Source organism: Hylobates moloch, unplaced genomic scaffold (genome assembly GCF_009828535.3).
Source record: "Hylobates moloch isolate HMO894 unplaced genomic scaffold, HMol_V3 SCAFFOLD_4, whole genome shotgun sequence".
NCBI lineage: Eukaryota > Metazoa > Chordata > Mammalia > Primates > Hylobatidae > Hylobates > Hylobates moloch.
Genome location: NW_026652279.1, coordinates 59,869,263 through 59,991,158, shown reverse-complemented (window position 1 = coordinate 59,991,158; position 121,896 = coordinate 59,869,263). Strand labels below are relative to the sequence as shown.

The 121,896-nt window shown below is 40.2% G+C and overlaps 2 protein-coding genes across 10 annotated transcripts; both read left to right on the top strand.

Moving 5' to 3' along the window:
- Window positions 1–1,243: 1,243 nt before the first annotated feature.
- Window positions 1,244–48,438, top strand: NXPE3 (neurexophilin and PC-esterase domain family member 3). 7 transcript variants are annotated; one of them, XM_032150274.2, is made up of 9 exons: window positions 1,302–1,631; window positions 2,861–3,027; window positions 4,150–4,330; window positions 4,696–4,813; window positions 7,438–7,725; window positions 22,336–23,090; window positions 28,158–28,231; window positions 37,851–38,057; window positions 42,419–48,438. In XM_032150274.2, exons 5-9 carry the CDS (start codon window positions 7,633–7,635, stop codon window positions 42,967–42,969), a joined length of 1,680 nt encoding a protein of 559 aa, XP_032006165.1. In that variant the 5' UTR covers window positions 1,302–1,631; window positions 2,861–3,027; window positions 4,150–4,330; window positions 4,696–4,813; window positions 7,438–7,632; the 3' UTR covers window positions 42,970–48,438. The 7 variants fall into 7 exon arrangements, with proteins under 7 accessions (XP_032006166.1, XP_058293548.1, XP_032006165.1 ...); XM_032150275.2 differs by lacking the exon at window positions 2,861–3,027 and having other exon boundaries at window positions 1,244–1,357; XM_058437565.1 differs by lacking the exon at window positions 2,861–3,027 and having other exon boundaries at window positions 1,244–1,357; window positions 4,692–4,813.
- A 673-nt stretch (window positions 48,439–49,111) lies between these two features.
- On the top strand, window positions 49,112–82,819 carry NFKBIZ (NFKB inhibitor zeta). Of its 3 annotated transcripts, XM_032150270.2 has the most exons (13): window positions 49,112–49,169; window positions 50,594–50,669; window positions 73,805–73,944; window positions 74,496–74,526; window positions 74,645–74,748; window positions 74,851–75,623; window positions 76,343–76,448; window positions 76,827–76,973; window positions 77,160–77,223; window positions 77,513–77,682; window positions 78,846–78,956; window positions 79,088–79,255; window positions 80,146–82,819. In XM_032150270.2, the coding sequence occupies exons 3-13, from the start codon at window positions 73,816–73,818 to the stop codon at window positions 80,227–80,229; spliced, it is 1,887 nt and encodes a 628-aa protein (XP_032006161.1). In that variant the 5' UTR covers window positions 49,112–49,169; window positions 50,594–50,669; window positions 73,805–73,815; the 3' UTR covers window positions 80,230–82,819. The 3 variants fall into 3 exon arrangements, with proteins under 3 accessions (XP_032006161.1, XP_032006159.1, XP_032006160.1); XM_032150268.2 differs by lacking the exons at window positions 49,112–49,169; window positions 50,594–50,669 and adding an exon at window positions 71,217–71,629; XM_032150269.2 differs by lacking the exons at window positions 49,112–49,169; window positions 50,594–50,669 and adding an exon at window positions 71,218–71,629 and having other exon boundaries at window positions 81,114–82,819.
- Window positions 82,820–121,896: the final 39,077 nt, after the last annotated feature.

Genomic DNA, 121,896 nt, shown 5'->3' with positions numbered 1-121,896 from the left:
TTCTCTGATGGCCACCGCTCCTATTCAACATAGTGCTGGAAGTTCTGGCCAGAGCAATCAGGCAGGAGAAGGAAATAAAGGGTATTCAATTAGGAAAAGAGGAAGTCAAATTGTCCCTGTTTGCAGATGACATGATTGTATATCTAGAAAACCCCATTGTCTCAGCCCAAAATCTCCTTAAGCTGATTAGCAACTTCAGCAAAGTCTCAGGATACAAAATCAATGTACAAAAATCAAAAGCATTCTTGTACACTAATCACAGACAAAGAGAGCCAAATCATGAGTGAACTCCCATTCACAATTGCTTCAAAGAGAATAAAATACCTAGGAATCCAGAACTTCCTTTTATCCCATTCACGGATCTGGTTGCCCATGATGCAGGCCTGCCATGAAAACATCTGAATGAGCATGCAGAGTCCATTATGGTCAAGAAATGGAAAAATACTTAGTTGTCATGTATATTAATTATTTTTTTTAAACCTTGGGATAATAGTCCGGGGGCAGGCCTGCTTTTGGGGCCTGTGTTAACCCCACTGTGCTCCAAGCACAGAGAAACACGGTGCAGCCCACAATCCCTTCTGGTTTCTTGAACAAGTGTCTTCTCAGGACTCCTCTCATTTCCTGAATTTCACATAACTGCTACCGACGTTTTACCAGTTAGAAAAATGTCCAAAATAGGATAACCCAGAATTGGGGATGGTAGAGGGTGAGGAAAGTATGCTTTGCCAAGAGACCGACATCATGTACAGTGAGAGTAAAAGGGGAACGGGCTGTTTTACTGGCGAATAGAAGTTGTTGACTAATTTCAAAGCAAGGAAAAGATTCAAGGATCCGCTATATCCGTGCTCATACTTGGCAAATCGCATTTCTCCGGTTTAGGGCACAATAAATTCCATCACTGCACAGGAAAGACTGCCCTACTAGAGTCAACTGCGGTTGTGGGCACTTTCGCTGACAAGCGAAAAGCCTTAAGGTAGGTGGATGTTCCCAGGAAACTCTGATATCCGAAGGTCACGAGGAGTTGGGTCGCGAGAGGGGCGAGACCTCGGGCCGCGGGGCGACAGCTGCAGTGTCGCGTCGCGAGCAGGAGCTAGGCGGCGTGGAGCGCCAGGGTGCCAACTTCGCTTCCAGGCCCGTGGGTTCCGCACGGCGCGTGCTGCTGTCAGTCAACGCCCTCGCCCCGCCCCCGCCGAAGCTCCACCAATCGTAGCCGGGGGTCGGAGGTGAGGAGACGTCGCCGGGTGAGGAGACGTCGCCGGGTGAGGAAGAGGGGGGCTAGCGGCCTGGCGCAGCGGCGACCGACCGGGGCGTCAGGATCCCTGGCTCCCGGAGAGCGAAGGGCGGGCGGGTCCGGGAGGTGAGTGCGGCATGTGGTCTGTGTGCTGACGTGGGGAGGAGCCGCTGCGGGCGGAGCGACCCATTGCTCGGCTCGTCTAGCGCGCTCCTTGACTGCGAAGCCCCTCCCTCCGCGCGCATCTGCTCTCTAGTCCCTAGCCCCGTGCTGAGGGGTGCAGCCTCCGGGGTCGTGGCTAGGGGCACAGGGGCCAGGGATGGGAGGCCTGGGTCGAAGGCATAGGCAGAATTGGAGCCCTGGGTTGCCACAGCGTCGCAGCTGAGAAGCCGGAGCCGAGGTTAGTACCGGCGGGGCGGGGCGGGGCCGGGAGCGCACATCTCCATCCTCAGTTTCCTCGACTTGCGGCAACGCCACAGCTCGGTGCGGTTCGGACCTACACGCCACAGCGAAAGACTTCTGTGCCCCAGGCACCTTCACTAACGCGGTGCGGAGCACTTGGCGACGTCTCCCTGCCCATCTCATGTCTCTCGGCTCATCGCTGCTTCTGGGCACCAGCTGCCTCTTGGCTGGCGCTGCTGTCACACGGTGGACTGTTCTGGCCTTACTGAGCTGCCGTTTAGGGACATCAGATTCAGGTCGTATGGGGAGAAACGAGTGTAACTTTACAAGGTGTGATATGGAGACCCTGGCCTGTTGCCCATTTCTGCCTGATCAAAGGCCACTAGGGCGGTAATAAGAGGGGTTCCGAGGCAAGATTTATGCAACATTTGTGCAAAATTGTAAATTTTCTTTGCTTTTCATTATTTACATTAAAGGGGGATTGTTGCCACATTTCCTAAAGATAAAGAATCACACTGCTCTGGTGGCCCCCCCCCCCCTCACTGTGGTTAATTATCATTTGGAACATCAGGATGTATTTGAAACTGGCAGGACTCCCAGACCCTGATAATTGTTTGGAGGCAGCAGCATACTGTTTCTCCGTAGTGTTTGGGTTCTGCTTTTCTTTGACTTTGTTTAGTATTTTTTTTTTTCATGTCTGTTATCCTCACAATCTCTTTGGGACCGATAGAGTGCTGTTATTTGTTACCGAAAAAGGAAACGAAGGGATAAATCACTGAAGTGGGGTTAGCCGTCCCCATTGCCTGGAATTGGGTTGTCCCTGTATGAGATACAGCTACGACAATTGAAGTTACAATCCAAACATCATTTTGAAAAGGCCATCCTTTTACCAACTGAAACGAATAACAGTCCCTGGTCACTCTATACTAGTGGTTCTCCCACTTGGCTGTATGTTGTAATCATCTAGGGATCTTTTTAAAAAAAGCTGCTTCTTGGGCCTATTCCTACAGATTCTGATTTAATTGGTTGAGTGGGGCCCAGTTGTTTGTATTTTAAAAAGCTTCCACGATGGTTATTAATGTTCATGCAGGGTTGAGGACCACAACCTATCAATGTGTTCAGTATTTAAAAAATAGCACTTAGTACAGTGTGACTTATATAACTGATTTTATTACTTCTCCACTTGCTATGTAACCTCCATGAATACATGGGGCCCTGCTTTGGAAGAAGGGCAAGGGAAGGTCCAGATGAATCAGCACTTTGGGCATGTGAGGCTGCGGGACATGAAGGAGAAATGGAATCTGTGGAAACAAGTCCTGCAGACTACTGCCCCTGCTTCATCTTTTTTCAAGGATTGACCCTATTTGGTTAATCCATCATTGTTGGGGTCCTGGGTGAGTCTCCAGTTCTTCATTCTGTAGATCCTGCCCTGTTTCAAGGTCTTACTCAGCATCCTATGAGATACAGCTACTCTTTGCAAAGTTTGAAATGTATGCATTTAAGTGTAGATATTTTCCATGTAAATCTGTGCTTTTGTCTCTTACTATTGTTCTGAACTATATATTCTGAACTAAAGTTCCAGACACTTGCTGTGACTAGTACAGTTAACATTTATGTGGCTAACAGGTCAGAGTATTTAGGATAGGGACTGCCTCAGAAACTGGACAGTTTCTGTGCAGTTGTCCTATAATATATTATCTTTGTGGAATGGTTGCCTGAGAACATTAGCTCCCCAGAGGATAGGGTTGCTGTCTGATTTTCTTTGTTTAATATTGAACTCAGGAATTTCATTTGTGTTACTGACAATTTTAATTCCAAATGATGTAAGCGACTACTTTGTAATTCTCTTGTGAGATGGGGGTAGGAACCCTAATGGCGGTCTGGGGTTGTTGTCACAGGCCATAAAGAAGTTAGACTGGCCAATATGAGTCTTGGATATGGAAGTAGGCTTAATAAAAATTTGGCAGAACACTTCCAACAAATACTGGGTTCCACATGTAAGGCAGAGCATGCATTTAACTTTTTGCTTGTTCTTTGCACATATTATAAAAATAAAGCATAAGTAAGTGGTGGTCTGACATTTGAAAACAGGATCACTCAAGTTTAGATTCCTTGAATAATAACTTTTAGATCTGTACAGATACCCCTTTTTTCTGTAGGGGAAACAAGATCATTGGATCATTGAAGTACATAATTATAATAGTTTTTAAGAAAAATAACATTTGGAGCTTTTATCTTTGGTTTGTATTTTTTCCACTTATATTGCTGTTTATAAAGTTTTGACCTTCAGCCAAGGTCTGAGAGTTATTTGCCAGGTTGAAGTTCATGTATTTAATAGACTATTTAAATTGCTGTTTTTTATTAGTAAGGAAAAGGACACGTTCCTGTGCCCACTCCTCCCACTATATCATGTATAACTCTCTTCCTGTAAAATTGTACTCTTCATTTCTAATGTTTTTCTTTACTTCATTTTCAGTATCTTTAACCTTTATGTCATATGCATATTTTTGTTTCAGCAAGAAGAATTGTATAAAAATGTAAAAAGCATTTATGTGTGCTTCAAATGTGGCATGAAAAAAATGAGGACCTCTGGTCAAAATTGCCTGAGTTCAGAATTTCGTGCTGGAAGGAAAGTTAGACGTAACTTCTAATTTCTAGTTCCAGTAAGCATCTCTTCTTGGAAAACTTCCAAAAAAGGTAAATTACATTGAATTATATATTTTTATTTTTTTGGTTAATCTGAGGAACTTTTTTCTAGACTCATTCCGTGCCAACACTGTTGTTCTTACTTGATTTTAAGGCTCCTTGCAAATAGCTTTCCTGTTAATGCATAGGTTTTATGTTTATAGGAAAATACCAGAAACCTGTTACAGTTTTTTTTTACACTACAGTTACCTCATGCCGTGAAATAGTTTTCTTCTTTTACTTAAAAATCTTTCAGTTTAAGTTGAATTGATTTCACAGATATGATTTAATGCTTTGTTTCTGCTGTGTCTCATCTTTAATTTTTACTTTTAGAAATTGGTTTTATTCTTTATTTTATTTTATTTTTTTTGAGACAGAGTCCTGCTCTGTTGCCCAGGCCAGAGTACATTGGTGTGATCATGGTTCACTGCAGCCTCGACCTCCCAGGCTCAAGCAATTCTCCTACCCCAGCCTTCTGAGTAACTGGGACTATAGGTATGTACTACCTTGCCCAGCTAATTAAAAAAAAATTTTTTTTTTTTTTTTTGTGGAGTTGAGGGTCTCATTATCTTGCTTCAGCTAGTCTCAAACTCCTGGTCTCAAGCAAACCGCCTGCCTTGGCCTCCCAAAGTGTTGGGATTATTGGCGTGAGCCACCATGCCTGGCCCAGCTTTATTCTTTGTATTTGTGATTTTTATTTCCTGGTGAAAAATTAGGACATACAGATAAAGGAGAAAACAAAAACTGCCCAGAGGTGACAACTATTAAAATTTTAGTATATATCTTTTCTTTTTTTTTGAGATGGAGTCTCACTCTGTCACCCAGGCTGGAGTGCGGTGGTGTGATCTCGGCTCACTGCAAGCTCCGCCTCCCAGGTTCACGCTGTTCTCCTGCCTCAGCCTCCTGAGTAGCTGGGACTACAGGCACCCGCCACCATGCCCGGCTAATTTTTTGTATTTTTAGTAGAGACGGGGTTTCACCATGTTAGCCAGGATGGTCCCGATCTGACCTTGTGATCTGCCTGCCTTGGCCTCCCAAAGTGCTGGGATTACAGGCATGAGCCACCGCACCCGGCCTGGTATATATATCTTTTCAAAGAGAGGTCTGTCTAGTGTGCCTCACGCAATGTCTATTTAGGTGTACAAATGGGTCTCTCAAATGTCAGTGCTCTACTTATAGCACAAAGTCAGGTCTTTCCTGGCATGATCCTCCTAAATTATTGTCAGTAGAAGCCTCTAGCTGGGAGGGGCTTCTTGCATTGCTGCCTCTAGTCCTGTAGTTCTTTTGCTTTAGAGTCTCCTGCTCTTGCCTTCTTTCTGCATCACGGACAGCTGTGTGCTGCTGCTGCCTGGCTGAACCACACTGATGTCCTTTAAATGGCTAGTGTCCACACAACGCATGACCACACCTGCCTATGGTGCAACTAAATTCCTGTGGACTACCATCTTTGGTCTTTTCCCTCTCTGGCCATCATGGAAACCTTATTTATTTTTTTTTTTTACGGACAACTTTTTGAGAAGGATTTCAATGGCAGAACAGTTGGGACCCTGATGACAGAGTTATCCTCTATTTTATAGCCAGTTTCTTCCAAGAAGTTATAGACAGTTTAAGGTGGATGAGTGCCTGGATATTGGAGGGAGGAGGTGTCAGGAAATGGAGACGCACAGTCATTCACAGTTCCTGGCATCCCTGTGGAGGTGGCCAGGACTGGTGGATTTATTTCTCCTTAAGAAGGGACTGACATCTTGTCTAATATGAGTGTAAGCTTTTCAAGGGGAATTTCTGGCACTTAGTACAGTATGTGGTACAGCATAGGCCTCCATAATTATTTGTTGCATAGATTGTTGAATCATTGTGTACCATGTAAAGAACTAAGTACCTTGAGCAAATCAGAAAAGTATGATGCAGTATCATTAAGTTGCTTTTCTCTGATATATGGTTTTTTAAAAAAATATAGTCATAATTGGTATAATCTAGTTTGAGAGATAAGACATACAAATAGAGGGAGCGTGAGGGAAAAAAACACAAATAGAGATCAGCGGAGAAGTGAAAATAATAAGTGCTATGGGAACTCTGAGGATGGAGAGCTTGCTGGAATGGCTCACCCTTGTCTCCTTTGTGAAGCTGATTGGCATTGTCATTATGGTTGGGACTGGTTCAGACAGGTGAGGCAGAGGAGTGAGAGAATGGGGGCTTGCCAGGTCCAACACAAAGTGGAGGGGAGAGTTGATGCAGCTGAGCTATTCTGAGATACTCTGCACCATGATTTTGTACCCTTTCTACCTTTATTTCTGTGTCCTGCCCTTCATGGAAAGTCTCCCTGGGGATAGAATACTAGGACATTTTCTGTTTACCTGTATCAAAATGGCAAGTGGAAAGAGCATTTGAATTTATTACGTGGGAGAACAGTTAGGCATGGCTGACTCTGAAGTCCTCTGGCTCTAGCAGGTGTGATGAAGGATTTTGGGATCCTGTTACCCATTTTTCAAGCTTGACTTTCCTCTCCCACATCTTCCAGGCAGGTATGTGTCTCCCTGTGCCTTACTACTTAGCTGAGGGAGCATCAGGACCACAAATGTGGGGAGAGCTGGAAACCTAAAGAGTATGTGGTGCCTCCTGCCATACCTCTGTATGAGAGGGGTAGCACTTCTTGTTTGCCAGAGAATGTCAGGATGCTTTGCACAGTATCCCAGAGCTCTTCATGAAAACAGTTTCCTCTTCATGTTCTTTAAGTGTAATTAATGTAGCAGTGTTACATAACTTAAAGGGAAGGGAAAGGGAAGTGATTTTATTGACTGAGGTCTCTGTAGAAATTTAACAGGTACTTTTATTTCACAATTTCTGAGTTTGAAGACATACTTCCTTGCTTTCTTAAAAGTTAAAACCTAAATAGGCAATAGGGGAAATATTGTATTTACACAGAAGCCTGACACCGGGAAAGGAAACTTTGAGGAGATTGTCTGGAAATGAAAAGACATTACTGTGCTCTGGCTCTTTGCTTTCTCCTTGTGACTTTGGGCCTTAGATAAGGTTAAGGAAGAGGAAATGTGATGTTTTTCCTCTCATCCCACCCTAGGCCATTGCAATTGGTGATGTTCTCTCATCTCTCCTCTTTGAAGGAGTTCTTTGAAGAAAAATGTGCTTCTTGAATCAACTGCAGTCTCTCCTCTACATAAGAGCTCTTAAGGGTACTAGCAGGATAGAAGCAAATGAAACTGAAAGCTCATCTGCAGCTCAGAAAAACAAAGACATGGAATTTTAAAGAGTGAAGGTAGCATGGTGTCGGCCATGGGTGAGCAAGACACAGCCAGACAATGTGGACCAATTTCTTCAAACTACGGCTTTTCTGCTGTCTGCTTGCAGTGTTGATGGTGGTGGTGCTGGTCATCAATGTTACTCAGGTAGAGGTGAGTACCCAGTATAATCCCTCATAACTAAGGGAGCCAAGTCTGGGGATTTGGGGCTAACTAGCCTGGGAAAACGTTGGTTATTGGAAGCTTATCATAGTCACAGTTCTTGTTTTCATTTATTCGGTAAGTATTTGCGTGCTCACAATGGTTATATACTGTGCTAGTCACTGAGGATACAGTGAAGACATTTCTTCACTTAGGGGCCTTTCTTTCTAGCACTCACATTATGAGTGTGCATGGAAGAAAAGTAGTAGTAATCATAATCACATAATAATAGTAATGATAATTGGAGATTGTGAAAAGTGCAATAAGGAAAGGGAGCTATTCTAGGATAGCTTTAGAGTGATGAAGGAAAAACCTCTTCAAGGAGGGGACCTTTCAGTCAACCCATGGAAAAAAGCTGAAGGAGTATTTCAAGGGAGGGAGTAGATGAGTCTGTGTTGCAGATTACTAGATGGTACTCAGGGACCATGTCTTATCGAACCCCTCACAAGGGCCTGTCACTAAGAAGGTACTTAGTAGTGTTCCTTCTTCCCTGTTCCCAGCCCCAACATGAACTCATATAATCAAAATTTATGGTGGAGTTTCTGTATAAAGGATGCTGTCCTTTTGTTTTGTTGGCTTGTGGTACTTCTCAGATTACATATCCAACTTAATTATGGCATTTCTTTTCTTATTGGGTTTTATTGGCATAAGATGCTCTAAAAGCTAAGCCATAGGCTTTTAAAAAAAATTTCTCCTGCTGGAATCAACTTTGTGGTTTTTAGCTGAACACCTAATCTCTCTGTGAAATGGGCACACTAAGGTCCTACAGATCTTTTTCTGTGCGCTATAAGTAAAATTTGTTTGGTACTTTGGAGAATGTGAAGTAATTCTGTTAAAGATTCTGTTAAAGATTTCCTATTAGAAATAGGCTTAAGGCATAAAAGCTAGGTATTTCTTCTTTTTCTTTGCTTAAACTGTTCTTGCATGTTTTACTATGTAAGATACTACCAATCCTACACTGATAGTTCCTTTTACCTGGAAACTGTTGATGATGTGTCTAGATATTTTAGAAACTCCTCTTTTTTTTAAAGTATTTTTTGTGGTAAATAGCATAACATAGAATTTGTCATTTTAACCATTTTTAAGCGTACAATTGAGTAGCATTAAGTACATTCACATTGTTGTGCAATCACCACCACCATCTATGTCTAGAACATTTTCATCTTCCCAAACTGCAGCTCTTTACCCATTAAACAGTGATTACCTAGGTCAGACGCAGTGGCTCACGCCTGTAATCCCAGCACTTTGGGAGGCTGAGATGGGAGGATCCTTTGAGGTCAGGAGTTCAAGACCAGCCTGGTCAATGTGGTGAAACCCCGTCTCTACTAAAAATACAAAAATTAGCTGAGCGTGGCAGTGCACGCCTGTAATCCCAGCTATTTGGGAGGCTGAAGCATGAGACTCACTTGGACCTGGGAGGCAGAGGTTGCTGTGAGCCGAGATCATGCCACTACACTCCAGCTTGGGCTACAGAGGGAGACTGTCTCAAAAAAAAAAAAACCAAAAACAAAAACCCAAAAAACAATGATTACCCATTCCTACCTATCCCCTGCCCCTGGCATTCACTCTTCTACTTTGTGTCTCTATGAACTTGACAACTCTAAGTACCTTATACCAGTGGAATCATATGATATTTGTCCTTTTTTTGTTTGCTTGTTTGTTTGAGACAGAGTCTCGCTCTGTTGCCCAGGCTGGAGTGCGATGGCATGATCTTGGCTCACTGCAACCTCTGCCTCCTGGGTTCAAGCGATTCTCATGCCTCAGCCTTCCGAGTAGCTGGGATTACAGGCGTGTGCCACCACGCTTAGCTAATTTTTGTATTTTTAGTAGAGATGGGGTTATGCCATTTGACCAGGCTGGTCTTGAACTCCTGACCTCAAGCGATCCTCCCACCTTGGCCTTCCAAAGTGCTGGGATCACAGGTGTGAGCCATGAAGCCTGGCCTGGTATTTGTCTTTGTGTGATTGGCTTATTTCTGTTAGCATAATGTCCCTAAGGTTCACTCGTGTAGCATGTATCAGAATTTCTTTTCTTTTTAAGGCTGAGTAATACTTCTCTGTCTACACATAGACGGAGGAATATTATTCAACCTTAAAAAGGAAGGAAATTCTGATACATGCTACAGCATGTACATACATACCACATTTTGTTTATCCATTCATCTGACATTTGGGTTGTTTCTACCTTTTGGCTGTAATGGGTAACAAGTATTTCTTCAAGACTCTGCTTTTAATTCTTTGGAATAGGTACCCGCAATTGGAATTGCTGGATTATATGGTAATTTTAATTTTTTGAGGAACCACCATATTGTTTTCCATAATAGCTGCATCATTTTTTATCCTCCTCAACAGTACACAAGGGTTCCAATTTCTTTGCATCCTTGCTAGTACTTGTTATTTTGTTTTTTTTTTTTGATAGTAGCCTTCTTTGTGGATGTGAGGTAATGTGTAACAGTAGTTTTAATTTGCATTGCCATAATTATTAATGATGTTGAGCATCTTTCTATCATGTGCTTTTGGATAAATATCCAATTCTCGTACTCATTGTTTAATGGAGTTGTTTGTTTGTTTTTTGTTGTTGAGTTGTAGGAGTTCTTTATATGTTCTGGATATTCACTCCTTATCAGGCATATGATTTGCAAATATTTTCTCCCATTCCACAGGTTGCTTTTTCACTCTGATTTTGTCCTCTGATACATAAAAATTTTTACTTTGGATGTAGTCCAGTTTATCTGTTTTGACTTTTGTTGCCTGTGTATTTGGTGTCATATCCAAGAAATCATCACCAAATTCAATGTTGTGAGACCTTTCCTCTGTGTTTTCTTCTAAGAGTTTTATAGTTTTAGCTCTTCTGTTTAGGTCTTTGATCTACTTTGTTATCCTTTAAAAAAATTGTGATAAAAACACATAAAATTTGGTATCTTAGTTATTTTTAGGTGTACAGGTCAGTAGCATTAAGTCTTTTTTTTTGAGACGGAGTCTTGCTCTGTTGCCCAGGTTGGGGTGCAGTGGCGTGATCTCAGCTCACTGCAACCTCCTCCTGCCAGGTTCAAGTGATTCTCTTGCTTCAGCCTCCCGAGTAGCTGGGATTACAGGCGTCTGCCACCATGCCCAGCTAATTTTTGTATTTTTAGTAGAGATGGGGTTTTGCCATGTTGGCCAGGCTGGTCTTGAACTCCTGACCTCAGGCGATCCACCCACCTCATCCTCCCAAAGTGCTAGGATTACAAGCATGAGCCACCATGCCTGGCCTCAGTAGCATTAAGTCTTATTTACATTGTCTTGAAATAGATTTCCAAAACCCCTTTTATCTTTTTAATATCTGTAGAATTGTGTTTATCTTATTACTCCTGATCACTCTGACCAAAGATTTGTGTTCTACTGATCTTTTTGAAGAACCAGCTTTTGATTTCATTTTCTGTATTTTTTCTGTTTTTTTGTTTGATCAATTTCCATTCTGATCTTTTATTATTTCCCTTCTTCTGTTTACTTTGGATTTAATTGTCGCTTCCTAGTTTCTTAAAGTGGTAGCTAAGTCATTGTTTTGAGATCTTTCTTTTCTAATTAAATGTTTAATGCTATAAATTTTCTTCTACAAGGCTGGGTGTGGTGGCTTAGGCCTGTAATTCCAGCACTTTGGGAGGCTGAGATGGGAGGATCACCTGAGGCCAGAAGTTTGAGACCAGCCTGGGCAACATAGTGAGACCCCATCTCTACAAAAAATTTTGAAAAATTAGCTGAGCGTAGTGGTGTGCACCTGTTGTCCTAGCTACTTGGGAAGCTGCAACGGGAGAATCCCTTGAGCCCAAGAGTTTGACTTTATGGTGAGCTGTGATCATGTCCACTGCACTTCAGCTTGGGCAACTGGGTGAGACCCTGTCTCTAAAAAAATAAAAATAAAAATAATGAAAAATTTATTTCTATATACCGCTCTAATGTATACCACACATTTAGATATTGTTCTCATTTTCATTTTCATTCAGCTGAACTACATTCTAATTTCCTTTTTTCTTTTCTTTAACCCATGTGTTATTTAGGTTTTTTTTGTGACAAGTTTTCACTCTGTCACCTAGGCTGGAGTGCAGCGGCATGCTAATGGCTCACTGCAGCCACAACCTTTGGGCTCAAGTGATCCTCCCACCTCCCCTTCCCAAGTAACTGGGACTACAGGTGTCTGCAATCATGCCCAGCTAACTTTTTAAGTTTTTGCGGAGATGGGGTCTCACTATGTTGTCCAGGCTATTTTCAAACTTCTGGACTCAAGCGATCCTCCTGCCTAAGCCTCCCAAAGTGCTGTGATTACAGGTGTGAGCCACTGCATCCAGCCCCATATATTATTTAGAAGTGTTATTGAACTTTCAAATATTTGGATATTTTGCAAATACCTTTCTGTTATTGATTCCTCATTTAATTCCCCTGAGAGCATACTTTGTATGACTTGAATTCTTTTAAAACATTATTGAGATTTGTTTATGGCACAAAATATGGTTTATTTTGGTATGTATTCTATGTGTACTGGAAAGGAATGCATTCTGCTTTTATTGCGTGGAGTATTCTATAAATGTCAGTTAGATCAACATGGTTCATGGTGTTGGTCGTCTTCTGTATGTCCTTACTATTTTCTGTCTACATGCTCTATCAGTTATTGAAAGGAGAATATTGAAATCTCTCACTATAATTGTGAGTTTGTCTATTTCACCTTGCATTTCTGTCAGTTTTCACTTCATGTGTTGTGAAATTCTGTTCTTAGGTACATTAATGTTTAGAATTGTGTCCTCTTGAATTTAGTTGCTTTATCATCATGAGTTGGCCTTCTTCATGCTTGGTAAAATTCTTTGCTCCAAAATGTACTCTATATGATATTATATAACCACTCTAGCTTTCCTTTGCTGTTAGCAAGTATATCTTTTTCCATAATTTTATTATTTTTTATTTTTTTGAGACAGGGTCATGCTCTGTTGCCCAGGCTGGAGTGCAGTGGCACAACCGTGGCTCACCACAACCTCTGTCTCCCGGGCTCAAGTGATCCTTTCCTCTCAGCCTTCTGAGTAGCTGGCACAACGGCTGTGCACCACCACGTCTGGCTAATTTTTTGTATTTTCTTTTTAGATACGGGGTTTTGCCACATTGCTCAGGCTGGTCTTGCACTCCTGGGCTCAAGTGATCCGGCTGCCTTGGCCTTCCAAAGTGCTGGGACTGCAGGTGTGAGTCACCACACCCAGCCAGTTATTATTTTTTAAACCTATTTGTGTTTTTATATTTATTTATTGAATTGTATTTTTTTTAAACTTTTATTTTAGGTTTGGGGGTACATGTGAAGGTTTATTACATAGGAAAGCATATGTCATGGGGGTTTGTGTACATATTATTTCATCACCCAATTATTAAGCCCAGTACCCTCTCTGCTCCTCTCTCTCCTCCCACTCTCCCCGCTCAAGTAAATCCCAGTGTCTATTGTTTCCTTCTTTGTGTTCATAAGTTCTTATCATTTAGTTCCCGCTTACAAGTGAGTACATGCCGTATTTGGTTTTCTGTTCCTGTGTTAGTTTGCTAAGGATAACAGCCTACAGCTCCATCCATGTTCCCACAAAAGATACGATCTCGTTTGTTCTTATGGCTGCATAGTATTCTATGCTGTATCTGTAATATAAGATTTTCTTGTATTTTCTTATATTTTTTATGGAACATAAGATTTTCTTTATCCAATCTGTTATTTATTTATTTATTTTTGGGTCAGAGTCTTGCACTGTCACCTGGGCTGGAGTGCAATGGCGCGATCTCTGCTCACTGCAACCTCCGCCTCCCGGGTTCAAGTTATTCTCCTGCCTCAGCCTCCCGAGTAACTGGGATTACAGGTGCCCGCCACCACACCTGGCTAGTTTTTGTATTTTTAGTAGAGACATGGTTTCACTATGTCGGCCAGGCTGATCTCGAACTCGTGATCTCGTGATCTGCCTCCCTCAGCCTCCCAAAGTGCTGAGATTACAGGTGTGAGCCACTGCACCCGGCCTTATCCAGTCTGTTATTGATGGGCGTTTAGGTTGATTCCATGTCTCTGCTATTGTGAATAGTGCTGCAGTGAACATTTGCATGCATGTGTCTTTATGGTAGAATGATTTCTATTCCTCTAGGTATATACTCTGTAATAAGATTGCCGGGTGGAATGGTAGTTCTGCTTTTAGGTCTTTGAGGAATTGCCATAATGCTTTCCACAATTGTTGAACTAATTTACACTCACACCAACACTGTATAAGTGTTCCCTTTCCTCTTCAATGTTGCCAGCATCTGTTATTTTTTGACTAATAATAGCTATTCTGACTGGTGTGAGATCTCGCTGTGGTTTTGATTTGCATTTCTCTAATGATCAGTGATATCGAGCTCTTTGGCCGCATGTGTGTCTTCTTTTGAGAAGTTTCTGTTCATGTCCTTTGCCCGTCTTTTAGTGGGGTTGTTTCTCTCTTGTAAATTTGTTTAAGTTCCTTATAGATACTGGATATTAGACCTTTTTCAGATGCATAGTTTGCAAATATTTTCTACCATTCTGCAGGTTGTGTGTTTACTCTGTTGATAGTATCTTTTGCTGTGGCCAAAGCTCTTAAAGTTTAATTAGATCCCAGTTGTCAATTTCTGCTTTTGTTGCAATTGCTTTTGGTGTTTTTGTCATGAAATCTTTGCCCATTCCTATGTCTGGCATGGTATTGCCTAGGTTGTCTTCCAGGGTTTTTACAGTTTTGGATTTTACATTTAAATCTTTAATCCACCTTGAGTTGATTTTTGTATGTAGTGTAAGGAAGGGGTCCAGTTTCAATTTTTTGCATATTGCTAGCCAGTTATTCCAGCACCGTTTATTGAATAAGGAGTCTTTTCCTCATTGCTTGTTTTTGTCAGCTTTGTTGAAGATCAGATTGGTCATAAATGTGTGGCCTTGTTTCTGGATTCTCTATTCTGTTTTGCTGGTCTCTGTGCCTGCTTTTGTACCAATACTATTCTGTTTTGATTACTGTAGCCTTGTAGTATAGTTTGAAGTCAGATAACATGATGACTCCAGCTTTGTTCTTTTTGCTTAGGATTGCCTTGGCTATTTGGGCTCTTTTTGGTTCCATACGAATTTTAAAATAGTTTTTTCTGGTTTTGTGAAGAATGTTATTGGTAGTTTCATAGGAATAGCATTGAATCTGTAAATTGCTTTGGGCAGTATAGCCATTTTAATTATATTGATTCTTCTTATTAATGAGCATGGAATGTTCTTCCGTTTGTGTCTTCTCTGATTTATTTGAGTTGTGTTTTGTAATTCTCATTTTAGAGCTCTTTCACCTCCCTTGTTAGCTGTATTCATGAGTATTTTGTTCTTTTTGTGGCAACTGTGAATGGGATTGCCTTTCTGATTTGGCTGTCAGTTTGGCTGTTATTGATGTATAGGAATGCTGGTGATTTTTGTACATTGTTTTTGTATTCTGAAACTTTCTGAAGTTGTTTATTAACTGGAGGAGCTTTTGGGCTGAGGTTATGGGTTTTTCTAGTTATAGAATCATGTCGTCTGCAAACAGAGATAGTTTGATTTCCTCTCTTCCTATTTGGATGCCCTTTATTTCTTTCTTTTGCCTGATCCTCTGGCTAGGATTTCCAATGTTGAATATAAGTGGTGAGAGGTGACATCCTCTTCTTGTGCTGGTTTTCGTGGGGAATGCTTCCAGCTTTTGCTCATTTATATGATGTTGTATGTGGTGTTTTTATATTTAAAACAGGTTTCTTCTAGCTAGTATGTAATTGGATCTTGTTTTTTATTTAATCTGACAATCTCTGCCTTTCAGTTGGGGTGCTTAGCTTGTTTACATTTAACATATTTTTTGAAAGCATTATGGTTACATCTACCATTTTGCTGTTTGTTTTATATTTGTCCCACCTCTTCTTTATTCACTTCTTCCTTTTTTTCTGCCTTTTTTTTTGTATTAATTGACAAGGTTTTTTTGTTGTTGTTGTTGTTTTTTTTTTGTTTTTTTTGTTTTTTTTGTTTTTTATCTGTGCTTTTCCATTCTGGCTTGTAGGAAGTACTATTCCTGTATAAACTCAGGTTATTGTTTTTATTTTTATTTTTATTTTTGCTTTCAGGTAGTTCTTTCCCCAGCCTCCAATAGTTTCCTTATACACATATGCTTACCATCGCTTTGTTGAATACTTGAGTGGGACTGTCTGTAGATCTCCTGAGTTACTTTTCTTCACAGTTGTTCTGCTTTCCTGTGAATTATAATCACCATGGTCTTTAAGACTCTCAGCCTCATCTCCTTGCCTTGGGTGCTTTGCCATGCTCCACTGGGGCTCCTCTTCCTGTGCTGCAGCCTGGAAACTCTCTCAAGACACTAAGCCAAGGACAGTCCTTGGGCTCACTTCGTTAACTGTCTCTCAGGCATCACTGTGTTTTATTTTTTGATGCCTAGTGTCTGGAAAACCATTGTTTCATGTATTTTGCCTTTTTTTTTTTCAGTTGTTTCATGTGGGAGGCTAAATTGCATTACTGTTTCTCTATCTTCGCTGGAAGTGGAAGTTTGAGGGACTTGAATTTGTGGGGAAAGAGATTATAGAGAAGCTGAAGAGGGGGAGGAGAGGATGTGATCTAGAGCACAGATGGAGCATATAACCTTTTATAGGATAAGGAGCATGAGTATATTGTGAGTATTCTTTGTTATTTTATTAACTATATAGGAGGAGCTGTGTTCCTTCCTCTGACCTAAGAGGGAAAGATATCCTGATGGTTGGCAATGCAGATACATTTGCTCAGAGAGTAGGACATTCAGGGAGTTTGTGGCTGTGAAGAAGATGGAAGGTAGAAGGAGGGTAGAGCCCAGGAGGTTTGTGTACAGGGGTTTGAAATAATGGTTTTCTAGATGGAGTTCGAAATAATGGATTTCTAGATGGAGTAGGATGACAGAGGGACAATAAATTTCAAGACCTTAAGTGTGCATGGCACTTACCTGCATTGGTTTTGTGAATGTGTGTGTTAATTTTATCATATTCAACACACGAAGTATTATAATAGACAAAAAAAGATAGTTGCATAGGTCTTGGGTAGAGAAGGAGGAAGGTAAAGGGAGAGACAGAGAGACTTGAGAGGGTATGCCACAGTCCCACATCAGTAATATTATAACAGGAAGGAATGTTAGAAAATTATTCTTTTGTTCTACTTTAGTTCTTGGAAACTTCCATACTTAATGCCAGCTAAAGGCTCTAATTATTTGAACGAACTAACTCTTCTCTACTGAATGGAGAAAGCAGGTATTAATATTGAATAAACAGTTGTGATATTGAAAATCAGATGCGTCTTTTAGTGGAGTGAGCTATAAGCATTTTCACCTGTCTGAAGAGGTCATCTTGTCCAGCATGATACTGTTGTCATGAGTTTTAAGCTGCTTATTACTGTGATGATAATTGATAAGGAAGCTTGGAGTAAATGGGGAAAAGGCTCTGGCTCTGAAATTTGGCAGTCTCTCACTCCCTAATCCCTGTCCATACTATGCTTCTGACACTCACTGTGCTCTTATGATTGGAGTATCTTATCAGTTTCTAAAAAGCAGACTCAGTTTTAATTAAAAATATTACATAAGCTGGGCACAATGGCTCATGCCTGGATTCCTAGCACATTGGGAGGCCCAGGTGGGCGGATCATCTGAGGTCAGGAGTTTGAGACCAGCCTGGCCAACATGGCGAAACCCCCATCACTACTAAAAATACAAAAAAGCTGGGCGTAGTAGCGGGTGCCTATAATCCTAGCTACTCGGGAGGCTGAGACATGAGAATCACTTGAATGTGGGTGTCAGAGGTTGCACTGAGCTGAGATTGCACCACTGCACTTCAGCCTGGGCAACAAAGTGACACTTATCTTAAAAAAAAAAAAAAAAAAAAGCAGCCCATAATATGAGAAGGGGGTATTTGTAGCAATATCTAGCAAAAGATTGGAGGGAGAATTGCAGTCTTTTATTTCTCCGATAAGCTGTCATTGACCAAGTTCTGTATTTTTTTTCTTTTGCCTTATTCATTGATATTTTAGATATGTATTATAACACCTGTGTATTAGGGCTTTGGGCTTCAAGTACAGATGCCTGATTCAAGCTAATGGTAATATATATTACTCATTTGAATAGAAGTCAGTAGGTAGGTTGGGCATAGTTCTTTTGGGAATCAGCCTCTGTTTATCTGTAAGCCTCTTAACTGTGCCTTCTTTTGTGTGTTACCTTTTATCTATGGCATCCTCCTTCATGGTTGATTGTAGGATGGCTACCAGAGCAATGGCGTTTTTGCTTTCTTGTACATACCCACCTGAAGAAACAGTTGTTCTCTTGAAATGATCTCAAGATACTGTGGTTTTTCATTTGCAAGTAAAATTCAAATAGCTGTTACCAAGGGGAATTAGTGGTGCCTGGATTTGGCTGCATGCAAGCATAAGCCTCCAGCAACCTCTTCTGGTTCTCATAGTCCAGAATTGGGTCACATGCCTATTCCTGAACCAGCCATTTACCTGGGACTATCCCTCCATCAGTTAGGCCCACCCCTGGGCTGACAGGTCAGCAAACAGCATTGCTGTGGGTCAGTAGGCCAGGAGTGAAATGGATGTGGGACAGGCAATCACCATGTTCACTCCAGCCCATAGGTTATGATGGCTTGAGGAGTGAGCCATCTGTTTGGTACTTCCTCTTAGCTCTAAACCTAAAAAGATGGCGGGCGTGAAGTTGCCCTTGTCTTTAGGAAAATTAAGCAAATTGACATTTTTGCATTTTTGTCATTTGCAAGTAAAATTCAGGGGAATTACCACCAAATGTGCGGTGATTTCTGGATTGGGTTGCATGTATCAGTCGGGTGAGGAAGAGAGGAAAAGGTTAGGAAGAGGAGCTATGCTGTAAGCACATGGTGCATGATTTGGTCCTTAATAGTGTGTCACAGACTTACAACAACTAAAAAGGAGAGGGCGGCTGGAACATTTCCTGAAAGGTAATCAGTAAGGTAATAAAGGGAATTTTTTCAAAGTCAGTTTTGTTTTCCCCATGCCATTTTTTAAATGAACAAATACTGCCATATACCCCTTCAAAATGAAGCCTCCTAAATGAGATTCTTTAAAATGAAAATGTGTGTATGTTAGTATAAAATCAGAGGGGAAAAATACAGAATCTAAGAAGAGCATTAAACATTCTTGTATCTTGAGATTATTTTTACCTTATGTAGGATTTTGAAGTGGTTTGTTACAGGTGGGGATCCTGAGGCCTTGTTTAAGTGTTTTACTAGAAACAAGGAAATGCTATGGCTATTGAGGAGATTTTTGGTTTTGCTTTGTTGTTGTTTATTCCCCTGCAGTTTAACTAATTGCATAATGTAAGATGTAGTTTTCTACATCATAGTAGAGTAGTTATATGCCTCAGGTTAGGTATATAACTTTTTTCCTGCTCATTTGTTCCTGTATCCTGTTTACTAATAAAGTAATTGATGGAATGGATGGAAATTTCAAAGAATGGAGAATGGTATTAAGTACACAGCTGGATCCCCTCCCCATTCGTTACTCTGAGTGAATGTAGTTGCTTATTTTTAATTATTTGGGTAGTTAGCACTAATTATACATTACATACTTGTAACTTTACGAGGTATCTCCTGACTTTACGAGGTATCTCCTGACTTGTTCATATGAGGCAGTGTATCATGGGTGGTTAAGAACACAGGTCTCAATTCAGACAGCTTGGCTTCTAATCCTCTGCTACTTCTAACCTACATGGCCTTGAGCAAATTATTATGCTATTCTTTGCCTCAGTTTCCTTGTCTATAAAATGGACATAATAACAGGACTTACCACATGTGATAATTTGAACATTGAATTTAAAGATTCATGTAAACTGTTTACAAGAGTATCCAGCACATAAGTGCTCACAATAAATGTTGGCTGTTTCTGCTACTTCTGTTTTTTTCTTTTTCATTTTTTTAAGCACAGGGTCTCACTCTGTTGCCCAGTCTAGAGTGCAGTGGCACAGTCATTGTTCTCTGTAACCTCTAACTCCTGGGCTCAAGCAATTCTTGTGCTTCAGCCTCCTGAGTAGCTGAGATTACAGGTGTGCACCACCATACCCAGCTAAATTTCTGTATTTTTAGTAGAGACAGGGTTTCACCATGTTGCCCAGACTAGTCTTGAACTCTTGAGCTCAAGTGATCCCAATCTGCCCACTTCTGCCTCCCAAAATGCTGGGATTACAGGCGTGAGCCACTGTGCCCAGCCTAGTTTTAATTTATGTTTATTTATTTGTTAGAGACAAGGTCTTGCTCTGTTGCTCAGGCTGGAATTCCATGGTATGATATGGTGTGATCATAGCTCACTACAACCTGGAGCTCCTGGGTTCAGTGATCCTCCCAGCTCAGCCTTTTGTGTAGCTAGGACTACAGGCATGTGCCACCACGCTTGGCTAACTTTAAAAAAAAAATTCTTGTAGAGATGGGGTCTTGCTATGTTGCCCAGGCTGGTCTTGAACCCCTGGCCTCAAGCAGTTCTTCTGCCTCAGCCTCCCAAAGTGTTGGAATTACAGGCATGAGCCACTGCACCCGATCTACTACTGTTAACATAATGAAAGATAAGGCCTCTGCTTACTTCATTCTCCTTCCACAATTTGTAAAATTAATTTTATTTCTCTATATAACATTAAATAATGTATCTAGACCTTTTATTTCCCCAACAGCATACGATATCTTAACTTCCTGCTCTAAGTGATGAAGAAAGCACTACTCATTCTTACTTTTTATTTATTATTATTTTTTGAGACAGAGTCTCATTCTGTCGCCCAGCCTGGAGTGCAGTGGCATAATCTTGGCTCACTGCAACCTCTGCCTCCCGGGTTCAAGCAGTTCTCTGCCTCAGCCTTCTGAGTAGCTGGGATTACAGGCGCCTGCCACCATGCTCTGCTAATCTTTGTATTTTTAGTAGAGATGGGGTTTCAGCATGTTGGCCAGGCTGGTCTTGAACTCCTGACCTCGTGATCCATCTGCCTCGGCCTCCCAAAGTGCTGGGATTACAGGTGTGAGCCACCGCATCTGGCCTACTTCGTTCTTTTATATTTGATTTCCACTAGTTATAATGTACTTTTGCATCATTAGGTGCATTTTTTATGGATTGTGTCCTTCAAGGAATTGGTCCATTTCATCTGGGTTATCAAATTTATGGGCATAGAATTGTTCATAATGTTCCTTTATTCTTTTAATGTCCATGGGATCTGTAGTGTGGTCTCTCTTTCATTTCTGATATTAATAATTTGTGTCCTCCTTCTTTTTTTCTTAGCCTGGCTAGAGGCTTATCAATTTTATCAATCTTTTAAAAAACCAGCTTTGGGTTTCATTGATTTTTCTTTATTGATTTCCTGTTTTCAAGTTCATTGATTTCTGCTATCGTATTTATTATTTTTCTTCTGCTTATTTTCGATATTGTTTGCTCTTCTTTTTCTAGTTTGCTAAGATGTAAGGTTAGATTATTGATTTTAGGTCATTTTTCTTTCCTGAACTATGTATAGTACTGTGAATTTCCCTCTAAGCACTTCTCTTGCTTCATCCTATAGTGTTTAATAAATTATATTTTCACCTTCACCTAGTTAACATATTTTTAAATTTCTCATGAGATTTTGTATGTTACCCATTTGTATACCATTTTGGGATTTTTCCAGCTCTCTATTATTGATTTCTAGTTTAATTTCATTATGGCTTAAGAGAAGACACTGTATGATTTTTATTTAAAAAAATTTTTAAGGTGCATTTTATGGCCCAGAATGTGGTCCGTTTTGGTGAATGTTCCATGTGAGCTTGATATGAAGTAGTTTACAGATGTCAACTATATCCAGTTTATTGATAGTGCTGTTGAATTCAACTATGTCCTTAACCGATTTTCTGCCTACTAGATCTGTGTATTTCTGATAGAGGAGTGTTGAAGTCTCAGACTATAATGTAGATTCATCTATTTCTCCATTAGTTTTTGCCTCACATGTTTTGATACCCATTGGTTAGGTACATACATGTTAAGGGTTGTTTTTTTTTTGGAGAATTGACTCCTTTATTAATTATGTAATGACCCTCTTTATCTTTGCTAACTTTCCTTGCTTTGAAATCTGCTGTCTGAAATTAATATAGCTACTACTGGTTTCTTTGGATTAGTGTTAGCATGGTATATCTTTCTCCATTCCTTTACTTTTTTTTTGGTGTTTCTCCATCTTAGGTTGGACTGGGTGGCTCGAGTGGGCTGGAGTTGGATATTTGCCTTCTCTCAGGTTGGTTAGGCTCTGATAAAACTCCAATAGGCTAGGTTCTGATAAAGTCATTTCTCTTGAGCGACAGCTTTGTTAAGAACGACACAGTGCTCTGCATACTTCAAAATGGGTCCTTTTCCCTTTCCCTTCCCGGAAGCCAAAGGAGATTTTTCTTTGATATTCACTGTGAGAATCTGATTGAGCTCCTGGAGCTAAAACTCACAGAAGTGTGGGGAGCCCTCTGAATTTATGCCGAAAATACAGAAACCTGTTATAGTGGTAATTTCTGTTGTTTGTGTCTTCTTCTTCAGTACTTGGACCATGAGACTGTTTCAGCCACATTCATCGACAGCAGTGGACAGTTTGTTTCCTCCCAGGTGACAGGAATTAGCCGAAATCCCTACTGTGGCTATGATCAGCAGACCCTGTCCAGCCAGGAGCGCATGGAGGAGAACTCCTTGCTGGCTGCCTTGCACTGGCAGGTTCCTGATGTGGGCCCAGTCCCTTTTGTGAAGAGCACTGACCCTTCTTCCAGCTACTTTGTCATCTTGAACTCTGCTGCCTTCTTTAAGGTGGGAAGCCAGCTGGAGGTGCTGGTTCATGTACAGGATTTTCAAAGAAAGCCCAAGAAGTATGGTGGAGACTACCTGCAGGCCAGAATTCACTCCCCCAAGCTGCAGGCCGGGGCTGTGGGCAGGGTGGTGGATTACCAGAATGGGTTTTACAAGGTTTTCTTTACTTTGCTATGGCCAGGCAAAGTTAAAGTGTCCGTATCTCTGGTCCACCCCAGTGAAGGGATCAGAGTTCTTCAGCGCTTACAGGAAGATAAACCAGACAGGGTCTATTTCAAGAGTCTCTTCCGTTCAGGAAGATTTTCTGAAACTACTGAGTGCAACGTGTGTCTTCCTGGGAATCTGCCCCTGTGTAACTTTACAGACCTCTACAATGGGGAGCCCTGGTTCTGCTTCAAACCAAAGAAGCTCCCTTGCAGCAGCAGAATTACCCATTTCAAAGGTGGATACCTGAAGGGTCTCCTAACTGCTGCAGAGAGTGCTTTCTTCCAGAGGTATGTACTGCTTTTTCTTGGGGATAATTTGAAGAGTTCTTTTCTGCTGTCCTTGTCCTATTTAGGAGACTTTCTGGTATTGGTATGTGTTTCTTACCTCTCTCTCAATTTGGCCCAATTCAGAAGAGGTAGTGAATAAGAAAAAAACCCATAGATTTGTATTTTTCATTAGTGTTTTTAAAGTGAAGCTTTGTGTTTATCTAAGTCCAAATTAAAGACCTTTTACCCTTGAATTTTTGTTCTTTACCCTCATATCGGTGTTTTCCTTTAGAACCACATAGCATGTTTACACAGTAGCTGTGTAAGTAAAATCCCTTATTCACAGAACAGATAGAAGTTATCCAAGGGCCTGGTGTGGTGGTGACTCATGCTTATAATCCCAGCACTTTGGGAGGCTGAAATGGGAGGATCGCTTGAGCCCAGGAGTTTGAGACCAGCCTGGGCAACATAGCAAGACTCCATCTATTTTATGTAAAGAAAAAAAATAACCCAAGAACAGGGCTGGTAGGGCTAGTAGTCAGGCTGGTATTTTATCTTTGTATCAAATGAACTGAAACTTAAAAAAAAAACATAACAGTTTTTAAAATCATTTGAACCTACTGATTAAAAACTATGAATATGGCAACATTGCTGGGTTGACTTAATAAGCATAGGAAGTCAGGAATACCACAGAAAACTATATTTTTTAAGCTAAATAGTTGTTGAAATGATTGCAGTATTGTGTTCAAATTTCTATTTCAAATGTAAGCATAAAATATTTTCAACATGCTGATGAATACATGGAATAATGTGCAGAAAGGAATATGGAACCAGTATGAATTAAAATTTATGTTTTCTTCAACATTCCATAACATCACTAAGAAATAAAAAATTATAAAAGCTACATGGTTAAAAAGTACCATTCTGGCCAAGCGTGGTGGCTCATGACTGTAATCCCAGCAGCACTTTGGGAGGCTGAGGTGGGTGGGAGGCTGAGGTTGGAGGAAGGCTGGAGCCCAGGAGTTTGAGGTTGCAGTGAGCTGTGATCACAATTGCACTACAGCCTGGACAACAGAGTGAGACCCTGTCTCAACAAAAAAGTGCAATTGTTTGAAAGAATATATACATGTTTTTTACTTTTTAGTGAAATATATTGTTTTTAAACATTCCTTGATAGAATTTTTTTGTTGCATAAAAGGGAGGTATTTTTGTTAAGGATATCTGGGCACCCTAAAAAATTTCATACTTTATGTCCACTCATTACTGTATGGGAGAAAAGTTGCTACCATAAAGTATGCGGTTTGTAGGAGCTCCTAAAATAAAACCCTTCGGTTTCCCACCCTGAAGTCAGCTTTTGGTCATTCTTATGTACATGATGTAGTGGATTCATGCCATACTTTTAGAAGGCCAGCAGAGGGAGCACTACTCAATGTAGAGTGTTTACTGTACTGCTGAGAAGACTAGTATTTTCTATGGCTCAGTACAAAATGAAAACAAAATTAAATTTCACAACTCCAAAACAAAACCAAAACAAAATTTTTCATTTTATTCCTGGGTTCAGGTTTCAGACAAGCTATTTATTAGTGACTGAGCAGATTATTTTATTTCTGTGTACTTTCTTGCCTATATATGAAGACTACTCAGTTACCCTATTTTAGAGGGTTGGTTGGTTTGTTTTGCAACAGGGTCTCACTTTGTCATCCAGGCTGGAGTGCAGTGGCTTGATTGCAGCTCGCTGCAGCCTCAACGTCCTGGGTTCGAGGGATTCTCCCACCTCAGCTTCCTGAGTAGTTCAGATTACAGGTGTGCACCACTACACCCAGCTAATTTTTGTATGTTTTGTAGAAATGTGGTTTCACTATGTTGCCCAGGCTGGTCTTGAACCCCTGGGCTCAAGTAGTCCTCCTGCTTTGTCCTCCCAAAGGGCTGGAATTACAGATATGAGCCACTATACCCCGTTAGAGTTGTGTTTTTAGATTTTTAAGTGATTATGAATACATCCTAGTTGCACATATTTTTGAGGTAGATGTGATATTTTGATACAAGCATATAATATGTAATGACCAAATCAGGGTAATTGGAGTATCCCTTGCCTGAAGCATTTATCATTTCTTTGTGTTGGGAACATTCCAGTTCCACTGTCATAATTGTTTTTGAAATATATAGTAAATGATTGTTAACTATAATTGCCCTATAGAGTTATGTTGTCAGTCTACTTAGTGGCCTAGCAAAGAGGAAGAAGCATAGTAATTTACTCAAATTCCATGTGGAAAATAGAGAAAGTTTAGAGAACTAAATTAGTGTAAAACTTAAAAGTATTTCTGACTGTAAATTCTACCATTAAAAACAAAAAAACACCCGTGAACCGACAAGGATAAAATAATGTGTTTGTCCCTGCCCTTGCTTGCATGTCCTGGGTGAGGCTGGTTGATGGTACATTGTTGTAGAATAATTGCAGAATTTTATTTACCTGGAAGTTTGCTGAGAAAACAATGTTTGAGGTGGTGTAAGTTTTTGGAAAGCAAACATTTGACACAGTCCTCATAATTGATTTTCATTTTCCATCGTTTATTCTGTTAAAGTTCTGAAATATTGCATAAGGCCATCTGAAAAGGAAAAGAAAAAGATTGAAATTGATTTTTGGGGGGATCTTTGGGTGTACTGTTTTGAGCTCATGGCCCAAGTATGTTGAGCTGATAACCTTTTTTACTTCTCTTCCTTGGTAACTCATAACCTTACTTAAACCAGAAAAAATTAAGAAGCTTAGCCTTGGTATTTGGTTCCCTAAATGACAATTGAACAATTAAAATATGTCATCTTTGTTCTTTATCTATAAGGGAATAAAAGTGTTACTTTTGGAAAGGACAACAGGGGTTTCCTTAAAGATCCTATTAATAGAAGGGAAGGCCTTTTGAAAGAATGGGCTTATCACCTACAACATTTCCGTTTTATTTTAGCATGATTGCTACTTTTTTCTTTCTAACTTTGTATTTAAAAAATTGAATCTTTAGAAACATTGCAGGAATAATAACAATGAACTCATATACCTTTAACTTAGATTCACTATTATTGTTTTGCCACATTTTGCTTTATCTTTCTCTGTGTTTATATGTATCTGTATAATTTTTTCCCCTGAACCATCTGGGAGTATGTTGCAGACATCATGGCACTGCACTCCATAAATATGCCTCTCCTAAGAAAATGGACTTTCTATAACATATAACCATAATGATCACATTTGGGACATTTATCATTGTTACAGTACTATTATTTAATATGCAGTTCATATTAGATATTCAAGTTTCTTCAGTTGTCCCAATAATGACTTCTATAGCTATCTTTTTAATTTTAACTAATCTAATCTATGCTTACACAGTGTGTTTGGTTGTTTCTTTAATCCAAAAGAATTCTTTAGCCTATTTTGTTTTGTACGACATTGGCAATTTTGATGTTGCTGTTTTGTAGAATGTCCTTTACTTTTTTTTTTTTTTTTTTGAGATAGAGTGTTGCTCTGTCACCCAGGCTGGGGTGCAGTGCAGTGATCTCGGCTCACTGTAACCTTCAGCTCACTTGACTTCCTGGGGTCAAGTGATTCTTGTGCCTCACCCTCCCGAGTAGCTGGGACTGCTAGGCATGCACCACCATAGCTGGCTAATTTTTGTATTTTTAGTAGAGATGGAGTTTTGCCATGTTGGCCAGGCTGGTCTCAAACTCCTGGCCTCAAGGATATCTGCCCGTCTTGGCCTCCCAAAGTGCTGGGATTACAGGCGTGAGCCACCATGCCCAGTCTACTTTGGATTTGCTTTATTGTTTTCACTTTCCATGTGATTAGATTGAGGCTAAATATTTTGGCAGGAAAATTATAGAAGAAATTTTCCTGCAAGTATTTTTACAGGAAATTGTTTTTGCAAGAAAATTATTATTGTACAATAATAATTATATTATTATAACTATAGACAAGTAAATTGTATATTTTTTTCTTACCATAAAACTCTAAACTCATGAAAGTAGTTTATATGTGCTCTCTTAAAAATCACTTTATTTAAGCTATGAAATTCGATTATGCTGTAATGTGGCCAGGCCTGTACACTTCCTTCATTACTTGTTTTTTGTCTGTCTCCATGTAGCTCCATGAAGAGGGAGATGCTGTGTGTTTTGCTTACTGTAGTAGCCCTGGATTCTAGGACAGTACCTGGCTTAAGAAGCTTAAGAATTATTTGTTGAATAAACAATTTTTTCTGAAATTGATGAAATAATAAAAAATGACCGCACATTCCCCTATCAAGAGTTTGGGAAGTTAACATTTTATTTTTTTGTTTTTGGTCTAAGTACGAGAGGCCTAGTTTTATTGTGACTCAGTTTCTGGAATAGTTGCCCCGGATTTCCAGTGCTTTTCTCCTTACCTCTACCCTCCCCCACGTTTTAATGCAGCCCTCCAAAAATATTTACTGAGCGTGGACTTTAGACCAGGGCCTGTGTTAGGATACAGGGATGAATGAGGCACCACCCTTGTCTTCGAGTAGTATATGTTTTATTTTATTTTTTTCCCCTGCTGCCTCCCTTGAGTAGTACATGTTTTAGTAAGGGGAACAGACACTAAAGAGTCCTGGTAATGATGAGCAAAATACTGCATGAGTAAGTATCTGGAGGGCAAGTGTCCCCGCTAGGACTCCTCTCAGATCTGGAAAAGGCCTGAGGAATCTGATACATGACTTAATGCAGCGTATACTTGTAGCCTGAAAACTAGGTAATGAAAAAATAGACATTCTTGTCAGTGTGAGCCATTCTCTGAGTCCAAGGGGGGTACATAATTCAAACCAGAATTGGTCATTTTGGAGTTTGCACTCTTAGCAGTATACAGTGGAGTGAAATTTAAAAATCAATTTAATTTCTTTTCAGTTTTTATGTACATAAAACCTGCTTACTACAAGAGACCCAGTTTATTGTTTGTGTTGGTTAACATTCATAAGTATATTTCATCATAAGAAGGCTCCGTGAAATTAGTCATTTTGCATTTGCCAATAAAGACATATATCTGAAAATAAATGTTCCTGAACCTGAGCTTGTGCTTTTTTATTCCTCTTAAAGTGGTGTCAATATCAAAATGCCAATCAACTCCAGTGGACCTGATTGGGTAACTGTGATTCCCAGGAGAATAAAAGGTAAAAAAAAAAAAAGAATAAGCTTGATGATTTGTTGTTTTTCTTACTAAGTGGGTTGAGGCTCTGTCGTTTCATTTGTGTTGCGAAAACTTATATGCCATAGTTACTTCTGGGCACAATTGAAAATATTAAAAGTACTGTTTGATTAAAAAAATCAGATCTTATGTGTGTAATTCTGAGTTTTGCTATTTATTGTTATTTTATTTTATTTTTTTGAGACAGGGTATTGCTCTGTTACCTAGGCTGGAGTGCAGTGGCACAATCTTGACTCACTGCAACCTTGATCTCCTGGGCTCAATTGATCCTCCCGTTTCGGCCTCCCAAGTAGCTGGGACTACAGGCACATACCGCCACACCTGGCTGATTTTTGCATTTTTTTTTGCAGAGACAAATTTTTGCCATGTTGCCCAGGATGGTCTTGAATTCTTGAGCTCAAGCAGTCCTCCCACCTTGGCCTCCCAAAGTGCTGGGATTACAGACATGTGCACGGCCGAGTTTTGCTATTTAAGCTCATGTAAAAGTTTTCTTCTCTTGCCAGCCCTCTTCTGTTTGGCTCCTCAAGAGTCTTTTGAACAACCTTGTCCAATATGATAGCAACTAGTCACTTGTAGTGATTCAAATTTAAATCAATTAAGGTTAAATAAAATTCAAAATCTAGTTATTTAATCACACATGCCCAATAACTATATGTAGACAGCATTTTATGTAGAATTTATCCATCATCACAAAAAGTCGTGTTGGACATTGCTGCTGTAGAGATATGGGTAAAATTATCATGGAAATGTTCAAATCATCACAAAAAGTTGTGTTGGACATTGCTGCTCTAGAGATATGGGTAAAATTATCATGGAAATGTTTAAAATAAAGAACATTGGGTTGGAGAACAGCAGCTGTTCTCAAAGTGTGATCTGTGGATCAGTGGCATCAGCATTACCAGGCAACCTGATAGAATTGCAAATTCTCAGGTCTTATCTCAGACTGAAACAGAAACCCTGGCTGGTGGGGCCCAGTAAAAAAGTTTTAACAAACTTTTCGGGGGACTCTGATTTATTGGTGTAGAATATTAATAGTAAAAGAACAAAATTCAGAGCAGTAAATGTAAATTTTGCAGAATAGATATAATTAGCTATTGTGATTTTTAGAAAGAAGGGATGAATGTTACTAGTGAGGCTTATGCAGACGGCAGGCAAGGTCCTTCTAGCTTTTAAAAGTATATTAACTAATAGTACTCCACTCTGCAGATGTTGCAAAACCCTTTTGCTGCAGGGGCTCGATATTTAATACATGTGGATCAAGCAGAGTGGATATTAGCCACGAGCCTTGTATGAGTGGTGGGGAAGGAACTGAAGAGCAAGGACCATCTCAAGGGGCAGCCTCTTTTCAGTTTCTGCTGGTTTGTTACCATGTAGAAACAAACCCTGTATAGCCAGCTCCGTAGATTTGTTTTTTTCCAAGAGAAACCAGAAACTTTGATTTTTTAACTGTGTTATCTCCATATTTTAGAACATCGACATCCAATTCAAGACTTTGAAAATATTGTATGGGCTAAAGAAAATCTGTTTGGCCCATATGCAGCCAGGGCACTGCCAGTTTATATCTCTTGTCTCTAGTATCGTATGCCACAAGAATTCCCAGTCTTTTCCTGATGAAGAGCTGTTTTTGATTTACTTGAACCAAATGAATTACTAATTTTAGAGGATATATATATGAGACATCAATAATGGAAATATTTATCTTTTATCTGTTTGGGCCTCAACCCTGAGGTCAAGATGTCAGTAGACAAGGTGTCCTTCAGTAGTACTGCGCTCTAAACACTCCCATGTCCGACATCCTTAGGAGGCCCTGCCTCCCACTACTGGATCTGTCCTTCTTTATCACAGACTCGACTGGCTTGCCCTTATTGTGATGTCCCTAGGTGTCCCAGGGATAGTCAGTGGGAGGAACTTTGGAAAGTTTACCTGTACCTAACAAGTCTTGAGGATCAGCCAGGAAGTGGCTGTGGGTTTATGATGTGCTCTTCTGGTTAGAGGGAAGATAGATTTGGTAATTAGTGAGCCTTTTGATATATTTTTAGAGGAAGAAAGTAACTATGAATTAGTAGGAGCAGAATATCCTGGTTTTGAATAGGAATACCATCTTGTAACAGGTATATAACTGGAAAGAAAAGAGAAGGGCAGTTGCTTTATGGACTATGCAAGGAACCCAGCTTGGCAGAACTTCATTGAATTTCACTCTATGGACCAGCAGGGGGCATTCAAAGATCCTAAATCAAGGGCTCATAATTTTCTTTCCTTCTTTTGCTTCATTCTATGCAAACATTCTGTTTCTGCTTAAACTTTCACCAACTAATTTTAGCATTCATCAAGGTTCATCAGATCTTGCCTGTGGCATTCTAATTGTGACTTTTAATGTCTCTCATTTTTTCAACATTTATTAGTTGGAATTCTTTTGCAAAGAAGAGTTGTCCCTTCTTCATTTTAAGTATTTATATCAATGTAGACTCATGATAATTTCATTCCTTGGGTTATAATCCAATCCAATTCAATCATTATTTTATTTTCTTTTATTTTTGCTCAAATTGTTCCAGTTTTGGCAGTTGGGGAACACTTTCAGTTTGGCTTCTTTGTGCCCTTTTGTCATCCTGTGTGCTGTCATCCTTTTGTTTGTTTTGAGCACTTCCTTAGTTTCTGACACCACAAGATATTTGAGGCTTGTCTTGTATTTTCTTTGCCTTAGCCTTAGAAGGGGTTTATAGTATTTCTACTTTTATTTCACTTATGAATCCTATATTTTGAAGTTTTTTCCCTATGAAATTGTATTTATATATTAGCTAATTAATATTTTTACAAGGTAAAATTATTGTTAAGATTCGTATTTAGATTGCCTGAGATTGCCAGTGCTACTGCTACTTGTGGGCATAATTCCAGTCAAAAGCAAGGAAAAACAGTTTTTACTTGTAGTTGACTACCTTATTAAGAGCAAGCATCTGGTTTATGTCAGGTTTTCCCAGTGCCAGAATTACTGCTGAGTTTTCATTAGTACCTGTAATGTAGTCCCCAGATTATCACAGCTAAGTGGCTCAGGGACCTTGACAGATTCTGACCTCATCAACAACTTGAGGTTATATTTTTTGGGGGAACTTACTGAGAGTTTAGGATAAGACTCGATCTAATAGCAACAGTATAGATAAGAACAATGAAGTTTTACATTTGTGTGTATCTTTGTAGCTATGGTAGGTTGAATACTAAGATGACTTCCAGTGATCTATGCTCTTACATAATCTCCTTCCCCTTAAGTGTGGCAGGGACATGTAAATATGATGGTATATCATTCCTATGATTTGATTATGTTATATGACAAAGTCGACTTTAAGAGAGTGGCATTATCCTAGGTAGACCTGACCTTAGATCAGGTAAGCCCTTAACAGGGGCCATGTTCTTCCTGAAGAAAGAGATTCAAAGTGTAAGAAGGATTCCATGTGAGGGAGATTCTTTGTTGCTGGATTTAAAGATGAAGGGGGCCACATGGCTAGGAATATAGGCAACTTCTAGTAGCTGGAGAGCATCTCCTGGCTGATAACCATCAAGGAAATGGGAAACTCAGCCTTATAACCACAAGTAACTGAATTCTGGCAGCAACTTGAATGAACTTTTGTTTGTTTGTTTGTTTGTTTGAGACAGAGTCTTGCTTTGTCGCCCAGGCTGGAGCGCAGTGGTGCGATCCTGGCTCACTGCAAACCTCTGCCTCCTGTGTTCAAGCGATTCTCGTGCCTCAGCCTCCCAAGTACCTGGGATTACAGGCGTGCACCACCACACCCAGCTAATTTTTCTATTTTTAGTAGAGACGGGGTTTCACCATGTTGGCCAGTCTGGTCTCGAACTCCTGAGCTCAAGCGATCTACCCGCCTTGCCCTCCCAAAGTGCTGGGATTACATGCGTGATCCATGTGCCCGGCCTTGAATGACCTTTTTGAAGGCTTTTCTCCAGAGAACACAGCCCTGATAACATCCTGATTCAACTTGTGAGACTCTGAGGAGAGAACACAGTTATGCTATGTCCCAAACTCCTGACCTGCAGATCTGTGGGTTAATAAATATCCCTTGTTTTTAAGCCACTAAGTTTGTGGTGATGTGTTACACAGCAATAGAAAACTAATAAAATAACTACCATCTAGATCAAGTTATTGAGCATTTAGAACATATAGGATGTTTCCAGGACCCTAGCATGTGCTTTACCATTCACACTACTACAGTATTGAATTTTCACAATAACCCTTCAAAATAACTAGTAGTTGACCCAGTTTATGGATGATGTGACCAAAGTCCAGAGATTTCACTTACTGTGTCATCATTTTGAGTCCTTCTCTGTTAGGCTAGATTCTGAGGGTATAGTTAGGGAATAAGATGAAAATTTAAATGATTTCTGAAGTCTCAAGAGTTGGAAATGTGGAGTCAGACTTAGAGTAAGTCCCGTGACTCTTCATCTAGCATTTTCCCTACTGCCCCTTAACCATGTTTAGGAGGTATGGCCAATGATGTCTTGATGCTTTGGTTTGCCTGCAGTAGTTAATTTTTTTTTTTTTTTTTTTTGAGAAGGTGTCTCGCTCTGTCACCCAGGCTGGAGTGCAGTAGTGTGATCTCAGCTCATTAAAACCTCTGCCTCCTGGGTTCAAGCAATTCTCCTGCCTCAGCTTCCCAAGTAGCTACGATTACAGGCACAATGCCACCATGCCTGGCTAATTTTTGTATTTGTAGTAAAGATGTGGTTTTGCATGTTGGCCAGGCTGGTCTCAAACTCCTGACCTCAAGTGATCAGCCTGCCTTGGTCTCCTAAAGTGTTGGGATTACAGGTGTGAGCCACCACTGTACCTGGCCTGCAGTAGTGAAATTTATCAACCTTCTAGTATACAAATGATGAAATGAATGATAGTGTTTCATGTTATGCAGTAAAAACGAAACTAGTCATTTTGTGGATGAGACCTCATCTGATGTTGATTTCTAGAAAATGGCAGATAAATGTTATAACAAATTGGACAAAGCTATTTTATTTTTTAAAAATTTAACTATCTGGATGCAGATGTCAAAGGGACAAAGCTATTTTAAAGACAACTACTTTCCAACTACTGGAAAAAATAATTTGATATAGAATATCTTTAATTTAGTTAACTGGGAAAATCAAAGGGCTCATGTTCTGTATATAAAACTACTAACTGACAGCATTTGAGGGAAGGAAGCCTCCTCAATACATCAGCAAAATGTATTTCTTTGTAAATGGTACCACCTCTACCACTACCTGCCTCTACACTTATTGAGAAACTTTGTCAAGTCACTCTGTGACTTGCTTTCTTCATCTTTAAAAGATATTTGGACGGCCGGGCACGGTGGCTCATGCCTGTAATCCCAGGACTTTGGGAGGCCGAGGCTGGTGGGTCACGAGGTCAGGAGATGAGACCATTCTGGCTAACACGGTGAAACCCCATCTCTACTAAAAATACAAAAAATTAGCCGGGCGTGGTGGCAGGCGCCTGTAGTCCCAGCTACTTGGGAGGCTGAGGCAGGAGAATGGCGTGAACCCGGGAGGTGGAGGTTGCAGTGAGCCGAGATTGCGCCACTGCACTCCAGTCTGGGCGACAGAGTGAGACTCTGTCTCAAAAATAAATAAATAAATAAATAAAGATATTTGGACTAGCTACTCTCTAAGGTCCCATTCAACAGTCTATGAATTTATAGAATTTCTATCTATATAGCATTCTTAGCTTACCTCTGTAAAATGCAGAGGTTTTAGGGGACTAAAATATATAGGAAAGAAAATTAAATTTCCAAGGTTTCATAGGGGGAATTCAAGGAGTAAACTCAAACTCAAGCCATTACAATTACTGTGTAGCTGGGCCCTTCTCATATTCCCAGCACTTGACAGAGTGTTCCTAACCAGCTCAATATACACTATCCCCGTTCCTCATCCTGCTGAGGGCTATCCCTCCCTACTGACCTTATCCCAAGTTTCCTATGCTCATGGCAGTCTCTGGTGCAGGGAATTGGTTGGTCCCATTTCTTCTGTCTTGTTTTCCCCCTTATAAACTGTGTACTGCCCTTTGTCCTGCCTTTTACTGTTCTTAATTCTGCAGACAATTCCATACCATAAAATTAAGGGACAGGTTTGCCGCACATCTCACCCCGCGGCCCTCCCCGCCCCGCCCCACCTCAATTCACGTTGTGTCCTTTTCGTCCAGCTCTTTCTGAATGATTTAGGGAAATTTATCTCTCTGCCTTTTTCTCTTTCGTTTTGTTCCATCTTTGGCCCAGACAGCTCTCATTATGGCTAACGGATTACATGGCATGACACCCTTTGGAGGAAAATGCAAACCATGGGCTTTAAAGAGAAGCCAAGAAATTTTAGAGATACAGGGACATTACTTTCAAATAATAAAAAATATCCCTTCTGGTTTTGCCCAAATCTTTATACCTGCTTTTACAACCACCTCTGTTTAAACTTTTTCCTTCACCAGCAATTTTCAAGATAACCATAAAGTTGAGTAGTAACTCATTTTTATTTTTTTGTTTTAATTATTTTTATTCCATGTGAATAGTACATTAGGGGTTATATCATCTATTTAGGAGACTTTCATATCTCAGTTATCTTATATGAAATACATTCTGAGTTCCAAAAAACACCATTTAAACAGCCACAGACTGCTTAAAAATCATATTAAAATTGTCAGGAAATGTTTTTGTCCCAGTTGACCATAAGGGGGCAACATAGGTATGTGCATTTCATTTAAAAAATATGATTTTTTTTCTCGTGTAGCATGCAGCTTGTTTAAAGAATGTCAGAGTTAGTAATTGATTTGCTTTCCTTGACTTAGCTCTGGTAGTAAACATAATTAACATTTGAATGGAAATGGTAATTGTTTCCTGTGTGACATATACTTTTCTTTATAACACATATTTGACACAGAATAACCGAGTCTACCGAATTAACAGTGGTAAAAAATTGTAACATCAAAATTACTTTTAATTCTCATTCTAGTAAATGTTTTCTGTGGGCCCTAGGTGTCGTCTCTGGAGCTCCCTAGCTATGCAGCCTCGATGTACTGATATAATGAGGGAGCTTTGCACAAGGTGCAGTATCATGTTAAAGCTACACTTGATAACATGTTGAGAAATTATTTTTGAACAAGCCAAGGAAATATTTACCCTACACCCCCCCCGCCACAATTTTTCTTTGATAATCGCATTTGCCAAATAAAGCTTTTAAAATCAGCGTTCAGTTTCCTTTTCTACTTGGGCTCTGAACCTGCAAAGAATTAGCAGATGCCGAAGAAAAAAAGATTAGATATGCACTCTCTGTCAAATAGAGCGTCTTCTTTGGAGGGATAAAAACCAAAATAAGTTTAAACAGAGGTGGTTGTAAAAGCAGGTATGAAGATTTGGGCAAAACCAGAAGGGATATTTTTTATTATTTGAAAGTAATGTCCCTGTATCTTTAAAATTTCTTGGCTTCTCTTTAAAGCCCATGGTTTGCATTTTCCTCCAAAGGGTGTCATGCCATGTAATCCGTTAGCCATAATGAGGGCTGTCTGGGCCAAAGATGGAACAAAACGAAAGAGAAAAAGGCAGAGAGATAAATTTCCCTAAATCATTCAGAAAGAGCTGGACGAAAAGGACACAACGTGATCATGGGCTTCGGGCTCACTTGCTTGGGCCAGGTGCTGGCTTTGCTCCTTACTAGTTCAGCTCTGGGACCTTGGTCAAGTTGTTTAGGTGTTCTGAAAGGCAGGGATAGTGATAGGACCTACTTCAAAGAGTTACTGTGAGCACATGAGATAATACGTTTGCTCAGAATAGTGTCTGATGCAGAGTAAACTTGCAAGAAATATTAGCCATCACAGTCTGTTGTAAAGCATGTAATGTGTGTTGTTTCCACAGTGGCATTTTCTGCAGGAGGTGTTAGGGCAGAAGGATGTTGACTCTCCCTCTGAAAGGTGTCGTTTTGCTTGTGTTACCATGTGTAGCTAGGTTACAACCAGGAGGTACACATTGGTGATGTGTTTTTAGCATTGTTCATTATATATAAAGACTTTCTGAACCTTTTGTATTATGGAGAATAATCCGTTAGATTGTCTGCCGTTAGTTTGTTCTCCATATTAAGGGGTGTTTTTTAAAAATTAAAATTTGAAGGTAGGATTCATGGATTCTAACTTTGTTTTAATGGGCTGAAAACAGTTAACTCATACTACTCTGTATGTGTAAAGTATTAGCCTAAGTTGTTAACTTGCCTCACAGGCATGTGGGTGAGAAACTGTTCTGTTCTGGGAGAATGCTGGATAAACGCTAATGTCCACACATTTCCTTTGGTTTTGTCTTCTTTTATATTTGGCTTTGATAAAAACATACGTAATCAGGCTGGGCATGGTGGCTCATGCCTGTAATTCTAGCACTTTGGCAGGTCGAGGCGGGCAGATCACTTGAGATCAGGAGTTCGAGATCGGCCTGGCCAACATGGTGAAACCCCATCTCTGCTAAAAGTGCAAAAATTGGCCAGGCGTGGTGGCTCACGCCTGTAATCCCAGCACTTTTGGAGGCCGAGGCGGGTGATCACAAGGTCAAGAGATTGAAACCATCTTGGCCAACATGATGAAACCCTATCTCTACTAAAAATACAAAAATTAGCTGGGTGTGGTGGTGCCTGCCTGTAGTCCCAGCTACTCGGGAGGCTGAGGCAGGAGAATCGCTTGAACCCAGGAGGCAGAGGTTGCAGTGAGCTGAGATCACGCCACTGCACTCCAGCCTGGCAACAGAGCGAGACTCTGTCTCAAAAAAAAAAAAAAAAAAAAAAGCAAAACTTAGCCAGGCATGGTAGTACATGCCTGTAATCCCAGCTACTTGGGAGGCTGGGGCAGGAGAATCGCTTGAACCAAGGAGGCGGAGGTTGCAGTGAGTGGAGATTGTGCCACTGCACTCCAGCCTGGGCAAAAAGAGTGAGACTCCGTCTCAGAAAAAATGTAAGCAGAGGGAATGCTGAAAGTCCCTCCTTTCCTTTCTGTCCACCAATACCCTCATGCCCGTTTCAGATCTTCCCATTTTTGTACAAAGGAAAACCTGTTTTTTTAAATTTTACTTTTAAGTTCTGGGATACATGTGCAGAATGTGCAGGTTTGTTACATAGGTATACATGTAGTTTGCTGCACCTGTCAACCGGTCATCTAGGTTTTAAGCCTTGTATTTGTCCTAATGCTCTCCCTCCCCTTCCCCGCAACCCCCCGACAGGCCCCGGTGTGTGACATTCCTCTCCCTGTGTCCATGTATTCTCATTGTTCAACTCCTACTTATGAGCGAGAACATGTGGTGTTTGGTTTTCTGTTCCTGTGTTAGTTTGCTAAGAATGATGGTTTCCAGCTTCATCCGTGTCCCTGCAAAGGACATTAACTCATTCTTTTTTATGGCTGTAGAAAACCTTTTTTTAATCAGGAGAAAAGTCTGGGATTTGAGATCTGACAGTAGGAAATGTTTCCCACATGCCATCAGGCTAACAAATACATGGGCATAATTGTTTCTTGGGACATTTTTCATCTATTGTTGGAGGAGAATATTAAAATATTTGTTTTTCTTTTTTATTTGCAGAAACTAGCAATCTAGAACTATCTCAAGGCTCAGGAACTTTTCCTTCTGGGTATTATTATAAAGACCAGTGGAGGCCCAGAAAGTTTAAGATGCGTCAGTTTAATGACCCTGACAACATTACAGAGTGCTTACAAAGAAAAGTGGTGCATTTATTTGGTGACTCAACAATCAGGCAATGGTTCGAATACCTTACTACATTTGTTCCAGGTTGGTACTTTGCCTTTTGTTTCATAACTCTTTCCTACATCAGCTTTGAAATAAGCAGACTCACTCAGGTGCCTGAAGAAAGGTTATCAGGTGAGGAAACATGTATTTCTCTGTAGGACTAAAGAGATACCCAAACCCTGGAGAGATGTGTGACAGTTTCTGATCAATAGCTGTGTTGTGTTATACTCATGGAAGTACTGGGTTCTCATTGAGGTTTATGTCACTGATGAGCTGTATGACTTTGGACAAGTCATTTACTTTTTAGGGTTTCATTTCTCCATGTGTGAGATGAGACAGCTGGACCATGTCACCTCACAGGTGTCTTTCACTTCTAATATTCTGGGTTGTAAAATAGAGGTGGGCACTTCCAGTTGTTTCTCCCCTAGTTCTGTCTCATCCAACTCCAAGTTTATAGTAGCTTTGAGTAGAAAGAAGCAGCCAGACCTATGGTGGTCCATACTGCATCCTTGCAGCAAAGCCATCCCTGTGTCATCCATTGGGCCTACCATTGGTGTGACTCTGACGTGGAGTTGGCTCCTCCTGAGGGAGTCTGGGTAAGTTCCAGCATTCTTAGCTTCTTGGTTTCTCTGCTTGGCTCTGGGGCTGTTCTCCAGACTCAGAACAAAACCCCAATGGCTGGAGGCCCACCCCTTAAGGGCATTCTTTTCTTTCTGGAAGGGGTATGGATGAGGTAAGGAAGGAGGGATCCTGAAGGAGCAGAAATAAAGACCCTGCTTACAATTTAGAGAGCTGATAAATAGTTTTGTGGGAACTGTTTTTAGTGGCTATGTGTGGGCAAGGCTTTTAATAAAGTAAAGCCTGATGGTTTGTTGTGAGTTGTTTGTGATTGTTTTTATCACCGCTTTTATTTATTATGTCAACTTAGTTTTATTGATTGATTGGTTGAGACGAGGTCTCACTCTCTCACCCAGGCTGGAGTGCAGTGGTGTGATCATGGCTCACTGCAGCCTCAACCTCCTGGGCTCAAGCTATCCTCCCACCTCAGCCTCCCAAGCATTTGGGACCACAGGCGTGAGCCACTGCACTCGGCTAATTTTTTTGTATTTTTTGTAGAGACATGGTCTCACTGTGTTGCTCAGGCTAGTCTCGAATTCTCATGCTCAAGCAGTCCGCCCACCTCAACCTCCCAAAGTGCTGGTGGCTCACACCTGGCCTCAACTTAGTTTTAAATTTAATTTTTGGAAGGAAAGGGGAAGTAGATATTGTCCCCAAAAGTGTAAAGTTAATTCCACTTTTTGTTTTGCTTGTTTTTTAAATTGAAACAGATACAACTAAGCTTTGTTTGATAAAGTATAAGCTATACATTAGGAGAAGGGAAATACTTTGTATGGCATGATGCTAGACAAGTTTTGATGTGATGCTGACCAGTGAGGGCCTTCCTAGGTGTCTGTAGTTGCTTGCTTCTTAAATTCTAATGATGTAGCTTGGTGTTTCCTTTGATAGCAAGGATCACACTGACTGTTTTCATCACTTCCCACCATATACTTTACAGACATATCTTCACCTGATAAAAATAAAGCCTGTGTCAGTGCTTGATCTAATCAAAAGAAAGTGGTAGCTTGAGCTTTTTATTCAGTTAAAATGGGGCTGAATGCTAAGTAGTAGTTAGGTAGGAAAATCTAGAAGAGAAGCCTGGAAATGCAGGGAGAAAAAAGTGAAACCTACTTTAATCCTTAAGAAGAATATATGACAATTATATATATATATATATATATATTCTCACTCTGTCACCCAGGCTGGAGTGCAGTGGTGTGATCTCGACTCACTAAAACCTCTGCCTCACAGGTTCATGTGATTCTCCTGCCTCAGCCTCCCAAGTAGCTGAGATTACAGGCACCTGCCACCACGCCTGGCTAATTTTTGTATTTTTAGTAGAGACGGGGTTTCACCATGTTGGCCAGGCTGGTCTCAAACTTCTGACCTCAAGTGATCTGCCTGCCTTGACCTCCAAAAGTGCTGGGATTATGGGCATGAGTCACCTTGCCCATCCTATAGGACAATTTTATTCTGACGTTACTTCTTCAAAATTGACCGTGAACTCCCTGAGGGCAAGGACTATAGCTTATCCATCTGAGCATTGCTGGCTTGTAGCACCTATAGTAGTGGGCACTAAGTAGGTGCTTAGGAAATATTAGTTGAATCGGATTGTCAACATTTACTTAAGGCACTTAAGGGAATATTTAGGGATATGAGACACATCTTCTTTCCTCATGGGTGCACGTACTAAGTAATGAATTATACAGAGTTTTTTAGGAATAACAAGGACTCCCACTGATTCCTAGGACCTTCAGAATGTCTCCAGGCAACTGGACCTTGAAATACAACTTAGAGGGAGAAAAGGGAATTTTTAACTTGCGATGCTATCTGTGTTATTCTCATGATAGAGATGGAAGTTTTTCTTTAGGACATTAACATGATTTTTCATCTACAGGCTAAAATTGAAAGTCAAAAGAAACAGGGTTGCTTATTTCTTTTGCTTATTGCAAAAAGAGGTGTTTGTTTTCATTTTTCAAAATTACATTTGAACTTGCTTTAATTTTGTTTTTAAAAACATTCATTTTTAATCAACAGATAAGTATATTTATGGGGTACAATGTGATATTTTATACATATACATTGTGGAATTAGTATATCAAGTAAATTAACATATCCATCACCTCACATACTTACTTTTTTATAGTGAGAACATTTAAAATCTCTTCTTTTAGCAGTTTTGAAATACATGATACATTATTATTTACTGTGATTACCATGTTGTGCAATAGATCTCTAAAACATTTTCCTTCTGAGACCTTGATTAACATTTCCCCATTGCACCTACCCCTCTAGCAGCCCTCTGGTAACCACTATTCTACTCTCTACTTCAACTTTTTTAAGTTCCACATGTAAGTCAGCATAAGGCAAATATTGCATGAGGTTACACATCAAAGACATCTGTGTGTGACTTATTTCACTTAGCATAATGTCCTCTAGTTTCATCCATGTTGTCACAAATGACGGAATTTCCCAAAAGAAGTATTTGGTTACTAATACGTGCTCGTAAAACAGAAGTTAAAGCCCATGTCTTGAGAGAAATAATATTTATCTGTCAGGAGAATAAAATGTAAATGCCAATTTGATTTTTATAAATTAAATGATCATGAACAGACACTTCTCAAAAGAAGACATACATATAGCCAACAAACATATGAAGAAAAAGCTCAATATCACTGATCATTAGAGTAATGCAAATCAAAACCACAATGAAATTGTGGTTCTCACACCAATCCGAATGGCTATTATTAAAAAGCCAAAAAACAACAGATGCTGGCGAGGTTGCAGAGAAGAGGTAACAATTTTACACTGTTGGTGGAAGTGTAAATTAGTTCGATCATTGTGGAAAGCAGTATGGCGATTCCTCAAAGAGCTAAAAGCAGAACTACCATTCGACCCAGCAATCCCATTACTAGGTATATACCCAGAGGAATGTAAATCATTCTGCCATAAATACACATGCAAGCAAATGTTCATTGCAGCACTGTTCACAATAGCAAAGGCATGGAATCAACCTAAATGCCAATCAGTGACAGACTGGATAAAGAAAATGTGGTACATATATGTACCATGGAATACTATGCAGCCATAAAAACGAGATAATGTCTTTGTGGGAGCATGGATGGAGCTGGAGGCTATTGTCTTCAGCAAACTAACACAGGAACAGAAAACCAAATATTGCATGTTGTCACTTATAAGCAGGAGCTAAATGATAAGAACTTATGAACACACAGAGGGAAACAATAGACACTGGGGTCTACTTGAGTGGGGGAGTTGGGAGGAAGGAGAGGAGCAGAAAAGATAACTATTGGGTACTGGGCTTAAAACCTGGGTGATGAAATAATATGTGACACATTTTCCTATGTAACAAACCTTTACATGCACTCTTAAACCTAAAATAAGAGTAAAAAAACCCAAACTTTTTAGACATGGATAAAAAAGATTGCAGTGATCAGTGCAAATAGCAACATTTCTTGGCCTAATAATTAGAGAAAAATGGGTTATTTTGTTTTTCAAGCATAGACAGGTGTAGTGTAGAGTCTGTCACTGATGGTGTTATTTATAATGCGTGTTATGTTTATGTAATAATTTAAATAATAAACATGTTAGAATAAAGGCCCATTGATACAAAGGGGGCAGAGTTCAGTGAAACAGGTATTCCCTTTCATTTACATTGTTGTTACATTACATTTTTGTTGTACTTAAAAAAAAAAAAACTTGTAATTTGAAGCCACTTAATAAGGTATAATCAAAATATATGTGCTTGGTTTGAAGGTTTTTATGAACTTCAGTTTTCCTTGTTTCAGATTTAGTGGAGTTTAACTTGGGTAGTCCCAAGAATGTGGGTCCCTTCCTTGCAGTGGACCAGAAGCACAACATCCTGCTCAAATACCGCTGCCATGGTCCACCCATCCGCTTCACGACCGTCTTTAGCAATGAGCTCCATTATGTGGCGAATGAGCTGAATGGCATTGTGGGAGGGAAGAACACAGTGGTTGCCATAGCTATATGGTCTCACTTCAGCACCTTCCCTTTGGAAGTGTACATCCGGCGGCTCAGGAACATCCGTCGAGCAGTGGTTCGGCTCCTCGATCGAAGCCCAAAGACCGTGGTGGTCATCCGGACGGCCAACGCCCAAGAGCTGGGACCTGAAGTGAGCCTTTTCAACAGCGACTGGTACAACTTTCAGCTGGACACCATCCTTCGGAGGATGTTCTCAGGGGTTGGAGTATATCTCGTCGATGCCTGGGAAATGACCCTGGCCCATTATCTACCGCACAAGCTGCATCCAGATGAGGTTATTGTGAAGAACCAGCTGGACATGTTCTTGTCCTTTGTGTGCCCCTTGGAGACCTAGTCTGTCTTGGAAGGGACTAGAGGAATCATATTCAATGACCTTCTCAATTGACCTGAGTTAACAGAAAGTGGCCCCAGGGAGAGATGACTGCCATTAATAAGTATAAAATTTCAAAAAGATCTGGACTTAATATGATGACTTATAAGGAGCTTAGAAAATGCAGGTTACATTTATATCTACCTATAGGATTTTATCCAATCTTGACTTAGCCATGGTAGAACTCTTAACAGCATCTACACACCATATTGCTCTTGTAACCAAAGATGCTAATGAGTGTATTTGAATTAGCTTCTCCTGGGAGGGGTGACTACTTTGCTAAAGAGTATGAAAAATATTCTGATGGAAGGGACAAGTTTGGTTGGTAGTAGAGTGTTTGTAGCTTATCTGGTAAAGGAAATTGAGTGCATCTGCATGCATAGCACAAGTAGTTCATCTTCTGGTGGTTAACTAGAGAAAGCTTATAGTCAGAGGCTCTTGTGAATGCACTGAAGACTGCTGTGTCTCAGGAGTTTCTCTTGATGATCTACCTTTTCTGAATTACTTGAAAAGGCCAATGTGCTTGGTTCGAGTTTTTTAGTGAGAATATTTACAATTTCCTGCTTTTATCTAGAAAAGAAGCAAAAGGGAAATATGAAAGCAGTATATATAAAATCTGTGCTTTGGAATTGATATTTGCATTTGGTGATTGTTTTTTATTTTATTCAGCTAAATTTTATGTGTTGAATACTTACTCTAGAATAACTACTTTTGGAACTGGAAGGGGGAAATCTGTAAATGGAAATTTATTTTTATGTTCTGAAATTTGAGGGTTTAAGAATTGACTTTTGTGTAAAGAATGCTGTTGTATTATAAAGCTATGGAAGTTTTTCCCACTAGTTTCAGGTGTTTTTTTTTTTTTTTGTTGTTGTTGTTATTTTGAACTACTTACCAAAATTAGAAGTTAAAATCTAATTAGAAATTAATAAGATATTAAAATTCGTGACAGGTTTTTTTTGTTTGTTTGTTTGTTTGATATTTCTTTATTTGGGCACAAAAGGCACACCCATTCTCTCATGCTTGGAAGAAGCTGCTATTCCTACTGGCTATCTAAGAAGAATGGAATTATTAATTTTATTTGACGTATTAATTTTAAATGAGTTTAATTTGGGATCATTTAGTAAGTACTCTTTTCTTTTTGAGCTGTGATAGATTATAGTCTAGTTTAAGTTGCTCCTAAGAAGACAGGTTAAGAAACGAGGGAGGCTTTAGAGAGGAAGACAGATGCTTGAAGTATGAACGATATATAACCTTAGAAGGATGGGTCAAATAATTTGGATTTTTAATTTAAAATAGGAGGGCCCCAGATCTTACTTTCCTATCCTTGAGGAACACCTTCAAGTTTTTAAAGTATTTTATGGGGAAAGAAGATTTTTAATTGTTTCTGAGTTTAATGAGGTAATAAAATATATTAAAATAGTTTAATTTTAATGGTTCTTACGCTTTACAGTACCTAAGGATCACTTGCAGTATCTGACAAAAATGCAGAATTAAGAGTCATGGCAGGGTGTGGTAGCTCAAGCCTGTAATCCCAGCACTTTGGGAGGCCAGGCAGGAGGATTGCTTGAGGCCAGGAGTTTGAGACCAGCCTGGGCAATATAGTAAGACCTCGTCTCTACAAAAAATACAAAATTATCCAGGCGTGGGCCGACAGTCCCAGCTACTAGGGAGGCTAAGGCAGGGTGATTGATTGAGCCCAGTAGTTTGAGGCTGCAGTGAGTTATGATTGCACCACTACACTCCCGCCTGGGCAACAGACAAGAGATCTTATCTCTAAAAAATTTTTGTTAAATAATAAAAGAATTAAGGCCAGGCGTGGTGGCTCACACCTGTAATCCCAGCAGGGATTACAGTCTTGGGAGGCTGAGGTGGGCGGATTGCTTGAGCCCGGAAGGTCGACTAGCCTGGGTGCCATGGTGAAACCCCATCTCTACAAAAAAATACAAAAACTAGCCGAGTGTGGTGGCACCCACCTGTAGTCCCAGCTCCTTAGGAGGCTGAGGTGGGAGGATTGCTTGAGCCCAGGAGGCAGAAGGTTGCAGATGTTGCAGCCCTTGATTGTGCCACTGTACTCCAGTCTGGGCAACAGGGCAAGACCCTGTCTCTAAAAAAAAAAAAAAAGAAAAAAGAAAAAAAAGAGGGACCATGATGCCTCTGGGATTTATGGAACCAACCTTTGTGGTGAGTGCTCAGTGATTCTGATGCAATGGTGGTATTCCACACTTTGAGAAACACTAAGAGAAGAGGTAAGATAGAATGAGGGAATAAACATGGCTTGTTTATTATTTCGGGGGATTTGCCAATAACTGGTTTAATTCTGTTCATGATCCAGTAGTATTGGTGATATTAGCTCCATTTTATAGAAGGGGAACTCAAGTTTAGATTTGAAATAAGGTATGTGAGAGTCCATATCCCTTTTCAGCTAAACTTGTGAGACTTTCATAAAGAAGGGTTTGTATTTATTTATTTGTTTTTGAGACAGGGTCTTGCTCTTTTGCCCAGGCTGGAGTGCAGTGGCATGATATGGCTCACTGCAGCCTTGACTTCCTGGGCTCAAGCGATCCTTCTACCTCAGCCTCCTGAGTAGCTGGGACTACAGGTATGTACCACCATGCCCAGCTAATTTTTGTATCTTTTTGTAGAGACTAGGTTTTGCCATGTTGTCCAGGCTGGTCTTAAACTCCTGAGCTCAAGCCATCTGCCCATCTTGGCTTCCCAAAGTGCTGGGATTACAGGTTGACCACTGTGCCCAGCTGAGAGTTTTTCTTTTCATGAAAGAACTTGACATTTCCTCAAGGATTTATAAAGGAGGCTGAGGAGTAATTTTCCCAGGAGAATTTTAAAAAGAAAGAGGGCATTTCTCCTCCAGTGGTTTGGAATGATGCCACTTGATTGTGCAAATGATTTCTTACGATCTTGTCTAGTTTTCTGTTATTTTTTGATTTGGTGACATAGCTCTTAAAGATTTGGTGACACAGCTTCTTGAGTCACTTTCATCTCTCTTTAGAAAATTTTTTTTTAACAGCTTTTAAGTTCAGGGGTACATGTGCCAGTTTGTTTCATAGGTAAACTTATGTCATGGGGGTTTGTTGTGCAGATAATTTCATCACCCAGGTGTTAAGCCTAGTACCCATTAGTAATTTTTCCTGATCCTCTCCCTCCTCCTACTCTCCACCCTCCAGCAGACCCCAGTGTGTGTTGTTCCCCTTTATGTGTCCATGTGTTCTCATCATTTAGCTCTCACTTATCAGTGAGAACAACTTTCATCTCACATCTAATTTGTCTTTCTTCACTCTGGTGTGGAAATTTTCATAGCGATTCCAATATCACTTAAATGTTTCCCAGAATATTTAGATAGAATAGTTTCTTCTGAAAAGTTTATTTTAGGCTAGTGCCACATGGTTGTGAATATTAGCATGGTAGCCAAATAATAGTTTGTTTTAAATATATATTTCCCAATATAAATATAAGGGGCATCATAATTTTTAAAAACTATAAAATCTAGAAGAAAAATCTATGGATAAAATCCATAATTCTATCATCTGAATGCAATGAACGTTAGCATTTAGGTATATTTTCTTGCAGGTTTTTAAACCATATACTTATAGAGAATATGTAATTTGGATCTGTGTTTTTTACATATAAATATTTTTCTATGTTAAATAGTCTTCATAAGTTAATTATAAAGATCTGCTTAATAGTTCTGCTACTGCAGTTTTCATTATTAGATAAGTTGGTCGTTATGGTTGGACATTTAGGTTTACAATATTAAAGCAGTGGTTTATATCAATTTCAGTGGTTTAAAATATGAATTTCTATTTTGGAATGACAGTATTAATTTCATGTAGTGAATCTCATATTCCAGAACTGAGATGATGGATTTGATGCTATTTGTGACAGAACCCATAATAAAGCCTTTCTATGCAAATTACATTTTATAGAATTATCCTACTAAAAGTAACCTTTCTTCAGTGAATGCAAAACAGACCTTTGGTGTTCCAGTATGATTCATTTTGCCATTCTGAACAACTATCATTTTAATTAAGACCACTTAACTGACACTTCCTGGATTCAATTATTAAGTTTCAGATTGAAACTTAATCCAGTTTAATAACTGAATCCAGTTTCACATTTATCAATCTGAAAACTTAGTTGGCAGACTGGTAAATCAGGGTACTTGACAAGAATAAATATGGTAAGCCTAATTTATATATTCATGTGTTACATGCCAGAAATGAGTCTGTTTCTGGACCCTGTTCAAGGAAACAGTGATGACTGAGAGAGGTACAGGGAAATAAACACCCAAGGGAAACAACAGAAATAAGCCTCCCCAACTTTCTAAAAAACGGCTCAGCATTATCTCTGTGGGTTCTGGGTAAATTCAGCTTTTTAACATCAGCTAGTCACTAATGCCAGAAATTCCACTTAAAGTGTATTTATTTTCTTGTGTTAAGCATTATTCTACCTGGTTTATGTCTACAATGTAGTATTAGTGTACTTGGGATTCTTGACACCTCAGTGTGCAATAAATAAAATTTTGAAGTTGTTGTTTTTCATTTGAAGGTGAGACCACAGCCCCTGAGTACTAAGGGGACCTGGGAATCCTAGGGGAATGGAGGTGGTGGAAGATAAGAGGATGGTTGAGGGCAGGAGTTTAAAGGACACAGAAGCTAGGAGAGCACAAAATGTATTCCACCAACTTCAGTCTTGTCTCTTAAAAGTGCTTTTACATTTTAACTTTTTAAAAAAATGTGGGCCGGGCATGGTGGCTTATGCCTGTAATCCCAGCACTTTGGGTGGCCGAAGTGGGCGGATCACCTGAGGTCAAGAGTTCAAGACCAGCCTGACCAATATGGTGAAACCCTGTCTCTACTAAAAATACAAAAATAGCCGGGCGTGGTGGCACATGCCTGTCATCCCAGCTACTCGGGAGGCCGAGGTGAGAGAATCGCTTGAACCCGGGAGGTGGAGGTTGTAGTGAGCTGAGATCATGCCATTGCACTCTAGCCTGGGCAACAAGAGTGAAACTCTATCTCAATAAATAAATAAAAAATAAAAAACTGAACTTAAATATATTTATATGTGTGTACATATATTTTCTAATATTCTGGTTAAATGAGAGGCCGTCGGGCCTCTTTTAGTTTTAAGAATCTAATGATGTGTACATCTAATGCCCATTCCAACTGGATTGTAACACTGCTTGGGGAAGATAACTTAAAAAAAAGTAGTACTGAGATTATAGCAGCTAGTGTCCTAAATGGAAAAGAAGTGAAACTAAATGTCATAGGAGAAATCCTTTCAGTTCTGTGCAGTGGTTCATTTGCTGTTAAATCTACCCCATTACCCCTTGAAAATAAAGTGATCTTCATGTTACAGGACCATTGCTTTATTTATGTCATAGATTCCTTGTCCTTTAATTAGTCAGTGAAGGCACATGATTGCGGTACTACTTTTTGATTGCCGTATTGTAAAAGCTGTATTGTGAAAGGTAACTCCCTCCACCTGCCCACTGCACCCCCACGTTTAGGGGCCACACAGAAAAAGCGAAATAAGATGAGGTGAATCTAATGAGAAGGCAACTCTAATGCCCATCAGGAGATTCACTAGGACATTTTAAAAGGATGTCTTTAAGGAAAAAGTTTTGTTCGTAGATGTTGCTTCTGATTCCTCCCTGCGGCTCCAGTCCAGGTCTTGGAGCCGGCCCTCGAGGGGAATGTCCGGGACTCGGGTCGGTACCTTTTTGGTCTGGGAATTTCCAGTGTGCAGAAAAAAATCCACAAATCTAGGCCTCGCTGCCCCCTCCCTGCCTCCTCTGGCCCTCCTCAGTGCCCACGCCACCCGGTTCGAACGAGAGGATGACCGTATTCTGTATTTTAGAAAACAGGCTCTTAGCTTCCCCCGCCCCCGTCCTCACTTGAGTGGAGAACTGAAAGCGAACGCTATAAAGGGCGCCAGTGAGAGGGGCTGGCCTCCTCTTGCCACGAGGTCAGACGGCGAGTTCTTAGAGAAAAAGGCTGCTTAGCTGCTGCTGATCATGTAACCTCAAAAGGAAACTGACCGTCTTTCTCATGCTGTCACGTACTTGGGTTATTATCGCTGATTACAGCTGGAAACCATTGATTTGCTCTTACGTATTTGTGTGACTTGACTCTTCAATCACAAAGGTATATTTTTATTATTTGATATTTTATTAAAATATCTTAAATGGTAAGATTTTTTTTTCTTTTTCTTTCCTATTCGTATAGTCAGATTCTTAACTTTGGAGTCACTCTCTTGTGTTTGAGTAGCCATACTTGCTTTGGGGCAAAATATTGGGGGATAGTTTTTGGAGAAAGAAAATCTGGGATGTTTTTGTAGTTTAGTAATAGCAAGAATCATGTCTGTTTGCTTTAAAGGCCCAGGAAGGACTGAGATACTAATGGAGGAGATCGATAGAATGGGTGATGAAGTATCATAAATCTAATGTAACACTTTATCTTCTGTCAGTGACCTAGAACTATGATATCCCGAGGCAGAAGTCTCCCAGGAGATTTGATGTGTGGGTTTAGAGGTGTACTTTCCCACCAAGCGTAGGCATGAAACTATATCTTTATGGGAAAATATATCAGAGTAAATTGAAATACTTTATAGCATGCCCTCATTCATTCTTACATCTGTAAAATTAAAATGTGTGAATGGCCATTTTATGAATGAGGAAAACCTGAAATTTGATGATTTGGCTGGATCCCCAGATTCATGATAATCTGTATATGTTGAGGGGTTTTGTTTGAATAAAAGCACATTTCTAAATAGAATGGATTAGAGATTCTCTTCACTGGGATTAGTGAATTTGCTGTAGTGGCTGAAGGTGCTGTCCCAAAGAGGATGTAAATTTTAAGCATTTGGTAATATATATTTCCTCTATTTAAATCTGACATCTAAAGAAATATCTGGCTGGGTGGAATATTTTTTTGCTTCTGTTAGACAGTAGGTTGTTTAGACAATAAAAGGAGAGAAAAGTTTCCAAGTCTCATTCACCACCCCGCATAATCCCTGATGGAGCAGGGCATCAGCCACACAGATCATCTAAACAGGCAGATAACCCTGCAGTCTTTTTATTTGGCCTCAGAATACAATGTATGGTCCACTACCCCTCTCCACCATCTTTCTAACATCATCCTGCTGAGGCCAAAGACACAGTTGGGCGGGGTACAGGCGTGGAGCACTGCGGTGGCAGAGGAGTCAGTCTGAGAGGAGTTAGCACATGACATCAGTGCACAGCGCAGATGACGGAAACGTTTGGCAGCATCCTCTCCAGTGTGGAGGTGATGACCGAGGTCAGCATAATCCAGCTGTTCAGATACAGACTTTTCCTCACTGAGGAAGAGGAGGCAACCCTTCTCTTTCTTGTCTTGTAACAGACAAGACAAGAAAGCTCTCAGAGAGCAAAAGAAACCCTTTCAGAAGCTACAGAGCCATGGAAAGCATTACTGAGGGGAAAGAATTTCTAATTGTTCTGAGACCAACAATGAATTGCTCCTGAAAACACCATTTTCTTTTAGCTCATAGCTGACACTGATCTGGAGGCCTCTTGATTTTTTTCTTCCAGGTTAACAGGAAGATCTCGAGGGCCCTGGCTGTACTTCACCTTTTGGCTTTCTTGGCCTGATGCTGAACTCTCGAGGGTGAGAAGGGCTGATATTTCTAAACAAGTAGCATCCAGGTGTTACCTAGCCCCTGGCTGATGTCAAAAAGGGCGGTGGAATTTTTCTAAGATTTTTCTCTTAAATTAGCCATTTTTTTAAAGTTGCTGCAAAATTACTATGAATTTTACTTATAGGCATTTTACTGTGATTTCATGAGAACTAAGATTTGTGTGTGTGTGTGTGTGTGTGTGTGTGTGTGGCTTAGCAGTATTTTTTTTAAACCAATTTGTTGAATTTCCTTTATTTTCCCCAGCAGGAGGACATATGAATACATCTAAGAGAGGAATTCAGCTCTCTGCTTACTGACAGTTTCAGGGTTATGTAATCTTTAACAGGCTTGGAGAGCATCATGCCCCCTCACAGTTTTGGTGCAGAGGCTCCTTAAAACTAGCATATGTGGTTTCTGATTAAAGCACTTTCTGTTCCTTTAATTTGGGATTGTCTGTGAAGTAAAATACCTTCCTTTCAAACGTAGTGAATGAAAATATTTACTGTTTCTGATGGAGTTAGTGGATTGGGAATTAACACTTATTAAACACTTGTTTTGGGAGCTTACCAGCAAGATCTCATTTAGCCCTACAGCATTTTTTAGGTAGCTGTAATTAGCTTTATTTTATTTATTTATTTTTGTAACTTCAACTTTTATTTTAGATTCAGGGCGTGCATGTATAGGTTTGTTACCTGGGTATATTGCGTGATGTTGAGGTTTGGGGTACAACTGATCCCATCACCCAGGTACTGATCATAGTTATTTTTCAACCCTTGCTTGCCTCCCTTTCTCCCCCCTCTAGCAGTCCTCAGTGTCTTTGTTGCCATCTTTATGTCCTTGAGTATCCAATGTTTAGCTCCCACTTATAAATGAGAACATGTGGTGTTTGGTTTTCTATTCCTGTGTTAATTCACTTGTGATAATGGCCTCCAGCTGCATCCATGTTGCTGCAAAGGGCATGATTCTATTCTTTTTTATGGCTGTGTAGATTTCCACAGTGTATACGTACCACATTTCCTTTATCTAGTCCACTGTTGATGGGCTTCTAGGTTGATTCCATGTGTTTGCTATTGTGAGTAAGTGCTGCAGTGAACATACAGGTGCATGTGTCTTTTTGATAGAATGGGAAATATAACCACGACAAATGGTGAATTCTGTCATGGTTATATTAAACAATAATCACAATGCTACATTCTCTATACATGATACCAAATATCTGAATTAAACTTATCAAAATACTGTTAATTACCTATATGTTATATCTATAAAATGGCAACCTCCAGATATTTGGAGACATTAAAAATGATTTTTTCACTGTTCAGATATTTAGCAACATGCAGGCACTTTTAATATTGGTAGAAGACTTTTGGATACATTTTAGCATTGAGTAGTTTATGTGCATCCCCAGTCCTCTGATTGTTTCAGTCAAGTTTGCCAGACAGCCTAGTACTGTGAATCTGTAGAGGGTCTAATACTGTAAATCATGCATTCTTAGAGAGGGTGATATTATCTCCAAGAGGGCAAAAATTGGTTCTTCAGGGAAAAATCTTAGCTATTACAATAGTTTGTGGCCCCCAAAGGGGGCATAGTACATAATAGATATACAGTATATCTGTAGTATTAAACTTTCATCAGGGGATGATTAGGGGAAAGATGTCTAAAAAGACCCCGTAGTGGGTCTAATACCGAAAGGAAGGTTGAGACATGCAGTTGTAAATGCTCTACCTGTACTTACTCAACTGAGGTCAAAAGATTTTTCTGTGGTTTGTTGTCTTTTTGTGTCTTGCTTTGTGTCTACATCCTCATTTTTCATGGATTTTAAAAGTACTGGTTTCCAGAGGGGGAACAACGTTTTTAGTTTCTTTTCTTTTCTCTTTTCTCCTCCTCGTCCTTTTTCTCCTTCTTCTCCTCCTCCTTCTCCTCTTCTTCTTTTTCCTCTCTCTCTCCTTTCTTTTTTTTTTTTTTTTTTGATACAGAGTCTCCCTCTGTTGCCCATGGTTGGAGTGCAGTAGCCCCTTCTTGGCTCACTGCAAACTCCGCCTTCCGAGTTCAAGTGATTCTTGTGCCTCAACCTCCTGAGTAGCTGGGACTACAGGCACATGCCACTACGCCCAACTAATTTTTGTATTTTTAGTAGAGATGGAGTTTCACCATGTTTGCCAGGCTAGTCTTGAACTCCTGACCTCAAGTGATCCATCTGCCTCAGCCTCCCAAAGTTTTGCTTTTTTTTTGAGACAGAGTTTTGCTCTGCCACCCAAGCTGGAGTGTAGTGGCATGATCATAGCTCACGGTATCCTCTACCTTCTGGACTCAAGTGATCCTCCTGCCTCAGCCTCATCAGTAGCTGGGACTACTATAGGTGCATGCCAACACGCCAAGCTTGCTTTCTTTCTTTCTTTCTTTCTTTCTTTCTTTCTTTCTTTCTTTCTTTCTTTCTTTCTTTCTTTCTCTTTCTTTCTTTCTTTCTTTCTTTCTTTCTTTCTTTCTTTCTTTCTTTCTTTCTTTCTTTCTTTCTTTCTTTCCTTTCTTTCTTTTGAACTCCTGACCTCAAGTGATCCATCTGCCTCAGCCTCCCAAAGTTTTGCTTTTTTTTTGAGACAGAGTTTTGCTCTGCCACCCAAGCTGGAGTGTAGTGGCATGATCATAGCTCACGGTATCCTCTACCTTCTGGACTCAAGTGATCCTCCTGCCTCAGCCTCATCAGTAGCTGGGACTACTACAGGTGCATGCCAACACGCCAAGCTTTCTTTCTTTCTTTCTTTCTTTCTTTCTTTCTTTCTTTCTTTCTTTCTTTCTTTCTTTCTTTCTTTCTTTCTTTCTTTCCTTTCTTTCTTTCTTGAGATGGGGCCTTGCTATGTTACCCAGACTGGTCTCAAACTCCTGGCCTCAAGGGATCTTCCCACCTTGGACCCCAAAGTGCTGGGATACAGGTGTGAGCCACCATGCCTGGCTTTATATTTCTTTATTTCAGGAAAGTTTTATTCATTATATCCTTAAATGCTTTAAATATATATTTTTAAATTGTGATAAAATATACGTAAAAGTTGCCATCTTATCCATTTTTAAGTGTACAGTTCAGTGCCACTAAGTACTTTTCATATGACAACTTTTACCACCAGCCATTTCTAGAACTTTTTCATCTTCCCAAACTAAAACTTCATATCCATTAAACAATAATTCTACATTTCTCCCTCCCCCAAGTCCCTGGCAACCACCCTTCTACTTTTTGTCTCTCTGAATTTGATGACTCTACATACCTTATGTAAGTGGAATCATATCATACCTATCTTTTTATGACTGGTTTATTTCATGTAGCGTAATATTTTCAAGGTTCATTCATGTTGTATAAATGTCAACATTTCCTTCCTTGTTAAGGCCGAATAATATTCCAGCGTGTGTGTAGGTGTGCATACCACACTTTGTTTATCCGTTCATCTGTCCATGGACACTTGGATTGTTTCTATCTTTTGGCTATCGTGAATAATGCTGCTGTGAACATAGGTGTACAAGTATCTGTTTGAATCCTTGCTTTCTTTACTTTTGGGGATATATCAAGTCATTCTATGTTTAATTGTTTTAGGAACTGCCATACTATTCTACACAGTGGATGCACCATGATGGATTTCTTTTTAATTCATTTTGTGCAGTATTTGGCACAGTGCAGTGAATAAGTGCGTACACCATGAATATGGGACAGAAAGTGACACAAAGTTCTGAGTAAATCTGCTCAGTGATTCGGCACCACTCTTAAAACAATGTCTCCTATTTATTCACCCTTGCATGTCCACATACTACAGTGCACACACTTACGAAGATGTGCATGGTTGGGAATAATTCCTATGAGAATCATTGAGGTAATGCACTTAGATTCCATGTGGGTCAGATCTTTTTGGAAATTTGGACCACTGGCAGTGGAGGTCCACATCTTAAACCTAGGGAGGCTTGCTGGAGGTTTAAAAGGGCCAGAGCTACAAAGGTGATCCATAGATGTGGGGATTAGGTCTTGTGAATGAAGATGAACTGAGGACACTTTGAAGATAGGAATTGTGTGAGTTCTGATTTTTACCCTTCTCCTCCCCTTCCACACCCATTCCCTCACCTCTATAGCATAGCACAGGGTGACTTCATAAATTTTGGTTGAACAAATAACCCAGGGTGGAAAAAAAAATGAAAGGATGATTTATTTTTTAATCATAACAGCTGTGAAAAGTTGTTTGAAGGCCGTAAGAACTTTCTATGTTGTATTTTTGCTATGGGGAAAGGAGGTGCATTTAATTTGAGGTGGAAGATAAGAGTTTGGAAACTGAAAGTGATCACTGGGCAAGGCTGCCAAATTTACCCTTGGCATTTCTAGTATCTTGAGAGATGAGCTGTATGAAAGATGGCAGAGGCTGATATATCATGGACCTTCCCACCCTGCTCTTCTGTGGTAAGGTTTCGTATCTTGTAAACAGCCAGTGAAAACAGTTCCGTGTGTTTACCTCTAGTATTGAACAGTATCCAGCATTTAGATAAGAAAGGGATTGTTAAACCCAACACTAATGTCAAAATCTGGGACAGAGTGACAGATTGCAACCAAATTGTAGCAGGCAGGAGGTGGACTGGGTGGTGATAATAATGTTAAAGGACATGCTTTCTCCACCCCATACCTCACTTAGGTTTGTCGGCTCTCCAAACTTCATGGTTGTTCATTTTTGGGGGCCTCTCTTAAAATGCAAATAACCTTTAAGAAGGGTTACTGTTGATGCCTTGGTGTGAATTAATTTTTAGATTCTTTCTTGAAATTTTATTGGATGAGTAGGGCACAGAGACTGCCCCAATCAGAGTGCAGATAAGGGGTGAGGTAGAGTGGCAGGAGCAGTGCAGGGAACTGAATGTGAAGGTTAAAATCAGACTTGGTGCCTCCCCTTCTCTCCTTCAGTTGGCTGTCCTGTTTCTGTTCTTTTTTTTTTTTTGAGACGGAGTTTCACTGTCTTCCAGGCCGGTCTCCTGTTTCTGTTCTTGGTGCCACCACTATCATCCTCAAGGCCTTGGAGTTACCTCTGACCCTCATCTCTCTTTTCCCTGCCCTTCCCTTCCCTTCCCTTCCCTCCTTCTCTCTCTCTCTCTCCTTCTCTTTCCATCCTTTCCATTTCCCTTTCCCTTTCCCTTTCCCTTTCCCTTTCCTGTCTCGCTCTGTTACCCAGGCTGGAGTGCAGTGGCTCTATCTTGGCTCACTACAATCTCTGCCTCTGGGGTTCAAGTAATTCTCCTGCCTCAGCCTCTAGAGTAGCTGGGACTACAGGCACCCGCCATCACGCCTGGCTAATTTTTGTATTTTTAGAAGAGGTGGGGTTTCACCATGTTGGCCAGGCTGGCCTCGAACTCCTGACCTCAGGTGATCCACCCGCCTCAGCCTCCCAAAGTGCTGGGATCACAGGCGTGAGCCACCACACCCGGCCCCTCCCCTGTCTTTCTGTGTTCAGTCTCTTGCCTATAGATTAAATGTGTGAAATCTCTAAACAGTTCCCCTCTTTCCATACCCAGGAGCACCACTTCAGTTCAGACCTTCATGACCTGTCGCATTGACTGTTGCAGAGTCTTTCCTGATCACTTACACACAGCTGCCACTCTGATCGTGTTTTTATCTTGTTCGAAACCCCTGAATGGCTCCCCATCACATCTGCTGCCCACTGTTTGCAGGCAGCGTCAGGGCCCTGAAGGGTTCCAGACTTGACTCTGTGGTCCTCCTCTTCTCCTATGTTCTCTTCAAGTTGGGCCGATGGTCCAAAGAGGCCAAAATGCTTAACAATGAAGTATTAATTAGAACTTTGAAAAATGAATAATAATTATAACTACCATCATTGAGTGTATATTATGTGCCAGGAGTTGTGCTAGGCATCTCATGACACTACCACCTTTAACCTACATACTGGCTGAATGCAGTTAATATACCCATTTTATGGATGAGAAAACAGTCCTAGAGAAGTTAATTAAAGCTGGATGGTTATTAAGTCAATGGAGCTTGGATTTGAACTCAGGTTTGTTTGACTTCAGAACCCCATGCTTTTAATCAAGGGAAGAAGAATATTACAGGCAAGAATTCTAGCTTGGGTAAAAATTTGGGGGCAAGAATTAGTATGCTATTTTAGAAGATATTCATAAGGACTGCATGTTGAAGAATAGAGATAGAAGTATGATGGGATAATGTTTTAGTTTGCTAGGGCTGCCGTAACACAATACCACAGGCTGGGTGGCTTAAACAACAGAAATCTGTTTCTCACTGTTCTGGGAGATTAGAAGTTCAAGATAAGGTGTTGGCAGGTTTGGTTTCTCCCGAGGCCTCTCTCCTGACTTGTACGTGGTTGCCTTCTTACTACGTCCTCACATGTGGCGTTTTCTCTGTGCATGGGCATCCCTGGTGTCTCTACCCTCTTATAAGGATACCAGTCAGATTAGATGAGGACTCACCCCGACAGCCCATTTTAACTTACACTCTTTAAAGGCCCCGTCTCCAAACGTAGCCACATTCTGCGGTACGGGGGGTTAGGACTTCAACATGTGAATTTTGGGGGGACACCATTCAGCCCATAATAGATAGGTTTGATGTAGCTTGATTTTAGAGGGTGTGAAAACCAGGCACAGACATTTAGTTTTGATGTGGAAGGTCATAAGGTCCAATTGTGGTTCAGCAGGGGAAAACATGAATATCATTGCTTCCTCAAGCAAACTTCTAGCTACTCTTAAACATAAAGGTAGTTAGAATGAGTAGAGTACTAAGGGGTGAATGGGGACCATTTCAGAGAGGGAACTATTAACACTTTTCTATAGTGGAATGAAAGAGTAGAAACAGTCAAATCTTTAATTCCTCTAGAGGTTTCTGGAAAAATGAAGATAATCTTTTGGTGAGGGTAGAAGGACAGAGTGGGGTCTCAGTGGCAAGTTTCATTTCAGACTTGATTATACTCTTGGCAACATGGAATTAGAACTCAGAGAAAAGGTCAGAGCTAGTAATAGGCATCAACTCTGGACAGGTCAGAACTGAACGTGTGGAAGTGGATAAGATTGCTCAGACTTCAAAAAGGACAAGAGACAAGAATTCTCAGATCTGAAACTGCTTTGTTGTCACACTGGTTTGGAGGATAGTAGGGAGGCTCTCCGGGAACTCTCTCGGTAAAATAGCATCTCTGGCTTTCTTCCTTGACCTTGCTTTGCTTTTCTTCTTAGCACATCATGGCCACCTGGCATTATCTTATATAGCTTTTTGATTATTGTCTGTCTTTCCCAGTAGAATGTAAGCTCTGTAAGGGCATTGATGGCCTTTCTGTTCACTACTGTATTCATAGTATCTGGAAGCGTGTCCGGAACATTGTAGGTGCTCAATAAATATTTACTGAGTGAATCCCTGAATACGTGAATTTCTATAATCAATATAATTTAATTTGATAATTAGATTGCTGGATATTTCCCTTTTATCTTTCCTTAAAGTAAAAATTTGTTCTTTAACAAATGTATTTTAATAAATGAATGTACAAACACATGTGTTTGAGAATCTCTAAATATCCAACCTAAAAACTTGGGTTTGTTTCTGCGTTTTCCCTTAACTTGTACTTTCCCCAAACCAAGATCACCTGGTCTCTTCTCTGCTACATCATTTCTTTATGAGAAAGTAGTTATGACTCTCTTTAAAAAGCCAGGCATTTCAGCACTCTGGTTACTTTGATCAGATTATCTATTCGTATGTACTTTTATATTTTTTGTAACTTTCATAGGTTATTTGTGGAGTCCTTGGTTTCTGTGAGGTCTCTTTTCCCTTTGCTCGCCATACCTGTATTTAAAGATTCCCATCTCATTGTATCTATGTGGGTGCCAGATCATATGAACATAAGAAATCTGTTTACACCATTCTCCATTATTTCTCTGGGAGTACTGCCGATTATGGGATGGCGTAATGAAGTCATAAAATACAACCTTAGGTAGGATAGGTGTTTAAACCAAGTCCACTATCTTTCCTTTTTCTAAGGGATCATAATCAAAGGTAAATGTGAATCTACTTGTATTTCATACAGGTGAAGACTCAGTAAATCTAGCTCTTCTTTTTCGCTAGTCTGAGTGGTATACTTGGCACTAGAATTATTGTGTTAAGTCATTTAAAGCAGTGACTCTTTAGCAGATGGGGAATTCCTCCTTAAAGGACTATTAAAAAATCACTGAGGAAATGTTTTCAAGGGCCACACATCCCCTTTTTGAAAATCATAGTAGGTGATTGAGCCACAGCACTTAGCTTGAGCAACAGAGTGAGACCCTGTCTCAAAAAAAAAAAAAAAAGAAAGAAAGAAAAAAAAAAAGAAAAACATACAGGCCACAGAGCACCTTTCTGATGGGGCATGCCATACCTGTCAGGTGGAAAACACAGGGTTGAGAATCACAGATCAAAGAATCTGAGAGTTAAACTGAACAGAGAACATGTAAAACTAAAGGGTGACTTTGTTGGTTTCCATCCTCTCCTCTTTACTGCCAAATTAACTTTTGGTCCCCCAGACCCTTGTTTGCTAGAATTTTATGGAACTTTAACACTGTATGGAATGACGTAGGCTGATGGGAAGAGGACACTCTGCAGGGCAACAGGACAAGTCTATAAAATCCAGAATCAGATTAGGAGATGAAATTCTGAGCATGCTTGTTGGAAACAGAAAAAGAGAAGGACGTCGACAAGAGAACCTGTTTACTGAACCTATGGCCAGTTTAGTACATCTTTAGGAACTGTTCACTGTAATAGTTGTCTGACTTACAAATTCTACAATTATGATATTTTTATAGTTATGCTCTTTTGTAATCAGTTTGATTGCATACGTGTGAAAGTGCTCTGGGGGAAAAATTCAATGTAGATGCAAGGTATGACTAACAGGTTTTGTCCAACCTGTAATCTATCATTTTCCACTCCCTGTGGCCATATGCACACAAATAAGAGGGAGATTTACTCAATGGTCATAATAATTTATGGGAACAGGAATGGAACTAACGCTTATTAAGTGTCTAAGATGTGTCGAGTACTTGACATACATTGCACATTATCTCATGCCATATTAGAAATTTGATGTAGATACTAGTATCTCAATTTATAGGCAACTAAACTGAGGCTCAGAGATTAAGAGATTTGCCCAAGGTCACGTAGCTGGTAAATGCTACAGATAGGTATGCAGGCTTCAAAGCCATGACACTGCAGTGCCTCTAAACACTTTTGTTTAAAGCAGGGGTTGGCAGACTTTTTCTGTAATGGGCCAAATAGTAAATATTTTAGGTTTTGTGGGCCAAGAGACAAGATGGAGGATATTATGCAGGCACTTATATAAACGTTTAAAATGTAATCATTTTAAAATGTAAAAACCATTTTTAGGCGACAGCTGTGCAATAGGTTGGATTTGGCCTGCAGGCTGTAGTTGCCAACTCCTGGCCTAAAGTATCCAGAAAATGTAAGCAAAAGCAGTTTTGGGGAGGTAAGGTGATTGTTTGAATAAATAATTGTCATCAACTTTGTATTAAATTTGCATAGTCTTTTAGTAACTGAGAATTCAGATTTCCTCACTAATTCCAGTATTAAATTATCTCTTCATAAAATTCTTCCTGTTGATAGCTATGCATGTTTGATGTATTTTGTCTGTTAGTATGCATTGTGTTTGGCAAGATTTCATAACTGCGTATTTTACCTCGATCTTTGACCATTCTCTCAGCTGTTACATACATTAGAGATAGTGTATGTATATAAAGTACATAGTATCCCGCATATGGCAGATATTAAATAGTGGTAGTTATTATAAACATTATCAGTGTTCCAAAGTATTATTATATTATGGATCTATAACTTATTATTTTGTTGGTATTAATATATGTTACACATGATGTAAGCTGATTTATTCTTCTCAGATCTTAAACATTTTTATAACTAGTCTTTCTGTCTGGCACATACTATTGTCCTTGTTTACAGAAATTCAATATAAATCCCTAGAGACTTATAAAAACAAACAAAAATTTCCTAAAATCCCCCAAAACAAAAAACCTCAAGTTTTAAATTCTGAATTAAAAGTTCCAGAATTAAAATTCTTCTTGAAAAAATGTGGCATATAAGGCGTTCATGCCTTTAAATAAGACATAAAATTATATTCTTATCCCTCATTCAGTTTGACAAATATGTGTTATCTGTGTTAAAAAGGGAAGGGGGAAGAAGATTTTGGATATGAAAGTTTTGCAAAACATAAATTCTAATCAACATGTTTATGAAGCAACTATGTATTGAACATTTACAAGTACTGTGCTCCATTTCTATATTAGTGAGCTCAATTTAAGCTCAATTTAACTCACCTTCCAAATTTAGCCTTTTCTTTGGGGGAAAAGAGAAGGTTTAAGTCAAAATATAAAGGAAAAGTATAATGGTTAGAAGTTTCTTAGCTTTAGGCCTTTGCAGATCCATGTAGGCCAAAGCCTCATACAAAGGAATGGTGAAGGGTCTTTTGGTCAAAAATTTTCTTTACTTAATTTCTGTGGATCCTAAAATTCAACTATAAAATATTCAGTTCTTTGGGGTTAATTGCCTTCAGATTTTTTTTCTCCTTAAAAAGTAAATATTACCAGGAAAAGTAACAAAGTTATCATTTATTTATAGTACAATGTAAATTAGCTCATTAGTTTTCTTCCTGAAAACTGAGATCCTTTCCCAGAGCATATACATTTTTTACAGTAGAAGGGTATGGGGATGGGTAATTTTGAACTATGTATTACTGTCTAGAATCTGCTGATTTGTGTAGGAAAGCGTGTCACAAAGAAGAATGGAGAGGAAAAAAGGAGAGAGAAAGGGGAGTTGGGATTAGAAGATACTTTTTGGTCCTTCACCATTCTGTTTTAAAGCAGTTCAGATTTTAGTGTCCTTTAAAGCAGGCAAGAGTTGACAGTATTCCCATATTCAGTGTTTAAGAGGATGCTTTCATTCATATGTGTGGAAATGAAACTTTTGGAGTTGTCAACAGGTCAGAGAAAGCAGAAGAAACCATGGAACTTGTAATGCTCTCTGCCTTTTTGGACAAAGCTCACCTACCTCATTTTTATCTCTTGGTGTCTATAGTGGATAAAGTTCATCATTATAAATAGAAACCAGAAAACACCCTCATGAGCTAAGAACCATTTACAGGGTAAAAGTTAGGAAAGTGCACTTGTTTCATTTGGATGTTTTGTGTGAGTTTTGATTATTACTATTAGAGAGTGTGGTACACAGGTAGCCCTTCAGACTAACACCAAACATCACTCCATCATATATATGATTTTGTATGAACCATATGCATTTTATAGTATGTGGATATTTTCTGAAACCAAATGGAAAAACTTCTCATTTCTTTAGAAATGAAATGTTAAAGGGGAAGAAAAATTTGTTTTGTTTTCAGTTTAAACACTTGGATTTCTGCTGGGCTAGAAGGATGGGATGCTGAAAAGGTATTTCAGGGAACTGCAGCATTGCTGTGATTCAGGGTCTGTTTATAAGGCATCTGTTTATTGGGATGTTCAACTGTGTGACCTGACTTTGTGCAAGGTGCCTCTCTGGCTGCCCATCAGATGACAGACCTTGTGTACCTGCTGGGAAGCAGTAGAGTTACTTTACATAGTGGATGACTCACTCACACATAGTGGGTGCTCAGAAAATATTTGTGAAGAGGACAAAGTGGTATATGGCATCTCCTTTGATGCTTTCATATAAAAGGAAGTTGCAGAGAGCTGTCTCCAGGGACACTATTAATTTTATCTTCACACAATCAGTCCGTAATATGCAAAGTTGTACAGACTATACATACGGTACTTAACGGGGCATCAAGTTTATTCTCTTAGCACTGAGCAGGATGTTCTGAGATGTGCAAACCTTTTGCTAATTCATCTGTATGATGATTAGGTTACTGGTTGGAGAAATTTCCTCAATATGGTATACTGTGCTTTGATATCAGATGCTAATAATTTGCTGCAAACAGGACCTAGAGAATTATTTTTAAAGACAACCTTTTGATCTTTTATCCCTTCATAAAATTCTTCCTGTTGATAGCTATGCATGTTTGATGTATTTTGTCTGTTAGTATGCATTGTGTTTGGCAAGATTTCATAACTGCGTATTTTACCTCGATCTTTGACCATTCTCCCAGCCGTTACATACATTAGAGATAGTATATGTATATAAAGTACATAGTATCCCGCATATGGCAGATATTAAATAGTGGTAGTTATTATAAACATTATCAGTGTTCCAAAGTATTATTATATTATGGATCTATAACTTATTATTTTGTTGGTATTAATATATGTTACACATGATGTAAGCTGATTTCTTCTTGTATGTATCTTAAAACATACAAAAGAATAGGTTACACCATTGTAAGGAAACAGCTTGTAGAACTTGCTAACTACAGCTGTCTGTGCCATAGCCTGGTTGGTCAGGTGGCCTATTGGGAAGTATATGAGTGCCAGTAGAACTGAGTTCATATATCTCAGAAATAGTAATTGTTTCTATTATATGGATACCATATGGACCAGAATGTTCATACAGCCAGGTATAAGCTCCACAAAGACAGAGATTAGTGTTTGTCTGATGTACAGCTGTGCCCCAGTACTTAGAAAAGTACCTGACATTTATAAAGCACTACCATATTGAAGAATAACTAGAATTTGAAAATATGTGGTCTGATTTACTCATCTGCATTAGAAAAATCTGTTAGAATACCCTGAAGTTTAAATGTTTCTTGAGATGTTGAAGTATGTTTTACATTGCTATGGGGATAATAACAAATTATTATTTTTAAGGAAAAGCATTCAACAAATCAACACATAAGATGATATCAGTTTTGAAAGCTCCTGAAAGATTTTATGTTCTTTACAAAGAATTCCGGGCAAAAGGCAGCTGGGTTTTTATATTTACAAGATAGATGAAAATAGTTTTATAATAATCCAAGTGCAGAGGATGAGGAGATTCTAATTCAAGGGGCCAAAGTATTTGTTTTGATGTCTGTACGGTATTGACATAAAATAATTTTGGAAGCATTTCCACTTGTTTCTACCATCCAGTTAAATATGTACCAAGTAACTACCTACTAAGTAACAGGTACTTGGCTATTGACAAGGGATACATGTCTTGGGAGCTTATAGTGGAATAGAGGAGACAGACTCATAAATGGTTAATTTTAGCACATCCTAAGAGCTATGATAGAAGTCTGTGTGGGGACTGAGAAGAAGGGCCCTTAGTCCAGAAGTGGGGTTGAGAGTTGGGGTCAGGGGAGGAAGGGAGGGTCAGGAAAGGCCCCAGAAGTGTTGGATATTAAGTGATTCTTGAGTGAGTGTTGGGTATTAAGTGAGCATGAGATTTTGGTTGAGGAAGAGGAGAGAAGAACAGCAAGAGCAAAGTCTCAGAGCTGTGGGAAACTATACTCAGTTTCATGTTACTAAAGGTAATGAGGAAGATGAAGCTTGTGAGGAAGGCAGGACTTGGACATCTGTCATTCTAAGAAGACTGGACTCCATGCTAAAAGCAATAGAGAGTCACTGAAGGATTTTTAAATAGCGTAGAGAAAGCTTGTCCAACCTGTGGCCCATTTGCTGCATGTGGCCCAGGACAGCTTTGAATGTGGCCCAACACAAATTGAAAAACTCTCTTAAAACATTATGAGATTCTTTTGTGATTTTTTTCTTTTTCTTTTCTTTTCTTTTTTTTTTTTTAGCTCATCAGCTGCCATTAGTGTTAGTGTATTTTATGTGTGGCCCAAGACAATTCTTCTTCCACTGTGGCCCAGGGAAGCCAAAAGATTGAACATCCCTGGTGTGGAGGAATTCTTAGAAGAATTCCTGGCATTCCAGCATTCCATTGGCATGCTGATGGCAGTCTGGAGGATGGGTTTTAAGTGGGCAAGGCTGGATGGGTGATCATTTGCATCAGGTAAGAGATAAAGGCCTGTCTTGGATAGTGGAAATTAGAGATGGAGAAGAGAGGAGGGTTTCAGAAACAGGTGTTCAACAATTACGAGTCCAATCTGGAACTATTGAGTTGACTGATAGGACACTGCCTACATTCGATCCCTAAAAATTATTTAAATCTTTACTTACGAATTTATTTTTAAAAAACTATATTTTCTTAAAAAAAAAAAAACTTCATGCAAACAGTATTGTTTCACATCTTTGCAAATTTCTTAACGTCCGGTTTTACAGAAGACAGATTTTCATATTTGCTTCTGCATTTAATTTGTTGCAGTTGACCAGGTGCGGGGGTTTATGCTTGTAATCCTAGTGACTTGGAAGGCTGAGGTGGGAGGATCACTTGAAGCTAGGAGTTCCAGACAAGCCTAGGCAACACAGCCAGACCCCATCTCTACAAAACATGAAAAATAAAAACAATTAGCCAGGCCTGATGGGGCATGCCTAGAGTCCTAGCTACTGGGGAGACTGAGGTGGGAGGAGAGCTTGAGCCCAGGAGTTAGAGGTTACAGTGAGCCATAATCATGCCATTGCACTCCAGCCTGAGTGACAGAGTGAAACCCTGTCTCTTAAAAAAGAAACGTGTCACAATATGTTATGTTGGTGAAAATATAAAGAAAATCTGATCTCATACACATATGTAGTTGGAAGAGGAAGAAATAGCTTAATAGTCTTTTCAGGTAATTTGGATATTCTAATTTAACGTTATACCAAAACAAGTGGTAGTTCCTTAAAGGAGAGATGCAAGATGGAACTTGAAACCATATCAATGAACTTTTTATATTCGGATACATTAAAATCCATTGGCCACTCTCGCACTTTGAATGGCTCTTTCACCTATGTGTGGTTTTATAATGTCTTGCATTGTTCATTTGGAAATTATTAGTTAATTGAGTTATGCAAATTTTCTAAATGTTGCCACATTTCATTATATAATATAAAAAAATCACATTTGTTAATAGCACATGACCACTGGGCTCATCAAAAAAGTCTTCTAGAACTAGGAAGCTATCAAGCTCAAGGTGTCCAACAGAAGTTTCCCAAAATTGTAATTTTTATTTAAAAACTTGAATTTTATTATTGGCAACAAATACTGTTATTTTCCTTGACATGACAGGCTCACTTTGTTCATTAAAAAACCAAACCAAGCCAAACCAAAAACTGACAAATACCTGAGTCTGAAACATAGTTTCTCAGTCAAGTATAATTGGTGTTCCATGGAAAACAGAGGGCAGCTCAACTCACAACTCAAACCGTATTTGATTAGAACAAATGGCAATGACATATTGTTCAAGCTAATAGACAAGTGCATTTCCTTGAGACAATTGTCATATTTCAGGATGCAGCACAAATTTCTATGCATATTTCCCATTTTGCCACATAAAATATTAAAATGATGTATACAAGAGTCAATACTGTTACTGCTTCATCCAGGACTTTTCAGGTGAAACTCGCTTTTTTTTTCTTTTTCTTTCTGCAAGTAGACAGTGGTGAAGAATACAACAATTACTAGTTCATTTTGTTGCCACTGCCTTGATTTGTTTTAAGGCACCAATAGTTATACCCATTGCTTTTGTACCATCATTTCAAATGTAAACACAATTGTTTCAGGATAAATGATGAGATTCGAAAAGTTATTGTACATTTTGAATGTTTCAGCATTCCTTGTGTTTGTTGTCATGCATTCAAATAAAAGACCTTTGATGACTGCCAGTGCTGGAAATGAATATAACCGAAATAGCAAGTCCAGACAGTCCGTAGATCTATCCATTTCTAAGGCAAAAGTGTAATTCTGCAGACAAAACCAGTCTGCAGTTAAGTCTTTAATTCAGTGAGCTACTGTATTGTTGCAAAGTGGCAGTGCTGTGATTTCTTTTGCTAACTTTTCATCTAGAAAGCATTCAGCAAAATAAACTCTACCAGGCTTTATTGGTCTTTCACCTATGATGTTCATTTCTTCAGCCAAAGCAATACAATAACTTATCCTGTAAGATACTGGCTTTTTCATCTCAAGTTTGAAAAGCTGTTCCAAATTGTCTTTGGCTTTTCAAAAGTTCATTACATCTACACTTAAAAATCCAATTCTGGCTGGGTGAGCTGGCTCACACCTGTAATCTCAGCACTTTGGGAGGCCGGGGAGCGGGGGATCATGAGGTCAGGAGATTGAGACCATCCTGGCTAACACGGTGAAACCCCATCTCTATTTAAAATACAAAAAATTAGCCGGACGTGGTGGTGGGCACCTGTAGTCCCAGCTACTTGGGAGGCTGAGGCAGGAGAATGGTGTGAACCCAGGAGGCGGAGCTTGCAGTGATTTGAGATCGTGCCACTGCATTCCAGCCTGGGTGACAGAGCAAGACTCCATCTCAAAAAATAAAAATAAAAAAATCCAATTCCTTTTTTTTTTGAGACAAGGTCTTGCTTTGTCACCCAGGCTGGAGTGCAGTTGTATGATCATAGCCTACTGCAGCCTTGACTTCTTGGGCTCAAGTGGTCCTCCCACTTCAGCCCTCCAAGTAGCTGGGACCACAAGCATGTGTCACCATGCCCAGCTAATTTTTTAATTTTTTATTTTATGTAGAGATGGGGTCTCATTATATTGCCCAGGCTGGTCTTGAACTTCTGGGCTCAAGCAATACCTCCTGCCGTGGCCTCCTGAATTGCTGGGATTACAGGCATGAGCCACTGCACCCAGCCCAGCCCTCAATTCCTTTTTTGAAACTCTGGATTATTGGTCTCAAGATAGTGTTACAGTGTTAATTGACACCATAAAACTAAAAAATGTTCTATTGCATAAGATACAATAAGGTCAATTATTAACATTTATAAAGCCTGGGGAAAGATAGCGTTCTCATATTTTTATTTCTTCTTTACAGTTTCTTCCAGTAGCTTTGGATTAGATTTCTCCCCTCTATGAGTTGTCACAGAACTCTCTGATATATCATTTCATGTTTTTCAGTATCTTTAGATGTAGACAGTACATCTGAGCCTGGAGGAAATGAATCCTCTAATCTCATTTTTTGAAGCGAAAGATGAGGCTCCAGAGTCAGTTAGATGAAGATTTTAATATCTTCTTTGCTTTTGATGGAGCAGTGTAACTGGACAAATTCTCAAGGCCCCATATTTCGTATACAGTTTTTGTGCGTCAGAAATCTCTGAGTGTTTTTGAGGGTTCTGGCTCAAAGTCTCTCATAAGACTACAGTCAAGATGTTGGCCAGAGCTGCAGTCATCTGAAGCCCCGATGTGCGGCTGGAGAATCTACTTTCAAAGTAGCTCACTCACATGGCCGGCATATTGGTGCTGGCTGTTGGCCTCAGTTGACTTTTCCAGACAGTGTCCTCGTAACATGGTGGCTGTCTCCCACAGCATGAGTGTTCAACCATATTTGATTAGAACAATGGCAGCATCCTATCATTCAACTTAATAGATCAAACTGAATTTGTATTTCAACATTTACATAAAGCAAAGTGCATTTCAATTTTTTTTTTGCAGCGATATTAACCATTTTTGATGTGTGTGGGAGAGCTTCTGGGCATTGGGGGTTGTGGTCTTGTCAAACAGTACTATTGCTTTGGCATTGCACAGAAAACTTCGTTTTGAAACATTAGTCTTTTGTTGACCACCTTGGTCTAGATTAAGTTCTCCAGAGGCCATGAATTTGTGGCTTGAACTTCCATATCTCATGTAAAATGGGAAGATAACTAATTAAATCAGGAGGATAATTAATTTTGTAAAAAATTACTTTCTATGGATTTATTTGAATGGGCATTTAAATCTTTTATTATACATAAAATATTAGTGGGTAGAAAACAAAATTCAAATAGATTTTATTGAGAAACTCTAATGTATTAGGGTTCTCCAGAGAAACAGAACCAATAGGGTACATATAAATATGTAGAGATTTATTATGAAGGATTGGCTTACACAATTATGGAGGCCAAGAAGTCCCACCATCTGCCATCCATAAGCTGAAGAACCAGAAGAGCTGGTGATGCAGTTCTAGGTCAAGCCTGAAGGCCTGAGAACCAGGCAAGCTGGTGGTGTAAGTCCTAGTCAGAGTCTGAAGGCCCAAGAACCAGGAGTGCTGATGTCAAGGGTAGGAAAGGATGGATGTCCTAGCTCAAGAAGATAGCTTCAGCCTTTTTGTTCTATTCTGGCCCTCAGTGGATTGCAGGATGCCTCCCCACATTGGCGAGGGGGGATCTTCTTTACTCTTGTCTACTGATTCAAATGCAAATATCTGCCAGAAATACTCTCACGGACATACCCCAAAATGATGTTTTACCAGCTGCCTGGGCATGCCTTAATCCAGTCGAATTGACACATCAAATTAACCATCACACTCAACATCTTATTTGGAGCATCTTTTAAATGATTTTGGTTTCCAAGGAATTGCAATTACTGAAGTCTTGTATTTTCCACAAATACACCAAGGGATTTGTTTTCTTTTTTATTTATTTATTTTTTAAAGTTATCAAAAAGTTAGAGGGAGAGGCAGCAAGAAGTTTTAGGGAAATACACTTGTGAGAAACAAGGAAATACAGTCATGCATTGCTTAACGATGGAACTACATTCTGAGAAATGTGTCGTTAAGTGGTTTTGTCGTTGTTCGAACATTATGGAATGTACTTGCACAAACCTAGATAGTCTAGCCTACTAGTCACCTAGGCTCTATTGCTCCTGGTCCATAAACCTGCACAGCATGTTACTGTACTGAACACTGTAGGCAACTGTGACACAGAGGTATTTGTCTATCTAAACATATGGAAACATAGAAAACAAACAGTAAAAATATGGTATTACAGTCTTACAGGACCGCCATTGTACATGGAGTTCATTGTTGACTTAAACATCATTTTGTGGGGCATAGCTGTTATTTACTTTGGACCTACCCTCACCAGGGTCTTATGCCACTTACTAACACCGAGTAACAATCCAAACTCATCTTGTCTCCCCCTTCGTCCGAAAACCCGAACATTCTGCTTTGTGATCCCTTGTGATCTGGAGCTGGCGGCCGTGTTCACCTGGTCATGGCTCCAAGCCATGGCCTGACTGGGGACTCTTTTATTGCTCCCCACCTCCAGAAGAGCCAGACCTGTAGGTTCTGCCCTAGCAATGCTGCCCAGCTCTGCTTTCTGCCCATTTACTTTCTCCTTTCGCACTGTATCTGCCCCAGTGCCCAGTCATTTCTCTCCTGGGCTACTGCAGTGGATCCTAATGGCCTCTGGGCTCCTCCTCTTCTCTCAGCTGCTTGCAGATTAATTTTGCCTACGTAAAATTCATGTTTTCTCAATGTTTATTAAATAAAATTCCAGTGTCTCAGCTGCTGGAGGTGCTCCACCCATAGACACCAAGTTATCTTTTATATTTAATGTCATCATCTTCTCTTGACAATCGTAAAAGGGGACTGTACACTCTAATATGAACCCTCTCCTTAATTCTTTGCTCTTATTCTTTCTGTAAATGCTGTGGGCCCCAATCCCACCCATCCTTTAGGACCTATCTTAAATGCCACCACCCCTGCAAAGATTTTCCTCCTGACCTCCTTTTTCCTCTACCAGACCTGTTGTTTCTCTTTTTAGGTGGCTCACTGAACTTTGTATCCCTCGTGTTATTTAATCATAATCGGTTTATTTAAACATAGCATGTGTGTACTTAACCTTATCATTCCCGCATTTTTTGCTAGTTGGACTTGAACAAATAGTTGTATAAATCCATTGGAAAAAAGTATTCAAGATAGGAAAGGTCAAAATTAGTTTATCAGATACAATGTAAAGCTATGCAGAATTTTAAAAATTACATCTACATATAATACAGCACCTACATGTTTGTGTATTTATTATTTTGCTAAGATGGCTTTGTTCTAGTATTGAAGGATACAGAAGTGTGGCATTACTTTTTATTCATGGCTGCACCTAAAACATTATTTCCGTCCCAGCAGATAATTTGAGAACATAAAAATGCTCCAACATCTCTTTCAGTTCGGGATGTTGCCTAAAAACGTCGACAAACGCTATGTTTGCGAAGGGAGGCTACGCTGGGGCGCCGGAGGAGACAGGCCCTTAAGAACCTTCCAGAGATGCCTTAACTGGGCTAACAGCTCGCCGCGCTGGGGCAGGCAGAGGGGTGCGGGGCGCGCTCCTTCCAGGACTTGCCAGTCCCCAAGAACCAGGCCGACTGGTTCCCTCCACTGACTCCCGCCTCCCTCTGCAGGCCCAGCCCTGCGCCGCACGCCCTCTCCCCCGGCGCCCAGGCCCAGCGGGGGCCTAGAGGGCAGGGCTGGCCCGGGTGAGGGTCGGGGTCCCGGAGGCGGGAGGCGGAAGTCCGCGCGCTGTCGGGGCTTCCAGGTGAAGGGCAGGCAAACAACCGGTCGGTCTGGGCGGAGCCGGACGGGCGGGGCGAGGGCGGAGGGCGGAGGGCGTATTGCCTCATCCTGTGCATTTTACTGGAAATCGGACGCATCCGGAGGAGGGGCTGGGAGGCGGCCCGGGCGCCGCCAATGGCCGGGCCGGGCGCCGGGGAGGTCGGCGAACGCGGCGGCCGGTTAAATACCCTGGCGCCCCGCGCCGCGCCCGTACCGGCCCGCGCAGTCCGCCCGCCGACAGCTCCCTGAGCCCGTCCGGGAGGCAGCCGCGCGCAGCGAGCCGGTGGCGCAGGTGTCGGGGTCCCCGAGCGCCCAGCCTGGGAGCATGATTGTGGACAAGCTGCTGGACGACAGCCGCGGCGGAGAGGGGCTGCGGGACGCGGCGGGCGGCTGCGGCCTCATGACCAGCCCGCTCAACTTGAGCTACTTCTACGGCGCGTCGCCGCCCGCCGCCGCCCCGGGCGCCTGCGACGCCAGCTGCTCGGTCCCGGGCCCCTCGGCGCCCGGATCGCCCGGCTCCGACTCCTCCGACTTCTCCTCTGCGTCGTCGGTGTCCTCCTGCGGCGCCGTGGAGTCCCGGCCGAGAGGCGGCGCCCGCGCCGAGCGCCTGCCAGGTACCCGCCGGCCCCGCACCTCTGCGTCCTCGGGGCGCGCACGCCTAGGAGGTTGGGAGCGGGACTCCCCAGATGGAGGGTGGCCCCTGCGCCCTCCTTAGAGCTAGGACGTACGCACCTTAGCCATCAGTTACCACTCCCTGCCTTGCCCGGGCCGGGCGCTTGCCAGACCTACAGGCCCTTCGCCGGCCCGGGGAACCGGCGCCCTCCCGCGGGCCTCGGGGCTTCAGAAACCGCTCAGCCGAGCTCTGACTGCCGGGCGAGTGACCAGGAGATCGCTCGCTAAGAAGCAGATTTGTTGAGTCATAATTAATATACTATGATGAGATTTGGGGTCTGATGTAGGTGTAATTTTCTTCGTGACTATTTTAGTGAAAAGCTGTAGCAGAGGATAAGGGTTTGGAAATTGCGTTAAAGGTCATGACTTATTTCTCAGTTTTTACGGAATTTTTCAGTAAAAAGACTTGACCGTCAAAGAAAAGGAAACTGTTGTTATCAAGGTGAAGCCGGGCTGAAAACCAACTCAAGTTATGCCTTCAGTTTGGCGAGTTTCGGAAGTCTGCCCGGAATTTTTGCGGTCTTGTTTTTGTTGTGTGTGCCTTAAAAAAATGGATAAGCCATATCTAGCAGAGAAAGACGTAATGTTATCTTTCATCGGCTGCGAATTGGTTTCCTTTCTTAGTGAACCGAATTGCATAATTTGGGGGAAAACAGGATGCCCCTGTGGGTAGGCTAGAAGAACGCCTCGATAGTTGAACGTTGAGAGTAATTAGCATGATTTTAAAGAACGTCTCTTTCCGGTATTTCCCACTCTTAGCCACTCCTGTTTTGGTTGTTATTTATTTTAAAAAGTGATTTCTCATTTTCATTTTAAGTCATTTAAAATCATCCGAAAAGCGATTTAAACCACTGTGTAGCAGATCCAGAAAGAATGTGTGTTTAGAACCTTTTCTTCCCCATTTGGCCTTCATCTGGCTGAAACTGTTTTGCTGGTCCCTTGGTTTACCACACAGCCACAGGGGATTTCTGAAACTGCATTTTTTTCTCTCTGTGACGTTGGATTATTAACTGCTGTCATTCCAGAAAAATGCTGTGTTAGATTCTGGCAATTCTGGTATCTCTTGAAATCCAGAACTTTTTTTTGATCTCTTGAAATCAAAAACTTACAAATAAAGCCAACTAATGTTTCACTTACCCTATCATTGAACTGTTTATCTCATGTATTTATGATAGATACGTATGTTCAAATTATGCGTTGTTTCTTGCCCCATCTTATTTTTGTACACTTGATGGAGCGGCTGAATTATTCATTTCCTGACTTTGTGAATTTGTGTTCAGCACACATACTAAGAGGTTGTGACATAATAGTGATCAGAAGTGGAGTACTGTACTTGTATACCAAATGCTAAAGTGTATTTCAAAGTTTAAAAGTGAAACAAGCATATTTCCTTTTTACTTAGAAGACCTGTGTAATTCCAAAAACAGTCAATGAGGGGAAATCTGTGTGCATATGTAGAAATGTGTTTAAGCTCAGTGAATTTAAGCAGCTTTTTTGGCACAGTTGAATTGAAGGAAATAATAAGACATAAATCTAAGACATTGTTAATTGTCAGGTTCTGGTACGTTGAGATCTTTAAAAGAAGTTGTTTTGTGCCTTCTTAGGTAAGCGGAATTGATAGGCTTTAAAATTTCTATGTGAACATAAAACCATTGGTTTAAAAAGCTAGAAGTGCATCATTTATCACTTGCTTCCCAAAGTTTTTCCAAAGTCAAGAATAATTATAGAACTATGAGAGTCAGGATGGCAAAATCTGTCATCCATTCTCATGGGTGGTTAGGGCTGAGAAAAAAATGTGATCCACTCTCATGGGTGTTTAGAGCTGAGAGAGAGGCTTAATTTGCGTTTACCTATTGGCTCTGAGGATCCTTGACCAAATTTTTATGAGCTTTAATTTCTTAGGGTACCCAGTAGAGAAGGGTATCAGGCAACTTAGGACCCTTGAGCAGAGATCGGGACTCACAAGGCCATTGATTGACCAGAGCAAGTTGGAAAGGTTTTGCCATCTGCTGCTTGGGGACTTTATACATTAGGCAACAGCTATACTTTTGGGATTATTAACATTTATGTCTGTGAAGATATTTAACCAGGAATATGTTTTGTTTTCTTCTGAACAGTTGAGCCCCATATGGGGGTTGGCAGGCAGCAGAGAGGCCCCTTTCAAGGTGTTCGGGTAAAGAACTCGGTGAAGGAACTCCTGTTGCACATCCGAAGTCATAAACAGAAGGCTTCTGGCCAAGCTGTGGATGATTTTAAGGTGACATCTATTTTTCTGTTTTGAGTACAGAGTTCGGGAGAGGGGTTAGTCTGTCAGGGTTATTATGATGACCTAGGTCCAGTCATCAAGTAAGTCACTTGAAATTTTTCATAGATGACAAAGTCCATAGGACAGAGACCATATTTGTCTGATCTGTTATATCCTACTTAGCCCAGTGCCAGACACCTGGTAGGTGGGCAAGAGAAACTTAATGAGTGAATAAATGAAGGCAAGTTCAGACACTCAACTGAAGTGGAACATTTTAACTAGAAAGGGAAAAATCAAATGGTCTTATTAATTTCATCTTGACCTGCCTTGAGCTAAGGTGAAAGTGAAAATGAGGAAGTTGCAAGATAGAATAAAAATTGACATAGAAAATAAATATTGATAGAAAAACCATATCAGAGATTTATGGTATAAATCTTACCATAAATCTACCACCCTATAGATTACCATAAATCTAAAGGGTGGTAGAGATAAGCCTACTTATTGATGTATATTAAGAGGAAGTCATTTTGTATACACTAAATTGGAAACTTTTTTCTTTATAGACACAAGGTGTGAACATAGAACAGTTCAGAGGTAAGAGTTACTTGTATTTGTAATTTTTTCTGGGCTTTGGAGTAAAATAATAGAGTGTAATTATGGGTAACATTTATAAAATAAAATGATGACAGAGGCTGTATTCCTTTGGGTACAGAATTGAAGAACACAGTATCATATAGTGGGAAAAGGAAAGGGCCCGATTCGTTGTCTGATGGACCAGCTTGCAAAAGGCCAGCTCTGTTGCATTCCCAATTTTTGGTAAGTATCTTACCATTTTCCTCTGACTATCCTTTGGAATATTATTCCTGGGATAATTTTAGAAGGAAGTGAGTGTGCAAGTTGCATTTTCCTTCTTTCCAGACACCACCTCAAACACCAACGCCTGGGGAGAGCATGGAAGATGTTCATCTCAATGAACCCAAACAGGACAGCAGTGCTGATCTGCTTCAGAACATTATCAACATTAAGAATGAATGCAGCCCCGTTTCCCTGAACACAGTTCAAGTTAGCTGGGTGAACCCCGCCGTGGTTCCTCAGAGCTCCCCCGCAGAGCAGTGTCAGGACTTCCATGGAGGGCAGGTCTTTTCTCCACCTCAGAAATGCCAACCATTCCAAGTCAGGGGCTCCCAACAAATGATAGACCAGGTTTCCCTGTACCAGTATTCTCCACAGAACCAGCATGTAGAGCAGCAGCCACACTACACCCACAAACCAACTCTGGAATACAGTCCTTTTTCCATACCTCCCCAGTCCCCCGCTTACGAACCAAACCTCTTTGATGGTCAAGAATCACAGTTTTGCCCAAACCAAAGCTTAGTTTCCCTTCTTAATGATCAAAGGGATTCTGAGAATATTGCTAATCCCATTCAGACTTCCTCCAGTGTTCAGCAGCAAAATGATGCTCACTTGCACAGCTTCAGCATGATGCCCAGCAGCGCCTGTGAGGCCATGGCAGGGCACGAGATGGCCTCTGACTCTTCAAACACTTCACTGCCATTCTCAAACATGGGAAATCCAATGAACACCATACAGTTAGGGAAATCATTTTTTCAGTGGCAAGTGGAGCAGGAAGAAAGCAAATTGGCAAATATTTCCCAAGACCAGTTTCTTTCAAAGGATGCAGATGGTGACACGTGAGTATCCTTTTATCTCATGTTCTTAATTAGGTAAGTCACACTTGTTGGACTAGTGAGTGTAGAATTTTTCTAGGGTGTACCAAGGTATACCTTAGTTAGTGGTTGGCTAACCAAGATGACTAGTGTAGATAGAAACCGCCACTCAGTGATAGCTAGTATGTCAAGAAAGGGTTTTCCTTCAAAAAATTTTTTTGGCTGAACAAATAATCTGTTCTAAATTGATAAAAATATCTGTGTCTTCTTGATTAGTTGAGTTTGGAAGACCAGCGTAGACTATGTCTGTAGAACAGAAACAATTAGATCATGATTAGGGATAAACTGTGAGTTGGTTTGTAGATTGATCTTAATCTGTCCTGATGCCTTTGTGGCCTTGGGCAAGTTATTTAACCTCCTTATGTCTCAGTTCCTTGACATGTAAAATGATAATACCTCTTGTATAGGGGTTTTATGAGTATTAAAAATAATAGATTTAAGGTGATAGCATGGTGCTTGACATTCTTCTTTTTCTTTTATTTCTGATAGCCTAACCCATCCTGTTCCAGCTGGGGTGTATTATCAGTATAGCAGAAAAGACAAATTATGCTTTGTAATGTTTCATTTGAGTGTACCAATATATAAAAAGGGGGCTAAAGGAAGATTTTTTTTTTTTTTTTCCCAAAAGAACAACTTAGTGAAATCAGAAGTAATTCACCTGCTTTCCTTTCCATGTTCCCCAGGTTCCTTCATATCGCTGTTGCCCAAGGGAGAAGGGCACTTTCCTATGTTCTTGCAAGAAAGATGAATGCACTTCGCATGCTGGATATTAAAGAGCACAATGGACAGGTGAGGACCTTGACAGAGTCTGAAATGGCAAAGAGGGGGTCATGGTGAAGGGAATGATGACCAGCCTTATGTGCAGATCATCTTAGAGCTCAAGATCAAGAGAGTTTAGTTAATATTAACTTTGAGATGTTGACTTTTTGCTACCATCAACCTTGAAGTTATTAACGTTAACTTTGTAGCTGTTTGACCAAACACTGAGAGTAATAAAGTCACACCCTAGGCTTACTTTAGTTTCCTTGTCTTACAGTATCTGATTGCTTATTCAAAGGATTTATTTTCTCTATGTGGGTTTTTCCCTCAGTCATAGTTTAGTTTCATATTCCTTGTTACGATAACATTGTATGTTTAAAATATCTTTTTTCCTCTCGATATCCACAGAGTGCCTTTCAGGTGGCAGTGGCTGCCAATCAGCATCTCATTGTGCAGGATCTGGTGAACCTTGGGGCACAGGTGAACACCACAGACTGCTGGGGAAGAACACCTCTGCATGTCTGTGCTGAGAAGGGCCACTCCCAGGTGCTTCAGGTAAGAGGCAGCAAACCAGGCTTCCATCATTGCAAGGCCAGAGAGATAGAGTTGGATATTAGAAGTTGGATATAGGTTGCCTGCTGGAATAATCTATTTTGAGTTAACTTACTCATTTCTTGGGGATTCTAATAGGTATATGCGCAGCTTGTGTTGCTAACAGATGTCTGTTTTTAAAATCTGCAGGCGATTCAGAAGGGAGCAGTGGGAAGTAATCAGTTTGTGGATCTTGAGGCAACTAACTACGATGGTAAGCAACTGAAACTTTTATGAGATTCAGAGCCACTTAGAGAGGGGGACCCATAAGGTCTAAGGGTGCTAAGTATCATACTAAGAAGGAAGGTAATTAAAGCTAAAATATTCTGTAGGTAAAATTAGCACCGAGACCCAAAAAGAGACTATATTCAGATTACCTTACTAGTTCTTGTGGAGCCCATTTGTAGGTTAAATTAGAGGCCATCCTCAACATTTGTCATTATAGAAGGACCAAAAGACCTGATGGGATGCTCGACCACTGCTTGATTATACTTTTCTTCTAGGCCTGACTCCTCTTCACTGTGCAGTCATAGCCCACAATGCTGTGGTCCATGAACTCCAGAGAAATCAACAGCCTCATTCACCTGAAGTTCAGGAGCTTTTACTGAAGAATAAGAGTCTGGTTGATACCATTAAGTGCCTAATTCAAATGGGAGCAGCGGTGGAAGCGAAGGTAAATTCACAGAAAAGGTTTAAGATAGGGTAGGGGAGAAACTGGTTATAGCAAAAGACCTTCCTTCCAAGTACGGATTCAAACTTCCTTTTTTTTTTTTGAAATTAATGGTGTGAGTAGCAATGTATGAGTGGTTAAGAAGCCCAGATTTTTTTTTTTTTGAGGCGGAGTCTCACTCTGTCGCCCAGGCTGGAGTGCAGTGGTGCGATCTTGGCTCACTGCAACCTCCGACTCCCCGGTTCAGGCGATTCTCCTGCCTCAGCCTCCCAAGTAGCTGGGACTACAGGCGCCCACCACCACACCCAGCTAATTTTTTTATTTTTAGTAGAGACGAGGTTTCACCGTGTTAGCCAGGATGGTCTCGATCTCCTAACCTCGTTATCCGCCCGCCTCGGCCTCCCAAAGTTCTGGGATTACAGGCGTGAGCCACCGCGCCCGGCCAAGAAGCCCAGATTTTAACAGATCATTTCATGTGTTTTCTTGATTTGCTTTAAATCCATGAATTATTATCGGAAAGGTCATTTAGGTATAAAATAAATAGTCTTTGAAAGGTAAAGAAAATGCTTGGAATTGATATTGTCATTTTGGCTTCCATTTTCATACACTGAGAATAAAGGTAGTGCTTTTTGTAAGGGTTTCTTCATTGTTGTAGGATGTGGAATTCATCTTCTGGTTTTTAAGCTGGAAAATAGTTTATTATTTTAAAATTTTGGTTTTATTCACTGAGTATATGGGGGAAAAATGCCTAAGTCATAAACCGTTTGGACCCTTGAGGCTTACTGACTAGTAAAAGAGGTGAGAGATATAGCTAAATATAACTCTACAGAGAGGCTACCAAGTCTGGAAATGCAGGTGAATACATAATAAATGGTTTACTGGTATGTTATGACATAGGATTTAAAAGTATCATTTATTTTTCTACATTTTATGGTCACTGTATAAAAAGGTACATTGTGACAAGAGGCATATAGGCAAATTAATAGGAAATTTAAGAGGAATAAAAGATTCCATTTAGCTTGGGATTAAGGCATTGTGGAGAAGGGAGCATTCAAAGTGAGTCTCTGAAGCTGAATCAGACATTCAAGAGACTGGGTGAAAAGTGTATTCTGAGGCATGGTATCTGGATTTTCTTTTCTTTTTTCCTCCCTCTTGCCTTTGACAAGGATCGCAAAAGTGGCCGCACAGCCCTGCATTTGGCAGCTGAAGAAGCAAATCTGGAACTCATTCGCCTCTTTTTGGAGCTGCCCAGTTGCCTGTCTTTTGTGAATGCAAAGGTACTTTTAGAAAGCTTTAATAACCACACCAGAGTTGGAATGGCCTTCTGTACACCCTCTCAAAGTTTTCGAGCTCCTTTCATGAAATTTCCCCCTCCCTGATGTCTGTTAATTCATTTCTTTGTCTTCAGGCTTACAATGGCAACACTGCCCTCCATGTTGCTGCCAGTCTGCAGTATCGGTTGACACAATTAGATGCCGTCCGCCTGTTGATGAGGAAGGGAGCAGACCCAAGTACTCGGAACTTGGAGAACGAACAGCCAGTGCATTTGGTTCCCGATGGCCCTGTGGGAGAACAGGTGAGAGGCACAGGAGGGAGAGGAAGTACTTTTTGGCACTCCAGTCTGAAACATAAAGGGAGATGAGGCTGTGCAGGGTGAAGGCCAGCTGTTGCTCTTCAGGTGGACTCTATCAGTGTCTGTGTCTCCTGGTAGCCGTCATAGCATTGTGGAGTTACTCTTCCTTTGGAAACAGAGCAATTAAGAAATTTGAGGGTTTATCCATAGACTCAAAATGGTTAGAGGTCAGGTAGTATTCTGTGACACACACTTCGGGTTAGAGTAAGTCAGAATGGCTTAAGGTTCGGAAAGAGAAGGTACCAAGGTTCCTGCAGATACCAAGGAAAGAGAATCTTAGTCTTGTAAGATAACGAGCCTTCAAATATTGTGGATATTAAATGAGTTGTTACATGTGGAGTGCTCACAATAGTCCCAGGTACAGAGTAAGAGCTCAGTGAACATCAATAGTTGGAATTATTTCTGTCTATGAAGTGATACCGAACAAAAAAATGGAAAAATTACTTATGTAATTTCAAACCTAGAAATATTTTGTACTTTAAGCAGAATTAATGCTTTATTCATCAAATATGGTTATATATTATCATTGAGGATTGAATAGTTTCATGAGTAAACTTTTTAGATAACAAGAACTTATTCTTTCAAGAACTTAAAGTGTTTTTGATGGAACTCTTTTCCTGGGAGGAATGAGGGGGATTGTGGCTGTGGGTAGGTCATTACATACTTTACTAATCACAAAATAAAATATGTGGAATGCAGTTTAGCTTTTTCTTTGATTCTGAGCTGTCATTATGACCATAATGTTATAGTAGCCCCTATTTATACAGCTCTTTGTAATTTAGAAAGAATCTTTCCATAGTTTGTAAAACGTTTTCATGTATATCATTTAATAGAAGAACTTTGCAAGTTTCAAGTTTCAACTGAGAAAATTGATACTCAGAGAGGTTCCAAGGACCAGAACCATCATTAACTTGTAAAAGGCAGAGTCCTAAGCCCAGTATTTGCTTCTACTTCACTGTTTGTGGTGTGCAGTCATATAACTATGCTCTCAGGGATTATTGAGGTATTAAGCCATTTAACTCTTCATTAAATGTTCTCAGATTATCTCCTTTTTGCTTTGGTATTTTGTGTGTATTGGGCAGGTAGAGGCTCTTTCCCCTGGCTTTTATTGTCTTACTGTGGTCGTGTGTTTCCTCTTAGCAGCTATCAATTGTATCCCCTACCCCAATCTCCTTTCTTCTAAATTGTTGCTTCTAATCTGCTGGAGGCTGAGAGATAGAAAATAAAATGTGTCAGACTGGGATGTAAAATGAATCACTCTGAATGAGCCGGGATCTTTTCTGTGATCCATGAAGTTACGTGTAGATGCTTTAATACTTGGATATCATGACAGCTGTTTTGACTTGAATGGTATTAAGGATTTACTTGTGTGTGTATCATAAAATGTGGGTTTTGTGTTCCTGTTAGTTGAGGCTGACTTCGAGATAAGTGAGATATTATAATATGCCTTAATTACTGCCTTATATTAAATGTTCTCACAAATAGCAAGAGTAAAGATCAGGAAAAGAATATAGGGGTCAAGTTTATGGAGATTTTCAACTTCAGATAATTTTTAATGGAGATGTTTTACTTTCTTGAACCCAAAGATTATTATAAGATATCTGAAATAAGCTTTAAAAGAAGTTTATTATTTTTAAAAGTCACCTCAAAATCTTGAGAAGTATTGTGTGTATTTCTTCGTATACTTACAAGTTAATAGTAGTAGTGTAGATTGTATAAGAAAGGAATGAAACTCAGAAGGAAATACACCCCATTGGCCATGAGAAATAAACCTCACAAATTTTATTTGTTTCTCTTCCAGATCCGACGTGTCCTGAAAGGAAAGTCCATTCAGCAGAGAGCTCCACCATATTAGCTCCATTAGCATGGAGCCTGGCTAGCAACACTCACTGTCAGTTAGGCAGTCCTGATGTATCTGTACATAGACCATTTGCCTTATATTGGCAAATGTAAGTTGTTTCTATGAAACAAACATATTTAGTTCACTATTATATAGTGGGTTATCTTAAAAGAAAAGAAGAAAAATATCTAATTTCTCTTGGCAGATTTGCATATTTCATACCCAGGTATCTGGGATCTAGACATCTGAATTTGATCTCAATGGTAACATTGCCTTTAATTAACAGTAGCTTTTGAGTAGGAAAGGACTTTGATTTGTGGCACAAAACATTATTAATGTAGCTATTGACAGTTTCAAAGCAGGTATATTGTAAATGTTTCTTTAAGAAAAATGAAAGCATGTGAAAGGAAAAAGGTAAATACAGCATTGAGGCTTCATTTGGCCCTAGGCAGTCCCTGGGAGTTACTGGCATGGGACAGGCTTCATTCACTGGACTAGATGAAAGGTGTCCATGGTTAGAATTTGATCTTTGCAAACTGTATATAATTGTTATTTTTGTCCTTAAAAATATTGTACATACTTGGTCATTAACATGGTCATATTTGAAATGTATAAGTCAATAAAATAGAAAAGAAACAAGTGAATTGTTGCTATTTAAAAAATTTTTTACAATTCTAAGGAGTTTTTATTGTGTAATCACTAAGTCTTTGTAGATAAAGCAGATGGGGAGTTACGGAGTTGTTCCTTTACTGGCTGAAAGATATATTTGAATTGTAAAGATGCTTTTTCTCATGCATTGAAATTAGACATTATTTGTAGGGAATTGCATGCTTTTTTTTTTTTTTTCTCCCTAGACAGGGTCTTGCTCTAACGCCCAGGCTGGAGTGCAGTGGCGTGTTGTTGGCTCACTTCAGCCTTGACCTGGGCTCAAGTGATCCTCCTGCCTGAGCCTTCTGAGTAGCTGGGACTACAGGTGTGCACCCCTTGCCTGGCTCATTTTTTATTTTTGGTAGAAGCAGGATCTTGCCACCTTGCTCAGGCTGGTCTTGAACTCCTGAGCTCATGCCATCTGCCTGCCTTAGCCTCCCAAAGTGCTGGGATTATAGGAGTGAGCCACCATGCCCGGCTGGCAGTTGCATGGAAGAGAACACCTCTTTATGACTTACCCTCTAGAATTTCTAATTTATGTGTTCTGTTGAAATTTTTATTTTTTTTACCTTTATAGAAACAACAAAAAGTCAATATTGAAACATGTCTTCCTGTTTTCTATTGTTAAATGATGATAATATGCCATGATGTTTTATATATATCATTCAGAGAAAGTTTTATTTTTTAATAACATTCTATTTACATTATTTTGCTTGCCGCTGGCATGCCTGAGGAATGCATTTGGCTTTGATTACACACTAAGTTTTTGTAATAAATTTGACTCATTAAAAACCTTTTTTTTTTTAAAAAGAAATCTCATTAGTGACTAACTTATCTTTGCAGCTGAGTACTTACATTCTTTTTAAAAAGATACCCTTGGATTGATCACATTGTTTGACCCAGTATGTCTTGTAGACACGTTGGTTATAATCACCTTGTATCTCTAAATATGGTGGGATATGAACCAGTCCATTCACATTGGAAAAACTGATGGTTTTAAATAAACTAATTCACTAATATTATTTGTCTTACGTGCATTTTCTTTTCCTAGTGCCTTATTTCCCTAGATAGAAAAAGTACTATTGACGATTTTAAATACCTTTGAGTTAATTTATGTTAATTTGGGCTTTTTGGAGAACATGTTTCCTGAAAGTATAGAAGATTTAACATCAAAATCTATTTGCTAAGTTTACTAGGAGAAGTGTGTTAGGTTTTGAAATTATCATGGAAGTTTAATAGATGCTGTCGATCATTCACATGTTTAGATGCTAAAAAAAAAAAAAGCTAAGTGGAAGCAGTGAATCATAGGAATAACAGTTTGGAGATTACCAGGATCATCCTTAGAGAGATGTAAACTTGGGAAAGGTTCTTCCCTTTGCCAGCAAGCCATTTTGACATGTGTGAGAACAAACACATCAATATCTGTCAGTATGTCATTACAATTACTGCACATATATTCTAGTTCTTAACAGCTGTTTTGAGAATCTGGTGAAAGCTATGAATCCTTTTCCTGGAAAATGCAAATACATGTATACACACAAATGCTGTGTACAATATTTGGGGCTTCACAACCTTCAGAAGACCATGACTCACAAGAATCCACTTTAGTTTCATTTCTGCACATAAATATTTTTCTTCTTTCATATAACAAAATCTTGAGTAATTTGCTTTGCAAATGCAACCTGTTAACCAGAACAGCAGAAATGATGTACTCCCACTGAACATAGCTCTACAGTGAGCTTTACCCAAGTGAGCTTCTGTGTTCTCTTAATCCCAAATTCTCTCATAGTTCAACCAATATCTAGCAAGTGTGTGTGTGTGTGTGTATGTGTGTGTGTGTGTGTGCAAAGATGTAAACAATTTGAGGCTAAGACATATATAAGACATTTCTTAGCCATAAGATGTTTACGTGAGAGATATGGCATGTACTTTATTAGGTAAACTATGTTAAATAGCATTAAAAAGGAAGAAGATTCAGAAGGGACATTTCTTTCTGACTGGGGAGGATTCAAGGTAGAGCATTTGAACTGTATCTTCTGAATAGTTGATTTGGATGTTCATATAAAGGGAGCAGAGGCAGATGAAAGAAACAGCATAAACCAAGGCATAGGCGTCTGTGGGAATAGCAGGTGATTTTAATATAGTTAGTTAGAATCTGGAGTGGCCAATAAGGTTCATCTTGTGTTCCACCTCTGACTGGTAATATTCTCGAGTGTCAAGTTGAAAAGATCCTCAGGCTCGTAGGCGCTTGTCAGGAGAGGCTGCTGTGATTGATGTGTGATATCTGCCACAGGAATATGGGAAATGGCTCTTGATTGAATACATTTTAAAGCCTCACAGAAGCCAAGACTGTGTGCTCGTTGCTGCAACTTCAGTGCCTAGCACAGTTCCTGGCACATGGAAATAGTTCATAAAATATTGGTTGAGTGAACGAATGTATGCCAATCCTGGTTAGAGTCACTGGTGGTGGTGGGGGAGGTGATGTTTGGAGCCAGAGTTATACTATTAATTACTAATGAATTATTGACTATCATGGTTCTGCATTTAATTCTGCCACATGATTTCACAGTGACATGGATGATATGTTAATGAAAATGGGCATGGGCATAGTTGGACTCATTAAAGAAAAAAATCAGGCAGTCTGTCTTTGCAAAGGACTGTTAGTGCTGTAATTTGATATTGACTAAGGAATCCCTACAAGAGTCAGAGACCAAATCTTCCAGCTCAATTTGTTAGTCAAATCAGTAACATTTAATATCCTTTCTATATTTGTACTTAATCAGGACAGGAAAATTTCCTCAGAGGTCTCTGACTTTTAACAAATGTCAACTTAAACATACTGCCACTAACTTCCATTTTCTGGTAACCTCAGTTGTTCTGTATTGAATATGACCTCAGAGAGAAATCAGCTTCAGTCACTGGCTAAGTTTGTGATGGTTCCCTGAGATCAGGCCTGGGTACAAGGTTTGAGATTACTTGTAACCATGCTACTAGGTTTTGGCTATACCTGCTGGTGCCCTGGATAAATCCTTGAGAGAAGGGGAGACACTGCCTTATTAGTCATCAGAGGCCCTGCACCTAGCACAGTATCTGACACACTGTAGACATTCAATAAATAGTTCCTAAGTTGAATTTAATTTCAAGACTTTGTAAAATTTTTTTTTCTTGGCATATTTTATTCTTCAGTGTGTAAATACTTTTATTATCTACATAGAGTTTATGACTTAATCCAGTACTTTTATGCTTCAAGCCTTTGGAGTCTGTGCAGACCCAGAAACATCGCATGGGTGGCACATTTCTAGGAGGAGTAAGATTGGTTGTTTTTGTTTGTGTGTTTGTTTGTTTTTTTGAGACAGAGTCTCGCTCTGTCGCCCAGGCTGGAGTCAGTGGCAAGATCTTGGCTCACTGCGGCCTCCACCTCCCAGGTTCAAGCAATTCTTGGGCCTCAGCCTCCTGTGTAGCTGAAATTACAGGCACACACCACCACACCTGGCTAATGTTTTTGTATTTTTAATAGAGATGGGGTTTCACCATGTTGGCCAGGCTGGTCTTGAACTCCTGGTCTCAACTGATCTGCCCACCTCAGCCTCCCAAAGTGCTGGGATTACAGGCATGAGCCATCACGCCCAGCTGGTTGTAGATTCCTCTCAAAATGTGTCTTGCTTTCTTCTTTGTACTCCTTGTCCTCTGGCCTGTCGTCCCCGCTCTCTCCATCACACCATTCCCCTTGGCTGTCAGCTGAAGAGGGTTTGGGGATGAGATAGTGCAGCTGCTGAGTGCCCCTAGGTTCAAGGTTTCAGTCTTTGGTCGACATTAGTATCTTATGTGAAGCTTGTTAAACATGCAAATACCTAGGCCCCACCCCAGGCTTCCTGAATCAGAATCTCCAGGGTTTTCAGGGCTTCTGGCAGGTTATACGTGGTGATTCGAGTGCAGCTTTAGTCTAAATTAATTAGGAAATGCAGACTTTGGAGAGTAGCTGTGGTTGGGCAGTAGCCATATGGTGGTAACAGAGTGGGTTTCTGGAATGCGTATGGGGATGAAGTAGCAACTGATGAAGATGTGCAGTGTGCCAGGCACGTTGGATCCTATGGTATAGAAACTAGCTTTGAAGATACAATCATGAGTCACCTTATTTTTTTTTTTCCTGCTTTCAGAAATCACTTTTCTAAGGTGATTCTGGTGTTTAAGTTTCTCAAGTATATTAGTTTCCCAGGACTGTCTAACAAATAACCACAAACTTGGTGGCTTAACTCAGAGAAATTCATTTTGTCACAGTTCTGGAGGCCAGAATTCTGAAACCAAGGTGTTGGCAGAACCATGTGCCCTCCAAAGGCTCTAGGTGGAATTCATGCCTTTTATTCCAGCTTCTAGTGGCTCTAGGTGTTCCTTGCCTTGTGGCAATATAACTCCAGTGTCTGCTCCATCTCCACATGGCCTTCTCCTCTTCTCCCTGTGCCTCCTCTCTGTATATCTCTTACAAGGACTCTTACCACTGAATTTAGGGGCCACCTGAGTAATCCAGGATGACCTCATCTCAATTTTATTTATTTATTTATTTATTTATTTATTTATTTATTTATTTATTTATTTTTTATTTATTTATTTATTTATTTATTTATTTATTTATTTATTTATTTTTGAAGGGGAGTGCAGTGGTGCCATCTTGGCTCACTACAACCTCCACCTCCTGGATTCAAGTGATTCTCTCCTTCCTCAGCCTCCTGAGTAGCTGGGATTACAGGCATGCACCACCACACCTGGCTAATTTTGTATTTTTAATAGGGATGGGGTTTCACCATGTTGGTCAGGCTGGTCTCGAACTCCTGGCCTCAGATTATCCGCCCACCTCGGCCTCCCAAAATGCTGGGATTACAGGTGTAAGCCACGGCACCCTTTTTTTTTTTTTTTTTTTTTTGTGAGGGCGTCTCACTCTGTCACCCAGGCTGGAGTGCAGTGGCACGATCTCAGTTCACTGCAACCTCTGCCTCCCAGGTTCAAGCAATCCTCCTGCCTCAGCCTCCCAAGTTGCTGGGATTACAAGCGTGCTCCACCATGTCCAGCTAATTTTTGTATTTTTAGTAAAGACGAGGTTTCATCATTTTGGCCACGACGGTCTCGAACTCCTGACCTCAAGTGATCTGTCAGCCTCAGCCTCCCAAAGTGCTGGGATTATAGGTGCGAGCCACCACGCCTGGCCTCAATATTCTAAATTGTACAAAGACTCTTTTTCCAAATAGGTCACATTCAAAGGTTCTAAGGATTAGGATGTGGACATACCTTTTGGGTGGCCTTAATTTAAAACTTACTACACCAGGAAAGAGGATTTATAATGATTTCTGTTATCATTATTTCTCTTAAAAATGAGTAACATTAATATTTCCTTTTTTAAAAAATTATTTTATCATGGTAAGAACATTCTGCCGGGCGCGGTGGCTCACGCCTGTAATCCCAGCACTTTGGGAGGCCGAGGCGGGCGGATCACGAGGTCAGGAGATCGAGACCATCCTAGCTAACACGGTGAAACCTCGTCTCTACTAAAAAATACAAAAAATTAGCTGGGCGAGGTGGCGGGTGCCTGTAGTCCCAGCTACTCAGGAGGCTGAGGCAGGAGAATGGCGTGAACCCCGGGGGGCGGAGCCTGCAGTGAGCCGAGATTGCAACACTGCACTCCAGCCTGGGCGACAGCGAGACTCCGTCTCAAAAAAAAAAAAAAAAAAAAAGAACATTCTATTTTCTTACGAAATTGTAAAGTGTACAGTAATAGGGACAATGTTGTACAATAGATCTCTAGAACTTATGAGTATTTCTTTCTGAGCAATCCTATAGCCTGTCTTCAGAATCTATGAGTACCTTTTACATATTATTAGTGATCTAACGTATGGTAAAATATCTTCATTTCATTTATTAGCTATAATACTAAACATTGACCAGGAAACTCATTTACCATTGATAAACTTTAAGAGAAACAAAAATATTTATTGAGCTGTAACTCAAAAATTATGATAATGATTAAAAGAGCTTCAAGTATCTTAAACTTCCAACAAAGCTTTTATAATTATCACTTGTCATTTTGCTCCCTGGTACACATGTGAATGAATCTGCTGCTCTTCGCCTTGGATCACACTACCTAGAGCTGACTGGGTGAGAAGCAACATGATCCCGAATCAAATTAAAATACTATGCTTTACAGCATCTGATCTTGTAATGATAACAGTAGAATAGTCACTGAAAACTGCAAATGTTTAAAAGTCAAGGGTCAAATCCAGTTTCATACAATAACAGTTTATTCCACTTTGCTAAAACTCAATTGAAATAGACCGTTTTAAGTGTAGATATTATCTTTTTAAGTGATAGGATTCTGGCTTTTGCTCCATAAATAAAGATTTCAGCAGCTCTGGGAACTTGGTAGCTGGATCCAGCATGTGTTTACCTGTTGGATCAGCATAGTTCCTGTAGGCTTGACAATCGGGACAAATTTCAGATTGTGAAACAACACTAGATTCCTTAGCTTAATTAATCTGGGGTTTAAGTTTCAAATTATGATTTATTTTCATCAATTCGTGGTATCTTAATTCACATGGCCTGCTCTCCCTATTTGCAGCCAAACGTCTCTCAGGTAGGACTTTAATTTCAAATGATTGCGTAAGACTGTAGGGTACTTCCCGACTGGCCTTCGTGGAAGCCCCAGGTGTCGACTGCTCTGGAGGCGAACTGCTCTTTTCTTCCAGCACTTGAGGGTTAGTTTTGGTGTTTGCCTCAGGGAGTGTGTCCGGTGGGAGTCTGCGTTTCTGAATTGGTGCCAGAGGTGTTTTTTTTTTTTACATTAGATATCATTTTTCTTTTGTCTTTAAAAAAGGTATCCTTTTCTTTTTGCTCCCAAGAAGTATTCCTTCCAGAATACTTTAAAATTTTCAAAAAGTTCTCCTTTTTTAGGCTCTCACAGATATGGAAGAATTGGTCGTCTTCAGGATAGCAATTTTGTCTGGTGTAACTTCTTATACATATGTAAGGAGAATTCAAAATATATCATTTGGGAAAACAAGCAAGCATTTGGATGGTGCCTCTACTCAAAATATTCCTGGAAAATTTTTTTAACGATAAATTTTTAGCCAGGTGTGGTGGCACATGCCTGTAGTGTCTGCTACTTGGAGGCTGAGGAGGGAGGACTGTTTGGGCCCAGGAGCTCTGGGCTGCAGTGAGCCATCCATGATCCTGCCAATGTGGTGTAATAAGATGTATAGACAGAAGTTTAATTTACACAGTATTAATTTCTATACACATTCTAATCATACAGGCTAATGAGGTACATCATTTAAAGTGCAGGATTTATAGACAGCTGACAAGTTTCTCTTTTATGACATTATTCTATTTCCCTGTCTATATAAATCAATCAGTTTTGTTTCTTCCCTCAGCTAAAGTTACATCAAATCTGTTATCTATTTCCCTGTCTATATAAATCAATCAGTTTTGTTTCTTCCCTCAGCTAAAGTTACATCAAATCTGTTATCAAGGTCAAAATGTCTATTAATCAGTTAATAGGGTAGCTAAAAAGTCTGTTAAATTTTTTTTTTTCTATTTTCTCCCCCACCACCCACATCTAGGTTTTCAAGACTTTATTCTTGAATTACCACAATAGACAGAAGCCTGACTTTTTATTATGGAAACATTCAAACACACATACAAGTAGGCAGAATAGTATATTGAACACATATATCTATCATGAAACTTCATCAATTATAAACATTTTGCCATTTTTGTTTCTTCCTCCCCCCATATTTTTTTCTAGAATAAGTTAAAGCCCACTCCAAGCATTATAGATTGTCAGTAAGAATCGCTAACAGATAAGTAACTTGTGTCCCCAGTAAATAGCTTTCTAATTATTTTTCCTCCAATCTTCCTGCTTTTCTTACCAATCCAAAAATTTCCACTACTTGGCATACTGTTAAAGAAACACAGAAAGTTTTTCAAAGGCTCAGTGCTGCCTGTTGAATCAGATGCAAACTCTTGTCCTGGTTTACAAAGCTATGTTGACCTTAGCTTGACCCTGCCTGTCTAATCTCATCTCATTTTTCCCCAGTGGGCTATCAGGTGGGTCTCTTCACTGTATCAGCTGATGCTCTGTTTATTCCTGTCTCTTGAGGTGTCCTCACCTCCCCAAATTCTGTGCATCCTAGAAAGCCCTGCTTGGGTGCCACTTTCTCTATTATGCTTTTTCCAGCTCTGACTGACTGCTCCTTTCCCTGAACTCCTGGGATTAAAACACAATTCCTCTAACTTTCAGATCTGGTATTTTCTGTCATATTCCAGACTTAATTATTGCAATCAGGAAAGTGAGCTCTGAATCTGAATTTTCTCTTCCTTCCTTCCTTTTATCCTTCCTTCCTACCCTTCTCTCTCCTGTCTCTCCTTCCTTCCTTCCTTTTCTCTCTTTCTTTCCTTTCTTTCTGCTCCCCGTCCCCCTCCCCCTCCCCTTCTCCCCTCCCTCTCCCCTCCCCTCTCTTTGTCACACTCTGTCATCCAGGCTGGAGTGCAGTGCATGATCATAGCTCACTGCAGCTTTGACCTCCCGGGGTCAAGTGATTCTTCCTCCTCAGTCTCCTGAGTAGCTGGGACTACAGGTGCACACTACCATGCCCGGCTGATTTATTTTTGTTGTAAAGATGGGGGTCTCACTATATTGCCCAGGCCAGACTCCTGGCCTCAAGCAATGCTCCCTTCTCAGCCTCCCAAAGTGCGGAGATTACAGGTGTGTGCCACTGCAGCATTTACTTTTTAAATACAACTTTAAAATGTCTGGGTGAGTGGTATTTTTGAGGACACAAAGAAGGTGAGTGGTGCTGGATAGAATCTAGCATTGGAATCGTAGGCAGAATTCTTAGATGGTCCTAGGGCTATCTTTGCCCCAGGTGTTACTCCTGTGATTCTGTTAGGTTACATTGCAAAAGTGATATTGCAAAGGTAAATAAAGTAATTATCAACCAGCTGACCTTAAGATAGGGAAACTACTCATCTAATCACACGGGCCCTTTAAAAGCAGAGCGTTTTCTTTGGCTGGAGGCAGAAGAGGAAATCTTAGAGATTCCAAGCCTGAGAAGGACTCAACCCACAATTACTGGCTTTGAGGATGGAGCAAGGGGGCAATGAGCCAAGGAATACAGGTATTTTGTAAATATCCAAACAGAAAATGGAATCTCAGGCCTACATCCACAAGGAATTGACTTCTGCCAACAACCTGATTAAGCTTAGAAGCAGATTCTCGCTCAGAGCCTCCAGATAAGAGCCCAGCCCTGCTGACACTTTGAGTTTGGCGTTGTGTTACTTCATGCAGAGAGTCAAGCCAACCCCGCCCAGACTCTGACCTGCTGAACTGTGAGGTAACACATGGGTGGTGTTCTGAGCTGCTAAATTTAGGGGTAATTTGTTACACAGCAATAGAAAGTGAATACAATATATAACATAGGGTTTGAGCTTATAGTGCAATTTTATGCGTTTCCTGCTATTTTAATTGAGGCTCCAAATCAGCAAGAGAGGTTTTCCAATCAATGGGGGCACTGGTCTTAGGATGTGTGGTCATTACACAGGCTAGCAGTGTCTTTAGTTTATGATATCTCACTTTTGTCCATCACTTCCTCATTCCAGATGGGAAACTTTCTTTTTTTTCTTTTTCTTTCTTTTTTTTTTTCTTTTTTGAGATGGAGTCTCGCCCTGTCACCCAGGCTGGAGTGCAGTGACATGATCGCGGCTCACTGCAACCTCCACATCCCGGGTTCAAGCGATTCTTCTGCCTCAGCCTCCCGAGTAGCCGGAACCACACGTGCATGCCACCATGCCCTGCTAATTTTTGTAGTTTTTAGTAGAGACGGGGTTTCACCAAGTTGGCCAGGCTGATCTTGAACTCCTGACCTTGTGATCCACCTGCCTTGGCCTCCCAAAGTGCTGGGATTACAGGCATGAGCCACCATGCCCGGCCTGGAAAATTTCAAGGAAAGGAAAGTGTAGCTTCCCTATTGCCAGTGTTTTCGAAAGAATCTATAAAAGGGTCCTGGAGCAGGGGAAGGTGATGAGGACAGCATAACTGACCAGTAGTAGCATCAGCTTACTGTGTTGCCAGACTCTAGCCATTTACCTCTACTGTGAGAGTGGGGCATATTTTGTAGGGCAGCGGTCTCCAACCTTTTTGGCACCAGGGACCAGTTTCATGGAAGACAATTTTTCCATGGATGGGCTGTGGGTGGTGGATGATTTCAGGATGAAACTGTTCCACCTCAGATCATCAGGCATTAGATTCACATAAGGAGGACGCAACCTAGATTCCTTGCATGCACAGTTCACAATAGGGTTCACGCTTCTATGAGAATCTAATGCCGGAGGCTGATCTGACAGGAGGCGGAGCTCAGGCGGTAATGCTGGCTCGCCCATCGCTGGTACCAGCTCATGGCCCGGTAGTTGGGGAACCCTGTTGTAGGGAAAGAACCCCTTAGCTCTGCAGCAGCCAAGATTTCAGATGGTACAACTTGTTTAAAATAAATAGACACACTCACTTCAGAGACTGCTCAAGAAATAGTTGCTGAGAGCTCTTGGAACCAAGATGAGAACTTACATTACAGTTTCTTCTGCAGCCTAGGATCACAGATGACGGGCAGGGGCTTTATTAGTTTAACCGGCATCTATTTCTCCAGTCGTGCACGCAGAAATGAATGAATGATTAGACATTCATCTGGGGTGCCTTTGTGTGATTCATAAATAACTTGTTCCTTATAAAATTTATTGCTGAATGACTCATTAAAGAATGATGATGAAGATAATAAGCCTCCTAAAGGGTTATGCAAGTGTTCTTTTAAAAATCAACTTTGCGAGGTGTAATTAATGCATAAATTTTAAGTGTACAGTTTAACAAATGTATACACCTATGTAACCACCACCCAGTCAAGATACAGAACATTTTTGACATCCCAGAAATTTCCTTCATGCCCCTTTGCAGTCAATCTCTCCTTCCACATAGCTATTGATCTGATTTCTATTATATCATTGTAGATTAGTTTTTGTCTCTTCGAGAAAGTCATATAAATAGAATCATACAGTCTGTACTATCTTCTGGGTTTCTTTCACTTAGCATGACTTTTTTTTTTTTTGAGACGGAGTCTTGCTCTGTCGCCCAGGCTGGAGTTCAGTGGCACGATCTTGGCTCACAGCAAGCTCCGCCTCCTGGGTTCACACCATTCTCCTGCCTCAGCCTCCCGAGTAGCTGGGACTACAGGCTCCTGCCACCACACCCGGCTAATTTTTTTTTTTTGTATTTTTAGTAGAGACGGGGTCTCACCCTGTTAGCTAGGATGGTCTCTATCTCCTGACCTTGTTATCCACCTGCCTTGGCCTCCCAAAGTTCTGGGATTACAGGCATGAGCTACCGTGCCCGGCCTCTGCACGATATTTTTGAGATTAATCCACATCGGTGCATTGATCACTAAAGTATATTTCTATTGCTGAGTAGAATTCCATTGCACTAATAACACAATTGGTTAGCCATTCACCTAATAGTGGACATTTCGGTTGTTTCCAGTTTGGGACTATTATTGAGTAAAGTTGATATGAACAGTATTTGTGTGGACATATGTTCTCATTTCATTTTAAATTCTTAGGAGTGAAGTACCTGGTTCATATAAGTGTGTGTTTAGCCTTAAAAGAAATGGTCAAACTCTTTTTTAAAGTGATTGTGTCATTTTTCTCTTCTAATAGCAATGCAGAAGAGATTTCTCAATCTTCCTTCAAACTTGGTATTGCCAGTCTTTTTAATAGCAGCCCTTCTAATGGATGTGTAGTATTATCTTATAGATTTAATTTCCAGGGTGACTAATGACGTTGAGCATCTCTTCTTGTGCTTACTTACCATTTATATATCTTGTTAGTGAAGCATCTGTTCAAGTTTTTGTCTGTTAAAATAATTAGCCCCTTATTGAGTTGTAGCAGTTTTTTAAAATATATATTCTAGATATAAATGTATTTCAGATACATGTATTATAAGAATTTCTCCCAGTCTGTGGCTTGCCTTTTTATCACTTCCTAAAAAAACTATTTTGCCCCATTTTCATTTTCTTCTTCTGGGTCTCTAATTACACTTATTTATACCATTTTCTATTGTCCCGAAGGTCTCTGAGGATCTGTTTATTTTTCTTGAATCTATTTTCTCTCCACCCATTAGCCTGAATATTTTCTATTGGCCTGTTTTCCTGTGTTCAACTTCACTGCCTTTCTTCTACCATCTCTGATCTACTGTGATTTCTTTTTGTCATTAAACTTTTCATTTTCAGTATTTCTATATAGTTCTTTTTTATAGATTTCATTTCTGTGCTGAGATTTTCTATCTTTTCACTCATTAAACCAATACTTTGATTCTTTGAACATGTATCATTTAATTCTTTGAGCCACATTTATAGGTGCTGCTTTTGAAGTCCTTCCTTATGTCTCAGGCCTGTAATCCCAGCACTTTGGGAGGCCGAGGCAGGCGGATCACCTGAGGTCAGGAGTTCAAGACCAGCCTGAGCAACATAGAGAAACCCTGTCTCTACTAAAAATACAAAATTAGCCTGGTGTGGTGGCAAATGCCTGTAATCCCAGCTACTCGGGAAGCTGAGGCAGGAGAATCACTTGAACCTGGGAGGCGGAGGTTGTGGTGAGCCAAGATTGCGCCATTGTACTCCAGCCTAGGCAACAAGAGCGAAACTTGGTCTCAAAAATAAATAAATAAATAAAATAAAAAAGTCCTTTCTTGTCTTCTAAACCCAAGATCTCTGTAATATTGAGACTGGCATTTTCTCTTTGACTGTGGGTCATGTGGATCATGTTTGCCTGTTTTTTTTTTTTTTTTAATGTCTACCAATTTTTAAATTGTATACTGGACATTGTTGGTAATACATTGTGTAGACTTTAGGCTCTGCATTTTGTTTTCTTCTTTTGAGAAGTGTTACCCTGTCTTCTATTAGGCTGTTTCATTACCTGCAGCTTACCTTGCACTTCTGTAGGCTAGTTTGCATGCTTTGCTAGGGTACATCTCTGGAAAACTCAATATATTTCCCAAGTTATTCTATCTTGGCACATTTCGACCTCCAATTCTGCAGATATTTTAAAGGCTTGGTTTTGGCTGGGCGCAGTGGCTCATGCCTGTAATCCCAGCACTTTGGGAGGCTGAGGTGGGCGGATCACCTGAGGTCCATGACCAGCCTGGCCAACATGGTGAAACCCTGTCTCTACTAAAAATACAAAAATTATCCAGGTGTGGTGGTGGGCGCCTGTAATCCCAGCTACTTGGCAGGCTGAGGCAGGAGAATTGCTTGAACCTGGGTGGTGGAGGTTGCAGTGAGCCGAGATACCACCACTGCACTCCAGCCTGGGCAAAAGAGTGAGACTCCATTACAAAAAAAAAAAAAAAAAAAAGGCTTGCTTTTTAATTTTGTTAGTGTGGGCCTGGAGTGGACCTTACTCTAAAGCATGGTTCTAATCTCTTCTGGTATCTCACATGCTTAGTGTGTTAATAAATTAATAACAAGATCTTGTCACTTTGGATTGGCCAAAACTTCAACGTTCTTCAGCACTGTTTAATGTCTACAATTGCTGTTCTGTACTTGTCTCTGCACTAACACTTCTCTATACTTACTATAAGACCCAGGTAGTCATGACATGGGCACGTATACCTTAGCCCTGAGTCAAGAATTCGTAGAGAATCTTTCAGACAACTTCTGGGACCCACCTTCTCACCACCCCCAAAACACGTTTCTTTTTGGTGCCTTGCTCTACAGATTCTTCTGAACTCTGATCTCTGCCTTGTCAGCTCAGCAGAACTACTGTGCTCAGATTGGATTCTAGCTTGCGATGCTGTGGTTGGAAAATTGTACCCTTGCAGAGATCCAGGATAATCATGGGCCTCACCTAATGAATTTCTCCTCTCTCAGAGATCACAGTGTTTAATTTCCTGTTGTCCAATGCTGAAAAACAATTGCCTCATATATTATTTTCCATTTCATTGTTTATGGGTGGAGGGCTAGTCCTATACCAGTTGTTTCATCATAGTTGGAAGTGAAAGTTTGCAAGATGTGCTCTTAAAGATTAAATTATGTAAACAGAAACGGATTTACCAAAGAGGGGGCCCAAAGATTCTGTTTGGGCTGAAAAAGCATTTGTAATGGTCATGAGTCCCATTCTATGACTCAGACACTGACTCCATTCATAGGAAGTTAGTATGGTGGAGTAGAGTGTAGTTTCTCTGCGTTGTTTCTAAAAATTGAGTCTAACAGCCATCTCCCCTCTCTAAGAAACAAAAAGAAAGTTTCTAAAAATAATAGTAGTAATAATAACTTACTATTATTATATACTTAATGTTCTAGGTTCTGTCTCTAAGGCTTTATATTTATTAACCAATTCTTTATAATAAATTAATCACCAATTAACTACTAGTTAGTACCTGAACATGATTAATTACTAATTAAAAATCCTATTTACAGACCAGCCTGGGCAACGTAGCGAGATCCTGTTTTTACAAAAAATAAGCACATTAACTAGGCATGGTTGTGCATGCCTGTAGTCCTAGCTACTTGGAAGGCTGAAGTGGGATGATTGCTTGAGCCCAAGAGTTTGAGGCTGCAATGAGCTATGATTGTGCCAATGTGCCCCAGCCTGGGTGACAGAGTGAAACCCTGTCTCTAAAAGAGAAAAGAAATGTTATATAGCATAAAAGATTCTAGAAACTCAAATTATATTAACCTGCCTCGTAAATTTGTGAGGGAATTTGTGAGCACATGTGGGTATGTGAGAACTCCTACCTCGAGGTCTTTCCAAATGTTCTTTCCCTTCAGCACAACCTCTTCCCCGTCAATCAACTGAAATGTATAATTCAGAATTTAGCTTCAATATTACTACTTCCAGGAAGCTTGTTACATGCTTTCATAACATGTATTTTATTTTTTAAATCACAATTATAATTGAATTTACATAAATATTTATTTAATGGATGTCTTTTCCACTAGACTGTAGGCTCCATGAAACCCATTTCCTACCATGTACCCAGCACCTAGCACAGTTTTTTGACATGGTATATGTGTTCAATAAGTATTTGTTAAATAAATGAAGGAATGTCAAAGAGTGAGTAGGCCTCCTGTCTCAGATTCCTATGAACTTGATTTATCATTGAGGATTGTCTATTTTTTGCCTTTCTCTCCTATTAAAAAAAATTACATACAGTAACATTTATTCTTTTTGGTGTATAGGTCTATGAGTTTTCTCAAAAGTCTAGAGTCATGTTACCACAATCAAGATATAGAACAGTTTCATGTCCCTCTGCTCCCCACCAAAAAATTCCCTCTCGATAACTTTGGTAATCAAACCCCCAACCTTTAACTGCCGACAACCATAGAGAATTGTTTATTTTACATTACCTTGGACTCTTCTTTTCCATCCTGCTTGGCCTATATTTCAGCTATCTTACTGCTCAGTAACACTCCTAAATATCAGAGATGTGAAATCGAATTTAGACTGTTGTCTTAGCATTTATGCCCTACATGGAATCATTTGAACAAACAATTTGACTACTTGGAAGAATCAGAAAAGGGACACTAGGTCAGCTGAGCTTTTGTGAATGGCCTATTATTTCTACTCTGAATTATTTCTACTCGGAACAGCCCTAACATCTGTACACATCTCTATTTCAGTATTCCTGCCTTAATTTAGGCTTTATGGTCCTGTCCAGATCATTGCAATCATCTCCATCGTGGTTTTTCCGTGCCTCTAATATCTCTTTTCTTATATTCAGTATCAGCTCTAAGACTTTTAAAGTTCTTCATCGGTGTCCCGTTGAGCCTTACTTAGCACCTAGCATATCACTTACAGCTCCTCATGAGAAGTTGCTTCCTTAGAATCATCCTCATTAGGTCTTGTCGCTTGCAGTCTATGATGTTCCAGTTGTCCCAAATTATTTCATTTTTCCAAAGGTACCATATATTTCATGACTGAGGCTTTTGTTCATGCTTCTCTGAAAGTTTCTATTCACTTTATCTGCCAGTGAACACCTACTCATTATTGAAGACTTGACACAGGCTATCTCCTGCTTTCTTTCCAAAGACCACTTGACTATTCCCTCTTTTGTTCCCACAGTTACCTGTCCGTCCACCTGCTATAACACCCATAATTCCTTACTGCTAACCTATGTTCACATATTTGTCTCCTACCTAGAAGAATCAAAGCTCTTTGGAGTAAGTCTGTCTATTCATCTTTGAATCCCCAGTGCCTAGAATAGTAACTGCCGTATAGTATGTGATCAATAAACATTTGCTGAATGCATCAATGAATACAGTTCTTACTGCATTTTTAGCTGAACACTTTAATAATTTTCATAAGCTTATTTTAAATGTGTATCTTTTTGGTGTTTTAGGAAATATTTGATCAAGGACTCTCCCATTTTCATGAGACACTGATGATCCTGTTTTGCATGGCCACATGAAGTTCCCTCCAGGTTTCTATCAGACACTATGCATTTATCTTTGTGTGATCTGGTCAGCTGGCACTGCTTCAACTGGGCTTACCCGTGGCTGTCTGCTTGCGTATAGAAACTCAACTTGCAACTGTGGAAGTGAAAAAGGGAAAAACATGCAATGCTGAAAATGAATATGAATTTCCTATTAGTTGCTAACTGGCTTTGAAATTCCTCTCCATTGAGGCTCAGAGTATAAAGAGTAAACTCAGGCCTTGCCTGGCTATAGGTCACATTGTGATTCAGATCTTTATCTGTTGTGTTCAGTGCCATTTTGAACTCTCACCCTAGGGATCTTAGTCCCAAGCTTTTTGTGTTCATCGTATTTACCATGGAAATGGAGATTTAGTTCTTCCTTGTGAAAGTGAAGATATTACATTCTGTAAATGTATTCTGCCTTTAATCGTTTTTGTTGACATAAAAAAGAGTATTCTGCCCAACTAGTTTTGTCATTTTATTGCAAGCCCCCCTGGCCCCCAACCCCAAAAACAAACTAATGCTGACATAGGATATGATTCTTATTGATGAAGTAACCACATTTGTGACCAGCCGGCTCTTGGTTGGCCAGGAGTGAGGGCAGGTGGGGAAGGGAGGAAATTGTCTGTATCTTCATCTCATCTGGCCAGGCATAGGGTCTGAGTTGGAATCTGCCCCTTGTTGAATGCTCACAAGTATAAGCTTGGAGCTCTCTGGAAAGGAAACTGCCATCTCTTAGGGCAATTAAATAGTCTGGGAGAGATCCAAGTTGTAAAGAAAATGCTTAGTGCCATAGCACCATGAATTACACCATGATTTTGAATGATTGCACCACCAATTTAGGCTGAAGCAATATTTCTCTAATTTGCATTTTTATTAGGATCAACTAGGAAGCTTGTTAAAACAGATATCCCTGGTTTCTGCAGGAAATTCTGTAGATTCTGGTTCAGCAGATTTGGAGTGAACTCTGGGAAAGTATATTTTTAACAATTTCCCGAGGTGATTCTGTTGCACGAAGACAGAAAACTATCTTTTTTTTTAGGATTGTTGGAGACGAGCAGGGCAATGTGATCATTATAAAAGGAGCCCTTAGTGTTCTGAATTTATCGATATCCCAATGTACTTTTGTAAAAACAGGTTCTACAAACTGGGGCTTTCTGATCCAAACCTCATCTGTTTTCAATATCTGAAATTCCAGTTGTTCTTGTGGAAAATACCCATGAGCAGAAAGCAAAGGTGGCACCCGAGAAGGAGTTGCAGTCTTGTTCAGTGAAATTTAAGGGTAGATTTTTCGACTTACTCCTGACGTTTCTCCTCAGGCTATAGACTATGGAGTGAGTTGAGTTAGCATCATGGCACCCTCCTGCTATGACTCATATAATTGTTATAAGGGTAATGCCAACCTAAAGTTTGGGCATATTTGATATGGTGGTAGTACAAGTAGAGTGGAGGCAGAACAGGAATAAAAGATGCACAGCTACTTAAAGAAATGAATGGATATATTGATATGCTGTCTCTGAACTTGCTTTCTGCTGTGAGTTGAATTCCAAAAAGTTGGTTCAGTCCTCCAGGTTTGGTGCAGGTCTCCAAAAGGTAGATTTGGTCCCAATGTTTGTAGCATTTTTCTGTTGTATAAGCTCTGGAATTAGGGGTGTCCAGGGAAAGGGCAAGGGAGTGGTGAAACTTGAGGATTTTTGCTTAAATTTCATTAAATAAAATCTTCTATAACATTCCTGAGAAGCATGACATTTTCAGAGAACTTTTAACCAGCCATTTCTTGGATGCTATTTTGATCTTGGGGAACTTGGGCTAGGAGGGTACACCCAAACCTTGTGGCAGACTCCAGAAATGCTTTAGGATGTCTCAGTAACCCAGATGCTATGTCTATAAAAGGACTGGGTATTGCTGTGGTTTCTTTTTGAAGGAAGGATTTCATGAAACCATCAAGAGCAATTTTCTACGTACTATGTCCTCATTCCTGGGGCTGAATAAGTTAGTAGAAATAGTACTGTTCTTAAAATAATGTGATATAATTACTTTTAGGTTTGGAAACCTAGAAAAGGGTACCAAAAATCAGGGAGTTATGAAATACAAGAGGGGAGGAACTTTATTTTATTTATTTATTTATTTATTTATTTATTTATTTATTTATTTATTTATTTATTTATTTATTGAGACAGAGTCTCACTCCATCATCCAGGCTGGAGTGCAGTGGCTCTATCTCAGCTCATTGCAACCTCTTCCTCCCAAGTTCAAGTGATTCTTCTGCCTCAGCCTCCCGAGTAGCTGGGATTACACAGCCACCACGCCCAGGTAATTTTTGTATTTTTAGCCGCGATAGGGCTTCACCATATTGGCCAGGCTAGTCTCAAACTCCTGGCCTCAAGTGATCTGCCTGCCTCAGCCTCCCAAGGCGTTGGGATAACAGGCGTTAGCCACCACGCCCGGCTGGAACTTTAGAGGCCTTGGGTTCAACCTCCTGAAATCACCTTTGTCTTTCTCTTTCAAGTCTTTGCCTGGTTTCATAGTGATAGACAATATAAGCCAATGCTACACTTCTCTACTAAGTCACTAAAATTTACAGGGGGTGGGCAAGGACCTTTGATCCGCCCTTTGTCTCTCTGGAGTGCAATACTCCAATGCTTACCATCACCGACATCAGAGTTTGACTCAAGTTTTGTTTGTTTTTTTGTTCTGCCAAGAATCACTTGGGTAGAAGTCCTGACATAGTCTCTTTTGTCTGAGAAACAGTATTGGCATTGAAGCCAGACACAGCAGTAAAAATTTCCTAGTTGTTTAAGTATGTAATTCAATCTGTCAGGCCTTTGTGTTCTCACCTGTGAAATGTTATCACTGATAACTTGCATGAATTGAATAATAATATATATGTAATATATCTGGTATACAATAAAGACAATAAGTTATATCCCTGGTATACAATAAAGACAATAAGTTGTATATTTTGCTTGGGTAAATAACATTTTTATGATAATATTAAAATTACGCTCTGTCACTGATTGCAACCTTTCAAAGTAGGACAGCCATGAGACTAGATTAAACAGAGAATGCTGAGAAGGAAAAACAAATGTAATTTAGACAGGCAGTTAAAGGTGAGCACGTTGAAAGACAGCAACCAGAGCCACTCTCTTTATAGGGAGTGTCCTGTTGGCACTCTGGCAAAAGCATGTGTGGGCAAACAAATACCTTATTTGACACTGTCTTCAACAGGCCAAAATCTAATGACAAAGTTTGCATCTCTGGCAAACATTCTCAAAAAGATAAGTTCTTTAAAATATGCAGACACAAATTGTTGTGTTTTATGCAAAATAATTTTTAGTAAAAGTACATTTTTACTTCTTTAGTTTTTTTCACATGACTCTGCATAGGTCCATATTATGGTCTCCCTGGCACTCTTTTCTTAAGCCTAACTTTAACCTTTCCTCCCCTGCCCTCGAATCCTTTCCATAACTTGTCCAGTGCCTTCTTTGTTCTCCCCAAATCCCAGCTTCCCACCGTATGCATATTTTAATGGAAGGGTATCCAGAGTTGGTAACTTTACACCATCATGATAACAATGTAACTTATATAAACCTCCTTGCTTTACAAACTGATTTCATAGGCAGAATTTGGTTTTCTTCTCCTACTAACCCTGTGTGGTAGGTTATCTCACTTCTGAGAATGAAAAGTTTGAGGTCAGGAGAGGTGGCAAAGCAAATAATATCAGATCATGGCACGGTTCATCTTACCTTTTATTATGCATCTGCTTTATCTATCATACAACATTGTCTCCTTTGCAGAGAAAAATCTTGTATTGACCAGTGGATATTTTAATCTGCATTTAAAAATTATGATTCTAGGTATTGCTTTACTTAGGGCAGTACTTTGTAGAGACTCCAATGTTGTTGTATATATGACTATCTTTGGATGGCCAGAAAAGGGAAATTGTCTTGGTTGTTAAGAAACTGCTGAGTATCAAAAAAAAAGGAGAAGGAAATATATTATTTCATACAAAAAGAGAACGTTTAAGTTACCAAAACAAAACATGATATGAATAATTATGGGTTCATAATCCACATGGGCTTACAATCTTGCTAGTGAGATTCCCCGAAGGGCTATTCTAGAACCTTGCTCAGCAACTAGTGAAAAAAAAAAAATGGTTGAAAAAAGAAAGATGATTCTGCCAGTTCCCTGTTGTGGTTATATACTTTTGCTTGGATAAAATTTTATATAATAAATTTGCTTGAGACAAATTTTATGTAATGAAGTTGTATGTAGCGTATGAGCTGTAGTTTTAAACAGCTGATTTAATTGTAGAGAAAGCACACTGAACACTTTGGTCGAAACTTATGGTATCATATAAATGATTTAAATCTCACAGTGTCCCTGAAAGATTGGTAAATAGATATGTATTTTTTGTCACAGAAGCCCAGACATGAATAATGTTAACTAAAATGCTACTCCATTTATAAAATCTTTACTTCTTTTCTGTATAATTTGCTACAATTGAAACTCATCCTTTATATTAGTAGAATTGAGCTGAGGAGGCAACAAAGGAGCAGGCAGACCCTGTGGTGCTTGATGATTATTTTGAAAGTTAAGTCGTTACTCTGGTTTTGGTTGGTGTTTGAATGACAGACACCCCCATCTCTTTTTTTTGAGACAGGATGTCACTTTGTCACCCAGGCTGGAGTGCAGTGGCGTGATCACTCTTCACTGCAGCCTTGACATCCTGGGTTCAGGCTCAAGTGATCCTCCCATCTCAGCCTCCTGAATAGCTGAGGCTACGGACGTGCACTACCATGCCCAGCTAATTTTTTTTATTTGTAGAGAGGAGGTCTTGCTATGTTGCCCAGGCTGGCTTGTACTCCTGGGATCAAGCAGTCCTCCTACCTTGGCCTCCCAAAGTGCTGGGATACCAGGCGTGAGTCACTGTGCCCGGCAAATGACAGATGTTCTTTTATCTGAAGTGTGAGAGGCCATGGTTACCAGGGAAGAACTCCAAAAGCTGCAGCACTTAACACAGTGTCCTCATACTCTTTTATTTCTTCGTGGTATGTTGATACCTGTACACACAGATTCATATGCACTTTATACATACCCACTATCGATTCTAAAGTAATATGACTTTTTGACAAACACACCTGAACTTATATATCCAAATGTAGCCTACCCCCTTCCACATGAAAGCATATTTCTACATTATTCTGATTTTCCAGCTTTAGGGATTTCACTTTTTGGGAATGTTTTGTTTGTTTTATTTTTGTTTTTTTTTTTTTTTAGACGGAGTCTTGCTTTGTGGCCCAGGCTGGAGTGCAGTGGTGGGATCTTGGCTCACTGTAAGCTCCGCCTCCCGGGTTCACGCCATTCCCCTGCCTCAGCCTCCCAAGTAGCTGGGACTACAGGCACCTGCCACCACACCCGGCTAATTTTTTTTTGTATTTTTCATAGAGATGGGGTTTCACTGTGTTAGCCAGGATGGTCTCGATCTCCTGACCTCGTGATCCACCCGCCTCGGCCTCCCAAAGTGTTGGGATTACAGGCGTGAGCCACCGCGCCTGGCTGAATGTTTTGTTTTTTAAAACCTTCCAGGGTAGTAAGTTTTGCTCCTTAGAGTGGATTTGGTTTTTTGAGAACAGCTTAACATCATTTGAAACCAAGTGAAATAGATGAGCAGTCTGAGTAACATAAATAGCAGTAGAACATGAGCAGAGGGCCTGAGCAATCCTGCCTGAGGAGTTCCCATTTCTTGTTGCTCTAATCTCTTTTATAAAGAGCTGCCAGAGTCCACTTTTAAAATCTGAACTCTGAGGATGAAGTTTTTTGATTCCAAGGCCTCCTCTTTGCAGAATAAAAGTATCAAGACCTTCCCTAATTGAGCTCAACCTAACTTTACAGACTTACTTCCTATGATAGTGCCATTAACTCTGGTTACTTACATTGAACTACTTGACTTTCAATATGTACCAACTTGATGCCTTTGCCCACGTTGCTCCTTATGGAATAGCCTTTCCTTATTACCATTGATTTATATTTATTACCCCCTTTTTGCAGAAGTTTTAATGTGGCCTTCGTCATTCCTGCTGAATTCCTACTTAACTTTAGAGATCTATATAATGACAGTTTCCCTATTTTCCAAATTGTAAATTAATCTCTCTGAGCTCCAATAGTACTTTGTGTTGACTTCTATCTTTTAGTATAGCTACTAGAACTACTAAGTTTTTGGTTTAAGTGCCTTCAGTTTTGTATGACAAGCCTTTAGCAGTGACTTATATTAGTAAATAGTAAGTGTTCAATGTTTTTAGCACTGATCCTGAAGACAATTTCTTTCTTTTTTTAATAGAGACAAGGTCTCACTATGTTGCTCAGGCTGGTCTTGAACTCCTGGGCTCAAGTGATCCACCTGCCTTGGCTTCCCAAAGTGCTGAAATTATAAGCATAAGCCACCATGCCAAGCCCTGAAGACAATTTCAGAGGGGACCCCCCAAGACATTTTGAGAAATGAATGTAGCTTTTCAAGGATATTTTAAAGATAATACTCATTTGGCATATATAGTCTATATTCAAGTTTCTTTCTTTTTTTTTCTTGATTCCATACCATTAGAGAGATCCATAATGGCAGATTCCTTGTTCACTAGCTCTTCTTACAAAATGACTTTGAAAATCTTCCCATAAAGAGGCAGGATCCATATTTGCTACCCTCAAATCTGGATTCAGAAGTGATGCTACATTACTCCTGAAGCTAAGTCATAAAAGCAATATGGCTTCTGCCTGTTTCTCTTGAGGCACTTGGGACCAGCCACCATGCTGTAAGGAAGCTTAAGTACCCTGCAAAAACGACTGCGTGGAGGGGAATCTGGCCCACAGTCCTGACTGAAGTCCTAATTGACAGCCAGCACCAGCATACCAGCCATATAAGGGAGCCATGTTGAAAGTGTATCCTTAAGTCTCCCAATGAGCTGCCCCACCTGAGGCACCATGGAGCTGAGATAAGCTGTTCCCATTGAGTCCTGTCCAAGCTACAGATTTATGAGCAAAATAAGTGATTTTTGTTTTAAGCTACTAAATTTTGGAGTGGTTTGTTACTCAGTAATAGACAACTGATCCATCTTCTATATAGGTCATAGATCACAAAATTTTGATTTGTAAGTCCTATGCATGATCTCATTTCCCTGTTTCAGAGATAGGAAATGAATAATCCAGAGTGCAAGTAGATTTCAGGTATACTATTATTGTGTTCATCTGGCTGGAGGAAGATGGTTTGAAGAAAAGACTCCTGGATCTGAAGTGAGGAGCCATGGGCTTGAGGTGGAATTTGGGCAAGAGGCCTAATCTCCCTGAGCCCAGTTTATTCTCCTGTTAAATGGGAATAAACAGACCTATATTCATCTTTCTTCTTCCCCCATTCATTCACTTACTTAACAGTGATTTATAGATTAACTGCAATGAGCTGTGCAAGCAATAAACATATAAAGATAAATATTACAAATTTCTTGTTTTCATGGAGTTCATAGCTTATTGGGAGACAGTAACATAATGAAGTTATTATTTCAAAACAGTGCAATAAGTATCATTATAGAAATAAGTATAGGGTTAAATTGTGACTAGAGGGGAGAGTAGTAAGTTCTGCCTTTGAGTGGTGGAGGCAGTTTCATAGAACAGGAGACACTAGATTACTCTGTCAAAGGATGAGTATGTGTCACCAAGTAGGCAAAGATCAAAAGGGCATTCCAGAGAGGAAAGAAATATAAAGGCATAAATGTATAAGAAAGCATTATGTCTTCAGTCAACTCTAAAAATTTGAGGCCTAGAGGGTAAGAAACAAGATTAGAGCCAGGCAAGGAACAGATTTTTTAGAGCCTGTGTACCGTGGAAAAGAGTTTGGGTTTTGTGTACGTGAAAGGGAACCTCCAAAATAATTAAACTACAGAGGTAAGAGGATTGGGCTATAATTTAGAAGGGTATGTAGTAGTGGAGAATGGACTTTGAGAGAGGCAGTGGAGACAGAGGAAAAAGAAAAACAAGATGCTGGCTGGTCTGGCTGGCTGTTTAGGATGCTAATATAAAAATCCAGGTGAGAATTGATCAAGGCCTAAAGTAAGGCAGAGACAAAAAGAAAAAGGGAGGATAAGTCAGGTCTGAGAGAGATTTAACAGATAGAATAGACAGAATTTCTGATGAGGCTTTAAAATGATACAAGGATCAAGTGTAATAATATATGCTCAAGGATAAAGTATGCACTCTACAAATATGAGAAACAATTAGTGATAGAATTTGTAATATAAAACATTTTACGTATGACTCCAAAGAAAACATATCAGCAGTGTGTGTCTGATCAGGACACATATTTTCTCCAGTGTATCAAAAAACTATATGTAACCTTCATAGGAAGAGTTGAAGCAATTAATATTTAAATTAACAATTACTTTCTGCTAAATCTTTAATCCAACTCCAGTGACTATAAAACACTAAACTTTTGGTGGAAATGGTGGATTTGAGATGGAGAGAAGTAGGAAGAAGGATGGAGAGGAAGGGGATAATTAGTGTAGAACTCTAACAGATCCATGTCCCACACTCTATAAGGGTCTTCAACAGTGTGGACCTTTGCTACCTAGAATCTTCAAAGAAGAAAGTAATCTTTACTGTCCTCCTCAATGGCATTAAGGAAAAGCACCTTCTTAAGTCTCCCTCCATCATCTTCCCTCTAGGCAAAAGAGGGCTAACCACATTGGCTGAGAAGTGTTGCTTTGTTCATTCCCTACAAAAAGTAAGATCTGGAGGAGTTGATTACACATGTGAGTTGGTTGCGCATGGCAATATAAAAATGAGCAAGAACTTGCCTGTTCCTCATGGCTTCATTTACATATTGCCCCAGGGTCTAACTCAGGAAAATCCCAGGATTGACCACACCTTCAGATGGTATGGGTTTGTCAGGTAGTCAGTCCAACATAGGAAAGAGGAAAGATATATGCAGAAGGCACAGAGATATGAAACAGAATTTTGTGTTAACTTATTTGCAAAAGTCTGAGACCTGGCATGGTAGGAAATGAGACGGGAGAGAGACAGAACAAGGAGATCTAGATCTTGGAGGGCCTCATTGACTTTGAAGGAAATTGGGATGTAGGAGAGAAGAATCCCCAGAAATAACTCAGTCGAGGAAGAACCAGGATCAGGTCATAATTTAGAAAGACCTGAAGTCTGTGTGGAGGATGTTGTGGGCCACAGAAGCCTGGGAAGATCAAGATTTCAAGTCCCTGTTTCCCAGGAAAAACACATGGGACCTGATCAGGGTGTTTGCATTACAATGCTGTCCAGGTCTGGGTGTTTTTTTATTATTATTTTTTATTATACTTTAAGTTCTAGGGTACATATGCACGATGTGCAGGTTTGTTACATAGGTATATATGTGCTATGTTGGTTTGCTGCACCCATCAACTTGTCATTTACATTAGGTATTTCTCCTAACCCTATCCCTCCCCCAGCCCCCTACCCCCCAACAGGCCCTGGTGTGTGATGTTCCCTGCCCTGTATCCATGTGTTCTCATTGCTCAACTCCCACTTATGAGTGAGAACATGTGGTGTTTGGTTTTCTGTCCTTGTGATATTTTGCTGAGAATAATGGTTTCCAGCTTCATTTATGTCCCTGCAAAGGATATGAATGCATCTTTTTTATGGCTGCATAGTATTCCATGGTGTATATGTGCCACATTTTCTTTATCCAATCGATCATTGATGGGCATTTGGGTTGGTTCCAAGTCTTGGCTATTGTGAATAGTGCCACAACAAACATACATGTCATGTGTCTTTATAGTAGCATGATTTATAATCCTTTGAGTATATACCCAGTAATGGGATTGCGGGGTCAAATGGTATTTCTAGTTATAGATCCCTGAGGAATCACCACCCTGTCTTCCACAATGGTTGAACTAATTTACACTCCCACCAACAGTGTAAAAGTGTTCCTGTTTCTCCACATCCTCTCCAGCACCTGTTGTTTCCTGACTCTTTAATGATCGCCATGCTAACCGGCATGAGATCGTATCTCATTGTGGTTTTGATTTGCATTTCTCTGATGACCAGTGATGATGAGCATTTTTTCATATGTCCGTTGCCTGCATAAATGTCTTCTTTTGAGAAGTGTCTGTTCATATCATTTGCCCACTTTTCGATGGGGTTATTTTTTTCTTGTAAATTTGTTTAAGTTCTTTGTAGATTCTGGATATTAGCCCTTTGTCAGATGAGTAGATTGCAAAAATTTTCTCCCATTCCGTGGGTTGCCTGTTCACTCTGATGGTAGTTTCTTTTGCTCTTCAGAAGCTCTTTAGTTTAATTAGATCCCATTTGTCAATTTTGGTGTGTGTTGCCGTTGCTTTTGGTGTTTTAGATATGAAGTCTTTGCCCACGCCTATGTCCTGAATGGTATTGCAGGTCTGGGCATTCTTAACTCAAGGGATCCTTGAGTAAAAGTGATAGTGGGATCTTTATAGTGATCCCACTAACAGCAAGTTACCAGGTCTTCATTTTCTTGCCATCCTTTTAATCACAGATAAGTGTTCTTCATACTGGCCTTCCCTCTTATCTCTAGCCTGAAAACCATTGGTACTTGCCCCGGGTAGGAGGAGGAGCAGAGAACAGAAGGTTTCTGTGGAGCTGCATTAATCACCAAGGAGAGGCAGCTGGCCTCAAGCCCACAGAGTGTGACCCAGGTAAGTTTAAAAGTGTGGCCGAAACCCAACGAATGCCTGCCTGTAATTTTGCCCTCTCTACCCTTAGGTGAAAATGAGTCAAGCAAGGGAGTAGCCAGGCAGAATGCTAGGACAGTCGTGGTTCTTTACAGACAAGGAGGCCCCGTGGTCTTTATTAGGGAGAGAGGAAGATTTTCAAGGGGTTCTGGAATTTTCTGATTTTTCAATTGTTTTCCTATTTCTTCTTTTTTAAAATTTAATTCAATGTAATTTTTTTTTTTTTTTTTTTTTTTTTTTTAGTGACAGGGTCTTGCTCTGTTGCCTAGGCTGGAGAGCAGTGGTTCAATCATAGCTCACTGTAACCTCAAACTGCTGGGCTCGAGCAATCCTCCTGCCTCAGCCTCCTGAATAGCTGGGAATGCAGGCGCCTGCCCCCACCACTGGCTAAATTTTATTATTTTTTTTTTGTAGAGATGGAGTCTTACTATGTTGCCTAGGGCAAGAGGAGTTCAAGACCTGTCCTCAAGTCTTGAACTCCTGGCCTCAAAGGATCCTCTCACCTCAGCCTCCCAAATCGTTGGGATTACAGGCGTGAACCATTGCACCCAGCCTACTTTTCAATTTCTTTAGCTTTCTTTCTCATTTTGCTCTCTAGCACAGTAAATTTTCCTCTATTATTTAGAAAACCTATCCCTGTGCCGAGTATTTAATGGATTCTTAAAATTTGCCATGAACTTATTTTATTTTAAAAGGTTAAATAGGAATGAGGAAGAAAAATTTAGATGAAGTAGATTTGTTAATCACTGGGGGTAGAAAGAGTTTCAGTAATCTGTGTTGCTGCAATCATTGACTCTCTAGTCCAAGAGGCATCTTGAAGACCAGTGCCTCTGACTTGATTTTCCCCTACAATTCTAAGAAGAAGTTCCCCTGATGACCAAGAATATATACAGCATAGGCATCTCATTGCCTTTCCAAGCAGCCCCTCTGACAGCCAGAACTGAAATCTGCTTCTCATAATGGTCACCCACCACTCAGAATTCTACTCTCTTACATGAAATAACTTTTACCATTTCCTTGTAGTAGAGTAGCGGAACAAACAATGACACTAAAATCACAAGCACATCAACCAATGCAGCAAAAGCTAGGACCAGTGCCACATGTTTTGCCATCATCACTTTTTTGGTTGATTGCATTTGCTGTCCTTGGCAAACTGTTGCTCTGTCCCTTCTTCCCTTTAGCCTGCTCTTCCAATATGTAAAATATGGAGAATCTGGTCTTTACTAAGAGTAGCATAAATGTAGTTCTTAAGTCATTCCCAATTTGGAGCAGTCTACACTATACTACTATCCTGAGCTTCAGATTAAGGCCTGAGTTTTCCTGACTTGAAATTTGAAGGGAATTCTTTTTGTTGTTGTTTTTCCTGGTAAGACTCTGCAGCTTTGCTGAGAAGAACCTAGTGGAGAGGGAATATCCAATTTCTTATCTCCTGGCAACATGAGATTTCCAGAATCTTCCACAATCACTAAAGGGTCAGATCTTTGGGACTTCATCCCTTTGTTATAAGGTGACTTAGCAACAACAGTATGATTGCAATTGAAGATGCAGTTTTGAAGTATTGTCTCTCTTTGTGGCCTTTGTTCCTCCCTCTCTAGAATGAGTGGGTAGGTGGGTGGATGTGTATAGCAAAAGATGGGAGGAAAAGGTGGGCCAGGCAGTTGGAATTGTTTCTTAGTGTGGTTGGGTCTCACAGCTTTTTATGGTTGTTTTGTTCCTATCCTCTAGGCCCCTTTGGCCAACTCCTTCCCCACCCTTTCACCCTAAAGCCCCAAAAACCACAACCACAGTCAAATAATTAAACACATGAAACAAATAAAACTGCCTCTGTGTGAATATGTTTCTCTGGTCACGCCATCCCTGTGAGAGACGCCTTCCTCATAAGCAGTAACAGGCAGAATTTCTCTAGCAAGGCAGGTACACAACAGACTCTGCACCTTCAAGGCAGAAGCAGAAGGGAAGGCCAGTGCCTCTGGGTTAGGGCCTGTTGGTTCTTGGAAGCTAGGGTACGGTGAGGTGAAGGCACTCCCAAGAATCCTGGCAAACAGTGCAGGGAGAGGAAGATAAAAATTTCCAGTGTTTGCAGCCAACAGGGCCACGTGTTCATTCAAGAAAATTTATGACTTAGTTGGTCTCTATGGGCTTCTGGTTGAGTGAAGGTGAGAGAAATCTGCGGTAATTGCAGATCTGGCATGACCACAGATGAGCCAATTTTAAACAAACTTCTAATGTAAACTTTTAAGGAGACCTTTAAAACTTCGAGCTTGATGGCTCATGTCTGTAATCCCAGCACTTTGTGAGGCCGAGGTGGGAGAATTGCGTGAGGCCAGGAGAGTTTGAGATCAGTATGAACTATATAGTGAGACAGTCTCTATAAAACATAAAATTATGTCTTAGTCCTAGCATCTTGGAAAGCTGAGGTGGGACGATTGCTTGAGCCCAGGAGTTTGAGTCTGCGGTGAGCCATTACTGTACCACTGCACTCCAGCCTGAGCCACAGAGTGAGGCTCTGTCTCTAAAAGACAAAATAAAAAAGATAAGAAAAAGCCCTGTCTCAGAATCCTAAAATCCAACTAAAGGGTTAAGTTCTAAAAATGATAATTATGCATTTTGCAAATTTCCTGTCCTTATAGTCCCAGCATGGAGTGACAAGGTTATTGGTGAGCACTAACACTCAACTGAGAAGCTTTCGGAAAATACTGTTATCTGGGGCTTACCAAAGACCAGTTAAATCAGAAATACTACCAAGTGGGGTATTTATATCCCTGTAAAAGTTCTCAGTGAACTTAATGGGCAGTCAGGGTTCAGCAACACTGCATTGAATAAACCAGTCTATGAAAGTCTTGCTAGGGGCTTTCTCAGGTTTTTTTTTTTTTTGAGACAGAGTCTCACTCTGTTGCCCAGGCTGGAGTGCAATGGCGTAATCTCAGCTCACTGCAACCACTGTCTCTCAGATTCAAGCGATTCTCCTGCCTCAGCCTACTGAGTAGCTGGAACTACAGGTGCATGCTACCACACCTGGCTAATTTTTTATTTTTAGTAGAGACAGGGTTTCACCATGTTGGCCAGGCTGGTCTTGAGCTCCTGACCTCAGGTAATCTGCCCACTTCAGCCTTCCAAAGAGCTGGGATTACAGGCGTGAGCCACCGTGCCCGGGGGTTTACTCAGTTTTAACATTGTGCCACATTGCTACATTTTGTGGCTAGAGATGATATGGGCCCTCAGGGAGAGGAACTGATGATAGCTGCTGGAGTCTGAGCAGGGCTTAGTCTGAGGAAGGAGGAAAACCAAGAGAGAACAGAGTCAAGGACAGCAAAGGAGGAAGAAGACGTTTTAAGGAGTATGGCCTGGTCAAAGTGGTCTGGTCCCACAATGCAATAACTTAAAATGTCTCCATATTGTACAACAGGTGGATTATTTGTGACCTTGGTGAGATCAGTTGCAGTGAGATTTCACTTGGCTGAGGAGACAAGGAACAGAGATAAGTGTGGAGTAAAATTTTCAGAATTCTGGCCAGGCGCAGTGGCTCATGCCTGTAATCCCAGCACTTCGGGAGGCCGAGGCGGTCAAATCACAAGGTCAAGAGTTTGAGACCAGCCTGACCATTGTGGTGAAATCCTATCTCTACTAAAAATACAAAAATTAGTCAGGCCTGGTGGTGCCTGCCTGTAATCCCAGCTACTCAGGAGGTTGAGGCAGAAGAATTGCTTGAACCCAGGAGGCGGAGGTTGTAATGAGCCGAGATCGTGCCACTGCACTCTAGCCTGGGTGACAGAGTGAGACTTTGTCTCAAAAAAAAAAAAAAAGAAAAAAAAAGTAATTTTAGAATTCTAGCTGAGAAGAAACAGAAAGTCTTAAAAGATGTCAAAAGACAGAATTACAATAAATTTAGTTTCAAGATTGAATTGGCTTTATTTGCAATTCTAGAATCAGCAACACCTCATTCTGAGGGTTCCAATTTGCTGAGCAGAGGAGGTTGGCTTTATGGGCAGAAAACAGCTGAAGAAAGTGGAAATGAACAACAAAAAACAGATTGGTTGTTTCAAAGTGACTTTCCTTATAGGGTTAAAACAGAGGGGACTTCCTTATTACACTGACTCAGGTTGACTGGAATCTCCTAATTTTTAGAAAATGAGCTCATTTCAAAGTTCAGTTTGATTATGTGGCACTTAGTACAAGTGACTTCATTCTGGTTTGGTCTGGCCTGCCAGGGCCTAGTGCAGGAGGCTGGCCCAAAACAATAGCCTCCCATCCGTTTAACAAAACGGATACAGGATTCAGGAGTTTTAATTTTTCTATTTTATATTTATTCAATAATGGGTTAGATCTGAGTGTTTATATATATATGTGTAATATATGTATATGTATGCATATATGTATAATATATGTATAACATATGTATATGCATATATAACATATATATAATATATGTCTATGCTAAGGGGACGGAATGGATGAAAATATAGGAGGCTAGAGGGAGTAACGGTGAAACATGGCTCCTGAAAATGTATAGGAATGGAAGTAGTAGCCTTGGACAGGAAGAAAGAAGAGACTTCACTGTCATTGTAACAGAGAGGAAGAAGGAGTCACTGGTGTGGATGCAGAATGTTTAGGCGGGGGCATGGGTAGGAATGTGAGGACCTGTTTGCCTCATAGCCTCTAATTCACTGTGAAGTGGAGGTAAGATCGGTTGCAGGCTTTCTTAGTAAAGCCATTGCCCTCTGAGGCCTCTGGAGCCCTTGAGATAGATTGAGGCCACAGTTGAGCACACCCTTGTTTCTCACTCCCTCCTGACACAAGGAAGAGGGGACAGGTGCTATGTATGCTGGGAACTGAGGTGCGGGCAGTATGGGAGACAGTTGGTTCCCTCTGTGTGGCTTTCTCCATCTCACATCACTCTTTACCTCCACTCTCATGCATTACGCTGCCTTCTGCAGACTGAAGAGCCCTTCTGTTTTCTGTCTGTTCATTGTTCCTTCTTTCCTTCCATTGTGTCAGAATCCCCGCCTTTGACTGGCCACCACTGCTGCTGTCCTTAAGTGTCTTTGCCTTTTGTTATGAATGCTGGAAGTCTGATAATACATCACTATTGATAGGTAATCAGAGGGCTCTTTTCCTTCCACAAGGCTTGCTGGTAAATAAAGGGTATTGGAAGTCATTATATGCCATTTGAAACATTTCTAGCCTTCTCAAAAATAAAAGGCCAAATTCAATGATGAGTATAAATAAATAATGAAGGGTCGGGTTTCTGGGCCAGTGATCTTTCATCTTCATCTTGCTGTTTCTGTTCTTCACTTCTCCAAGCTCAAGCCTGGGAAAGGTGTGATGAAGGCTATCAAAGATGAATTCAAAACATAGTATGCAACAGCTACCAAAGGGCAACTTCATATCGATTTTCCTCTCAATGAGCCACACGGTCTGGCTTACTTGGTTTAACATCCTGCTAGAATCAGGCAGTCTTTGGACTCAGTTCTGCAGTTTCTGGTTGGCATGATGATTCATCTAGTGGAGAAATTGAGAACACGAAAAAATCTTTAATTGTGGTAAAATGCACATAAAATTTACCATCTTAACCACTTTTCAGTGTACAGTTCAGAAGTGTTAAGTATATTCACTTTTTTTCCTTATATGAATACATAAGTAGCACACTTTGTGTGTGTGTGTGCAACCAATCTCCAGATTTCTTTTCATCTGTGAAACTGAAACTTTGTATCCATTAGACAACTCCCAATTTCTCCCTCCCCCTAGCTCCTGGCAGCCACCATGTACTTTCTGTCTGTATTAATTTGATGATTCTTGGTGCCATATGAGTGGAATTATACAGTATTTGTCTTTTTGTGACTGGATGATTTCACTTAGCATAATGTCCTTAAGGTCCTTCCATGTTGTAGCATGTGTCAGAATCTTCTTCCTTTTAAGGCTGAATAATATTCCATTGGATGTATATGCTGTATTTTGTTTATCTATTCATCTGTTGATGAACACTTGGGTTGCTTGCTTCCTACCTTTTGGCTATTATGAATAATGCTGCTATGAACGTGGATGTATAAGTATCTGTATGAGTTTCTGCTTTCAATTCTTTTGGGTGTCTACCCAGAGCTGGAATTGCTGGATCGTATGGTAATACTTTTTAATTTTTATTTATTTATTTATTTTTTTGAGACGGAGTCTCACTCTGTCGCCCAGGCTGGAGTGCAGTGACACTATCTTGGCGCATTGCAAGCTCTGCCTCCTGGGTTCATGCCATTCTCCTGCCTTAGCCTCCCAAGTAGCTGGGACTACAGGCGTCCGCCACCATGCCTGGCTAATTTTTTGTATTTTTAGTAGAGACGGGGTTTCATCGTGTTAGCCAGGATGGTCTCGATCTCCTGACCTCGTGATCTGCCCACCTCGGCCTCCCAAAGTGCTGGGATTACAGGCGTGAGCCACCACGCCTGGCCTAACACTTTTTAATTTTTTAAGGAACTGCCATATTGTTTTCTATAGTGGTTGCACCATTTTACATTCCTACCAGCAGTACACAAGGGTTTCAATTTCTTCACAGCCACACCAACACTTTTCTATTTTTTTTTTGAGATGGAGTCTCACTTTGTCACCCAGGCTGGAGTGCAGTGGCGCAATCTCGGCTCACTGCAAGCTCCGCCTCCTGGGTTCACGCCATTCTCCTGCCTCAGCCTCTCCGAGTAGCTGGGACTACAGGCGCCCGCCACCACGCCTGGCTAATTTTTTTTTTGTATTTTTTAGTAGAGACGGGGTTTCACCGTGGTCTCGATCTGCTGACCTCGTGATCCGCCTGCCTCGGCCTCCCAAAGTGCTGGGATTACAAGCGTGAGCCACCGTGCCTGGCCTCACTTTTCTATTTTTTGATAGTAGCCATCCTAATGGGCAGCATCTTGGGGTTTTGATGAACATTTGTCTGATGCTTAGTGTTATTAAACTTCTTTTCATGTGCTTATTGGCTATTAGGATATCTTCTTTGAAGAAATGTCTATTCAAATCATTTGCTTATTTTTAAAGTCAGGTTTTTTGTTGTTGAGATTAAGAACGTTTTAAGATTTTTGCAGTAAGTATTTAGAGCAATATTGTAGGGTCTTATTAAGTCCAAGGCTTTTTATTTTTCTCCAATGACTCCGCCACAGTCCCTGCTGTAAAATACAGTGGCTCTTCATGGTAAATTCCAATTTTAAGTAGCATTAAATGTGGCTGTACTCAGTTCTTTATTTTTAACTCATAATATTTGGGTCAGCATTTTTAAAGAGGATGCTATGTCCTTTGCCACAGCAAACAGGAAGGTATCTATTATTCTCTTTGCTGATGACATGGTCCTTCACTGAATGGTTGGTTTCTATCAGGAGAAACAGCTTGGTGTCAAGTATGCCATTTTTAGAATGTACTCCTGTTTAATAGAGCTTTATTAAACAGATGGATAAGTATAGTTATATTTCAGGGGTGGTGCTGTGTATTTTGGGACCAACGTCACCCGTCGGAGCTATGGAGACTCAATTCTGCTTCAAATTAATAGCTCCACAGGATCCACATGAAAGTTCTTTTTTATTTATTTATTTATTTATTTTTATTATTATACTTTAGGTTTTAGGGTACATGTGCACAATGTGCAGGTTTGTTACATATGTATCCATGTGCCATGTTGATTTCCTGCATCCATTAACTCGTCATTTAGCATTAGGTATATCTCCTAATGCTGTCCCTCCCCCCTCCCCCCACCCCACAACAGTCCCTGGAGTGTGATGTTCCCCTTCCTGTGTCCATGAGTTCTCATTGTTCAATTCCCACCTATGAGTGAGAACATGTGGTGTTTGGTTGAAAGTTCTTAACTGGCAGGTACAGATGGAAACTAACTTCTATCCTAAAAATCCTTCAGGCCAGGTGTATCTCTTATGTGCTGTAGGTGCAGAAATTTAGAGCTTCACCATACTCGTTAGTGTCTTGGAGACACATCCAAAGTTGCTTTGTAGAGAAAAGTCTTATTTACCTGTAGATTTTCTTAGCCTACTCTATGTTTAAGGCCATAGTCCTGGGCAAGAGCATAAACTGGACTCTACTTTCCTTAACTGTCTACATGTCAGGTGTTTCAGCCCAATACTTTCCTTTCAATCAGGTATGAACATTATGAACTCACTAGTAAACATAGTTTTGGATTGTCTTCTATGGAAAACTTATTAAAGCCTATATGGGAAAAATGATACGTGAGAAATACAGCCAAAGAGAGATGCTAAACACTCATTCTTTAGCTTCTCTGAGCTCCTTCCTGGTATTGAGTTGCTATACCCTAAACTCAGTTCTGCAGTGTATTATTGCTCTGGCTCCACAGAAAATTCTGTGCCCAAATTAAGACCTAACAACATGCCCTCAAATTTTACAGAGGCTCGCTCTAATATTTGGAACACTTGGGATTTTTTTTCTTTATTTGGTAGAAGTCAGAAGCAGAGAAAAAGTTGTTTCTGAAAAAAGTTGCTATAGTTTGAAGTTTCCCTCAAAAGTTCATGTGCTGGAAACTTAATACCCAATGCAACAGTGTTGAGAGGGAGGTAGGGCTTAATGAGAGGGCTCCAACCAATGGATTAATGTCATTATTAAAAGAGAGAATTATCACAAAGCAGGTTGTTATAAAGTGAGTCCAGCCTTTGAGCCTCTCTGTCTCACGTAATTACTTCTGTCTTCTTCTCTTTCACCACGAGATGACCCTTACCAGACACCATGTTCTTGGACTTACCAGCCTTCAGAACCATGAGCTAAATAAACTTCTGTTCTTTATAAATTACCCAGTCTGTGGTATTCTGTTGTAGCAGCAGGAAACAGATAAAGAAAAAATTTGTTTTTTATTTTTAATTTTAATTTTTTTTGAGACAGGGTCTCACTTTTTCACATAAGCCGGAGTGAAGTGGCATGGACAGAGCTCACTGCAGCCTCAACCACCTGGGCCCAAGCAACCCTCCTCTCTCAGCCCCCAAGTAGCTGGGACCACAGGTGCATGCCTCCATGCCCAGATAATTCTTATATTTTTTGTATTGACGGAGTTTTGCCATGTTGCCCAGGCTTGTCTCAAACCCCTGAGCTCAGGCAATCTGCCCTCCTCAGCCTCCCAAAGTGCTGTGATTACAGGCATGAACCACTGCACCCAACCAAAGATAAAAATTAAGCTTTTTTTTTAAAATTGTTATTTCCATAGGTTTTTGGGGAACAGGTGATATTTGGTTACATGAGTAAGTACTTTAGTGGTGATTTGTGAGATTTTGGTGCACCCATCTCCAGAGCAGTATACACTAAACCTAACTTGTAGTCTTTTATCCCCTACCCCCTTCCCACTCTTACCTCTGAGTCCCCAAAGTCCACTGTGTCATTTTTATGCCTTTGCATCCTCATGGCTTGGCTCCCACTTATGAGTGAGAACATAAACATTTAGCCTTTTTAAAAAAAAATTGAGATGGAGTTTCACTATGTTGCCTAGGCTGGTCTCAAATTCCTGAGCTCAAATTATCCTGGTCTTGGATTCCTGAGCTCAAATTGTCCTACTGCCTCAGCCTACTAAGTAGCTGGGATTACAGGAATGCTTTTTTCTTTCTTTCTTTTTAATTTTTTTAAACAAAAAATAATGTTATATACCCTCATGAATGTCTTTGTCTTTTGCTTTGACTGTTAGTTTTAAATTCAAGCATTCTTTCAAATCTAATTCTGTTTGATGTTAGTATTTGCTGACTTTGCTTTTTATTTGATGTACATATTCTTTTTAATAGCTTTATTGAGGTATAGTTCACACACCATAAAAATCTGCCATTTGAATGGTACAGTTCAATACTTTTTAGTAAATTTACAGAGTTGTGCTTCTATCATCACAACTCAATTTTAGAATATTTTCATCATCCTAAAAAGACCCCTTTTCCCAGCCCCAGGCAACCATTAATCTGCTACTTTCTGTCTCTATAGATTTGCCTAATCTGGTCATTTCATGTAAACAAAATCACACCAGAGTCCAACCATTTGTGGCTGGCTTCCACTGCTGAGCATAACAATTTCAACGAAAATCTATGTAATAGCAAGTATCATTTATATGGTATCTTTTGAAGTGCAAAACTTAAAAATTTTGATAAATTCCAATGAATTTTGATTCATTTTGAATTTTTTTTGTGTATGATGTGAGATAAGGGTTTGAATTCATCCTTGTCCTTCAGTATAGGTGTTCCTTGATTTATGAGGGGGTTAAATTTTGATAAACTCATTGTAAGTCGAAAATATTTTAAATGGAAAATGCATTTAATACTGTGATAAACCGATTGTAAAGTCAAAACTTGTAAACCAGGGGTTATCTGTACTTTGTTCCTTTTTATTGCTGAATAATATTCCCTTGTATGGATATACCACACTTCATTTATCCATTCACCAGTTGATGGACATTTGGATTTTTTTCAGGTTTTGGCTATTGTATTAGTCCATTTTCACACAGCTAAAAATAAGCACCCGAGACTGGGTAATTTATAAAGAAAAGAGGTTTAATTGACTCACAGTACCACATGGCTGGGGAGGCCTCAGGAAACTTACAATCATGGCGGAAGGCAAAAGGGAAGTAAGGCATGTTTTACATGGTGGCAGGCGAAAGTGAAGGTGGGGAGTGCCACACTTTTAAACCATCAGCTGTCATGAGAACTCACTCACTATCATGAGAACAGCATGGGGAAAATCTGCTCCCATGATCCAATTACCTCCCACCAGGTGCCTCTCCTGACCTGTGGGATTACAATTCGACATGAGATTTGAGACGGGACACAGAGCCAAACCATATCAGCTATTATGTGTAATTTTATATGAGCATTCACATACAAGTTTTTGTATGGATGCACATTTTTATTTCTCTTGAGTAGATACCTAGAAGGAGAATTGCTGGATCTTATGGTTAATTTATGTTTAACTGTTTTCCAAAGTAGCTGTACCATTTTACATATCCTGCAATGATGTATGAAGTTTCCAGTTTCTCTATGTCTGTACCAACACTTGCTATTGCCTGCCTTTTGGGTTATAGTCATTTTAATGGATGTGCAGTGGTATCTCACTTTGGCTTTAACTTGCATTTCCCAGCTAGGTACAGTAGCTCATGCATGTAATCTTAGCATCTTGGGAGGCTGAGGCAGGCAGATCATTTGAGCTCAGGAGCTTGAGACCAGCCTGGGCAACGTGGTGAAACCCTGTCTCTACAAAAAATACAAAAATTCGCCAGGCATAGTGGCACGCACCTGTAGTTCCAGCTACTCAGGAGGCTGAGGTGGCAGGATTGCTTGACTCCAGTTGAGGCTGGAGCGAGCCATGATAGTGTCACTGCACTCCAGCCTGGGTGACAGAGTAAGACCGTGCCTCAAAAAAAAGAAAAAAAAAAAGAATTTGCATTTCCCTAGTAACAAATGATGTTAAGCATCTTTTCTTGTGCCTATTGGCCATTCAGATACCTTCTTTAGTAAAATGTTTATTCAAATGTTTTGCCCACTTTAAAAATTGAGTTTTCTTCTTACTGTTAAATTGTAAGAGTTCTTTATATATTCTGGATACAGGTCCCTTACCAGATACATGACTTACAAATATTTTTCTCCCAGTATGTGACTTACCTTTTTATTTTGTTAATGGTATCTTTTGAAGTGCAAAACTTAAAAAATTTTGATAAATTCCAATGAATTTTGATTCGTTTTGAATTAATTTTTTGTGTATGATGTGAGATAAGGGTTTGAATTCATCCTTGTCCTTCTGGATATCTAATTACTGCAGCACCATGTGTTGAAAAGATGGCTTGTCTTTTGCTGGCTTCACTTTTATTTTATTTTATTTGTGCCTTTAAAGAAAAGGTGAAGTAGGCATAAATAATTTATGAACAAAAATTAAGACGCTCTCTGTGTTGAATTTCTAAATGCTTACATGAGAGAATGAGCATCAGACTGATGTGTTAACAATAATTTGAACCACAATTTTATTTTGTTCCCTTCATCTTCCCCATTCCCTCCCCAACCCTGTAGTTAACATCTGCTTCTGTCCTGTAAGAGGAAGTGAAAGATTTAGGTCAGGCCCCAAACCAAACTATCTTTACGGCACTCTTCCCTTTTAAGAAAAAAAACCCACCCTGCTGGGTCTGTCTAGCACTAAATTACTCTACATCAACGGTTCTATTGTGATTTTTGCAAGTTGGCCTTCCCCCAGAAGCAGATCTGCTGTTGCTGGGACTGGGTGTTATGAAATCAATCTAGCTGGTCACTTTGAAGGATGCTGACAGGAGTCAAGAGAGATGATCCTTCAAGTATCACAGGACTTTCCCTTATATTTGCTTTACAGATGAATTTCTTACAAGAAACATCTCAGAGGAATATTACCAGAGCTGGAGATCTTCCACATTCAGATCCTACATGTATCTGTGGTGCTGGGCAGAGGTAACCCCAAACAAGAATAGGTTCAGTTGACTGATACAAGGCAGCAAGACTGGCATCCTTGGGGAAGTCTGTCTCTGGAAAGATATTATCCATCCGGCTATCTTAAGTCATTATAAAGAACAGGATGATTGCATCTTCCTTTATGGATATGTACTGGGTTCCTCTCTTTTATGGTGCTAACCTAGCAGCTATAACCGGGATACCTTTCTACTCTGCCTTTGACAGATATCCCTCACAATCAGGGCTGTGGCATAATAATGATAAAAATCGTAGCTAATATGCATATAGCACTTATTATATACCAGCAACACTTTTCCTGTCTTACATATATTAACTCATATAACTGTGCCTTGGCTATATATATTAAAATGAATTATTGAGAGGAGTAGTGATATAGAAGCAATTGACATGCTATTTGGACTGTATGGGGAACTCCATCTCCT

Coding starts and splice junctions, on each gene's coding strand:
- NXPE3 (XM_032150275.2), top strand. CDS start 7,633: ATGTGGACCAATTTCTTCAAACTACGGCTTTTCTGCTGTCTGCTTGCA. Junction 7,726..22,335: donor TCAATGTTACTCAGGTAGAG/GTGAGTACCCAG, acceptor CTTCTTCTTCAG/TACTTGGACCATGAGACTGT. Junction 38,058..42,418: donor CCTTACTACATTTGTTCCAG/GTTGGTACTTTG, acceptor TCCTTGTTTCAG/ATTTAGTGGAGTTTAACTTG.
- NFKBIZ (XM_032150268.2), top strand. CDS start 71,341: ATGATTGTGGACAAGCTGCTGGACGACAGCCGCGGCGGAGAGGGGCTG. Junction 77,224..77,512: donor TGAGGCAACTAACTACGATG/GTAAGCAACTGA, acceptor CTTTTCTTCTAG/GCCTGACTCCTCTTCACTGT. Junction 79,256..80,145: donor ATGGCCCTGTGGGAGAACAG/GTGAGAGGCACA, acceptor ATCATTTAATAG/AAGAACTTTGCAAGTTTCAA.